Here is a 140,962-nt window from a genome sequence, read left to right on the forward strand (position 1 = left end):
AGTATGTTTCTTAATTCCAGCTCCTGGAGTTCTGTGATTAAATGGGAATCTCAGCTTTCATTTAAAAATTAAGTTTCCAGCCTTCAATTGTGGAGAATGCCTTGAGAATGTGACCCTTTAAAGGCACAAACCCAGAAGGCAAACAAAAAAAACTTGTGAGCATTTATTATTTTAATAAATCTCATGATTCTGAGGCCCTGACTCATGATTTAGAATGCATGGGGGTTGGCAGTGCTGAAGGAGAGTGTCCCCAATGTGATTTCTAGTACATATCACTTCCAAGTCATAGCAGATCGCCTTTCTTCTCCAGCACATACAAGTTATCATTGTTGCCAATGCTCACAATTCTGTTGTGAGTCTTGCCATATTTGGTGATTGTCTTAAATCTCCAGCTGCCAGAGTGAGATGCTTATGGGAGAATCTCAGCTTCCTTTTAAAACAACGGTAAGTTTCTGGTCCTCCTGATTGCAAAAAAACCCTTGAAAATGTGATCTGAGTGTATCCTAAAATCTCAAGTGCCAGAAGGCAAATAAAATGACCCCACAATGTATTATTTTGTAAAATCTCATCATTTTTAAGCCGGTCTGGTGATTTTGGGGGTCTGACTCCAGATTTTTGAACCCTGGAGTTTGGCAATCCTGCATTTTGAAAGTCTCTCTTCCCTTTTATTCTAGCTCAGGTCTCTCAAAACTACAGGCCACAGCCTACAGCGCTCCTCCTCCCGGCGCCAGCAGCGTGGACTACATATCCCAGCATGCACCCCTCCAGCGGGCGCTGGAACGGCGGGCTGCTCCTACACGTGGTATCCAATGCAGCAGCGCAGGCTGGAGCCCGCCGCTGGCGGTAAGGGGCTGGAGCCCGCCCCGGAGAGGAGGCTGTAGCTTAGTTTCTGTTTAGCGGAATGTTGGCGGCCTCCCTGCTTCAGAGAGTCAGCCCCGGTCTGCCCCTCCGGCTGGGCCTGCCTGCCTGGGGGAGGCTCCTGGGATTGATTTCCGGGCTCCAAGCCCTGCCCTGTTCTTGCTGCCGCCTCTGCTGTCTGGATTTCCCCGCCTGCCTCAGCTGTCTGCTTACCTCGGGGGTGGGGGGGTTCCCTCTTGTTTTCCAGGGGCATCCGGCTGCGAGGGGAGATGACAGAGGTGACCCGAGAGGGGTTCGGACACTTGCCCCAGAAGGGAGGAGGAGGAGGAGGAGGAGCTGTTGAAAAGTTCCTGCTGAAATCAGACCGTGTGAAAGTGGAGATTATCTCCTTAGGCTGTATAATCACGGCACTGGAAACCAAGGGCAGGGATGGGAAGCTCTCCGACATTGTCCTGGGTTTTGATCGCTTGGAAGGTGGGTTTAAATCCATTTTTTCAAAGACAATACGCATTGACCTAGCTTCTTGGTTATTTTCTTTCCGATCTTTTTCTAAGGCACCTCTCACTAGGCCCCTGGTTCTCCATGGCCCTGCCCCCAGCGTAGTCCTCTGCTGTAGTGCACAGGGGGTGCAAAACACTACCGTATCCCAGTGATGTTGTGTTCCATCCACCCACACTGGTGCGAGTCACTACTGCGTTATGGGCAAGGCAATGGAGAGGCTTCTGTTTCAGTCAGGGAGGGGACAGGGGTTTGCAGGTTGCCATTTGCTTCAGTGGAAGCAGGATCAGACCCATATTACATAGAATCCCCACCACAAGAGAAGAAAAACTTCCTTCCCCAGTCCAGAAGGACTTTTGCTCTTTAGAACAAAGACTTTCAGTCGCAGCACAGCATCTGGGACTGCACAATTAGGAAAGAGATGACTAAGGGGGGATATGACAGAGGTCTATAAAATCATACTGGTGTGGAGAAAGTGAATAAGGAAGAGTTATTTACCCCTTCATAACACAAGAACCAGGGGTTGCCAATGAAATTAATAGGCAGCAGGTTTAAAGAAAACATAAGGAAGTATTTCTTCAAACAACACAGAGTCATCCCATGGAACTTGTTGCCAGGGGATGATGTGAAGGCCAGAAGTATAACTGGGTTCAAAAAAGAATTAGATAAAATCCTGGAGATTAGGTTGTAACCCCATGCTCTGGGTGTACCTAAATCTCCAACTGCCGGAAGCTGGGACTGGACAATAGAGGTGGAGCATTCAAAATTACCCTGCTCTGTGCATTCCCTCTGAAGCATCTGACACTGGCCAATGTCAGGGCCAGGATACTGGGCTACATGGACCGTTGGCCTGATCAGTAGAGTCATTCTTATGGCTATGAGATACATTATTATAATTTTGATTACTGTAGCAGCTAGAGGCCCCAATCAGGAATGAAGTCTTGAGAAGGAGGATGGTCAAATGGTTAGGGCACCAATCTGGGACTTAAGAGATCCTGGGTTCAGTTACCTGCTCTGCTGCAAACTCCTTTTGTTACCTTGGGGAAGTCACTTAGCCTCTCTATGCCTGAATTCCCCAACTGTACAAGGGGATAATTTCCCTGCCCTGCCTGATGGCAGAGCTGTGCAAATAAATGCAACAACATGTGAAGTGTTCAGATGTGGTGATGGGAGCCATAGGAGAACCTTAGATAAATTGTGCCAGGTTTGTACAACCACAAAATGCGATAGTCCTTGCCCAGTATATAACCTTTACCTCTTAGCACCCAAGTGTCTCTCTGTCGGTTGCACTGGAGTTGCTCCTGATTTACACACCTATGCAAGTGAGATCAGAGTCAGGCTTGCGGAACTTGAAAATGGGGCAGGGACCATGTGTTTATTCTGTTTGTACAGCACCTAGCATGGTTCTGGCCCATGGCTAGAGCTCCTAGGCACTAGGGTCATACAGATAATTAATAACACTGTGAATGTTGTCAATCCCTGGCTGCCCCTGGCTGCAGCAGCGGAGCTGGATAGAGAGGTTGGGGACTTATGGATCATTTCAGGGCAGGTGTTCCATGTGCAGGTGGCAGCAGTATGGATGCTAGCGGAGGGAGGTCTGTGTGAGAACTGACAAGGGGGCAGAGGAGGCTGGCAACCTTGGTGCAGCAGAGCAGGCGGGGTTGGTGGACAAGAGACGGGAGTGGGCATGCAGTGAGTGCAGAGTCATGAAGACCCATGAAGTGAAGACAAGTAGCTTGACCCCAGTGTGGAGAAAGAGGGGAACAGGTGGAGAGGCTTCAAGAGGGGGCAGGCAGGGTAAGTGATCCAAGCAGTTGTGCTTTGTATGGAGAGGAGGGACAGCGATGTGGATGGTAGAGGCCTGAGAGGACAAGTCTGTATATTCAGGGCTCTGGGAGCGAGGGATGTGAGTGGACATTTCTGACTAGTGCCTTACTAGAGTGGAGCTGACAGGCCTGTCTGTTACTCCGCTGAGTCTAGCTCTTAAAAACATTTAGTTCCTGATTCTGCCCATCTCTTGCTCATGAACTACAATGGAGCAGTGCCACTGAAATGAATGGGATTCCTCAGACTAGGGGTTACTCTGCATTACGTTGAGCTGGGCCTTTGGAAAGCCCATGAAATAAGGCTTGATGGGGAAATGGTCATTGTATCCCTAAACAGATCTGAGCCAGGCACACAGCACAGATGAGTGCACTGAGTCCTGCAATAAGCAGCTAATCAGTCACCACCTGACTGCAAATAGGCGCTTTCTTCCTGTTTTTAAGGCAAATTATATGAGCCACTTGGAGCACCATGGGGTGACCGCTGAGGGCAGAATGCCCCAGCTGTCACATTGGGAGCATGTTCTCACCTCTTCTGAATACTGAGGAAGCACTCTGAATGCTCACTTAGCTCCAGAAGGGAACACACACTCCAGACTTGCTGGCAGCTCCCTGGCAGACGCACATCAGACTGCTTTTATTTCATGCATTCCCTCCTTCTTGTTATCTCACAAATTGCGTGAAAGTAGGAGGCCAAATTCTACTTTCCATTCTCTATGGAGAATCTGAGAGCAGAGCAGAGACCATGTATTAATCTGTTTTTTTCGTCTGAGGAATGGAGTAGATTTGGATGAATGGGTTTGGTGTCTCTGGTTAATAGGGTGCATGTGTTACTATGATGGAGCACTAATTGGTTTCTGTGTAGATTCTAATTTCCAAACCTCTCTAAAATTCACATGCTTAGTTAGGGTGGCTCAAAAATTGTCCTGTCAGTTCAGAGTCTGGCTCAAGTCTGGGGTGAAAATTTGGTGACAGTGGATGACAGTGTTCTCTAGAGTACAGACCCCTCCCCCACCCCCAACAAAAGGGAAAAGACCTGTTTTTTAAATGTCAGCCTTCTCGTAATGCACAGATATCGACCGGACAGGGGGCGCTATCCCCACGAAGCCCACATCACTGCACTGCCCTTGCTGAGACCTAGCATCAGTACCAAGAACTTTTTAGCTTCAATACCTGTAAGCTATTGGAGTTTACTTTGTGAGTTCACCTGCTGTGAGCCATGTTCATCTCCTGCAGCAGTGAGAGATTGTTAGGGAGACCTTCCCACACAATGTACCACAGGGAAGGGGAACTGAGTTGGAAACTAGAAACTAAAATTAAAAATTCTTCCCCTGACTGTGCATTTCATACCTCTTAACAACAACCCAGGTTGCCTATATCCCTGTCCTGAGGGGAGACTACCGTCCTTCCCCTATTTAGCAAATAAACATCTGCTCAAGGGCCTTTCAGGCAAAGCCAGGAATAGATCCAGTCTCTAAAGACTGGCCCAAGGCTCCCCCCGCTTCAGCCCTGCCACCCTTTTAAGTGAATCTGCCAAAGTGGCTTGCTCTAGGCAGCAACATAGCATCCATATATTGATTGTGACTAGGGCAGGGGCTGCAAGCAGCAAAAAGACAGTCTTGTGGCTGTGGCAGTGTACTGGGGCTCAGGAGATCTAGTGTCTGTCCTGGGCTGTCCCACAGCCTGCCTCTGGGATGCTGAGCAAGCCAGTTACAGCAGCGTGCTTTGGAGGGGAGCACCTGGCTGAGATCTGCGTATAGAATGTCTCACCTCCATGGTATTTAGCAGGAAGGATTGCCTAGTGGCTAATGCATCAGCCTAGTGCTCCTGGTGGCTACATTGGGTGGGAAGTGTCACCTTAGTTCTCTATTTCCTGGCTTTTTAACATGTACATCTTGTTTAGGCGGCTGTTCTTGTAAAGGGACCTCACAGTTCCTTGTTCGGCAGCCATGAGTTTTGAGGAATGAAACTCTCCCATTCTGGAAGGGCATGAGGAGTGCAGGGCAGTTGTTGGGTGTGATGGAAATGGGCAGGCACCTCCAAGATGTGCTATTGGGGACGCCTTCTAGAACTCAGATTAGTAAAGAAATGGAGACTTGCAGACACCTTCTACGTTCTCATCTTACATTAAGACCCTTGTCTTATTGCCAGGACTGTTTTTCCCACCCCCACCCAACCTACTTTCTGAGCTCCATCTGCCTGACCCTAGGGATCACAGTCAAACTAGAACTTTATTTGGAATGAAATTTATTTTTGTTAGGTTATGTCAACAAACACCCCTACTTCGGAGCCACTATTGGGCGAGTTGCTAACAGAATTGCTAATGGGAAATTCACGGTGGAAGGCAAAGAGTATCGGTTGGCCCTCAACAACCCACCCAACAGTCTGCATGGAGGGAACAAAGGGTTTGACAAGGTAAATCTGATCATGGTCAAACTGACTCTAATCTCCCTTGTTTTCAATCAGGAACATCCTGTTAAAGCAAGAGGTTGATTTTAGTACGCTTTATCCCTGTGTTATTGATGTTTGAGGACAAGCTTTCGGTACCTTGAAAGTTGACACTCTTTCCAAATGGCTTCCTTATCACTCTAATATCTCCTTGTTTTACAATGATCCTTCAGCTCTGTACAATTAAAACACCCAATCCCTGCAATTTGCACCATGCAGCTTTTACAGCTGGTAAGCTGCTCCTAATTAGGAATATTGTCTGCTGCCTAATTGGCCACTACAGCTGGTCTGGGGCTGGACTTTACCTGCTGGGTGACTGTGGAAAGCCATTTCTCCTCCCTGTGGCTCTGTTTCCCCTTGCTCCTCTTGCCACGGCAGGGACCTCTTCAGTTTTAATTTTAGCAAAGATATCTTTTATCCCAAATACTAATTATACACTGGAGTCAAATGGATTCTAAAAAAAACTAAATAAGGAGTTTTAAACAGTGTAAGTCTCTTTCCCAGTACTTGTCTACATTTGAAAACTGTCCAGTGTTTAAACTCAATTGGGTGTGCTCAAGTTCAGAGTGCTGACCTCTGTGGCCAGAGTTGACAAGGACTGGATGTGTCAGCAGTGCAATAGCTGTTAGCCATGACTAGCTGAGAGGTGTTGAGCAGAACCACTTGTCATCTAGCTGGTCAGCTTGAAGTCCTCTGATTCCCAGGTTCCCAGGCAGATTACTGTATAGCATTATGTTCTTTCTGTTTGGCGAGATGAACGGTCTTTATTATAAGTTTGAGATATTTTCCTGAAATATCTTCCAAATATTTTCTATGAAACCCATTTTTTTCACACTTACACATTTTGATTTTGTTGGTTCTGTTCTTTTCACTCAGCTACAGAAATAACTGTATATAGCATTAACAAAGTCTGCTCTCAGAGCTGGCTCGTGTCCTCCAAAGTGCAGGAATTAGCAGCTTTGCACTGAGCACCCATGTTTAAAGATCAAGATAAAGTTTAATGTCAGGTATCCCCATTTTGTAAAACTCTCTTTGCCATTATTACCATACTTCCCATACAAGTATCAACACATCTTTTTTGTAACCTGTATTGGCTGCCTTTTAAAAGACCCATTTGTGTTTGATCACAACCTTGTTTTGTTATCTGTAGATGCATTTTGTTCAGTTTCTAAAAATAAGTATACAAAACTTGGACTGTAAGCTCCTTGGGGCAGAGACTGTCTTTTTGTTCTGTATTTGTGCAGTGCCTGGCACAGTGGAGTCCTGGTCTATCACTAGGGCTCCTAGGTGCAGTGGCAATACAAACAGTATCATTTTCCAATATACACATGACCTCAATCACTCAGGTCCAGCCTCTTGTCTTTTGGGATGTCATTAGAGGCTCGATCCTGCAGGGTGCCCAGCACTCTGGTCCTGATCCAGCAAAGTCCATAAGCACCAGCTTAACTTCAAGCACATGAGCTGTCCCATTGAATTCAGCAGGACGACTTATATGCTTGAAATTAAGTATGTGCTTAAGTGCCCGGCTAAATCAGGAATAGAGTACTCAGCGCCTCTTAGGATCAAGTCCAATTTCCCTAGGGCTTCACAGTGGTGCTGGAACAGTTTTTAGAGTGGGGGTACTGAGATGCACCCCCCCCCCCATGTCTATGCCCCTCACCACCCCCTTGAGCTGGGGCCAGGAGCAGGGCTATGGCTTCAGGAGGGGGAGATGCAGACAGGGTAAGGGGGCAGAAGCTGGGGATGGGTGCGGAATCCCAGGCCAGGGTCAGGAGCGGAGCCCCAGCCATGGGGCTGGCAGCCTGGACCCTGTGTGCCAGGCCGGGTGCGGGGCCTGGTGGATGGGACCCCTGGTTGGTGGCCGAGACTCCAGGTGAGGCACCAGCGGCCGGGACTGGGGCCAGCAGCAGAGCCCCTGGGTGTGGGGCCGGCAGCCGGGACCTTGTGCAAAACCTGGGGGTGCTGCAGCACCCCCTGCACCCTTAGTTCCTGCACCTATGGGACTCCAGCTGCCTTAGAGCCTTCATGGGTGGAAAAAAACCAAATATTTAATTTAAAAAACAGAGTAGAAATATATGAACATTTAATAGCAAACCCTCTCAGACAGTTGTTTTTGTCCATGAAGCTGCTATTCTGGGCTTGGATGGCTGTTAATGGCTGGTGGGGTTTTGTGTGCTTGTGCTTTTCTTTTAATCCTGGGGGGCAATGTTCAACAAAAATTGTCAGTTTTGTGGGAATAGAATGCTGATTTTGGGGGCCAGAAAACCTTAATGATCTTTCTTTGAATAGTCACTTCAATGAGATCCCCCCTTCAGCTAGTTAGTGTGTATGTACAGGCTCTAATAGGAAGGCCTTTAATCACCCAAGAAGTGCTGTTACCACAGTGCAGTAGATGTCATGTTACCAAATAGTCATGTTATCAAAGCAGTCACAGTGTAGCCAAAGGCCAGATCCTCAGCTGGGGTAAATCTGCATAATTCCACTGAACTACACATTTACATCAGTGAAGGATGTGGGCCAAAAATGCATAACATTTTTTTTCTATGGTTTCTCCTACTGTACAATGAAAATGTCATCACTGAAGTCTTAGCTGCAATAGTAATTATGCAGTAGTATTTATTCTAAACATGTAGGTTATTTCTTTTAAACATTCTCTGAAGATTATTTTAAAGAGTAAAGAAGAGATTTCAGGACAGAAATTCAGCTTCGCAAGCAGGACACAATGTCCTGTGCTGTTGTTAAACTGACAGTTGGGAGAAGAGAGAGAGAAACAGTAATTTTTGCAACTACATCTCCTACCACACAGACCGCATGATAAATAATGTTTGGCGCTCCAGAAAGCTGGTAGGAAACTAATCTTTCTTTCCTGGTCTGAGTTATATGAAATAGGTCAGGATTACATACAATTACATCCTTGCCATGTGACAAGGAGTTAGTAGCCACTGACTGCAGCAACTATTTTTACACTCTGTGACATTGGACTCTCATTTCCCACTACCTAGATTTGTCTACCTCCTTCCTTCTCTGTGTGCTTGCTGTGGTGTAGCTGCTTAGAAGGCAGGCTCAGCGCTTGTAGCAGTCCCGCTTGCAGAAAGGCACATTACAATTGACCTGATCATTTGATTTCCATGTCTGGGTCAAGACCGTGCACATCTGCAAAGAGAAGAGCATGTGAAGGTCCATTCAGCCATGGCAAATAGAGAGCAGGCTGATGTAACTTCATTCCGATTAGAAGGAAGCTGACTAGGGAACTTGGAGGATGAAACTCTAGGCGGTATGGGAATACTGCGATTCAACTAGTTATTGATCCTGTCCGTGTGTCCAGAGAGCTGGGGAAATCCCAGAGTCTTTGCCGTCCTGACCCAAACCCAGAAAGCAAATACATAGGATTATAATTTGCCTATGATTTCCCTTTTTAGAACACCTTCCTGCCATGGAGCTCAAAGCACTTTCCAAGTGTGAATTAATTAATACTCATGCTAGCACTGTAAGGCAGGTAAGTATTTATTATCCCTCTTTTAAGGGTAGGTAGAGTGAGGTACACAGAGATGAGAAGTGGCGTGCCAGAGTTCTCATCACAATGCAGCTTCTGAAAGCTTGCTGCAGTGCTGCCTCTCTAGCTCAGCTTGATGGTGCTATGAAAGACGAAAGCAAGGAAAAGAGGAAGAAAGGGGTAAGCAACATATATGTGACTTGGAGCCTCATGGTGTGAGTACATTGCATCTCACAAGCTAAGCAGGATTGGGCCTAGTTGTGACTCCAAGAGACTTGCTTCAGCACAGACGATATTCCTTGCTCTGTGTTGGTCACGTACCCGTGCTTCCGCATGGTGCCGTGGGAACATGGCACCTTTCTGATGTGATTCTAACTGTTTGTGGTCATTCTGGGTATGTCTACACTGCAAAAAAAGACCCATGGCAGCGAGTCTGAGTGCAGGTCAACTGACTTAGCTTGTGGGGCTCATGCTGCATTGCTGAAATAGCAAGGTGGACATTGCCTCTTGGGCTGGAACCTGGGCTCTGAAACCTGGCAGGGGTGTGTGTGAGTCTCCGAGCCTGAGCAGAAATATCTACATGGCTGTTTTTAGCCTCATTGCCTGAGCCCTGTGAGCCCGAGTCGGTTTACCTGGGCTCTGAGACTCACTGCCATGTGTTTTTTTTGCAGTGTAGATGTACCCTAAAGTTCTTCTTCGAGTGATTGCTCCTATGCATTCCATGTAGGTGTGCGCGCCGCGCGTGCACGGCTCTCCGGAACATTTTTACCCTAGCAACTCCGGCGGGCCGGCTGGCGCCCCCTGGAGTGGCGCCGTCAAGGCGCCCCTTATACACCTCAGCCGGCCCGTCCGCTCCTCAGTTCCTTCTTCCCGCCCGTGACGGCCAGTTGGAACAGTGGAGTGCTCCCTTACCTCCACAACCCTAGTGTTTCTCCATAGTTCTAGTGTAGATAGTTTTAGTAGTTAGTTCAGTTCTTGTTGTAGTTATATATATATTTAGTGTTAATAGTGTCAATAGTTACGGAATTAGAGGGTTTGCCCCTCTTCTTCCGCCCCGGTGCGGGCTTATGCCCGGAGCACCGGGTTTCAAGCCCTGTGCGGCTTGCCAGCGGCCTATGCCGGTTAGCGACCCGCACGACTCTTGCCTCCGCTGCCTCGGAGAGTCGCATCGGACAGATAAGTGCTCTATCTGCATAGCCTTTAAACCTCGTACGAGGAAAGAGAGAGACTCTAGGCTGAAGCACTTACTGATGGAGTCTGCGCTCCAACCTCCGGCGCCAGCTCCAGCGGCACCGAAAACCGCCTCGACAAGCAGCGCTCCGACTGCACCGAGCCGCTCCGGCACCGAGCCGGCACCAAAGACCCGCACCGCTCCCTCTCCCCGGGGAGGAAGCACAAGGCGCCGAAGACGGCTGCCGCAAAACAGCAGCGAAAGCCGTCAGCCCAGCCGCCTCCGACGAAAACGGTGCAGGCTGAGGCAGTGCACGCTAAGTGCACCGCACCGTTGACTCCGGCGCCGCCTGGCCCGTCGAGTCCGGTTCCGCCCAGCTCCCCGGTGCCCACCGAGGAGGAGCTGAGGATCCCGTCGACGCCGGAGGCGTTCGCGACGGCAAGAGAGCTGATCGAGGCGACGGCCCCGTCATATCAGCCGCCGGCACCACTGGTGCGGACATTCAAGTCCCTCGGCAAGCCAGCGATGGTGCGCCCCTCATCTCCGGGCGACCGTGGCGACCGTGGCTCCAGAATCCGGTCTCGATCCCGGTCTATCTCCCGGCGAAGGTCACCGAGGCACCGCTCCCCATCCCGCCGTAAATCGCCATCGCGACGCCGCTCAGCGTCCCGGCACCGGTCGCAGTCCCGGCACCGCTCTCCATCGCGGGGCCGGTCGTACTCCCGGCGGCGCTCCAGGTCCCGGTCACGAAGTCACCGGCACCGCAGCAGGTCCGCGTCCAGGCACCGCGGACATCGGGACTCGCGCAGCCGTTCGAGGCGCCGCAGATCCCGCTCGAGGTCCGGTTCCCGGCACCGCCGGTCGAGCTCCCGACGTCGCCGGTCGAGCTCCCGCCGCCGCCGCTCCCCTTCTTGGCACCGGAGATCCAGCTCCCGACGCCGTAGATCTGGCTCCCGGCACCGGAGATCCGGCTCCCGGCACCGTGCGCAGCACAGGTCCCGCTCGCCACTGGACCCCCGAGACGCCCGGCACCGACCCTCGGCACCGGAGGATCGTCTCACGCCGGCGCTGGACGCCCGCCCAGGCATCGCCACGGCTCCACCCTGGCCCTCCAGGGAACCCTCTGTAGCCTCACCCCAAGGCAGTGCGGTGGATTTCAGAGCCGGTTCCGTTCCCCCGGATCATGGACCCCAGTATTGGGGACATTGGGTGCCCTGGGCGCAATATGAACAGGGGCCTCCCCTGCCACCCAGGCAGCCGGGCTCGGCACCATCGGTGCCGGTGGCCACCGTTAGTCGAGCCCCCCCGTCCCCACCGACGCAAGCCGCCGCCCACGACCCTTCTTTGGGCCAGGACTCGCTGCGGCCAGATCACCAGGTGGGCGAGCACCAGCAGGAGGAGGTGCTCCCGGGCCACTCCTCGTCGTCAGATGAGGCGGTAGCGGGGGCCTCGCCATCGGGACCCCCGCCCATTGACCTCAGGGCACACCAGGACCTTCTCCGAAGGGTGGCAAAGGCCATTAACTTGCCCATAGAGGAGGTGCAAGAAGTCGAGGACCCGATTACGGACGTTGTGGGAGATGACGCCCCTGTCAGAGTGGCGCTCCCGTTCATTCGCACCATTCAGAAGAACAGTGCCACTATCTGGCAGTCGCCCTCCTCCGTTGCCCCCACGGCGCGAGGCGTCGAAAGGAAGTATTCCGTCCCGCCCCAGGGCTACGAATACTTGTACGTCCACCCCACCCCGGACTCGCTGGTGGTCCAATCGGTCAATGACCGCGAACGACACGGTCAACCTGCCGCTGCGCCGAAGGCGAAGGACGCCCGGCGCATGGACTTATTAGGGCGTAAAATCTATTCGGCGGGAGGCCTCCAACTCCGTGTCGCCAACCAGATGGCCCTCTTATCCAGATACACTTTTAATATCTTGGGGTGCCTTGCGAAGTTCACGGAGCTAACCCCTCCGGAATCCCGCCCTGAATTCTCAGCGCTGCTGGAGGAGGGCAAGTTAGCCTCCAGAACACTGATCAAAGCGGCCGTAGACGCAGCAGACTCAGGGCTCGAACGGTAGCATCCGGGGTGACGATGCGCCGCATTGCGTGGCTACAATCTTCCACCCTCCCACCTGAGGTCCAGTACACCCTCCAGGACCTCCCGTTTGACACGAAGGGGCTGTTTTCTGAGAAAACGGATGCCAGAATCCAGTCCCTAAAGGATGGGAGGGTTGCGATACGAACTCTGGGTATGCACACGCCGGCCACGCAGAGGCGTTCGTTCCGCCAACAGCCCTACCGTCCCTTCAACCAGGCCAGGTCTCGGCCGTTTAACAACCGCCGAACGGCCCCCTTCCGCCGTAGACCGTCAGGGGGGCGGCGCAACCAGGCGCAGAACTCGTCCAAGGCTCCGCAAGGCCAAAAGCCGGCCTTTTGACGGGACGCCCGAGGACGGCCCATCACTCTCCCCCCAGGATCCACCCCTTTTGTTTTCCAATCGCCTTGCCCGCTTCCTTCCGGCGTGGTCTGCTATAACATCGGACAGCTGGGTCCTCAGCACCATCCAGCACGGCTACCGCCTACAGTTTCTTTCGCCCCCCCCCTCCCACCCACCTTCCCCGTCCCTCTTCAGGGACCCCTCTCACGAGCAAGTCCTCATACAGGAGGTGCAGGCTCTGTTGAGCGTGGGTGCTATCGAGGAGGTGCCTCCCTGCAGGCGGGGCAGGGGATTCTACTCCAGATATTTCCTCATCCCCAAGGCGAAAGGAGGTCTTCGTCCCATCTTGGACCTCCGGGAGCTGAACAGATACCTCTGCAAGCTCAAGTTTCGGATGGTAACCTTGGGGTCCATTATCCCTTCCTTGGATCCGGGAGACTGGTTTGCCGCCCTCGACATGAAAGACGCTTACTTTCATGTGGCGATTTACCCCCCCCACAGACGCTTCCTGCGCTTCATGGTCAACGCGACCCACTACCAGTTTGCGGTGTTACCCTTTGGCCTCTCCACTGCCCCGAGGGTGTTCACCAAGTGCATGGCGGTCGTGGCCGCAACTCTCCGTCGTCGCAGAATCCACGTATACCCCTATCTCGACGACTGGCTGATCCGTGGGCGATCTCAAGAACTGGTGACAGCCCAGGTGTCAGAGATACTGCACCTGTTCCGGTCTCTCGGCCTCCTCGTCAATGCCGAGAAGTCCCAATTACTGCCGACACAGCGATTGGAGTTCATAGGAGCAGTCCTCGACTCCACCCTCGCCAGGGCCTGCCTCCCTCGTTCTCGACACGAGACAATGGTCTCGCTCATTCGCAGCTTACAAGCCTTCCCTTCCACGACGGCCCGGTCCTGCCTTCGCCTGCTGGGCCACATGGCTGCGTGCACCTTTGACCGCGAACGCGAGGCTGAGGCTCCGTCCGTTCCAGATGTGGCTGACTTCGGTGTACCGGCCCCACCGCGACCCTCTAGATCTGGTGGTCACGGTCTCGGACCCCACTCTCCAGACGCTCACCTGGTGGCTGCATCAGGAGGTGGTCTGCGCCGGGGTTCCGTTTCGCCCCCCTCGCCCGTCGGTCACCCTGACCACAGACGCCTCGGCGCTTGGATGGGGGGCTCACATGGGAGACCTGCACACTCAGGGCCTCTGGTCGGCCCAGGAGCTCTCCCTGCACATCAACGTCAGGGAATTGAGAGCGATCCGCTTGGCTTGTCTCGCCTTTCTTGCACACCTCCGGGACCGCTGCGTCGCGGTATACACGACAACACGGCAGCCATGTTCTATCTGAACAAACAGGGCGGGGCCCGATCCTCCCCGCTGTGCAAGGAGGCGATGCTCCTATGGGACCTGTGTGTAACCCACTCGATTCGCCTCGAAGCGTTCTTTCTACCAGGGGTGCAGAACACGCTGGCCGACCGTCTGAGCCGGTCTTTCGCTGCCCACGAGTGGTCCCTTCGCCCCGACGTAGCCCACACCATCTTCCAAAGGTGGGGATTTCCCCAAATAGACCTGTTTGCCTCCAGGACCAACAGGAAGTGCCACAGGTTCTGTTCGTACCAGGGTCGGGCTCCGGACTCCATCTCCGATGCGTTCCTCATGTCCTGGACGGGTCCCCTTCTATACGCCTTCCCGCCGTTCCCGCTAGTCCACCGAGTACTGCTCAAGCTACGGAGGGACAAGGCCCGCGTCATACTCGTCGCTCCGGCCTGGCCGAGGCAGCACTGGTATACCCTGCTCCTCGAGCTATCGATCCGGGATCCCATTCCCCTACCGTTATGGCCGGATCTCATCTCTCAGGACCTCGGCAGGCTTTGTCACCCGAACCTGCAGTCGCTGCATCTTACAGCCTGGTTCCTGAGTGGTTGACCGACGCGGAGAGGACCTGTTCTGCGGCGGTGCAGCAAGTTCTCCTTGAAAGCAGAAAACCGTCCACACGCTCTACCTACCTGGCAAAGTGGAAACGCTTTGCCCTTTGGTGCGATCAGCAAGGTCTTAACCCCTTCTCGACCCCTCTCCAGACGGTCCTTGACTACCTCTGGTACCTGAAAGGCCAAGGTCTCGCGATCTCGTCCCTGAGGGTACACCTGGCGGCGCTTTCGGCCTTCCGCCTGCTGTAGATGGTCGCTCCGTGTTTTCCAACCCCATGGTTGCCCGCTTCCTCAAGGGGTTGGACCGCCTCTACCCGCAAGTGCGGCCGCCGGCTCCTACGTGGGATCTGAACCTGGCTCTCACCCAGCTGATGCGCCCGCCCTTCGAGCCCATGGCCTCCTGCTCCCTCCTCCATCTCACCTGGAAGACGGCCTTCCTCGTGGCAATCACATCCGCCAGACGAGTATCCGAACTCCACGCCCTGACGGCGGGTCCCCCATATACCGTCTTCCACGCGGACAAAGTGCAGCTTCGGCCACATCCGGCCTTCCTCCCAAAGGTGGTCGGCCTTTCATCTTAATCAGGAGATCTTCCTCCCGGTCTTCTTTCCAAAGCCGCACGCCTCACCTCGCCTCGACGTCCGTAGGGCCCTCGCCTTTTACATTGACCGAACTAAGTCCTTCCGGCGTTCCTCCCAGCTCTTTGTCGCAATTGCGGAGCGCATGAAAGGCGAGCCTGTTTCATCTCAACGGATTTCTTCCTGGGTGACATCCTGCATACGGGCGTGCTACGAACTTGCTCGCGTCCCCCCGTGCCGGCTCACCGCACACTCGACAAGGGCGCACGCCTCGTCAGCCGCCTTCCTGGCCCACGTTCCCATCCAGGACATCTGTCGAGCGGCCACCTGGTCCTCCGTCCACACCTTCGCTTCCCATTATGCGTTGGTGCAGCAGTCCCGAGACGACGCAGCCTTCGGCTCTGCGGTGCTACACTCCGCCACGTCTCATTCCGACCCCACCGCCTAGGTAAGGCTTGGGAATCACCTACATGGAATGCATAGGAGCAATCACTCGAAGAAGAAAAGACGGTTACTCACCTGTAGTAACTGGTGTTCTTCGAGATGTGTTGCTCCTATCCATTCCAGACCCGCCCTCCTTCCCCACTGTCGGAATAGCCGGCAAGAAGGAACTGAGGAGCGGACGGGCCGGCTGAGGTGTATAAGGGGCGCCTTGACGGCGCCACTCCAGGGGGCGCCAGCCGGCCCGCCGGAGTTGCTAGGGTAAAAATGTTCCGGAGAGCCGTGCACGCGCGGCGCGCACACCTACATGGAATGGATAGGAGCAACACATCTCGAAGAACACCAGTTACTACAGGTGAGTAACCGTCTTATCCTATGACACTTATCAGAGGCGTTTGAGAGTTATCCCTAGTGCTCTGATTGGACTCCAGCTTTAGTTGTTCTGTTCCTCCAACTTCTCCCCGTCATTTCAGTTGGATACAGTGTTTGTTTTCACTTCCTATTTTAAACTGTGCAGCTGAGGAGCTCCCACCCTAAGAGTGGGCTAAGTGATCCCTGAATGTAAATTGTAGAACCTCTAGATAAAATGCAGAATATAAATTTGTTTTTAGATTATTTATCTGAAATATACAGGACCTTGAGGAAGTGGGAAATAATACTGGTTGGCAGCCTCTTCTTCCTGTGTTAATTCCAACATGTAGCACAAGAGAAGGGTGTTACTCAGTAAAATATTATGATTTATATTACTGTGTCACTTGGAAGCCTCAGTCATGGATCAGGACCTTATTGTGGTAGGCACTGTGCAAGCACAGAACAAAAAAGGCCCTTGCCCCAAGAAGCTTACTGTCTAACAATGCAGTGTCACTGTGGCTGTAAACAAGAATTCTGAGAGATGTGTTTGCCTCTGGAAATGGAGCCATGTCAAGTATCTTGCATGTGGTTTTCAATGGAGGTAGAGAAATGAATGTCAACAAAATGGTTGTTGCAGGTTCTCTGGACCCCGGAGGTGCTGCTAAATGGCATACGCTTCTCCAGAACGAGCCCAGATGGTGAGGAAGGGTATCCTGGGGAACTAAAAGTCTGGGTGACCTACACACTCGATGGTGGGGAACTAGCAATAAACTACCGAGCTCAAAGCAGCAGCACTACTCCTATTAGCCTGACAAACCATGCCTACTTCAATCTAGCAGGCCAGGTAAGATGATAATCCTTGGTACTTCTCGTGCTTTGGAAGCATGGCTGAATTCATCTCACTAACCTAAATGCCTTGTAACTCTCTCATGAGCTACGTTGTCCAATGATCTTCCTCTGCTTGCTATAACATCAGAACAACTAACACTTGAATACATCGTGAGGGGAGGGGAACCAAGAGCCATGTGCAAGTTGGGGCAGGATGAGGGAGGGAGACGCTGGGGCTATTCGTGGTGTGGGTGGTCAGAAAAGCCCAGTGCAAGGGGGTTCCGGGCAATTAGGGACATGCCCTGCTCAGGGAAGTTAAGTTAGCACCAGGAGAAGCTACTGTGACTCTTTCAGTCTGTTTGGATTCCCAAGCAAGTGCAGAAGGGACTGCGTACAGGATAGTGGCCTGTGATGTACAGAGCAGACTGGATGATCACCTGGTCTTTTCTGGCCTTAAGCTCCCTGACTCTGAGAGAAAATGAAGCTTGTTGGGGTCACCACTGCTCATGGCTTTTGGGAAAATGGCTCTTTTCTACTTCCCATTGTTTCTGGGCCAGGAGACCCAGAACAACCCAACCAGCTAACAAAGCGTTAAATAACCTCTGCTTCAGTGATGCAAGTGTATCCCAGTGTCATAGGTACTTCACTCTGTGCTGACATGTCCCTTGGTCTGACCTCATTCTACTAGTGCCTAGAGCCTCAGCTGAGATCAGGGCCCCCACACTAGGAGCTGTAGACAAATGTAGTGAGAGAGTCCTGGCTCACAGTCTAACTAGACAAGACAGAAAACAGCTGGAAGGAGAGAAAAACAAAGGCATAGAAAGGGAAAGTGAATTGTCTAAGGTCACCCAACAAGTCGACAGCTGAGCTGGGAATAGAGCCCGTCTCTTGAGTCACCGTACCCTGCCATGTGGACCACGCTGCGTCTCAATTACATTTTGCTCTCATTACATTTATAATCAGGCATGAAGGCAAAGGTATAGAAAATAATTCTCCCAAGTACTGCTGTGCAGTGAGGATTGCCTCTGATAGCATTGTTACATTCTTACACTTAGATAACAAGGCTCTTTGAAACATGCTAGATAGAAAGAGATATTTTAGAATTTCTGTGAAATTTAACTATATCAATGCCATTGTTTTAACAACTGCAGTGTATCATCAGTGTATAGTTAATTGGTTAATGATAAGGCCAAGTAAACAAATATAATTTGCAGCATAAGCACATTTTATGGAGCAGACATAACACCTGCAGTGTGTGTGTCTCTGTGTGAGAAGTTGTTACGTTGATTAGAAAGTGACACATAAGTTAAGGGCTTGATCTTGCTCCTATTTCAGTTGGGGGAAGGGGGAGTTTGCAGGTTGCTATTTGCTTCAGTGGAAGCAGGATCAGACCCATACTTACACAGAATACCAACCACAAGAGAAGAAAACCTTCCTTCTCCAGCCCAGAAGGACTTTTGCCCTCAACAAAGACTTCCAACCACAGCATGCAGCATTTGTGACCCTGACACCTTCTGATCTACTTTAGTGCCAAAATGGCTTGCAGCTTTTGTTGGGTTATACTTTAGTTTTGCTCTTTTGATGATTTGTAAAAGCTTATTTAGGCACTTTAGATTTTTTTTTTTTTTTTTTTTTTAGTTTTTGTTGCTAAACAAATGTTATTTACATACTGAAATAAAATTGATGGTTTGTAAAACCTAGACAGAATGTGCTTTGTTTGTTCATGAAAGATAGCTGGTCTGTTATGGAATTTTGGGGGTAAGACTTGGAAAGTGTACTGAACCCCCTTCACTGTGAAAGCTAGAAAAGGTTGACTTTTCTTAGAAACAGGTATTGACCAATAGCCATTGGCAATATCAATGGTTAAAAAAAAACATTTTGCTTTGGGATTTACAGATTTAATTGGGTTAGACATTTTAGATACAACATCTGCACAAGCTAGAGTTACTTGATTTAATTTTTGATAATTAATAGTAAGATGCCATGACCCATTTGGTTTTTGTAATGGCCAAATTAGAGAACGGCATACTGAAGAACACTTATGGATGATTTTTTGTTACAGCAAAGATTTAATGGTTTCAGCATTATGAGGATTGGCCTGATTTGGAAAAAGATTTGGGGGATTTTTTTTTTCAATTTTAAGTTACTTTTATTTTTTTACACTTAATGATTTTGCTAAACAAAAGCATAACATGTTTAACCACAATTGCCTGCATCTTAGCCTTTTTTTTTAATTTTGCAATTTTTTTAGGGTATAAACACAGAACAAAAAAACCAGTCCTTGTACCAGAAAGCTTTCAGTCAAAGACCCAGATCCTCAAAAAAAAATCGGTGGGAGTTAGGTGCCTAAATACCTCTGAGGATCTGGCCCCAAGAAAGTGTCTACCTTAGGTTTTATATGGTACCTTCCCTAGTAACTTCCCTCCGGGCACTAGGGGAAAAAGCAATAAGGAAGTTCAGGACAGGCAGACAGAGGGGAGTGCTGTGGGTGTGGAAATTTCTGGCTCAGTACAGTTGGCAAGCTTTTCAGTATGCCCACTGTACCAGTACATAAAAGCCGTCATTCTGACAAGTATTCTGTTCTTGACTGTGATTAGAGCATTGATAAGGCTGTGAGTGTAACGAGCAGTGGAGTGGGATTAAAGCCTTGGGATTGTGAGGGTTGCTTTTGCCTCTCTCTGCTTACTGGGTAATGTGGAGACTGTGCCAGTTGTAGGGAAGCTCAAAGTCACTAACGTTTGAACGCTGCAATCCAGTAACATGGGCTCTGCTGGAGTTTGTGGTCAGTGTCCACGTGGTTTGATAACTACCAGTGGAAAACACCCTGCACAGGTACCTGGATACACTGTACCCCTTACATGCAAGTGTAAACATTTCTTTCATTGTCTCCTAGGGATCACATGATATCTACAACCATATGGTCTCCATAGAAGCAGACTCTTACTTGCCTGTGGATGACACCCTGATCCCTACTGGTTGGTGACTTTGAGAATTGCATTTGTTTGAGGGGAGGGGATTTCATAGCTCAGCGGGAGCAGGATTGGCTCTAAAGTGAGGAAAGTCATTCTTAAACATAAGTGAAGTTTCTTATTCCATTAGGTAATGGTTTGATCCTTCTGTTAGCACGAAAGGGAGTCCAAAGCCACATGACAATAGCTCTCCTTGGGTGAGGCAGCTCCGCAGTTTGCACAGAACTGGCCCTTGTCTCACCCAAACATAGTTGGAGAGCGATTCCCTAAGCCTGGTGGGACTGATTGCTTTGGCCTTGTAGCCCTCATTTTGGTGCTGGTACCTGCTCCATGGTTAACTGAGGTTCAACAGATGAGCCTGATGTTTGGCCTCCATTTAAAATCCCCCCAAAAGCTCCATGTGTCTCCACACTGAGAGGTTATATCTGGATCCCATCTGGGATCCTTCCATCAAATTTGAAGAGATCAGACAAAGTTCTGAGGGGATCAGTGGCATTCTAAAAGTCTAACACTTTTTGCCATGTATTGCACAGGAGAGGGCTCTCTGACCTCATGTGTATGCCAGCTAGTGAGTCACATGTCCTCTGTACAGCGACACACTAGCTCCGTGTCTAAAGAGCTCATGTACCTAGGCTGTACAAAGAGCACTTGGTGAGGTAACACATCATCCTGCTTTGTTCCAGAGATGTGGGTGTGAAACGAATTTCTTAGCCATGTGTTCTGAGATGGACATTTTCCATATGTCACATGCAAGGAAGAAAGTTGAGAGGTTGCTTTCACCACAGGGGCAGAGTTAAGGGGATTTGTCTGCCTTAACTGTGAATTTCTCTCCTTTCAGAGGTTTGACTATTTTGGGAGCTCAATTCAGAACTTCCTGGGTTTCTATCTTTTTTTAAATCTAGCACCCTTGAAAGGTGATTTACATTCAAACCACTGATAGGTTCCTGTAACTTTCCTTAGTGGATAAAGCACAGTGTGAGTAGCCACAGGCTGACTCACCACTCTGGGCATGTGGTGAGCATTCCCACATGGGGCAAATAAATGTGGTAATTAACCAATAAACAAGGTGGGTGATTCAGCTTGTCATCAGAAGACAGTTACTGGAGAGACAGGAATGGGGAGGCTGGAAGGAAGGGCCAGAGAAGCCCAGGATCTCTTCCCCCATCATGTGTCTGTGGAGAAGGGAAAAGCCTCATGTTGTGGGGAACAAGCCTTCATATAGCACCTTGTAAATGAAGCACACAGGGTTGAACTTGCCATGAGAGTGTGGGAGGGCTGTTTGCAGAGAGGAATCCAGGGTGAGGGGCTTCACTCTGCTACACCTAGGTATGAGTAACTTCATCCGATCATCGCGGGGCATCCTGGGTCTCCATACTTCCCTTGTGTAAATGAGTGGGGAGGGGAAGCCAGTGAAACCCTTTCTGCCTGTGGTTTTTGGTGTCTGCGGTACCTGTGGGTATGTCTGTGTTGCAGCTGGGTGGGAGCGAGCCCCCAGCCTGGGCAGACAGGCTCGCCCTAGCAGGCGAAAAGCAGTTGTGCGGACGCTGCAGCTCTGGCAGAGGCTCAGGCTCGCTGGCCCCTAGGCTTGAGCTTGGGTGGCCAGTCCACAGGGCCAAAGTCCCACAGCTGTTTTGAGCGCACTAGCCCGAGCCACACCAGCGCAAGTCTCTCTCTCTAGCCTGTGAGACTTGCTTCCCGCTGCCTCTCATGTCCTTCCCCCCCCCCCGCCCCCCCCCCGATATCCCCACCTCCTTCCTCCAGCCCAGCTGCTTGTGCTGTTGCCAGCTGAGCAGCTCCTAGTGCTAGGACCTGGTTCCTTTTCCCCTTTCCTTCCCCTTGCAACGTCTGGCTAACTCATGCTTGTCTAGCAAAGTTTTCCACATGATCGTGAGGTCCTACTATTCCTATAAACTGTGCCTGGATAATCTGTCCCTCAAAGCCTGGTTATATTACATGATGGGAATCCCAGGTACAGTCTGATTGCTTTGTTTCACATGTGATGGGTCAGATCCTCAACTAACATAAATCAGCATAACTTGATTGTTGTCTCACTGGGGCTACACCAATCGACACCAGCCGAGGAGCAGGCCTGGTAGCTTGTATTATGAATGACTGCCTTGGTGCTGAGCAAATTAATTTTTTCAAAAAGGAATTAATCAAATGCTGATAAGTTTGAATCGGTCCCAAATCAATTTTAAAAGTAAAATGTCAAAGCAGCCTAGGCGGCTCTGAAGTGTCGGGTGCCACAGCAGGGAGAGAAGAATGTGGCGTTTTTCTCCTCAAATTGTTGCTGCCAGCCAGGACTGTTTGGGGAGGGGGCGGAATTGCCCAGGGGCCCAGGTGATTTAAAAGGGCCCATGGCAGAGGCAGCAGCGGTGGCTGGGAGCCCCAGGCCCTTTTAAATCATCGGGGCGGGCCGCAGGGCTCCTAGGCGTGTGCGGGGTGGTACCAGCAGCGGCGGCTGGGAGCCCCGGGCCCTTTTAAATCATCGGGGCGGGCCGCAGGGCTCCTAGGCGTGTGCGGGGTGGTACCAGCAGCGGCGGCTGGGAGCCCCGGGCCCTTTTAAATCATCGGGGCGGGCCGCAGGGCTCCTAGGCGTGCGCGGGGTGGTACCAGCAGCAGTGAAGGCAGCAGGGTGGGCGTGTGGAAGCTCTGGCCGTGCCCATTGACTGTTCTGCCCTGGGGCCTGGAATTGCTGTCGGCGGGCCTGGCGCCAGCAAAGCACTGGCAGCTAAACCTCAATGGAGGGCTCTGGTGGTTTCCATGTCTAACCTCAGAGACACTTAAATACAATGAGTGCTGGTGGGTGATGGTCACACACTGTCTGGATAACTGTGTACAACAGAGGAAAGGCGAATCCTTTAATGTTTTTGGCGAGGTCTTTCCCCGTGTGGAAGTCTCCCTGTTCCAGGGTTTCACCGTCAGTCTGTTGATTTCAGCGGAGTTGTGCTGAAGTGAATGGGAGTTGAGCCAGGGCCCATGTTTCTAGGCCTTAGGGTTTTTGTTGCAAGCATAAACACCCGACTCGAGTGTAAGCCATGCTGCAGCTTTCGCCCGTGAGGATGCACCCATCTCGGGTGCACAGTTAGGCCTGCAGGGGGTGCACCACTCAACCTGGCTAGGGGCAGCAACATGGAGAATGGAGAAGGAGTTGCAAAGGCCCTGACTGAGTGGTCCAGGCTCCTTGCTTCTCTTGGTTGAGGGGGAGAGGGAGTTACATTTACTGGGTTCTCTGTGCCTGTGACACCAGCTGAGGCCAGACCTAGAGGACTCCTGCTGTACCAGCTGCTCCCCAGACTGGCCTTATACCCGCCTGCCACCCAGCAGCAGAGGCCCCTTCCCAAGACCTAGGATGGGCAGGAGCCAAAGATCCCAGCAGTCCTAGTAGAACACCAGGGCCTCCCTAGGGACTGGGGAGCTGGCGCTGTTTGTGAGCTCCGAGGAGCAGGGCGGAGGCCCCTGCCCAGCTAGGGCAGAGATGGCTACTCCCGCACTGAAGAGCTAACCGTTTTGGGTGGGGGGAAGCAGAAAACTGATTCATTTGTGCAGCTAAGGTGGAAGAGACCAGAGAACTTATGAGCTGGGGGTGGGAGGAAATGGAGGGGGCCCAGCGTTATGGGCACGCGGGGGATGAATGAGGGAAAGTTGGGATGTCTGACATGCGGGGAGGGGTGAGCAGTGATGGAATGGCAGGGTGGCGTGGTTGTCACTTGTGGGAGAGAGAGAGTGCCTGGTGTGAACGATATGTGAGAGAATGAGATCAAGTTTGGAGTGAAGTGTGTCAGTGTCCTCCTCTGTCTGCCCAGGGGTCTGACAGGTGTATGCATGTATGTGTGTCCCTCTGTCCACACAGGGGTCTGACAGGTGTGCGTGCATGTGTGTGTGTCTGTCCCTCTGTCCATCCCAGGGTCTGATGGGCGTGTGTCCTTCTGTCCACCCAGGGGGTCTGGGGTGTGTGTGTGTGTGTGTCCCCTTTGTCCACCCAAGGATTTGATGTCTGTGTGTGTCCCTCTGTCCACCTGGTGGTCTGAAGGGTGTGTCTGTGTGTCTGTCCAGGGGTGTGTGTCTATGTCTGTATGAGTGTGCAGGGTGGGAGGGCTGTGTGCGTTAGTGTTTCTGGTAAGCCTCGGCTAGCAAAATTTTACTGGAGCTAGTAGGTTTTATTTCCTTGACGTTTTTGCAAGTCTGCATTACCATATGCCTTCCGGCTCCACTGTGGGCAAGTCACATTGATTTGCACCTGGGAGCGGGGGTGTGAGTAGGTCTAGGTGAATCTGCATTATTACTCCTCATGCATCTTCGCCAAATCCAGGACACAATTCAGCAAGAAACTGTATGTAGGCACATCAGTATTCCCCTGTGCTTCAGAATGCAAAATGGCAAAAGATGACTTCAGTGGGACTGATGACATGCTTAGAGTTAAGCCCATGCTAAGTACAAGGCACTTACCTTGCTGAATTGGGACCTTAGTGTAATGTTTCAATGGATGCTCATGTATTTTAAGTAACATCTGTTCTTGAAAGTTAGCAATTACCTGGCTGGTTATTTAAGTTTTTAATTGTGCCTCGGCTTGATATTCTTGTTTTCTGTATCTATTTGCCTTTTAACATTTTGGATAAATGAATCCATTAAGGCAAAAAAATAGATGGATATTCTGTGCTTAGTGGGTTAGGCGGAGGTTGTGTATATTTTAAAAACCATTTTGTGTGGGACTGTCTCTTTTTTTAGCATAAGTAGACACCTGAATAAAACAGCTTCTCTTTTTAAAGTGATTCTTCCTCCACTCTAATGTATTCAGTAGAATTCTACAGTTAGATCGGATCGAAAGCCACAAAAATGCATGACTTGTAAGATAAAGAGTGATTCTGAGCATTTGCAAAGAAGAACTGGTGCAGAGCAACTGATGAGTTCAAAATGAGTAGATCCGAAAAGTCAGGGCTGTCGGCAGCGAGGTGAGGCTGTGACTGCTGATGTGAGAAGAGAAATGTCCCCAAACCGAGACTTCAGAGCAACAAAAAGATTAACTGTTTGATGGGAAGTTTGTCGTTCCATTCATAGTTACCCGCATTGGCGATAAATCCAAGCAAATAAAAATCTGTCAATTGCCAGGAAAATAGTTCATACAAAACTTGATCACAGACGGCAGCACTGCGCCAGAGAACCGATGGCTGTGATCCGTGGCCCTGATCTCCCGCTACCTGTCACTTACACCTATGCTTCCAAATCTGGCAGGCAGCATGTGGCTTGCATCATTTCCTATTGTCAAGGACTGTGCTGAGTGGAGGAAGAGTCACTTTAAAGAGAGAAACTGTTTTACTCAGGTGTTTACTTGTGCTAAAAAAAAAACCACAGCCCCACACAAAATGGTCTTAAAGGTATGCACAACCTCCACCTCACCCACCAAACACAGAATATCCATCTAGTATTTTCGGCAGCGTTTGACACCTGCTCTGTAGTATTGTTTCCTCTTGTAAAGGTGTGTGCAGGGAGTGGGGAATGATGCCCCTGTGTGACTGTGAAGAAGGGGATGATTTTCAAAGGGGAGCTAGGCACTGAACTCCCATCTGTGCCTCTGAAAATCTCCCCATAACTTATAACTCTTTGTTAATGGGTTTGAATGCTTTGGGCTCAAACAATTCTTAAGGTCCACTAGAAGTGGAGAGATCACACTCTGTGACCTTGTCCTCTCTACGGTCCTTTATTGTTAGCATATCAGGTCACTATTACATTCTTCTCTAGCTTCTCTCTACTTCTTCCATTTGCATTTATTTATCGATATGTTTCCAGTGATCACCTATTTATGTGCTGAAGTGTGTGTGTTAGGGCTTCTAAACAGTGATTATGTGGGTATGTTCTTCTACACTTTATTTACCAATTGTCACTTGTTATAGTACTTAAATACTAATAATGTAAGAGTATGGTAGGCCTGATGGGGTATGGAGTGCATGCTGGAGCCCCCTGGTTTGATCTGCCATGAGTAGCCTGCTCTGTACTCTGAATGCAGCACGTGAGACATGTTTAATTCCACCCACAGTCCTGGTGGAGTTTGGTCTGTTATTCTCCCTACACCTTTCCTTGGTTACATAGCCCTTGGCAGTATTCGTTGCCATGTGGGTATAACTCTTGAGGTGCAGAACAAATCCATTCAGAAGTTTCTTGTTAATTTCAGAGGGTTTGATGATGCCTGTAAGTCCCAGTCTTGTGACCCAGAGTTCCATGGTCCTCCAGAGTGTGAGGGGTGCATAAACTGCTGTATCTCTTTAAGGAGTGCTCCCCACATGGCTAGCCATCTCTGCTGATTGGTGGTTAGGAATGGAGTGATCCCACTCCCTGCCTCTCTGGTGGGAGCCCCTGCACTCCAACACACTCACTATGTGATCACATAAGGCCGCAGTCTAGCAGCTGATAGTGATTTATAGCAAAGCCAAGTGATCTGCAATAGCCATTGCCTCATTGAAGCAGTCAGTGACACCACACAGCCACGTGCGCAAACCAGCTCTATTCATAGCCAGCTTGTGACTGGTACACCGATGGTGCTTGAGGGTAAACCATGAGCTGTCATCAGGAGATGGGGAAATGCTGGTGATTGTGTGATCGAAAGTACTGCACAATACCAGCATGTTCATGAAAATGCTGGGTGCTGGGAAACTCAACCACAGAGAAAATATGAAGTTAGATCCTGAGTCAGCCTAGATAATTTTATGTTTCTAAAATAACTAGCTGCAGTTGGAGGTGGCACTCATCCAGCCTTGGCCCTCATGCATTTCCCCAATCAGCTAATCACTGTGTGTGTTCTGCATAGCAGTAAGGAGATGGAGGAAACCAATGGCAGCCAAGGTCAGTTTGTGCTCACCATTGGAGTGACAAATATCTAGCAACTCTTTGAGAACCATGGGCCAGATCCTGAGGGCCAGCTAAGCTGTTCAGGACACAGAGGGAGTGGGGAAAGGTGGCTGTAGGCAACATCCCTGTTCCCCTAATCCTGGGGCTGTGAAGTTCTGCAGGACAGGACAGGAACCTGGGTCTGCAGGAGGGCAGATGCATACCCGCAGCAGTGGTAGGGCTGCATGCATTACTGTATAGACCCTGTAGAAATAAATACCACAGGAAGTACTGCCTCAGGAGGAGGAGACCAGGAAGTGTCTGTACAACAAGATGGACTCCTCTGTTGGCTGTAATGGTGGACATTCCTCTTGGATTGCTCTGGGACTCCAGTACTGACTTTCAGAGCTGTTCCTCGCCTCTGACTGCCACTGCTCTGACCACTAGGTATGACTGCCCAAGCCCCAGTCATGACTGACTGACTGGCTAGGCAGTAGTTTGTCTCTGGTGGAATTTACATCAATCTCGGGGCTGCTCTAAATTATGCCAGCAATAATGTTCCCATAGGGACCATTCTACCAAGGATCACCAGAGTCCAAGATGCTTCTGGCCCACCCCCGTGCCTAAGGGGATGCTGGAACAGGTAGTCAGAGCTGGCTACACCTACTTTATATGCCACACAGGGACTCTCCTACAGTAGGGTAATCTACCCATAAGGGGAGCTTTCTAATTTTCCTGTCTGAGAAGCACCAATCAGTTGGACGGGGGCCTGAAGATCTGCTCTGTCTATGCTAAAAAGCTCAGATCAGAGGGCCTCAGTGTTCTTCCTCTTCTCTTTCCTTTCAGTAGAAGTTTAAATCATGGCTTGGTCTCAGTTATCTTTCCAGCCTACTTTAGGAGATCATTGTCTCTTGTTCCAAACTATTTGTCGTCCGGTTTGCCGCGTGGTGGAGGCATGTTATGCTGCCATGATGCAGGACACCCAGCTACAGGAGCTCTCTGAAGCAGTGGAGAGAAGGGATGTGGAGGAAGTGGTTGTGGGATGTGACTAAGAGTGAGTGGGCTTGTATCCGCTTCGGTGCACGAGAACGGAGCATGGTTCACACAGGCACAGGTCAGGAGGTGCAGGTCTCAGGCGGCTTGCAGCAGCTACTCCTGCTGGAAAGAGGCAAGAGCTGACAGTGGTGGAATTGAGCAGGGTGGTTAGAGGATGTGGCACTTGAGGCTTATGAGGATTGGCCTGGAGATTATCCCTAACTTAGGGCTGGTGAGAGAGACAGAGGGGAAGTGGCTTGCCCCAGGTCACCCTGCCTCTTGTGAGTGTGGGAGAAGGGAAGGAGACACCACAAATAACACCAATAGCCCTTTGTGTTGGGAACTGGCTCTCACGGAGGTCTAGCAAGCTGTTACGGCTGCGCACCTCACACCTCCCCTTGCTTTGTTATCTCTTTAATCTGAGCTAACGGGCCCAGGCTGAATGCATGTTTGCACTTTGTGGGAAAACATGCAGACTCTCAGTGTATCAGTCACTGGAGCGCTGGAGATCCCAGACCTTGTGGCATGGCAGGCTTAGCCTCCAGGGAAGTGAAGGCGGGAACTGCTCACTTAGTGATAGGCCTTCTCCCTTCTGACTGAGGGCCTGATCCAGACTCCCATTGAATTCAATAGGCTTTGGATGCGGCCCTGACACTGAGCAGCGTGATGTGGAGTAGAAAGGCCCAGAGAAAGGGAGCAGTTTGTCATCTTCTAGCGCTGGAAGGAAGTTCTTGTGCTGCAAAGTTGTCACGAGTTTGCTCATCTGAGAAGAGAAAGCGCACTGTGGTTACTGGGATCACAGCCACCTTGGAGGGAGGCAGTGTGAGCAAAGGGACAAAATGCAAGATTCAGCATAGAGCTTTTCGCTGGTTCCCATAGACCTGTGACATTGAAGCAGCTCTGGGTCTGAGAGGGTGCAGCATTTTCTACTGGGATCCCCACCAAAGCAGAATTCCCCATTGTAGTGCAGAGCGTAAAACAACACTGGGGTAAAGACAGACCAGACTCGCCGTGCTCCGAATGTGAAATAACACCAGTGAGGACAATGGCATTACACCTGGGGGAGTGGGTGGAGAATCAGGCCCTCGCTTTCAGAAGGTTAGCTCCCTAAGGCTAGAGCATTTGAAAAGTGGCTACTGATTTTGCATGTCTCAGTTTTTGGGTACCCAATCTGAGATCCTGGGGGCCAAACTTTCAGAGGGTCTGGCCCCCCACAACTCCTGTCAAAGTTAATGGAAGCCTGTGGGTACTCAGCGCCTCGGAAAAAACAGCCCTAGGTATCACAAGCTGGTTCCCAAAGTCTGAGGCACCCTGAAATCCGTGTCCTCGTTTGGAAGTGTTGGACTGAACAGTTACCAGAAGCTCTTGTTGGCTTTGCTGTTCAGATCGTTTGTGGTAGGGCTTGGGGCCCAATTCACTCCTAGAGGTGCTATTGATAGGACTCTAGCCAATGGCAATGGAGATGTTTCACTGAGCACTGGATCATCCCGTTAGTTAGGTAGCCATGCCTGCACACTGAATCTGCACCGTGTGAAACCAGTGCAACAGGGCCATGAGAACAGCTTTGCTATTGAACACGGCTCACTCCTAAAAGGCATGTCTCTGAGTCAGCCCTGGAAGTTTTTATATCAAATTTGCCTTGTTTTGAAGCAAAACGACTTGATTCTGAGCATCAATGTGTGTTTGCGGTACCAGGAGGAGGAGGGAGGAAGTAGATGTTCCATCCGCTTAAGTATTTTACTGTTGACTGAGTTTAGAAAAATCCCACGTGCTCTTCCTTAGTGCGAGCAGCGCTTTGCTTGTTGAGAGAGCCAACTGCTGTTTTCAGTAACCAGTTCTAAGATTGCTGTTTCTTAGAGCTTCTATCTAGAGAAACCACATACAGCAGTCGCCTTGTTGAAGCAGGTGTGCTTGAATGTTAGCATCTTTCTGCTTCTTCCAGGAGTGTTGCTCTGTGGGCCTTCTGTGGTAACAGAACATCAGACCAGGCCTGGCTTTACTCTACAAGTGTGGGGAGCTGGAGAATGTTGTGTGCACTTCATGCTGACTTGCTGCCTCATGTCTTAACGTTTTAAATCCCTTCTGCTCTCGTCAGGGACTATAAACAGGGAGTTCGGGTGCGGAAACCATTTACACTCTGTCTGAAAGGCTGCAACATAACACGACTTTATTTCTTAGAATCCAGAAATCTAACACCCCCCCCAAATGGAGCGAGAGACAAAGCAGGCTGCTCCATCAGGCCGAGAAGCACAGTTCACCCTACTTTAGGCTGGGTCACTGCATACTGACTGCTGAAGACCCAGATGGCACACTTCCCTCTGAGCCCCCTAACATGCCAGTAAGACCAGGAAACCTCTTGGAACCTAAAGTAATCGCTTGTAATTTCAATACCATTTTCAGTACCCTAGCCCCAGGGGAGTAGGGAGTTGTCCTGGTTGTTCTGAGCTTCTGCAGAATCTCAGCCTTCACATAAAAGGAAGAGTAGGTTTCTAGCCTTTCGGGTTGTGAAGGAAACTTGATAAATCTGAACTGAGTGTAACCAGTGTTGTATTGATCAGGGGTTGTGAGCATCTCTCTGGCCAGGGGGTTGCATTGTGTATGTCTGCCTAGAGTGTGGGGGTGTGAGGATGGGTGAGAGTGCCTCCATTTATCCAGGGGTGTGAAATGGGTATAGGTATGTCTCTCCATCCAGAGTGGTGGTGGGGAGGGGTTGGTGTGTTCATCCTGGGGTTTGAGAGGGTGTATGTAAAAAGACCAAGATTCCCTCTCCTCTCTTTAAGTGCATGAAAATGGGTGAAGTTAGTGAGCCCCCAGGAGAAGATTTCCCTCTCAAGAATAAACCTGGATCAGTTCTTTTTTTGCTGGGAGTTTCTGCAAGATACCCTAGAGAACAGCCCATTGATCTCCCCTGCCGAGCTGTAGGTGCAGCAGCTCCTTCCTCAGCCATGCACACTGCTACTTGGGCCAAAATTTACAGTGGCACAGCTAGGTCGGTTAGAAGTGTGAAAGATACCTCACCTTCTAGCTACAAGCTGGCAAAGCCCACCAGACAGAGCAGCTGTACTGATAGCTGTGCAGCCAGAAACCCTCTGGTAACGTTGGTCAGGAAGGTGGTGTTCCTATGCCATCAGAAAAACTCCTGTGAGCGTAGCTGTCTGTACTGGAGGTTCTGCCGGCATTGGCTCTGTATTGTGGACACGGCCTTAATTGCCTTCTTCTTTTACTGAGTCTCTTTGTCTCTTCCATTTTTCTCTCCTCTCTGTCTCTCTCCCGCTTTTTAGACTCCGAGAGGCCGCCGAAGTGGCCCACCACGCAGTAACACTGAGCCCAGTGTTCAGACTGTGCCTCGTCCCTTGCATGCGTAGCAGCTCTCTCGCGTTTGCATACACAGTGCGCTGCAAGCGAAGTGATCTTTTGCCGTCCTTGCAGTTGGCTGTGGTTCCTCACTTGCTCCATTTCTTACTATAAAGCTTCAAAGCGGGGCATGCTGCATGGCTCCGATGGCCACAGCTCAGCAGCGTGAGCCGGCTCACCTCAGCCAGCAGCGCCCCCTGCAGCGCCCTGGTGAAGGCTGCATTTTGAAAGAGCTGGTGATGCCTGAATCTGCTGCTCAGCTGAACCCTGTCACCAGATTAATGGTGTCTCAAGCAGACGGGTGTGGAGGGGACAGTGCCTGTTGATCGTGTGGTGTCACAATGCAGCAATGCCGAGGGGGACGCTGCTTCTGCCAGCTCTGCACTGCTGGTGTTTCTTGAACGGAGGCCCCTGCCCTCACAAGCTTTGTCACTTTGCAGATCACATTGGAGTGGATCTGACGTCGGGAATATCTAACAGCCCTGGCCCAAATCCAGAGGTTCTCACGCAGGCAAACGTCCAAACGTCAATGAGAGGGAACAACCCCTGTGAATCTGGCCTTGTAACAAGAGGGTTGCACACTCCATAGCTTCTGTGGGCTGAGCTTGGTGCAGGCCCCCATTCTCCCCCCAAGCTCCCTGTGGGCCACCCACCAAGTGCCTCTGTTTCAGGGGTTCCCTGCAGCTCTGTGTGCCCCCGTTTCTTTTCTCCCCACATACCAGAGCCTCCCAGCCACCCTGCCAGGAGTTGGGTGTGCTCCCCATTCTCCCCACCCCCAGGACAGGAGCTGTGTGAGCACCCTCATTCCCCTCACCAGTACTACTTGTCTTCAGTCTGTCTAGGAGGCCAGTGATTCAGGGTGTCAACATGGGGCAGCATGCGTTAGTGTTATGGTTATGCTGGCAGGGCCATCAGCCAGCTCTAGACAACTGCACAGTGCTTAAAGCTGTGGCTTTGCTAATCAGTGGCAAGGGCTCCCTGTGCGTCTCCTTCCCCCTCCTCATTTTCCAATTTCTCCCCAGATTAATAGGGTTCTGCCTAGCGATGCCTGGAACATCCCCTGCGGCTTTGGAAGTAATTGGGTGAAGTGTTCACAGACGTGCAGAAAATGCCGGGAAATGCTGTTGTGCTGTGTGTAAAGCCTTGCATGTTTGGCCAGCTGTTATCCATAGCTGGGTGATGTTTAGCACAGCAGGATGTGAAACAATGACTGCATTAGGGGCTGATTGTGCCATTCTGATACCCAATTGTTGATCTGCATGAAATTAGCCTGTGAGCTCGGTCCCTGTGGGCAGCACAGAACCCTCCTGCACGTCCTTGTTGGCGTCGCTAATGAAAGCACCAAGGAGTCAATGGGAGACTAGTCTGTCATCCCTATAAGTGGTCCCTTTGATGCCAGGTTGAGCTGTATTGGCTCTGTCCTGTGGGGAAGTCTGCACAGCCAGTGCCTGTACAGGAACTCGTTCTGTCATTAAGCAAAGGGCTTCCATCTCTCAGGCTATCCACTTTACTGCAGCATGAAATGCTCACTTTAAAAAGTTGTCTAAGGAGTTCTAAAAACACCCAGATTGTAAGACCCTGATTCAGCAGATTCACTACTTAGAACATCAGTTCTTTGGGACAGGAACTGTCATTGTGCTCTGTTTCAGAGTAGCAGCCATGTTAGTCTGTATCCGCAAAAAGAACAGGAGTACTTGTGGCACCTTAGACACCACATTTTATGCTGAAATAAATGTGTTAGTCTCTAAGGTGCAACAAGTTCTCCTGTTCTTGTTGTGTTCTGTGTTCACACAGCACCTAATGCAGGGGGACTGTCCCACAATGGGGCTCCTAGGTGCTACAGTGTTGTTAATAATAATAATAATAATAATAATAATTAATAAAACACTCAAGCACATGCTTAACTCTAACCACAAGAGTCGTCCCAGGAACGTAAAGATATGAATGTGCTTAATTGCTTTGCTGGGTTGGTAATACAATATGGGGCATAACAGTCTTCAAGTAAGTACAAGGTTGTCACAAGGAGGAGGGTGATAAATTTTTCTCCTTAACACTGAGGATAGGACAAGAAGCAATGGGCTTAAATTGCAGCAAGGGAGATTTAGGTTGGACATTAGGAAAAACTTCCTATCTGTGAGAGTGGTTAAGCACTGGAACAAATTACCTAGGCAGGTTGTGGACTCTCTGTTATTGGAGGATTTTAAGAATGGGTTAGTTAGACAAACACCTGTCAGGGATGGTCTCTAAGACTTAGTCCTGCCTCAGTGCAGGGGACTGGACTAGACGACCTATTGAGGTCCCGTCTAGCCCTACGTTTATTTCTATTATTTCTACCACAGGGTTATTCACTGACATAGTTCAGTATTTCAGAGCTGCAGTGTCCTTCTCTTTATGGTTCCTGGAGTCTCTCTGTGAGCTGCTAGGACAGGCTGTCTGCTCACCGAGAGCCTCCCTCTGCTATTTCCCCCCAGGAGAGGTGGCTGCGGTGCAGGACACAGCTTTTGATCTGAGGAAGCCGGTAGAGCTTGGAAGACACATGCAGAAGTTTCAGCTCCCTGGCTTTGACCATAACTTCTGCCTGGAACAGTCGGAGGCTCGACGCTACTGTGCAAGGTGGGAACTCGATTGCATCAGCTGTGTAAAGCAGTGGTGGTTCCCTGGCTTCAGGTCTTTCTGGTTGGCACCAGTTGTGCCTGCAGCACAGAGGGCATCGACTGGGGACGCTGAAGGAAGATCCCAATTTTCTGTGCCTTCCATCTACAGGGCCCCCATTACCAGAGTATTTGAGCCTCCCAGTCTTTAATGTATTTCCCCTCACAAGAGGCCTGTGAGGCAGGGCCGTGCTGCCGTCCCCATGCTGCAGATGGGGAACTGAGGCACAGAGAGATTGAGTTGTTAAGGTCACAGTGGGAGCCTTGAGCAGGGAGTTGAACCTCTCTCCTGAGTACCTGGCCAGCACCCTGACCACTGGACCATCCTTCTCCCCTCTCCTTGCCCTGCTGGCTCCTGTTTTTCCTGGCTCCCTGCCACTCACTCTGTCTGGCTCACACTTCCCTGGTCAATGCATTGCATGGCCCTTTCCCTCCCCCACGCCCTGTCTTGCTGCTCCCATCCCCTCCACTCCTGTCCCATAGGCCACCCACTGCCATCAGCCTCCTGTCAGCAGCCCACCGCTTTGTCTTCTTGGCCTCCTCATTGCTTGGGCATGTAGACTGCACTAATTGCCAGGGAGGCCAAGTGCCCTACAAAATTGCATGACCTGCAGGCTGTTCTTCTGGTTCCTCTAGCAGGCGTCTCGTTAATGTCCCTGTTCCTGTGGGCAAGCTGGGACAGAGAGGGGAGTCTTGCACTGTGTCCTGAAGTGCTGCTCAGTTCTTCTCAGCCTATCCTCTTTCCCTGCTCTCCAGGTTCTGTTCCTTCCCCCTCTTGCTTTCCGTCCTTGCTCCCTGGGTGCAAACTGCATCTCTTTATACAGAGCACACCATCCCCCTAGTGGCAGGACGATGGAGGTTTACACCACTCAGCCTGGAATCCAGTTCTACACTGGAAATTTCCTGGACGGCTCGCTGGAGGGCAAAGGGGGCTCTGTGTATCCCAAGCATTCAGCCTTCTGCCTTGAAACACAGAACTGGCCGGATGCAGTTAATAAGGTAACTATTGCTGTCCTGGAAATCCGTACCAGCGCTGAGGGGAAGGGCTCCTCTGAGCTAATGGAAGTTACGCAGATGCTCATGGAGACGCAACGGCTCCTTAGGCCTGGTCTGCACAGCTTTGTACCAGTAGATCGATGTTGGTTAGGGTGTGCACCTCCTAATGTAGATGCAGTAACTCCAGTATAAAGGGGCCTTATGCCAGAATGGCTTGGTCCCCTTCCTGTACGGGACTAGCGATACCCGCATAAAGCACCTTTGTACCAGTATAATAGTGTCTGTACCTGGGGGGATGGTGCATCCCTTTACCAGTGGAGTTAGGGTGGTACAACTCGTGTGTAGACAAGCCTTTAAGAAACTGCACCTCTCAGGCCTTCATTCTGCAGGCTGTAGTTAGGCAAACACCCTCTGAAGTCAACCCCCCAACTCTTATGAAGAGTGCTCTGGGATCTTTCACAGCCGCTTTTCCGGTCATGCCCTCACCTGAGCAGGAATCTCAAACCATGCATTGGTTGCAGGGTCATGACAAAACACCACTAGAAGCACCACAAATAACCTCCCCTTCCTGGATCTCAGTTTGGACTCAGGTTTCCAGGAATGTATTAACCAAATGCACCACCAGTTCCTCTCTCTCTCTCTCTCTCCCCCCCCACACACACACAACAGCCCTATCAAATGCCAGAAGCTGGGTGTGCAAGGAGGTAGCTGAATGCTTTTCCTGTAGGAGGAGGAGATATTTTCAGTTGCTGAATGATTGTATCTTAGCAACCAGGGGGGTCGCACACTTTGTTCCTTTTGTCAGGTGGGCTCATTGCACCCACCAGGGGTCCCTGCAGCCCTCCATTCCCCTCCACAAGCTCTCTGTGAACCACCTCCCATCCCCCTCCTTTTCAGGGACTCCCTGCGGTCCCTTCCCTCCTGCCAGGGGTCCTGAACTGTGTCTTAGCAATGAACGCTTCCTACAGTATTCAGCCCTGACATTGCTTCGCCCTGCCCTGCTCCCGTTCTCGCAGATATGTGAGAGCCTGTGAAAACACATGTGGCATCCTGCAGCCAAACTGTGAACCACAATGTACAGCTCATTTCACAACGTTCCCCTCCCTTGGGAGAGCTGTGCCTAGAACAGAACAGCTGTTTTAAATGCACAAAACGACACCGATGCTGAGGCTTAAAACAAATGTTAAACTAAGCCGTTTGAAGTAGCCTATTTGGTCCTAGCATTTCCATTGCAGGAGCAGCATTAAATGTGTCCGTAGCTAGCTAACAATAAGCTGTAACAGGTTAAACCACCTTGCCTTAGAAGGCTACTGCGACAGTTAAAAGGAGCATGAGGATTTTAGATCTTTTTACCAAAGCTAAAAATGACTCTTGCTGAGCAGTGATAGCACTCAGCACCAAGCTGTGAGACTGTCAGAACCAAGATATTGTGTTTTTCTTTCCACAGCCCCATTTCCCCAGTGCACTGCTGCGGCCAGGAGAGGAGTACAACCACACAACTTGGCTCAAGTTTACTGCAGCTTGAGGAGTCACCTCTGCAGCCACAAGAAGAAATTCATCACAAAGTGCTCTGAGTAGTGGGAGGGGAGCAGGGGAAATCACTTAAAATAGCAGCAGGAGCTTCCAAATTTCTCCAGCATAGGCAGAGGTGACAGGTGCAGGGACATCTCCGAAGGACGGAGTTTGTAAAAGCTCTCGACGCTGGCTTGGCGGCTCCCGTTGGAATCACTGGTAAAGCTCCCCTTGATGTCAACAAAGGGAGAGTTAGGCCAGCACTGAGGCCCTGATCCCCAAAGGGACTTATGCACCTAACTGCCATTGATTTCAGTAGGAATTAATACCTTTAAATACCTAAATACCTTTAAAACCTGGCCCTTAGTGACTACAAAACTTGTCTTCCTCATCCATCAATTGGATCATGTCAAGGCCTCTTTTAAACTCCTCTCCCCTTTCTCCTTCCCCGGCGGGTAGTGTTCGATGTATCGGGTAATCGATTTATCGCGTCTCATCTAGACGCGATAAATGGATCCGTGAATCGACGCCTGTACTCCACCTCGACGGGGGAGCCGCAGCAGTCGACTCGCTGCCGTGAGGACGGCCAGGTAAGTCGAACTAAGATACTTTGACTTCAGCCATACTATTTGCGTAGCTGAAGTTGCGTATCTTAGTTCGAACCCCCCTTCTAGTGTAGCCCAGGCCTTATAGTCCCCTTTATACATCCAAGGATCACAGCCCTTTTGGCAACGGCATCATGCTGGGACCTCATATTCAGCTGATTATCCACTGTGATCCCAAATCTTTGCTTCCTAGGAGAATCCCCCATCTTGTAAGCATGGCCTTGGTTCTTTGTTCCTAGATGTATGACTTTAGATTTGGCTATGCTGAAATGCATAGTTTGCTTGTGTCCAGTTTACAAAGCAATCCAGAACACACTATCAATGTCCTCTTCATTATTACCAAACCACTCCCTGTTTTTGTGTCATCTGTAAAATTATCAGTAATGCTTTTTCTTCTAGGTCAGTGATAAAAATAAACAGCAAAGCACCAAGAACCAATCCTCACAGGACCCTACTTATTAGCGAGAGAGTTTTCAATCCATTTAATGTGTGCCATTTTGATTTTGTATCACTCTAACTTACCCACAATGTTGTACAGTACCGAGTCAACTGTCCTGCAAAGTCTATTACATCAACACTATTACCTTTTTCAATCAGATGTTAGCATGACAGTAATGTCTCACCCAACTCCCTCACACATGGTAAATTCTCACTCAGCCCCTACTTCTAGCTAGAATTGTTGCCTGGTTCTCTCCCACTGAACATTCTCCTCCCAGCTGTAAGCCTGCAGGTTTTCCTGGGCAGCTAGTTTCCTCTTGAACTTGGTCTACATGCACAAGTTGCACTACCAAAAAAAAAAAGTGTTAAACTAGTGCAGCAAAGCTCTGTGCTGACATGTGTTTCAGTTTAACGGTTTGTCATTCCAGTTTAGGTCAAACCTGTTCCCAACCAATTAACACCAAACCAGAATCAAGGAGCATCTACACAGGAGTCTGCACAGGTTTAACTAGCTTTAAATTCACACATCTTAAGCTCCTGCAACTTTCATGTACACAAGCCCTTGAACTGCTATGGTTGTTAATAGCAATAACTAGACTGGCATTACCAGATGCTCTTAAGGTTTTCTACTACTTGCCAGTTTTTGTTTGCAGAAGGGATGCACTGTATTTCAGAACATCACTGGCCACAGCTCCTTTACAGTCTGCGCTGCCCACTCTTTGGGCAATACTGCCGCCTACCAGAGAAGGGGGAACCCTTCCCTATGGAACAGTCCTGCCCGCATATACCCTGGTTCCTTAAGTACTCCCATGACAGACAGTTAACTGTGCACCAAACTCTTAAATCCTAAGGAAATGCAGTCCCCGCTGCTCTGTTTTCTATGCTGCTCTGGAGGAGCGGAGAGACAGAAGAGATGTACCAGTACAGTAATTTTAGAGTCTGCATGTTTATTGTGGAGTAGGATTGTCTTAACAGTACAGAAGAGAAAGAGCTCATTAAATGCAATAGCATCATTCCATGTGGCACTTTTACTAGTTATACTGTAAAACTGCCAGACAATGGCCAGTCTATACTGATGAATGTCATCCTAAGCAATGGCTTCTGGGTATATTTGCTGAATTATTTCAGGAGAATCAATGTTGTCATTTCCTGCTCCCCATTTTGCAGTTTTGTTTTATGGATATTAGCAGAATATTAATCACAGCATAATTAGCACTGGGAGTGGATGCTTCTGTTGTTAAGCAACAATGCACTGAACATATGGAAATCAAACACCAGAAAAATCAAAACTAGACATCAAAGCTAGGAAAGTGGCTAGTACACTTCAGAAATAAAGCTGCCAATTGTAACATTTTCAGAGTGTGGGGACTACTCAGGGGTTCTAACATCTACCAGACACAAGTGGAGTCTAACATTAAATGAGAAGTCTGTTATCTGAAAATCATGGGTTACCCAAAATTTGTCTTTTGGTCCAAAAGGTCATTTTGCTATTTAAGGTACATTAATAACTTTATACTTTTACAAGTCGTAAACTTTTAATCTGCCATTAGCCATTTCATTAGGAGCCCACACAAGTCTGCTCTTTGGAATTCAGTGGATGTTTGGAAAACCCTAACAGTTCTCCTTAAATGTTGAAACTGACATCTAGCTACATTAAATAAAGTAGTCCAGAATAAAAAAAAATGGAGATTTTTTAATATCTATTAAGAAGGAAACTGGCAGTCCAACACTATATTTGCCAATCAGATAAGACCTATGGACAGCCAGTCTTAGTTTCAACATGAAATGTCATATCCCCATGCCACTCCTGGCTACAGACCAACAAGGCTTTAGGGAGTTTCACATAAGATTCATTTTAAGCTCTTCAACCACATATTTGCTGTGTGCACTATAGAGTTTATTTTACAATATCTAAACAGGTTTTGTCTATCAGCATACAGGCTGCTTTTTGATTGCAACCTGTGTTGCAGAACAGTTCTCAGTTTCGTTCAGTTTTTCTCAGGCTAGACTAACTGACCATAAATGGGTTGTGATAGAGAGAGAGTGAAAAAAAGCTGCCTTTTCCTCTCGGAACATGAACCGTTATTTAAAGGTAACCTACAGTGGAAATATTGTGCTTGTGCCCTTCTGCTTTGTGATAAGAAAGGCTTTACTTTTTGTAAACAAACTTTAGATATTAGAAATTCATACTCTCTCTACACTGGAAGATTACAATGAATAGAGAGCTCATGTATATGATATTACAGGAAGTTATGGCAACTGAGATTAAGGATTTTTAGTCACTGTTTAAAATGTTGTCATCATCCATTTAACGTCAATAACAAGTTCACATAACTAGAGACTATTTAAAATAAACTGGGAAGGATATGATTGGTTTAGGGTAGGCTAATGGTAGCCACCTTTTTTTTTTTGTTAAGCAGTAGGGCACCACAAGGAGGTTTTTAGTTAGAAATAGACATTTTATTTCAACGAGGCAATAAAAAAACATGTCAATAAAAGAGTCCCACATTTTCAGATCACAGCATGTTAATACATACAACAAAACAAGTTGTGTACTAGTCTACTGATGTGATTTTGCAGAATTTAAATGATCCAGATCCAGGCCAATTGTTATCAGATTGAAATACCCTTCTAGAACTAAGCCCTTACCATATACATCAAAGACACCACAAATCCCTTTTAATAATGTAAACAAAATAACGTTCTTCCCAGAAGGTTAACTTTGAAATTTCAGTCCATTCTTACAGGACTTGCACTCCTCCTTCGAGGGCTTCCTGATGGTGAATGACTGAAAGTGAAAAGAAAACAGAAGTCAGTTGGAGTAACTTCAATATTCATCTGGAACTGCAGATTCAACACCACCCACCACACCAAGAAAGCCCTTTCCTCCCAGCACTGATGAATTTAGTGAGTTTTTCCTTCTAAAACAGACCTTGCAAACATACACTGTTAGACAATATCCTCAAGGATGTAAGAAATCTCAAGTTTGCTATAGAGTCATTAGTCTTTTTAATGAATAAACAATGCATCTTTAAGATTTGACAGTCTTTTCTAAAGTGTCCAAAAGAATAAGAGGAAAAGAACAGAGTAAGGAGGAAAAGGAAGACTACAAACAAGGTCTCAGTGTGGCATGTTACAAGCTACTCCACTTCTCATGCACTCCTTCCCTCAGGAGATTTTTACCAAGCTTGGAAGAGTTGTCTCCAAGTGTTCAGAAGAGCATACTTACCCAAGTTAATGGAGAATGGTTATAAATGGCTCAGACTAAAATTGAAAAAACAAGGCTAGTGATTAATTACATAAAAACATACAGAAGTTCTAATAAGAACTGATCTGGGCTACAAAAGGAAAATGTAGAGAATTTCATCTTGCTATTACCATGTAGGAACAGCAGACTGTGCAGCTATTTGTTAAGGTAGAGCCAGCAGCAAGGATGACAGCAGTTTGAGTCCATTCAGCCAGATGGGTGTTTGTTACAAAAAGTCTTTAGTTTGTTTTGTTTCACACATTTAATCTGAGCCATTTCCATTTCCCACTATCCTTAGTATTATTCCAATTTTTCCTCTGGCTACAAACATCCCTTGAGAAACTGGGTTCAGTCCTTCTGAAAAAGGTTTAACTGTAAGCCAAAAGTAGTCCATTGCACCTTCTACAAAAGAAGTTAGTCTCATTACAGTCACTGGAGTTTTTAAATAGACTGTTTAAAATGGATTCTCCCTGTGATTATTTACCCATAAGTTTCATGTGCTTTTGCTTATCCTCTTGCATGGATCTCAGTTCAATGAAACCTTTACAGAGGCTGGAAGTCCAACAGAAATAGCCCAAGGCAAGCTCTTCACGATGCACCATGTTCCCACTTTCTTCGGAGCAGTTTACCTCTGGGTGCCTCACTTTAGTAATCAGTGTCACATGCACTAAGGAAGCCCAGTCTCTCCAAAAGATTCCTTTTACTGCTTACAGTTAAGTAAAGGAAAAAGTTCCAGTAACTTCAGTGCTGGCAAATGCTGACTTTTCAGTAGTGATGACAAGACACTGTAATATGTGCTACACCCAGCAGTCTTTAGTAGCAAGATTCAACTTACCTTCTCTTTGGAGAGGGGGATCTGGACTTTGATCGGCTGCAAAACAGAAAGAAACACTGAGTGACAACTCAAAGTTACATTACATTACATTACAACAAAACAAGTTCTCCCACACTTAACAACAGTGAGAAACTCTCTGGAACCTTAGTCACCATTTTATATAGGTATCACTGGCAAAGCGTCCAAAATCTTTTACGAGGATTTGTTGGAGCATCAAATTAATCCCCACCATCCCTACTACAGCTGGAGCTATATATGCCTTTGCAGCAAACCCTTTTAGGTGTTTTAAGAACAATATTTAACTGTCACAACAATTCTGTGATATAGGGGTGGAGGAGAAGAACAAGTTTAAGTAAGAGGAATCAGTACCGTGGTGGAAACTAAACAGTTAAAACAAAATATGGGGTAGGGAAATCACCCTCCACTCCCCATCTCAGTAAATATTCATGACCTTTGTAGTAAAAATCCCAACTATTAAAACTTAGCAATAACATCCTTCAAATACAAGTGAAATACTGGTCCAAGCAAAGGGCTTTGTGAATCATGATGAAGCAATACTGACTTCTAAAAGATCTAGTGCATTACATTACATGCTCACCTTTTAGCAGGTGAGCCAGATTTAGATCTACCATGGGACCCAGACCTACAATGGGAGAGAAATAAGGCTCAGCAAGGCACCAGTGGGATGCACGTACAGTGAAGTTACCTAAACCAGTGATGATAAAATTCATACTACATGCCAAGAAAACTGTGGAGGGCTGGTAACTGACAGGCAGAAATCCAATGTTGTCCATGAAAGTAGATGCATTTTCTAGATAGTTTCATCAACAAATAATATTTTAGTTTTCCAGTATTCAAGCCTTTCCTCAACTATTTCCGCATTTCATAAGCTTTGATGTTGTCAGAATTGTGATTGCTATGTTTAGATAAACCTTGAACTATTACAGGGGTCAGCAAACTTTCAGAAGTGGTGTGCCGAGTTTTCATTTAGTCACTCTAATTTAAGGTTTTGCGTGCCAGTAATACATTTTAATGTTTTTAGAAGGTCTCTTTCTAGAAGTCTATAATATATAACTAAACTACTGTTGTATGTAAAGTAAATAAGGTTTATAAAATGTTTAAGAAGCTTCATTTAAAATTAAATTAAAATGCAGAGCCCCCCCGGACCGGTGGCCAGGACCCGGGCAGTGTGAGTGCCACTGAAAGTCAGCTTGCGTGCCACCTTCGGCACACGTGCCATAGGTTGCCTACCCCTGAACTATTACATTGAGTTCAGTCAGCAGAACACATCAAGTCATTCAACTAGTGCATCCCTTAATGTCCTTTCTGAACCAAGAACTTGGTTTCTTTGAAACAAATACTGCTTTAGGCAAGTGACACTGCTGTACCTCAGTCCTAATATTAATTCTTGTAAGAATCTAGAGCTCTCAATCATCAAAAGTCACTATGGGTACGTCTGCACTACGGGATTATTCCGATTTTACATAAACCGGTTTAGCAAAACAGATTGTATAAAATCGAGTGCGCGCGGCCACACTAAACACATTAAATCGGTGGTGTGCGTCCACGGTCCGAGGCTAGCGTCGACTTCTGGAGCGTTGCACTGTGGGTAGCTATTCCGTAGCTATCCCATAGTTCCCGCAGCCTCCCCCGCTCCTTGGAATTTGTGGGTTGAGATCCCAGTGCCTGATGGGGCAAAAATCATTGTCGTGGGTGGTTCTGGGTAAATGTCATCAGTCACTCCTTCCTCTGGGAAAGCAACGGGTGGCGATGCAGTCCGAAATCAAAATAAAAAAAGAGCTCCAGCAATGTCGTCTGTGTGGAGATTTTTTAAAAATGATTTTGAATTTCATCTTCTGTAACGGAGCGCTGATAGAACAGATTTGCCTGCCCTTACTGCGATCACGTCCGCATGGTCCATGCTGGAGCTCTTTTTTTATTTTGATTTCAGTCTGCATCGCCACCCGTTCTGATCGGAGCTCCACGCTGGGCAAACAGGAAATATTCAAAAGTTCGCGGGGCTTTTCCTGTCTACCTGGCCACTGCATCCGAGTTCAGATTCCTGTCCAGAGCGGTCAGTGGTGCACTGTGGGATACCGCCCGGAGGCCAATACCGTCGATTTGCGGCCCCACTAACCCTAATCCGATATGGTAATACCGATACTAGTGCTACTCCTCTCGTTAGGGAGGAGTACAGAAGCCGGTTTAAAGAGCCCTTTATATCGATATAAAGGGCCTCTTAGTGTGGACGGGTGTGGCGTTAAATCGGTTTTACACTCCTTAAACCGGTTTAAACGCGTAGTGTAGACCAGGCCTATGACCGAGAAATTCACAACCTTCCTTCCTTACCAGCTCCATCACACCAAGTGTTGCTCATTTGCTTTTGCATAGAATTTCTTGACACACAAGACAATGAAATTTCACTCATGTGGCCAATTAGTTTATGAAGATAATGCATGAAGCCTGCTACAGTAAACCATACACTGAACTTCACCGGGGTTGTCACTTTCAGGTATTTTCAGAAGCAGAAACCTTGAAACAGGGCACCGATATTTATTCTTTACTTAAGCAATCCCCAGTAGTGTCAGCAGTTAGTTTATGCATTCCACCTCATGTGATGCACATCCTGCAGTGACTGCTGACCATTCCCAGGCCCATGCATCAATACTCATGTAATGAAATATACCAGCATGTTTTCAAGGCAGATATAAGTTGCTCACTCATATTCATTTGTGTTTGATTCCCCCTAACTATTTCTGCAGTATGGCAACACTTGTGCCATTTTCTTGGCTCAGAAAATCTTTCAACAAAAAGAATTAGCATGAGAGCAGTGCCTCCTTAATATAACCAGCATCAGAAACAAGTTCTCCTAATGTGATTTTGTGACATTTTAAAATTAGCAGCAGGATGAGAACGTTTAACTGGTTCTAGAACTTTTATAGCTCTAATGCCAAGCCTTCCCTTTGTTCTTCTGTAAGGAAGCCATGAGAATCGTCTGCTTACCATGCACAATGAACAGTATCAATGCTTCACCACTTAACTGCACACTTACAGTGACACGGGTAGGCCATGAATAAGTTTAATGTTAAAATGGGAATTCTAGGTGTAATCCCTTCATCTGAGAACAAACTGCTGACTCTGAGAAAACAATCCCAGTGCTAAAACTCAGTAGCCAATGGTATGCAGGGTTATCCAAGAGTCTCCCTCGCTGACATGCAAGTTGAGCTTGATTAGTTGTCCTCTGCACATCACTGGCATATGCCAATTAAAGTCTGGGTAGATTCAATGAAGATGAAAAGAATGGCCAAGTGGAGAAGTGAACTCAGAGGAAGAAATGTTAAGGCTCACTGTGGCACTTATGAGGTAACAGGTAGAAAGAGCCCACCTTAGCAGCAAGAGAAAGCACACCACACTTCTCCTCCCGCACACTAGACAGGGCTTCTCCCTGTCTCCCTCCCTCCCGAATCTTACTGCACTCATGTCAGTATTTCTCCTCTCTTATCTGTCACCTTCTACATTGGTCCTTCTAGTTAGGATTCACCTCTCCTGCCCCACTACCAAGCAGGGCTTCCCCTACTCTTCATCCTCCCCTTCCCCCAGAAAGTTCTCACCGTCTCTCCCACTTGTAACAGGGATCCTGTCGCTTGCCATCACCAGTACTGGGCTCTTCCTCCCTTCTAGGCAAGGGGCCTTCCCACCTACTCCTTTAGGTGCTGCTTCGCTTTGCTTTCTCTAGACACGCCCCCACCCCACACAGCTGCTGCTTGCAGCGAGGAGAGAGCTCGTCTTTAATTCCACAGCCTTTCGAGACAGGGAGCAAAACCAACGGATGTAGTTGAGAGCAGAGGCTGGAACAGCATCATCCGTAATCCCACATTTTAATTCCATCTTTACATAACAGACAGCAGGAGACCTGCTCCATGAATGCCAGCTTCGTTGTCCATGGCACACCCACGTATAGACTGCGGCTTAGAGCTACTCATTATAGAAGTATTAATGAGAACTCCAGCATGAAACGTTTTACACACAATTCTTTAAATCCGGTTTGAGACATGTAATTCCTATGATCCATTCTGTACAAAACAATCCTTCACACTATTATGCCACCTTTTAATCTAATTCAGGTACCACAACTAACAGTTGCTGCCCAGTACCATTCAGAGATCAGCGTTCAGACAGTCTGAGTCAGCAGTAACCAAGAATTTGGGCACTGGTGAGTGAGTGAGTCTTTCATGCACTAGTCCTGGGCACGTACCTAGGGCACTACAGAATACCAAGAATCTGGCATGGAGAATCCTTGGGAGGAACTGCTTTACGTAGTAGCACAACAGTGTGCTTTGACTTCCTGCACGTTAGAAGCAGGAAGGAATTATGATCTCAAATGGGCAAGGTGCATTTGAGTACTAGGACTTACTTCAGTTTTAGGTGACTTATGTGTTTCTCATACATATTAACTGGCATACATGCATACTAGTCACAACTGGTTTATGTACCGAAGGTTTGCCTATTGTTCACCATCACAGATCTAAACCTAAGGTGTCCTGTAAAACTGCAGGTAAAGTAATAAAATCTATTACAAATAAATCTATGATGTACAATTTTAGAACACTTCATACCCCAAACTTGCTGGAAAAGGAGGTTAGAGAGCACCTAGCATTTACTTAGAATTGAAAAAAACTTAATGCATTTGACCACAAGTTAATTCAGCCTGCAGCTATTAGTTAGTTGCTTTAATCAATTCTGTCAAAGATCTTACCTGCTTCTTGGCCATGTAACAGACCTGGATCTTGATCGTGATCTGGATCTAGATCTAAGTTTGAAAAGAAACTAATAAAAACCAATCCAGCTCCAGGAGAAAGTATTACGATGATTAAAGTAGCCTATCAAAGTAGCCTTGTTGCCGATCGGTGCTCAAGATCACAGGACCTACAGGGTGCATAGGACAATCTGAACAGACACCTAGATTACACAGAATAAGGTTATAGCTTTAACCATGTTGTCCCAAAAGCTCAGTGCTTGCCTACATGGTGGGGTAATGTACTGCACATTAATTTGTCCGTGTAGCCCGTTTTTGTTTGAAAAAGCACTATGTTAAAGCACACCAGAGAACCTTTAGTGCACACCAGCAGGGTCTACCCAGACCAATTAATGCACAAACATATTAATGCTCTTTAGAAGTCACATTGCAGTAGTGCACATTTCTGCTCTGTGTAAACAAGCCTTCAGAAAACTCTTTTTTCGCTATCTACTTTAGTTTAAGAGGAACTAAAGTTAATGCATTCCCCCATAGCCCTTTTAAAGGAGTTATAGTTCGGTCTTGAGGGTTGTCAGGCCTTTTTCAAAGAGTCTGCTCTGCAAACACGGAAAGTTACACTTCCCACAAATATATCTGAATTTACAACCTTAATAAAAACATTATCTGGTAGTTATTGTGCATAACAACAATTACCTTGATCTTTTTAAAGAACCCGATCGGGATCTGCGCGGTGAGGCTGATCTAGATCTACGAGGAGAGACAGATCTGGATCTGCGAAGGGAAGCTGACCTGGACCTGCAGGGAAAAATTTAAAAATATAATTATGCAATGTTTGACATCTCTTAAAAAAGGGAAGCACAAGACAGCCTGAAACTCACCTCCTACCACGGCTTCGGCTGCGTGACCGAGAATACCTTCTTCCTCTGGACCTTGAATGAGATCTAGAACGTGACCTAATGGTAGGTTAGAAAAAATAAGTATTAGAAAACAACTTTAGCAATTAGCGCACGTGAGCCTCTGTTGAAGTCAAAATTTCAGACAACTAAAAATTAGTGTCTGTCAGTTGGAAAAAACTCAGGGCCTATTTGCTTTGAGTATTTTTACTCCCTAGAAAAGATGTTAAGCTGAATTACATTTAGAATTACATGATAATATAAAAACACTGTAATGTGTATTAAAATAAACCTTGCAAGTTTGCAGGTCGACCCTCTTTGGCCCAAGGTCTAGCAGATCTAGACGATCTAGAAGTATCTATAGCCGATCGCTGCATCTAGGTGTTCTCTTCAATCTAACGACGATCAAACTGACAGCCAAATGAGCCAGGGTGAGGCTTGATTGACGCAAGAAGATTTTTCTAGGTGGGAATGTGGTCAATCTGGTGTTCCTCTTTCTAAACCGGAGGGGGGGGCCCCAATTGAAAGCCAAATTTACTGTTAAGGCGATCACCGTCTCAAATTTTCTGCCCTTTAAAGAATATGGTGAAGCTAGGTGTAGATGGCTCGAGGGGATCTGGCCTCTTATGCTGATCACCTCAAGGTCTAGAAGGATCTTAATTGTCGGATTTTGCAAGGCGCCTCAGCATGATATCTTAAGGCTCGTGACATTCTGAATCAAGGCGACTGACTCAAACGAAGAAACCTGAAAGGTTTTGACCAGGTTGATTATTAATATATTAACATTTATATGAAATAACAAATTGTAATATATGCCTGTATAATTACAGCATTAAAGTTAAATTAAACTGGCATAACATTCTCTTCTTGGCTAACGACAACAGTAACTGGTGAAAAGAACCAATCACTCCTTTCACACACATACCTGCTCCTCCTTCGACGACTATAGCGATGACAGTCATAAGCATAATGACCTTTCTCGCCACATTCGTAACACCGGTCGTTAGGATCAAATGGTCGCCGTGCGGGAGGTCTATCATAGCGGGAGCGGCGGGGCATGCCTGTTGACAGCTCAACTCTCACTCGGGAGCCACAAATCACCCTGTAATTTGATTTATAAAAAATATCAATTAATAATCTGGTATTATTCCTTATCTAACACCTATAAAATAAGAAAGCCAATCTCCAAAGAACCACTAACATTTGAGAATCCAAATGCTGTAAAAGAGCTACATCTTTTAAACCCTGATCTACACGTAACACTTAGGTCAACCTAGTTATGTCACTCAGGGGTGTGAAAAATTCTCATCTGAGAGATGTAGGTAAGCCTACACAAGCCCTGTTGTAGACGCTAGGGATGTAAAATATTAAACGGTCAAATGGTTAACCGATAAGTATTAGTCTTACCGTTACTATATTGCAGTTAACGTCCAAAACAGATTGCCCCTGCTCCCACGTCCGAGCACACCGTGTGCATTAACAAATCCGTCTCTTCTCTATCCTCATCCTGCTCTCCACTCAGTGGCAGCGCCCAGGGCAGGACAAGCCGAGCTGTCCTTGCACGGCAATGGCTTGAGAGCCCGGAACATCGGTGCCTCACTCCCCACCAGGAACCAGCACAGCAACCCTGGCCGGGCAACATGGCATCCTCCACAGAAACAGGCCCCCTGCCTGGGGAGCAGCCGCCACCCCCCGCTGGCCCAGCACCTCGCGAGACACCTCACCACTTCGGGAGACTATGCTGAGCCCTGGACACCATCCGGACTCCTACCGTGTGGGCGGCTACTCAGGGCGCCGCTCGCTGCTGCCACATGATGTCGGTGCGGCGGGCTGAGGGGCCAGGTGGCGCTGGGCACTAACTCCGGCCGCTGCCGCTACTAGGGAGGTCTCGCTGCCTCCTGGCCCATGGGGCGGCCAGGGAGCTGGGCAGCAAGGGGCACGTGACCGGAACTAGCCAAAGTCCCGCAATGTACCGAGGGAGACCAGTATCTCCCTCGCCATGACACCTCCCAATCACCATAATACTCCCAGATCACGTGATGGTCTCTCCCTCCCTGCACCTCCCATTGCCATAACAATGCGCAGGAGGGAGTGGTGACGGGGTGCCAACTGGGGATGTAAAATATTAAACCGTTAACCGATATAATTTTAATAGCTTAAATGGGTATTTTTAAAAAATGATATTTATATCCCTAGTAGACACTATGAGGTTTATGGAAGAATTCTACCGTCCTTGTCTCCCAAGGGCTGGATTTACTACAGCGATGGAGATACTCTTTCCATCACTGCTGTAGCAAGTGTCTACACTCCAGTGGGGCGGTGGCAATGCTGCTGGCGCACTTGTAGTGCAGACATACCCTTAGTAAGAAGTTAAGGCCACTGGAAATACAATGCATTCGTACTTTCCATCCAAACCTCGAACTGCATCTTCAGCATCTCTTGGGTCTTCAAACTCCACGAAGGCGAAGCCCGGCGGGTTCCGCGCGATCCACACGGTGCGCAGGGGCCCGTAGTAGCTGAAGGCTCGCTCCAGCTCGCCCTTGCCGGCCCCGGTGCCCAGGTTCCCCACGTACACCTTGGTCTCTGCAAGAGCAAGTCACACGGTCGCTGAGTGACTGAGTAGCCCTCCCCAGACCCACCACGTCTCCACACTTCAGCAACGCGGCCAGTGTAACATTACAAACTGCTATCATCACAATTCGCTACTGGCAGAAGTTACTGACAAGTAGGTGTTCTTTTTTTGCTGCCCTGTCACAATTTGTTGTCTCTGCCTTTCCCATACTCCCATCCCAGGTAGCAAATTGTGACAGATGGGGTAGACCTGTCACAACTTTCTACCTCTCATCTTCCTCGTCCCCGTCAAACTGGGGGGCACAGAATATATTTGGGGGCAGGGGGGATTGAGAAGCTTTAGGGGGGAAAAATGACTGCACACATTTTACCCACAGCAATGAACAACTTACCCAATGACTGGAAGTTAGCTAATGTAACGCCGATATTTAAAAAGGGCTCTAGGGGTGATCCCGGCAATTACAGACCGGTAAGTCTAACGTCGGTACCGGGCAAATTAGTTGAAACAATAGTAAAGAATAAAATTGTCAGACACATAGAAAAACATAAACTGTTGAGCAATAGTCAACATGGTTTCTGTAAAGGGAAATCGTGTCTTACTAATCTATTAGAGTTCTTTGAAGGGGTCAACAAACATGTGGACAAGGGGGATCCGGTGGACATAGTGTACTTAGATTTCCAGAAAGCCTTTGACAAGGTCCCTCACCAAAGGCTCTTATGTAAATTAAGCTGTCATGGGATAAAAGGAAAGGTCCTTTCATGGATTGAGAACTGGTTAAAGGACAGGGAACAAAGGGTAGGAATTAATGGTAAATTCTCAGAATGGAGAGGGGTAACTAGTGGTGTTCCCCAGGGGTCAGTCCTGGGACCAATCCTATTCAATTTATTCATAAATGATCTGGAGAAAGGGGTAAACAGTGAGGTGGCAAAGTTTGCAGATGATACTAAACTACTCAAGATAGTTAAGACCAAAGCAGATTGTGAAGAACTTCAAAAAGATCTCACAAAACTAAGTGATTGGGCAACAAAATGGCAAATGAAATTTAATGTGGATAAATGTAAAGTAATGCACATTGGAAAAAATAACCCCAACTATACATACAACATGATGGGGGCTAATTTAGCTACAACGAGTCAGGAAAAAGATCTTGGAGTTATCGTGGATAGTTCTCTGAAGATGTCCACGCAGTGTGCAGAGGCGGTCAAAAAAGCAAACAGGATGTTAGGAATCATTAAAAAGGGGATAGAAAATAAGACTGAGAATATATTATTGCCCTTATATAAATCCATGGTACGCCCACATCTCGAATACTGTGTACAGATGTGGTCTCCTCACCTCAAAAAAGATATTCTAGCACTAGAAAAGGTTCAGAAAAGAGCAACTAAAATGATTAGGGGTTTAGAGAGGGTCCCATATGAGGAAAGATTAAAGAGGCTAGGACTCTTCAGTTTGGAAAAGAGAAGACTAAGGGGGGATATGATAGAGGTATATAAAATCATGAGTGATGTTGAGAAAGTGGATAAGGAAAAGTTATTTACTTATTCCCATAATACAAGAACTAGGGGTCACCAAATGAAATTAATAGGCAGCAGGTTTAAAACAAATAAAAGGAAGTTCTTCTTCACGCAGCGCACAGTCAACTTGTGGAACTCCTTATCTGAGGAGGTTGTGAAGGCTAGGACTATAACAATGTTTAAAAGGGGACTGGATAAATTCATGGTGGCTAAGTCCATAAATGGCTATTAGCCAGGATGGGTAAGAATGGTGTCCCTAGCCTCTGTTCGTCAGAGGATGGAGATGGATGGCAGGAGAGAGATCACTTGATCATTGCCTGTTAAGTTCACTCCCTCAGGGGCACCTGGCATTGGCCACTGTCGGTAGACAGATACTGGGCTAGATGGACCTTTGGTCTGACCCGGTATGGCCTTTCTTATGTTCTTATGTTAGCAAAGCTGATTCCTCCAGACATATCAGGTCCTCAGACAGCACTGTGCATTTGACTCTAGAAGGTGCTGTGCATTTTGACGGATTTCTGTTTAGCTTGCATAGCATTATCCAAAGTCGTTGCCATCTGTACATTAATCCGTTTGCTACGATGCAGTGTGCACATTTAATTGAAGACAGAAGGGGATCTCCAGATAGTTGTCTCGAGTGTCCAACCCAGGATGGAATTGCTCTGCTCCAAAAAACAGGTGCACCTATCACACTAGTAACAACAGTGTGATGCAAGTAAGCAGTATCTCACTTAAAATTTACATTACTATATACTTAAATGGCTCTGTTTGAATCAATGCCTTCTTGTTTTTAATATTTAGTGAGAGTTGCAGGTTGATTTTTTTTAAATTGGTATATATACTTGTGTGTGTGTGTGTGGGGTTAAATTACTACAGACACAAAGAAGGGGGCATGATCAGGGGTTAGAGCAGTGACTTTCAACCTTTCCAGACAACTGTACCCCTTTCAGGAGTCTGATTTGCCTTGTGTATCCCCAAGTTTCATCTCACTTAAAAACTATTTGCCTACAGAATCAGACAAAAAATACAAAAGTATCACAGCCCACTCCTACTGAAATAGTGCTGACTTTCTCATTGTTACCATATGATACAATAAATCAAGTGGAATATAAATATTTTACTTACATTTCAGTGTATAGAGCAATATAAACAAGTCATTGTCTGTATGAAATTTTAGTTAGTGCTTTTGATGTGGCCTGTTGTAAAACCAGGCAAATACCTAGATGAGTTGATGTATCTCCCCTGTAATACCTCTGTGTACACCCAGAGGTATGTATACCCCTGGTTGAGAACTACTGGGTTAGAGCACTCAGCTCGGATGTACGAAACACTATTCACATCATTTTTCCCATTCTGCCTGAGGGAGGAATTGAACTTGGGTCTATCACATCCAAGGCAAGGGCACTAACCACTAGGCTAGAAGCAATAAGGTAACTTGTAACTTAATCCACTAGGCAGCCTCTGAGCACAACTACAGGATAAGGGCCACATGCAAAATGAGCATTGTCTCCCATCATCTTCCCTGGTTTGTGAATTGCTCTGGGCTTAGGTGGGATATAGGTATCCAGATGCCTAGAGTAAGGCAGCAGCGCGCATACTTAAAGATAGACATGTAGGCACCTAAGGAACTTTACCCTGAGAATACAGAAACCGAGTGCTTAAAGGGTTTGGCGAATTTTGGGAATTGCAGTGGAACTTAAAATTGGGACAGAGGCATCTAAATCTTTGTGAATCTAGCCCTGAGTCTCTTTATAGAGGAACAAAGAGGACCCAGGAATTACAGGCCAGTCAGCCTAACTTTGATACCTAGAAAGATACTGGAACAAATTATTAAACAGTCAGTTGGTTAAAACTTAAGAGGATAACAGGGTTATAAGGAATAGCCAGCACGGACCTATCAAGAACAAATCTTGCCAAACAAACCTGATTTCCTTCTCTGGCAGGATTACTGTCTAACGGGATGGGAGGAAGCAGTAGATGTGATATATCTTGATTTTAGTAAGGCTTCTGACAGTCCCACATGACATTCTCATAAGCAAACTAGGGAAATATGTTCTAAATGAAACTACTATAAGGTAAGGGCAAAACTGGTTAAAGATGATACTCGAATAATTATCAATGGTTTGCTGTCAATTTGGGAGGGCGTATCTAGTGTGGACCTGCAAAGGTCGTTCCGGGGTCCAGTACTATTCAATATTTTCCCTAATTACTTGGATAATGAATTGGAGATTATGCTTATAAAATGTGCTGGTGATACCAAGCTGGGATGGGTTGCAAGCACTTTGGAGGACAGGAGTAGAATTCAAAATGACCTTGACAAATTGGAGGCCAGCACTGGCTAATTAGCCCCACCCACTACACCTGGGAAAAACACCTGCAGCTTAACTGGTTGATCCTCATAAAAGGAAGAGCAGGAACTAGAGCAGAGTTATTGTAATACCAGCCAAAGGCTACAACAACTACTCCAAGAAACAAGTAGACAGAAGGCAAATGGTGGGAAATCCTTTTATCACAAAGGCCCTGAGGTAAGAACCAGGAACTTTTGGGTTGATGAACTTATGGGTGTGAGGGATAGAGTTGAACTTTAGATCTTGTCTTGTTGAGGAGATTTGAAATAACAGGAAAAAACCCACAACTAACCCTGCTAGAAACTACCTCCCTGGGCTCTGAGAAGGTTCCAGGAAGAATTCCCCCAGGGAAAGGATTAACTGAGCAAGTCTATATCCAACTGGAAGAGGGTGCTATAAGACAGCCCCCAATCCTTCACGCTGCCACACTATTTATGGATGTTTCTGGCTAGGTGATCAGCTCTGCACTCTGTACATGTGCTACGAAAAACATCACAAAGTTTTAAGTTAGCTGAAAGGATGTAACAAAAATCCATACTATGTCCTCATACCTTTGTGGGTATCACAATAATAGACTCATTAGTATTACCATCATAATATAAGAAAGATATTGTTTGTATATGTATGCAGTATTGTTGCAAACTTCCCTGGGATAAGATCTGGTTTATAGTGGGGTAATGAGCAGGTAAAGGCAGAAATTAAAGAGGAATCTTCCCAGTTAAAGCACCAAACGTGTGAACCAATTGGCTAATTCTAATGGGATAAGAGTACCACCACTTTAGATGCATTGCTCAGAGATGGGATCACTGAACACCTATGCCACCACTCGCTGCATGTACAGCAGGATCTAGCACACGAGTCAGCAATCTACAGCACGCATGCCAAACACGGCACACAAGCCGATTTTGAGTGGCACGCTGCTGCCTGCTGCTGTCCCGGCCCTCAGCCCCCACCGCTCTCCCCTGCGGGGGCAGAAGCTTGGTCCTGCGGCAGCCAAGCTTCCCCCCCCCCCCCATACTGTGGTGCTTTCCTGGCCCTCCTCCTCTCCTTCCCTGTGCGGATCAGCTGATGGCCTTTGCGAGGGGGAGGGGGAAGAGTGGCAGCATGCTCCTGGTAAAGGAGGCAGAGAAGAGGTAGGGACGGGGCTCTGGGGAAGGGGGTGGAACAGGGCATATCCCTCCCAGCCCCCTGCCATGAGCGGCTCAGGGCAGGGGGCTGGGAACACCCCCATGAGCTTAACACCTCAGCCTTCTGCCCTGCACCCCCCCAGCCCTGACCCTTGGAACCCCCCATAAACCCCCAGTCTTCTGCCCTACACCCCCAGCCTCTGCCCTGACCCCTGGAACCCCCTCCCCCCCAAGGTCTGGGGTCCCAGTTGCCAGCCCCTTGCCAGCCGGCATCCTGGCCACAGGCCCCGCTCAGCCCGCTGCCAGCCTAGGTGAACAGAATCCCAGGCTGGCAGCGTAAGATCAGCATTTTTATTTAATTGAAGCTTCTTAAATATTTTGAAAACCTTGTTTACTTTACATACAATCGTTTAGTTATATAATATAGACTTATAGAAAGAGACCTTCTAAAAGGTTAATGTATTACTGGCACACAAAACTTTAAATTAGAGTGAATAAATGAAGACTCGGCACACCACTTCTGAAAGGTTGCTGACCCCTGATCTAGCATGATGCTATCAGGCCTTCTTTCTCCAGCTCATGAAAGATGTCCTGATCCGTACAGGACAGAAAGGAAGAGCAAGGTTACCTTAAATTCTAACCTTAACATTTCAGTAAGTGGCTTATCAGCCCAAAATTGATACCTGTGAAATAGTGTAAAGGCTTTTCTGTGAGTTAAGAGATACTCCAGTACTACACTCCTACTCTTTGGATACAAAAAGTGGATAAACCTGGACTAGCTCAAATTTTAAAACTGTTCAAAACAAGCCAAAGGTCTGATTATTAATAGTGTTGGGGAAGGACTCCTGCAATTTTCTTTGGTTGCCCTGACTGCTACTGTCAATACTGGCCACTTTACTTTTGAATGAAAATGTCCACACAGGGTTTTATGGTGCTGTAATATATGCACATTAATTTCACACCCTCTAGACATTCCCTTAATAAAAGCAGATAAGGCAAATTGAGGGGGACAAAGCCTATTAATTCCTTTAGTTCAAAATGCTTTATCTGGTTTTCCATAACACCCACAAAAATGGAGAGTTGTAGACATATAGACCCAAGTACCTCTGATGGCAAAGGAGCAGAGCTAGCCCCACAATCACAGTATCTGTCAAGCTATGAATGTTTCATTTAACAACCTAGCCAGAATCAGTCTGTGTCCTCGTTATTAAGAAAATGCTACATTTCAGTGACTTTTTTCATACAGAAGGCTATGAAATTAAAATATACAATTGGAAGTATAAACAATGCAGCAGAAAAAGCAATATTTATGCATGCAACAAATGAAGTAATGAGGACAGTGAATTTCAGCATTTGCAGGGTGGGGAATTACTTCCAGAAATAAGGATTTTTTTTTAAGTGCTTTCAATAAGGGGAGGGAGGGAATATCACTACTGGATGTCCAAAACCGTATTTAATGTTACTGGTATGTATAACTGTTCTAGATATATGAATTGTTTGGGTGAGGCAATGGGAAAGTATGACGCTAGTGTACCTTAACTCAAAGAAAAAGGAAAATTAAAATAACCCCTATCTTTAATTTCATCACTTTTGTGGGTGTATGACTCATGCTGTTTGAATACCTGTCTATCTTGGGGTTGTATACCTATACGTAACTTTTTTTTTTAAAGTAGAAATTTGCCTTTGAGAATGCCTTCATATGATAGTATAGTACCCTGAGGGCCAGGTTTTTGAAAGGTATTTAGGCAACAAGTGGGATTCTCAAAAGCATCTAGGGGCTTTCAATCTTTGCAAATCTGGCCTGTAGTGAATATTGTGGAACTTGGTTCCACAAATGTTGATATGAGGAAAGCATTAGGGTCCTGGAGAAAGTGACAAAACAGCACCTTGCAAATGCAATCCCCATGGGTGGATTAAAGGAAACTGAAGAAGCTGTGATACCAACCTAGCAAATCTGTCAGCTTTGATGCCCTATGATCCCAAAGAATAAATTTTGTGGGTTTTATTTTAAAGGGAGGGGGACATTCAGAACTAACTGCTAATGTCACAATACAAAGTGCTTTCTGAGAAACACTGAGCTGTGAGAAGAAATACTGGTGTTAGTTTCAGCAACGATTATTTGCTCTTAGAAGTATGCACCAGGTAAAGGAAGTGCTAAGAGCAATAAGTCACATTTTTAAAAAAGGAAACAAAGGCATCACACTACACCCTGGATTAATCAGAATACCGTTTAAGACAAAGCTGTATGCTGACGGATCAGCTGGGGGAGTCTCTCTCACACGCACTAAGCACACCCCATGGGGGGGAAGGAGAGTCTCTCTCTCTCTCACACACACACACACACACACACACACACTAAGGCCACCCCATAGCGGGGGGGGGGGGAAGGAAGAGTGTGTCTGTGTGTGTCTCTCTCTCTCTCTCTCACACACTAAGGACACCCCATAAGGGGGGGGGGGAAGAGTCTCTCACACACACACAGGACACCCCCTCGCGGGGGGGGGGAGTCACACACACGCACTAAGGACACCCCCTAGCGGGGGGGGGAGTCACACACCCCCTAGCGGGGTGGGGGGGGGGAAAGGAAGAGTGTGTCTGTGTGTGTCTCTCACTAAGGACACCCCATAATGGGGGGGGGAAGAGTCTCTCACACACACACACACACACAGGACACCCCCTAGCGGGGGGGGGGGAGTCACACACACGCACTAAGGACACCCCCTAGCGGGGGGGGGAGTCACACACGCCCTAGCGGGGTGGGGGGGGAAAGGAAGAGTGTGTCTGTGTGTGTCTCTCTCTCACACACTAAGGACACCCCATAATGGGGGGGGGAAGAGTCTCTCACACACACACAGGACACCCCCTAGCGGGGGGGGGGGGAGTCACACACACGCACTAAGGACACCCCCTAGCGGGGGGGGGAGTCACACACCCCCTAGCGGGGTGGGGGGGGAAGGAAGAGTGTGTCTGTGTGTGTGTCTCTCTCTCTCTCTCTCTCTCACACACTAAGGACACCCCATAATGGGGGGGGGGGGAAGAGTCTCTCACACACACAGGACACCCCCTAGCGGGGGGGGGGAGTCACACACACGCACTAAGGACACCCCCTAGCGGGGGGGGGGGGGAGAGACACAAACCGCCTCCGGGCTGCACGGAGCCCGTGTCAGACCCAGCCCCGGGACGGGGGCGCTGAGCGGCGCAATCCTGCCGCGGGGACCCCTCCCCCTGCGGAGGGCGCCAGTCACCTCCCCCCGGCCCTGCCTGGCAGCGCCTCAGCCCCCCCTCCGTGCCTGCGTCCGCCCCGCGCACTACCGCCCCCTCCCGGCAGCGGGCGGCTACTGCAGCCGCTGGGCCCGGCCACGGCCGGCTCGCAGGCGCATGCTCAGTAGCAGCCGGGCGGCGCCCCTCCCCCGCGGAGGCGAGCAGAGGGAGGCGCTGCGCGCGCCACCACTCAGCGGACAGTCCCCGGCCCCGCCCCCACTGAGGTGCCGCCATCTTTGTTGACACCGCCTCCATTTCGCACCTCAGCGCTCCCGCAGCCCGGCGCTCCCGCAGCGGCGCGCGCCCGACCTGCGCAAAATGGCGCCGCCCCAGCGAGCCCCGCGCAGGCCACTCCCCTGGGCCCCGAGCAGCGGGAAAGCGGCGGCGGCCCGGCACTTACCGCCTCCATAGCGCCCGTAGCGAGACATCGTCCCGGCTCCGGCTGCAGCTCCGCGCCAGGCCGTTCGCGCGCATGCGCCGGGAGCCCCCGAGAGAGCGACTGCGCATGCGCGCGCCTCTCTTCTTCCCCCCAACCCGTTTGCGCGCGCCGGCTGAGGCAAAGCGGGAAGCGGAACCGGACTCCTGTTGTTCTTGGTTTCTATAGTAACGCGCCGTAGTGCGGTCCGGCCTGAGGTGTCACGGGCCGCTCAGCAAGGGTGGGGGCGGGGCCCTAGTGCAGCGGGGTGGGGAGTTGTGCGGCACGCGGCAGGGGGCGCGCTGCCGGTTGCTGGTCCCGCGGCTCCGGGGGACGTCTTGCAGACGTGCCTGCGGAGGGTGCGCTGGTCCCGCGGCTCCGGGGGACCTCCCGCTGGCATGTCTGCGGAAGGTCCGCCAGAGCCGCCTGCTGCCCTGCTGGCAAAATGCCGCCCCAAGCGCTCGCATGGCGCGCTGGGGTCTGGAGCCGGCCCTGATAGTGACCTACCTTCCGAGTGTAGACTAAGCCCAAGAGTTGTAACCCCGTGTTTGTCTTTGATCACCCTCAATCCCATTGTGTAGGACGGGTAGGCAACCTATGGCACATGTGCCGAAGGCTGATTTTCAGTGGCACTCATACTTCCCGGGTCGTGGCCACTGGTCCGGGGGGCTCTGCATTTTAATTTAATTTTAAATGAAGCTTCTTAAACATTTTAGAAACCTTATTTACTTTACATACAACAATAGTTTAGTTATGTATTATAGACATAGAAAGAGACCTTCTAAAAACGTTAAAATGTATTACTGGCATGCGAAACCTTAAATTAGTGTAAATAAACGAAGACTCGGCACCCCACTTCTGAAAGGTTGCTGATCCCTGGTTTAGGAAGTAGGTGATGAGCAGGAGGTATGATCATTTATCCCAAATCTACTCCTTTCTGTTGTCATCCTTTTAATTAGTTAAGGCTATTTTCCTTGCCAATAGTCCTAAAGTTAAAAGTGAGCATATGGATGGTTAACCACTTTGAAACATCAGCTCTTAAACCAGAAACACTGCTCTCAGGGCAAAACTTCCAGAAAGACTCTGCAAAATGCAGAAAGTGAATAATGAGTGTGTACAACTCACTTTCTCAAAGAGCTTTTCCTTAAAAACCAATATTGTGTATATTTAATGCTCCTGGCCACCCTGAATCTGAAGTCTCCACTTATCTCCAGAACAGGTGCAGCACAAGCTGCTACAGTGCAGGCTTCCCTGCCCCACCACAACACACATTCCCAAAGTGCTGCCAAGGATAAGACTTGAACTCCCAGTATGTGGGTGCTGCTTCAGTGGCTAAAGCCACCCAATTCTTCTGGCATTATGCTGCCTGCAAACTCTCTGGCTTGCAACTGATCTCTGTTCTGCTTCATGCTTTTAAAATATTGATTCCCCAGTGGGCTGTTGATGCTAGACACTGGTGCTGAGATCAGTCCCAAACTGATGATACTGGTTTATGGGAGATCAATGCCATAGTTTGAGCTTGTGTCTCACCAACAGAAGTTGGTCCAATAAAAGATGTTACCTCACCTGCCTTGTCTCTGTAACATGTTGATGATGTGATTCTTCTTAATGGGGAGAGGGGGCAGTATCTTGGGAACCCTTGCTCAAATTACTTCAGATTTGGCCCACTAATACTTGAGGTACTTACCAAGGCAATCTGACTCAGCATGTGGATTTTAGAGCATTCAGGAAAAAGTAGCTGTTCAACAGTGAGCTAGTCTCATCCCAAACTATTCTGCCCCACTGTAACATGGGACCACATTTAGGCCCAGATCCTGCAGACATTTATGCACATGCCTAATTTTTCTACTGTGAGTGGCCCTACGGGATTACTCATGGCAGTAAAGTTAAGCATGTGCATGTTTGCAGGACCTTGCCTGGGAAGTGACAGTGCTAACAATACCAAAATGGGAGTGTCGAGTGTGCAGTGGGGTGTAAGCGGGGGGCACCTAAAAATATTGCATTTTCTTTAAATCTCATGGAAATTGGAAATAAACAGCATAATGATTTAAATATATTTCATGCAGTCCCCCCGTTTATTGGTAATATGCATCCAATCCATTTTGTAAAACATCCCAAATACACACGTGTTTGTGAAATAAGGTTTTGTAGTCAAAGGTTGCTTCCAAGCTATTGAAACCGAAGTTTGCAGTTGAAAAAACCCCAGGGGGCTGGAATGCGTGGAGTTTTCTAGGGAGACGGATGCTGAGCACATTACTATTTTGGTACAAATCCCTGTAATTTATGAAATTTTCAATTGCATATGAGCTAACGGAAGCACGTGAGCTACTCCAACAACGTAACACCGATAGCAATGAGGAAACTACAGAACAGGGGCTTCTGGGGCCAGGAAATGAGGTCTGTGAGCAAAGCGTGCTGGGTTGCACGTTGGGCCATGCGTTTCCGGGCTCGGGGATGGTATTGCTGCTTGTGAGTGTGAGCTAGCTCTTCGCTTCAGCACTGTTGCATGTAAGTAAAACAAAAGCGTGGCTGTCTGGCTGGTTTCAAGGGGTTTTTAGTGCTGCAGAGTACGCTGGCCTAGATTATGTTGGCTATCTACTGCAGGAAGTGCAATTCAGTGGCAATAAAGATTTGAGCAGGGGTCCGTCTGCTTTTTTTATTGGCCTGTGGTGGAGAACAGGCTCATGGAAACAAGCTTGGTTTAAGTGAGAATGAGTGCATGGACAGAGCAGAATAGCACGGGCACTTTCCAACCAGCAGAATGTGCAGTACAGAGACACTAATAGGCTGGGATCCTGTGAACTGAACCACACTGGCTTAGTTTTGCACACCTGAATAGTCCTATTGAATATAGCATCTGCCTAAAGTTAAAAACAAGTGTCTTTGCAAGACTGAGGGCCTTACATTGTAAAAGTACATTGTAGGGTAGGGACAATCTTCCTCTCTACAGCATCAAACACAAACTCTGAGTGGGGCTCTGTGCTCTACATGCCGGCTCATGGGCATCATTAAGAAAGGGATAGATAAGACAGAAAATATATTGCCTCTGTATAAATCCATGGTATGCCCACACCTTGACTACTATGTGCAGAAGTGGTCGCCCATCTCAAAAAAGGTATATTGGAAAAGGGCAACAAAAATTATTAGGGGTATGGAATGGCTGCCATACGAGGAGAGATTAATAAAACGTTTCAGCTTGGAAAAGAGACAACTAACAGGAGGTATGATTGGTGTGGAGAAAGTAAATAAGGAAGTGTTATGTACTCCTCATAACACAAGAACTAGGGGTCACCAAATGAAATTAATAAGCAGCAGGTTTAAAACAAACAAAAGGAAGTATTTCTTCACACAGCGCACAATCAACCTGTGGAACTCTTTGTCAGAGGAGATTGTGAAGGCCAAGACTATAACAGGGTTCAAAAAAGAGCTAGCTAAATTCATGGAGGATAGTTCCATCAATGGCTATTAGCCAGGATGGGCAGGGATGGTGTCCCTAGCCCCTGTTTGCCAGAAGCTGGGAATGGGCAACAGGATGGATCACTTGGTGATTACCTGTTCTGTTCATTCCCTCTGGGGCACCTGGCATTGGCCACTGTTGGAAGACAGGATCCTGGGCTAGGTGGATCTTTGGTCTGACCCAATATATATGTTGTTGTGTTCTAATAGAGCACAGGTTCAGAAGAGCAGAGGGTGAACTGCAGGTTCCATGATCCATGCACAGGGGTCTAGGAAGTGAAGGACTCTCCCTGCCTGCTAGTGCTTTCCTCCCCCCAAATACAGTGGACAGGAAGTGGAAGAGACTCCCAGTGCTCCCTGCTTCCCCGGGCTCTTCGGACTCAGTTCTGTACACTCATCTCCCTCTTCTACTCTCCACTAAGCTCTGTGGAGGGGTCCTGGGAAAAGGAGATGCCTTCCTGCCCCAAACTGAGAAACAGAAGCTGCTGTGGTGCTGTTACTGATCAATGTCCTTTGGCAAGGCTTGAGGAAGAGTATGTATATATCTCAATGACAGTGACGGGGGGGGGAAATCTCTCAGTAGCTTGAGTATTGGCCTGCTAAACCCAAGGTTGTGAGTTCAGTCCCTGAGGGGGCCATTGTGATATTCTATGATGAGAGTTACTTGGGCCAATAGTAGGAGATGCATAGTCATCTCAGTAGTTACATGTGACAATAGAAGGTACACATTTTTATATGTTAGGAATATGGGGGTTTTTTTAAGCCGTGTGTGCCTTTAAAAACAACAAATGAAGGAGGAAATGGAAGTGTTTTTATGTGACTTTTTCATTATAATATGATGTAAGTAGTGACTAAGATGATTAAACAGAAAAAGGAGGCAAACTCAATGCTGGTCCAAAGGGTTGGAGTAGAGGCATCTGCTGTTGCTAATAACTACACTGATTGCTCTTTAGGTTCAATGAGTGGGAAATATGAGTGAATGGCAGAGGAAAAGTCCTTTAGAATGGCAGACTTATGTGAACAAAGAAGTAAAAGTCACAGCTGCTGAGAAACATGAATACAAGGGATGGGTCTTAACAGTTGACCCAGTTTCTGCAAAGTAAGTACAGAGCTGTAATTTGCTTATAACAAAGAGAACAGTGATCTGATATGGAAAGACTGAATCTGAAGCAAACTTGCTTGGAGAAGAAATGGCACACTGGGACTTTGGTCCATAATTCAATATCTGTGCTAATTAGCAGAGCCAAGAGGAAGGGGATGCTAGGGGTCATAAGGATTGTTCATATGATTTCAAATAGTGATCTGATTTGAGAGACTAATAGTTTTGGGGAACAGATGGAACCCAGGAGTTTGGTTGCTCTTGATTCATGCCAATTTTGCTGTGCATTTTAAGCACTCTTAAAACATCATCACTGCTTCTGTGTAGTGCTGTGTTTTAAATATAGAATGCATTTGGCCTTCATCACATCCAGGAGAAAGCCAAGGGGAAATATTCAAGGGAGCACAACATCTTAAATACCAATCTATTTTCCTGGTATCACCTAAAGCTCCAGTGCTATATCGTAATCCACAGGGTGAACTGATTTGCACCAATGCAGATCGCAATTGGGGCTGTAGATAATTTAAAAAAAATCAAACTTTACACTATGCTTTGTTTTTTGTATTTCACTCATCTTGGACAATGGACATAGATAAATCCAGTTAATTTTCTGTTCTCATGGGCTAGCACAAGTGATTTTAGGCTGAAAACACTGCAAGGGGATGTTTATATCCAAGCAAAGTTTTTTAGCTAAAGAAAGAATGTACTAGAGGGGACAGGATGCATAAATTCAACACAAGGGCTTTGCATTATTTAAGTTGGGAATTGAAAGTCTACTACTCTGTGCGTTTACGGTTCCTAGCAAAATGGGGCTCCATTCCTTGTTGGCCCTTGGGCATTAGTGTAATAAATGTCATTAATAATAATTAGGGCTGTCAAGGGATTAAACTGTGATTATTTTTTTTTTAAATTGTGATGAATTGTGCAATTAAACAATAATAGAATACCATTTATTAAATATTTTTGGATGTATTCTACATTTACAAATATATTGATTTCAGTTACAACACAGAATACAAAGTGTACAGTGCTCACTTTATATTTTTGATTACAAGTATTTGCACTGTAAAAAAAACAAACAAAAGAAATTGTATTTTTCAGTTCACCCAGTACAAGTACTGTAGTGCAATCTTTTTATCATGAAAGTTGAACTTACAAATGTAGAATTATGTACAAAAAACTGCATTAAAAAACATAACAATGTCAAATTTTAGAGCCTGCAAGTCCACTCAGTCCTACTTCTTGTTCAGCCAATCAAGTTTGTTTACATTTGCAGGAGATAATGCTACCTGCTTCTGGTTTACAACGGCACCTGAAAGTGAGGACAGGCATTCTCATGGCACTGTTGTAGCCGGTGTCGCAAGATATTTACGTGCCAGATGTCCCTTCATGCTTCAACCACCATTCCAGGGGACATGCGTCCATGCTGATGACAGGTTCTGCTCAATAACAATCCAAAGCAGTGCAGACCGACACATGTTCATTTTCATCATCTGAGTCAGATGCCACCAGTAGAAGGTTTATTTTCTCTTTTGGTGGTTCAGGTTCTGTAGTTTCTGCATCGGAGTGTTGCTCTTTTAAGACTTCTGAAAGTATGCTCCACACCACGTCCCCCTCAGATTTTGGAAGCCACTTCAGATTCTTAAACCTTGGGTCGAGTGCTGTAACTATCTTTAGAAATCTCACATTGGTACCTTCTTTGCATTTTGTGAAATCTGTAGTGAAAGTGTTCTTAAAATGAACAACATGTGCTGGGTCATCATCCGAGACTCCTATAACATGAAATATGTGGCAGAATGCAGGTAAAACAGAGCAGGGGACATACAATTCTCCCTCAAAGAGTTCAGTCACAAATTTAATTAACACATTTTTTTAATGAGCATCATCAGCATGGAAGCATGTCCTCTGGAATGGTGGCTTAAGCATGAAGGGACATACAAATATTTAGTATATCTGGCATGTAAATACCTTGCAATGCCAGCTACAAAAGTGCCATGCAAATGCCTGTTTTCACTTTCTGGTGACATTGTAAATAAGAGGGCAGCATTATCTCCTGTAAGTGTAAACAAACTTGTTTGTCTTTGCGATTGGCTGAACAAGAAGTAGGTCTGAGTGGACTTATAGGCTCTGAAATTTTACATTGTTTTGTTTTTGAGTGCAGTTATGTAACAAAAAAAAATCTACATTTGTAAACTGCACTTTCACGATAAAGTTTGGTATGAAAGGGGCTGTGGAAATTTAGACTAGCTCAGGCTAGTTGGCTAATTGGGCCAGGCTAAATTAGGCATCTTCTTTAGTGGGGTGTCTTCCAGGAAACTAACAGTCAAATAATAGTGAATGGTAATGATTATAGCTTAATTGTGACAGTGCTAGCACAGAGTTCTCCTGACGGGTAGCTGGCAAAGAGGAAAAATAGCTTCTGCCCGTTTCCCCTGAGGTAGGAAAAAACTTCATTATTGTCTCCCTTCTCCACACAAACTTACTTGATAAGTCTAAGACTAAATGTTTTCTTCACTGCATTTGTTGTGGGACTCTTTAGAAGATCAGAGCTGGGAAGGCAGCACTCTGAGCCACTAACTAACTGGCCCGGGGCCTGAGTCAGTTACAAAGATTTTCCCCACAGCTGTTGGCCAGATTTGAGTTGAATAGATGGTTAAAACTTGTTTTTTAACAAGCAAGACCTAGATGCACAAAGGTACTTAGGTGCCTATATCTGGGGTTTAGGTGCCTAAATCCCAGTTTTGGCTCCAATGCTTTCCTCAAAACTCCTGCCGAACCCCAGAGGCACCTAAACTCTGTGCCTACATTTTCAGGGTAGAAGTTGGCTAGGCATCTATAGTTCTGCTGCTGGGCATGTGCACAGTTGCCTCCCTCTAGGTGCCCAGATGCCTATCTCTGACCTAAGACCCAGAGCTATTCACAAACTGGGAAAAGATAGGTGGCAAAACACTTACGTCGTGGGTGGGGGCCCACTCCGGTAGGTGTGCTCAGGGCCTGCCTACCAGGTCAGGTCTAACTCACAATCTGGCTGGAGGAGGATATGGCGGTAGTGCTCCACGTGTAACTTTTAGTCCAGTGGTTAGAGCACTCACCTGGGATGTGGGAGACCCAATTCAATTCCCCCCTTTACCAGGGGGGGTGAAAGGTGGGAGCCCCCTGTTGAAATCCTTTGAGTGCTCTCACCACTGAACTACAGGATAGTCTGATGGGGTCCCCTCAGTCTCTCCCATTGAAGCTCCACTCTGGGTAAATAACGGAGCAGGGAGACTGGGTCCACATCTCCCACCTCTCAGCTGAGTGCCCTAAACACTGAACTATAAAGTCATTTCCACTCTGTCACCCAGTGACTATTTATGTACATCTCCTCCACAGGGGAAAGTTGCTGGGCTGGAGAGAGAGAGAGAGAGACACTCTGTAGCCCAGTGCTTTGGGCACCCACTTGGGAGGTGGGAGATGCTGGGTCCAACCCCCTGCTCCAATCACTCTGTCATTAGTTATCCAGAGTGGAACTGCTTCAACAGGAGAGACATGGGTCTAGTCTACACTACAGACTGATAATGGTATAATTGTCACTCAGTGGTGTGAAAAATCCACACCCGAGTGACTGTAGTTGCACCGACCCAGCCCCTGGTGCAGGCAGTGCTATGATAGCAGGAGAGCGTCTCCTATCAACAGAGCTGCCACCTCTCGGGGAAGTGGATTGACTATGCTGACGGGAGAGGGCTCTCCCATCAGCGGAGAGCGTCTTCATCGAGGTGCTACGGAGGCACAGCTTCATGATGCAGTGTTTTAAGTGTAGACCTGCCCTGAAGGAGCCCCACATCAAACTATCCCATAGCCCAGTGCAATGAGCACTCTCCTGAGAGGTGGGAGTCCCCTGTTGAAATCCTTTCTCCCCATCAGGCACAGAGAGGGGAGTTGAACCTGGGGCTCCCACATCACAGGTTAGTGCTGTACCCCGGGACTAAAAGTTGCAAGGTGGGCAGCAGCAGCAGCACTTCTTCCTCCTCCTCTGTCTGTTTGGCCTGGAGCGAGGCAGGCACTGAACTCATCCCCCCGCAGGAAGTGGCTCAGGCACCTAAGCTGCCTGACACTAGGAGACGGGTTCCCATCTATGGATTGCTAAGCAGAGACTTAGGTCATGTCTACGCTGTAGTGGCACAACTACTGTGCTGCTGCTGTAGCGCCATAGCATAGACACTTCTCACATCGATGGGTTTTTTTCTGTCAGTGTAGTTAATCCCCCTCCGAGAGGCAGTAGCTAGCTCGACAAGTGTAGACCAAGCCTTAGGCACCTCTTCCTGAGAGAGGAACAGGGCTTAGCACATGCCTCTCTGGTCAGCATTTCCCATTGGCTAGCTTAGGTGGGGAGCTGCTTAGCATGCTGGCTTTTGTGGCTCCCATTCTGAATCATCTCTCTCCCCATTGATTGTATAGGGACCCTAGGTCTGACTCAGGCTTTGTGGATTGCAGCATTGTTTCCATTATTTTTTTTTTCTAGGCGCCTAAAAGATACCTGTGATGCTCAGCATTGCAACGCCTCAGGCTATGTCTACACTACAGCTTACGTCAGCATAACTTATGTTGCTCAAGGGGGTGAATAAATCACCTCCCTGAGCGACATAAGTTACAGTGCCAGAAGCACCAGTGTGGACAGTGCTATGTCAGTGAGAAAGCTTCTCCTGCCGACACAGCTACTGCCACTTGCAGGGGCTGTAGTAGTTAGAGCAGCTACATTAGAGAGCTTACAGCGGTGCGTCTGCACCTGTGCCGCTGTAAACTCCCTAGTGTAGCTGTGTCCTCAATCGCTTTGTGGTTCCCACCCTAAATTCCTTCCCATTGCAATCACTCAGGCCATGTCTACACTGCACTTTGTCATTAAAACTTTTGTTGCTCAGGGGTGTAAAAAAAACATTCCCCCGGATGACAAAAGTTTTAACGACGAAATGTGCCTGTGTGGGCAGCGTTTTCTTGGCGGGAGCTGCTCTCCCATTGACGAAGCTACCACCCCTCATTCGAGATGGTTTTATTTTGTCGCCAGGAGAGCTCTCTCCTGGCAACAAAGAGTAGCTATGCTGCGCACCTTACAACACCATGCCGTTGTAAGGTGCGCAGTGTAGACATAACTTCAGGCTTTATCTCTACTGTTCACAGTGATGTCCTCTCCCTGCACTGCCAGTCACCAAGGGAGTCTTCCAGAGGAAATGAAACCTGATTTTCCAATGTACAAACAAACAACCCTCCTCTCCCATTCTTCCCCCCCCCCCCAAAAAAAAAGCATTCTGGCACCTGTTCTATAATAAACAAGCATAAAAGGCAGGATCTCTCCTCTGCAAGCACCTTAATGGTGATGAATTTATCTCATGGTAATTAAGGTGTGGAATTCTATGTTCTGGCCTTCAACATGCAAGATGTTAAATAGACTAGGGTATAATATTCCTGGGCACTCAGGAACCCTGTGTCAAGTTTGAACTTCCAGCCTGACTCTGGAATACTTAATTTCCCAGCCCAATGAATTTTTTTTGTTTTGCATGGAATATTCTGCTATGCAGAGTGTGTGTGTGTGTACACACACACAGCGCCAAGATTTTCAAAAACAGGTGTCTGAAATTTCCCTGATTATGTGGCATGATTTTAAAAGTGACTTCTAATGAGAACTCCTGAGTTCTCAAATTTTGGAAATCTGGTTATGTATTTACTCACGTAATTCTAAACACCCATTTTTGAGCAACACGGTGTAGATTTCTCACTGTCTTTTTCTAGTTAATGACTTATCATTCAATATATGTCCTCTTTCCCGGCAGTGTTGTCCTAGTGAAGCTCATGGAGGATGGAAAAGTATGTGTCTCAGTCATCCTGGGTCACGCTGTACAGAAAGTTGAAATAGTGAATGAAGGGGATGATGAAATGAAGGAGCAGCTTGCTTACCTATTCATGCCAGAAGAGAGCAAAGTTTATGGCCACGAAGAACTGGAGAAGAGGAAGAGCAGCCTGAAGACTTGGTTGGAGACCAATCACATCCCTGTAACAGAACAAGGCGAGTCACAAAGAACACTGTGTGTGGCAGGTGTATTAACTATCGACCCACCATACGGGCCAGAAGACTGCAGCAGCTCCAATGAAATTATTCTATCTCGAGTCCAGAGCTTGATACAAGGCCATCTTGCAACGCAGTAATAATGGACAAGTTGACAAACGCTTCTCATCTAAAACTCGTCTATTTCAAACAGGGGGAGGTGCTCTTTTTCCCTTAATTTAAAGAATTGTTCTATACTATTGGTTGACTTGATTTTCACTGACTGGTGTGAGGGTGAGCAGTACTGTTGTGCGTTAGCCACTCTGGCTGATTCTGTATGTGAGGAAACAGACGGTGGAACAGTCGTATAACTGAAAGCAGGTAGCATTTGTACTACCTAATATTTTGTATAAAAAACCATTATTTGGTATGAATGACATTTTATTCTATGGACTCCTAATTCTTTATCTAACACTGTCTCAGATGAAAGTTCGAGTTGACGAATCTTGTCTTCCTGGCTGTATCCCTCCCCTCTGTGTCTGCCTTTAATTGCCTCTCCTACCTGTGGGTGACAAAGATTGTTGGAGTGGTAAATACTGAGGAGGACAGGACAGTCATACGGCACAATCTAGATACAGCCACATGCAAAATTATGCAGTTAGGGACATGGAATGCAGGCTCTCCCTACAGAAAGCAGAGCCTCTGAAAAAGATTTAAGGGTCATAGTGCAAAAGCAACCCAAGCTGAGCTCTAAGGGCAATTCTGTGGCAAAGAGGGCTAATGTGATCCTTGGATGTATAAACAGGGGGAGTAGAAGGAGGGAGATGATTGTACCTCCGTATGTGGCATGGATGAGACCAATATTGGATTACTACATCCAGTTCTAGTGTCCACATTTAAAAAAAAACAGTTGAAAAATTGGAGGGTGGTGACAAGAGCCACAAAACATTATTCAGGGCTGGAGAAAATGCTGTACAGTAAGAGACTTAAAGAGCTCAATCTGTTTAGTTTATCAGAAGAAGACTGAAGTTATGTCTTCATTGCAGAGTTAGCCCAGGCTCTTATTCCAGGTATTGCCCTGACCCACCTCCCATTCATTTTCTCTCTCTCTCCTCTCTTCCTCTCCCCCCCCCCCGCCCCCCCCCCCAGCTAAGTGGTGCTTTCCATCTGGGCTAGCTGGCCTGGTTGGCAGTTTAGGCTGGAGCTCAGCTTTCATTTGGGCTGGAAATTTGCCCACTTTGCAGTGAGAACACAGGCTAAGTCATTTGAGTGCTGACAGTCCTCTAGTGCTTTACCAGAATTCCACCTGTGTGCCCAGGACAGACAAGTTCTCTCACAATTCACTCAGAAAGAATCAGTGCCACAGCTTACTGCTGAATAAAGAGCCTTGGGAAGTCCTACTGATGCAGGTGCATGAGTGCAGCACCAGTGAGGACACGGTAACTTGGGTATGGCTGAGCTGTGAGACTGTATGTAGCTGGGGTAGGCTGACCCAGGGCCAATCTCTGAGTGAACTGCATAGTGTGAGAGGTGACTTGATTACAGTGTATAAGTATCTTCACAGGAAGAAAATATCAGATACTAAAGGCATTTAATATAGCAGAGAAAGGCATAACAAGAACAAATGGCTGGAAGCTGAAGCCACACAAATTTCCTTCTCTGATAGTGGATGGGGAGCCCTAGTAACACTAAGTCACCAACCCTGTCCAAAATTAGGTTAGTTCAGTATGATTTGTTGTTGACAGGGTCAGAGCAAAAGCTTGTCTCTCTCACCAATGTCCTGTAAAAAAGATGACCTCATCCACCTGGTCTCTCTCATCATGGATACTGACATTTAAACTTTCATAGGCTTCAGAGCTATTTCAATCCCATATGAGGTTTTAAGTTTAAATCATTGTAATCTGTTAATTTCAATTGGCTTTGAATTAGACTCCCATTAAAATAAATAGGGCATTTCGCATTCTTTTCACTGCAATTGTTTGTGTATCTGATTCTTAGACATCAGTGTACTGATTCATTTTGAAGATTATCTTCACAACCAGCAACAGAAGCTTAAAACAATCACTTAAATTCTATATTAAATGAAAAAAAACAGAAAAACAGTATTAATTAGGCTTTCATTATCCTTTCTTGTACCTTTAAAATATGTAATTACATAATTTTAGATCAGTTCCTAATTACTCTTCTTCAATACAGTCACAGCTGAGAAGGTACAGGTGTTACAAGCCTTTTTTTATGGGTGTTCTGTCCAGAAACAGAAATATCTTTTACTTATTGTCAGTCACAAAATCATTTTTTTTTGTTAGATGAAATTCGGTTGGCTTGTTTAGAGCTATGGCACATGAAATAACGGGATGCTTTTCACCAGGGAAGACCCTGCTGCAGTAGCCATTTACACACTGAACTCAGTACAGCTGACTGCAGCAGATTCTACAGGCTGCTGAAGCCATGCAGCAAGATGCACATAATTCCTTCAACCACGTCAAAGACAGAAGTTCTCATTTAGGACTAAAGCCCCTGGGCAGCAGCTGGATCTGTATTAGTCTCAGCCCCACCCACCCCACGACTCAACTACATGAGCAGAGTCTCTGTCCGGACAAACCTGAACTAGCCAAAAGAAGCTGTTACCCCAGTACATGTTAACTGAGTACAGAACGTGGCTGAAAAAATGTCTCCTTCCCAATCTGGGAAATATTTAGGCACTTGCATAACTTTAAATGGGTCCTGCTGAAGGCCCCCCCCCGTCTACTGGAGTTGATCCCTTGCTCTACGGGAGCCCAGCCTGTGATCCTAGGGGAGCTCTAATGGTGCTCAGCCCCTTCCTCCCGCCCAGCTCTACTGCAGCCCAGCCCCTGCCTCACCCCCATGGCTCTACTGGGGCCCAGCCCCCCCATACCCCTGGGGGAGCTCTAAGGAGGCCCAGCCCCTGCCTCACCCCCATGGCTCCACTGGGGCCCAGACCCCCCGTACCCCTGGGGGAGCTCTAAGGAGGCCCAGCCCCCTAGCCCTCCCCCCATGGCTCTACTGGGGCCCAGCCCCCCCATACCCCTGGGGGAGCTCTAAGGGGGCCCAGCCCCCTAGCCCTCCCCCCATGGCTCTACTGGGGCCCAGCCCCCCCCAATACCCCTAGGGGAGCTCTAAGGAGGCCCAGCCCCCTAGCCCTCCCCCCATGGCTCTACTGGGGCTCAGCCCCCCCATACCCCTGGGGGAGCTCTAAGGGGGCCCAGCCCCCTAGCCCTCCCCCCATGGCTCTACTGGGGTCCAGCCCCCCCCATACCCCTAGGGGAGCTCTAAGGGGGCCCAGCCCCCTAGCCCTCCCCCCATGGCTCTACTGGGGCCCAGCCCCCCCATACCCCCAGGGGAGCTCTAAGGGGGACCAGCCCCCCCATACCCCCAGGGGAGCTCTAAGGGGGACCAGCCCCCTAGCCCTCCCCCCATGGCTCTACTGGGGCCCAGCCCCCCCATACCCCTGGGGGAGCTCTAAGGAGGCCCAGCCCCCTAGCCCTCCCCCCATGGCTCTACTGGGGTCCAGCCCCCCCATGCCCCTGGGGGAGCTCTAAGGGGGCCCAGCCCCCTAGCCCTCCCCCCATGGCTCTACTGGGGCCCAGCCCCCCCATACCCCTGGGGGAGCTCTAAGGGGGCCCAGTCCCCTAGCCCTCCCCCCATGGCTCTACTGGGGCCCAGCCCCCCATATCCCTGGGGGAGCTCTAAGGGGGACCAGCCCCCTAGCCCTCCCCCCAAGGCTCTACTGGGGCCCAGCCCCCATGCCCCTGGGGGAGCTCTAAGGGGGCCCAGTCCCCTAGCCCTCCCCCCATGGCTCTACTGGGGCCCAGCCCCCCCATACCCCTGGGGGAGCTCTAAGGGGGCCCAGCCCCCTAGCCCTCCCCCCATGGCTCTACTGGGGCCCAGCCCCCCCATACCCCTAGGGGAGCTCTAAGGGGGCCCAGCCCCCTAGCCCTCCCCCCATGGCTCTACTGGGGCCCAGCCCCCCCATGCCCCTGGGGGAGCTCTAAGGGGGCCCAGTCCCCTAGCCCTCCCCCCATGGCTCTACTGGGGCCCAGCCCCCCCATGCCCCTGGGGGAGCTCTAAGGGGGCCCAGCCCCCTAGCCCTCCCCCCATGGCTCTACTGGGGCTCAGCCCCCCCATACCCCTGGGGGAGCTCTAAGGGGGCCCAGCCCCCTAGCTCCTCCCCCCATGGCTCTACTGGGGCCCAGCCCCCCCATACCCCTGGGGGAGCTCTAAGGGGGCCCAGCCCCCTAGCCCTCCCCCCATGGCTCTACTGGGGCCCAGCCCCCCCATGCCCCTGGGGGAGCTCTAAGGGGACCCAGCCCCCTAGCCCTCCCCCCAAGGCTCTACTGGGGCTCAGCCCCCCCATGCCCCTGGGGGAGCTCTAAGGGGGCCCAGCCCCCTAGCCCTCCCTCCATGGCTCTACTGGGGCCCAGCCCCCCCATGCCCCTGGGGGAGCTCTAAGGGGGCCCAGCCCCCTAGCCCTCCCCCCATGGCTCTACTGGGGCTCAGCCCCCCCATACCCCTAGGGGAGCTCTAAGGGGGCCCAGTCCCCTAGCTCCTCCCCCCATGGCTCTACTGGGGCCCAGCCCCCCATACCCCTGGGGGAGCTCTAAGGGGGCCCAGCCCCCTAGCCCTCCCCCCATGGCTCTACTGGGGCCCAGCCCCCCCCATGCCCCTGGGGGAGCTCTAAGGGGACCCAGCCCCCTAGCCCTCCCCCCATGGCTCTACTGGGGCCCAGCCCCCCCCATGCCCCTGGGGGAGCTCTAAGGGGACCCAGCCCCCTAGCCCTCCCCCCAAGGCTCTACTGGGGCTCAGCCCCCCCATGCCCCTGGGGGAGCTCTAAGGGGGCCCAGCCCCCTAGCCCTCCCTCCATGGCTCTACTGGGGCCCAGCCCCCCCATACCCCTGGGGGAGCTCTAAGGGGGCCCAGTCCCCCTAGCCCTCCCCCCATGGCTCTATTGGGGCTCAGCCCCCCCGTACCCCTGGGGGAGCTCTAAGGGGGCCCAGCCCCCTAGCTCCTCCCCCCATGGCTCTACTGGGGCCCAGCCCCCCCGTACCCCTAGGGGAGCTCTAAGGGGGCCCAGCCCCCTAGCTCCTCCCCCCATGGCTCTACTGGGGCCCAGCCCCCCCATACCCCTAGGGGAGCTCTAAGGGGGCCCAGCCCCCTAGCTCCTCCCCCCATGGCTCTACTGGGGCCCAGCCCCCCATGCCCCTGGGGGAGCTCTAAGGGGGCCCAGTCCCCTAGCCCTCCCCCCATGGCTCTACTGGGGCTCAGCCCCCCCATACCCCTGGGGGAGCTCTAAGGGGGCCCAGCCCCCTAGCCCTCCCCCCATGGCTCTACTGGGGCCCAGCCCCCCCATGCCCCTGGGGGAGCTCTAAGGGGGCCCAGCCCCCTAGCCCTCCCCCCATGGCTCTACTGGGGCCCCGCCGACACCGGTCGCTCACGTTCCCCCGCCCGCGGGGACAAGTTCTTCCGCCACAGCCCGTTACTATGGAAACGGGGAGAAAGGGGTGGGTTCTCTTTCCCGCCTTCTCAGAGCGCGCGGGCTGTGCTGGGTGCTGTGCGCGTGCGCCGCTCACTCTATATAAGCGGCTCGCGGCGCCTGCGCGCAGAGAGGCAGGCAGCAGGCGAGGCTGGGTGGCGGTTGGCGCGGGAACCATGTCTCGCTACGGCCGCTATGGAGGCGGTAGGAGCTGAGCTAGGCCGTGCCGCGCGGGGCGGGGAGGCGCGGCGGCGGGGATGGGGGGGCCTCTTCGCCGGTCCCGGCGGGGCGGGGCGCGTGGGTGGTCGCCGCGGGATGGGAGGCCGCCGCCGCCATTTTGCGCACGTTGGGCGCTCGCCGCGCGGCTGGGCCAGGGATCCCCGCGAGTGAGGCGGCCAAGATGGCTGCGGCGCCTCAGCGGCGGCTGGGCTCGGTGCGGCGGGGGACCGGCAGGGCCTTGGCGCAGCGGCCGCGCCTCCCTCCGCTCGCCCGGGGGTGGGGTGAGGGGAGGCGGCTGCTCGGCCCCCAGCGACCGCGTGACTTGCTCTTGCAGAGACCAAGGTGTACGTGGGGAACCTGGGCACCGGCGCCGGCAAGGGCGAGCTGGAGCGAGCCTTCAGCTACTACGGGCCCCTGCGCACCGTGTGGATCGCGCGGAACCCGCCGGGCTTCGCCTTCGTGGAGTTCGAGGACCCCAGGGACGCGGAAGACGCGGTGCTCGGACTGGATGGAAAGTAGGTGGCGCGGGAAGCTGCTGCTCTGCCGGCGGCGGGCGCGCGGGGTCCGCGGCCCGTGATTTCCGCTGCTGCGCAGCAGCCACCCGCCGCCCTGACCGGCGCCTCTCTGGGCTTGCAGGGTGCTGTGCGGCTCGCGGGTGAGAGTGGAGCTGTCCACGGGCATGCCCCGCCGCTCGCGCTACGACAGGCCTCCCGCGCGGCGCCCCTTCGATCCCAACGACCGATGCTACGAGTGTGGCGACAAGGGTCATTATGCTTATGACTGCCACCGCTATAGCCGGAGGAGGAGGAGCAGGTATGTGTGTGAAAGGAGTGATTGGGTCTCTTGGCTAGGTGCAGATGTAGTCTTGTTAGCCAAGAAGAGAATGTTATGCCAGTTTAATTTAACTTTAATGCTGTATTCATACAGGTGTATTTTACATTTTGTTGATATTTCATATTAAATGTTAATATATTAACAATCAACCTGGTCAAAACCTTTCAGGTTTCTTCGTTTGAGTCAGTCGCCTTGATTCAGAATGTCACAAGCCTTAAGGTTTCATGCTGAGGCGCCTTGCAAAATCCGACAATTAAGATCCTTCTAGACCTTGAGGTGATCAGCATAAGAGGCCAGATCCCCTCGAGCCATCTACACCTAGCTTCACCATATTCTTTAAAGGGCAGAAAATTTGAGACGGTGATCGCCGTAACAGTAAATTTGGCTTTCAATTGGGGCCCCCCCCCTCCGGTTTAGAAAGAGGAACACCAGATTGACCACATTCCCACCTAGAAAAATCTTCTTGCGTCAATCAAGCCTCACCCTGGCTCATTTGGCTGTCAGTTTGATCGTCGTTAGATTGAAGAGAACACCTAGATGCAGCGATCGGCTATAGATACTTCTAGATCGTCTAGATCTGCTAGACCTTGGGCCAAAGAGGGTCGACCTGCAAACTTGCAAGGTTTATTTTAATACACATTACAGTGTTTTTATATTATCATGTAATTCTAAATGTAATTCAGCTTAACATCTTTTCTAGGTAGTAAAAATACTCAAAACAAATAGGCCCTGAGTTTTTTCCAACTGACAGACACTAATTTTTAGTTGTCTGAAATTTTAACTTCAGCAGAGGCTCACGTGCGCTAATTGCTAAAATTGTTTTCTAATACTTATTTTTTCTAACCTACCATTAGGTCACGTTCTAGATCTCATTCAAGGTCCAGAGGAAGAAGGTATTCTAGGTCACGCAGCCGAAGCCGTGGTAGGAGGTGAGTTTGACTTTCTTGTGCTCTCCTTTTTTAAGAGAAGTCAAACATACTATTCTCCTTTTTTAAAGACGAGCAAAGTATTGTATAATATTTTCAATTTTTTCACTGCAGATCCAGGTCAGCTTCCCTTCGCAGATCGAGGTCGGTGTCACCTCGTAGATCTAGATCAGCCTCACCCCGTAGATCCCGATCACGTTCTTTAAAAAGATCAAGGTAATTAGTTTTGTATTATGCTTATCAGCCAACTTTTTTTTTTAAGGTGGATTCAGAATATTTGAATGGTATAATGGGAGGTAGTGTAAAGCTCATTCTTTACGTGTTATTTGGCAAGTAGATTCTGTGAGGTTTCAAGACCAAACATATTAACATGGGGAAATTTCCTCTCAACTGAAGTGAATATTCAAAAAACAGTTCTCTTGAATTTTTGGTATTGCATGTTTAGCTGGTCTTAGGGTCTGGTGTATACTTAAACATTTTGCCAGCCTAGTTATGTCATTGAGTGTGAATAAAATCACACCCCAAACAATGTGTAAGTATTGTGGTCAAAGCCCTGGAGCAATTTATGTAAATAAAAATTGCTTTACATAGCATAATATAATATAAGCTTATCCATGACATCAACTTCCCATGTTTCAGTGTTTGGTTTCTGATTTTTTGGAAAATAGCACCTCTATCTAAAGCTGGCAAACAGGATCCTGCTCAGATAACAAAATTGCTGCTGCAATATTGGCTGCTTAGAGTTTTTTACCTAGACAGCAAATGCTGTGGATTTGTATTTTTCTTACTGCATTGCTGTATTAATACAGAAATTAATTTTTCTTGTGGAGTTGAGTTGGCTTTCATTAGTTTCCTTCTTCCAACCTTAGATCTAGATCAAGATCCAGATCCAGATCTGCTTTATGGCCACGAAGCAGGTAAGATGTTTGCCATAATTAATTAAAGCTACAGGTTTACCTAGTCAAATGCATTAGTTCTTTCTGCCATAGACAGATGCATATTAGGCAGAACTTGCTCATGTACCAGAAGTTTGCCTGTGGTTCACCATCATACCCTAAGACCCTAATGTGTCCTGTAAAAATGAAGTTGGTGCCAGGAAAGTATATTGGAAAGGACACTTCGTAGTTTCAAACCCCAAACTTGCTTGGAAAAAAGCTTAAACAGCACCTAGCAAAATACAAATGCACAGTAATAGAGAACTCAAGAGAATCCCTGGGATGTGTTTGGGGGAAGTTACCGCTTGATGCTAAAATGTGCTGTTTCTGCCTGTTATCTCATGAACGTCATATTGAAACTTAACATTAGTTCCCCCTAAATTCAAATGTCCATTTAGCGATTCTACAGTATGCCCTGATTCATTTGCATATGCTAGTGGTGTGCAGTGAACAACTAGCCATGATCAATTTGTGTCAGCTAGGGAGACTCAAATAGTAGGGCATGTTAGTCAAATGTAGGACTGGGACTGTTTTTCTATGAATGAGGTACTCCTAGAATTCAAATCTTAACATAAATCTTTGTGACATAACATAAGTATGCAGTTTAGTGGTCCAGTAGTAGCGGAAGAGTTTTTTTTCAGGATGGGAGTTACTGAAAAGTGTAAAGCATTGGCATTGTTCACTGAATGGTTTTAAAGATACTGTCCATTGAACTTCACCTTCAAGCAAGCAGAAGATTCTAATGGCTTATTTACAGAAGAACAAACGGAACTCTTGGCTGCAGAGCTACAGAAGTTCTAGAATCAGTTAGATGTTCACATCTTGTTGGTAGTTTTAAAATGTCACAATCACAGCAGGAGAACTTTGTTTCTGATGGTGGTTATATTAAGGAGGCACTGCTCTCTTGTGCTAATGGTTTTTGTTGACGGATTTTCTGAACAAACAAAACTACTCAGAAGAGTTGCCAAGAAGTAGAAATAGGTGGGATGAAACACAAATGTGAGCACCAGACTTGAAATGTACCAGCATGTTTTCATTAAATGAGTAGTGATGGATGGTGACTGCGTCTCGAGATGAGGACAGATAAAAACTTGTGTCCATATTTTGCAGCCGGTCAAAGTCCAGATCACCATCTCCAAAGAGAAGGTAAGTTGAATCTTGCGATTAAAGACTGCTGGGTGTAGAATAAATGTTGTCTTCAATGGTCTCTACTGATAATCTCAGTCAAACAAGTTTTCAGAACTTTTCCCTATACTTTCTCTGATTTAACTGTAAGGTGTATTTTGGATGGACAGAGCTGTCTTAATTAATGCATGGGACACTGATTACTAAGATGAGGCCCATCATGGTAAAGCTGTTTCCAAGAAAGTGGGTGCATGTTGTATTATGAGGATCTTGCCTTTGGCTATTTCTGTATTACTTCCATCCTCATATAATTGCAAGTTAATGAAGTTTTTATAAAGTGGATGAGCTAAAGCATGAAATAAATTTTAAGCACAGGGGAAATCAATTTTAAGCAGTCTATTTAAAAACTCCAGTGATCATAATGAGATTAACTTGTGTTCTAGAAGGTGCAGTGGGCTACTTCTGGCTTACAATTAAATCCTTTTCAGAAGGACTGAACCTACTTTCTCAAGGGGTGGGGGATATAGCCAGAGTAAAAAAATTAAATGGAAAATATAAATGGCTGAGTAAAACTGTAAATGGATTAAATGTGTGAAGCAAAACATAAACTAAAGACTTCTTGTAACAAACACCCATCTGACCGAATTGAAGTCAAACTGTGATCCACCTTGCTGATGGCTCTGTTTTGACTAACAGCTGTACAGTCTGTTGTTACATGGTAATAGCAGGATAGAATTTTCTACATTTCCCTTTTGTAATGCAGATGAATATTTGTTAGAACAGTGCATGTTTTATGTAATTAATCATTAGCCTTAGATTTTCTATTTTAGTTTGAGCCATTTTTAACCATTTTCCATTAATTCAGGGTAAGTATGATCTTCTCAACACTTGGAGACCACTTTTCCAAGCTTGACTGAAGTCTCTTGAGGGAAGGAGTGCATGGGAACTGGAGTAGCGTGTGCCTTGCCACACTGTGTGCCTGACCTCAAGGTCCTTGTTTGTAGCCTCCTTTTTATCCTTTCCTGTTAATGAGGAAATGTGTGTAAGATCTGTTTTAAAAGGAAAACTAAATATCTACTTTCATTGGTGCTGATTATTGGGTTATTACAGAAAATACTTGGTTTCTTTCTCTCTCTTCCCCCCCCCCGCGACATTGCTATATCGGAAGTTCTAAGTCAACACTAGAGTTACTCCAACTAACTTCTGTTTTTCTTTCACTTTCAGTCGTTCACCATCAGGAAGCCCTCGAAGGAGGAGTGCAAGTCCTGTAAGAATGGACTGAAATTTCAAAGTTAACCTTTTAGGAAGAAAGTTATTTTGTTTACGTTGTTATAAGGGATTTTGTGTCTGATGTAAATGGTAAGGGCTTAGTCCTAGAAGGGTATTTCAATCAAATAACAATTGGCCTGGATTGGGATCTTCTAAATTGTGACATCACATTCGTAGATTAGTGCGCAACTTTTTTTGTTGTATGCATTTGCATCCTGTGATCTGAAAATGTGGGACTTTTTTTATTGACACATAGAAATAAAATGTGTATTTCTAACTAAAAACCTCTTTGTGGTAGCCCTACTGCTTCTGTTAATGCTTCAGTAACTTTAAAGCAAGTCATGTATGTCATTGAAGTTGATGTTATACAGGTTGTCAAACTTAAAAAATTGATGGCTATCACAGTCATATCTTCTCAGTTTATTTTGAATTCTAGACAAAGGTGTATCTTTAATTTCTGCTTTTGTTCTGATAGATGGATGAGGTGACGCAAGTTAAAGGTGATCTGTAAAGTGTTACTACAGAAGGTGCTTGTGCCTTTTTTAATAGGTTTTTGATTCTGAAAGTGTCCTGAAAGGAAGTGTAACTGTTGTTCTACTGGTTTTTAACTTAAAATGATCGGGAATGTAAAGTCTAGTCTTCCCTGGCCGTATTGGAGAATCAGTGAGGTATCAGATGTTTTGAATTCTTAAATGAAGGTGTTGAAAGGAGTTTTTACTCACAGTGAAGTTAAATGGCTGTTAACTTTTAACCAGAGTGTTTAAAATTTTGTAAACAGCTCAGTTGCCCCTACTTTCTTACATATAAAGAAGCCGAAAAGGGCACAAGCACAGGGTTGTGGGTTTTTTTGCAGGTTACCTTTAAACAGTGCATGTTGAGGGAGAAAAAAATACAGCTGTCATGACTTCTCTTCTGCAACCAACTTTGTCCAGTTAAACAAATTAGGGGGAAAATTAACTAAACGAGTGATTTTTATGCAGTCACGATCTGTTCTGCAACATACGTTGCAATCATAAAGCAGCCTGTATGCTGATAGGCAAAACCTTTTATGGTACTGATAAGCTAATTCCTGTAGTACGCACCAAATACATGATTGAAGAGCGTAAAAATAAATTGTATATGAGGAAGTATTTCAAACTGAAGCCTATTTTGTGATCTCTAATAAGTTGCAAGTGGCTTTGACACTTCATGTTGAAACTGAGCATGACTGTCTTTTGATAAGGATGTTAGACTGCCAGGAATCTTTTTGATAAAAAAGCAAACACTGCAGCTCTTTAATATTCTGGTCTATTTAAACAAAAAAAAAAAAACTAGATAAATTCATGGAAGATAGGTCCATTAATGGCTATTAACCAGGATGGTCATGGATGGTATCTCTAGTCTCTGTTTGCCAGAAACTGAGTGAGTGAGTGACAGGGGATGGGTCACTTGATGATTCCCTGTTCTGTTCATTCCCTCTGGGGCACCTGGCATTGGCCATTGTCGGCGGGCTAGATGGTCTATAGGTCTGACCCATTCTAGCCGTTCTGATGCTGTAGTTGAATACCAGTTTCAGCGTTCAGGGAAAGCGCTTTAGAGCACCTTCACAGGCACTGAGTTTGAAAGAACAGACTTGTTCGTGCTTCTAATGATATGTCTAATGGTGGATTATGCTTGTAAAAGTATAAACCTTAACGTAGTACCTTAAATAGAAAATTACCTGGCCCAAAAGACAAATTTTGGGTAATCCACAAGTTTCCGATAATAGACTTCTCATCTAATGTTAGGCTTCACTCATGCCTGTAAGACTTTTACAACTAAGTAGTCCCAACACTCTGAACAGGTTGGTCCCTAGACTTGTTAACACATGAAGGTTCTTGAGTAGTACTAGCTGTTGGAATGCCCTATTTTGGTAAAGTTCTCTTATTTTGACAGTTTTCATGGTCACCTGCCAGGCTTATTTCTTAAATCTATTAGCCAGTTTCCTAGGTTTATGTCTTGACTTGATTTTTGCGGGGTCTCATTTTCCATACGTACAGTGCATTGTAGTTTAGCAATGGAAGCTGATGCTCCTGTTGCTAAAGTATTCTGTTATTGACATTTTGCTAATTCTTAAATACAAGACCCCAAAAACTGAAAAATGGGGAATGGGAGATAACATTGTATAATTATAAGGAACTGATTCAGCAAATATACCTAGAAGTCATTGCTTACAGGTATCCTTATTCATTGTACAGAGGAGTCTAGCACCAGAGAGAAGCTGAAAGTGAGGTCAGTCTAGAGAAGTTGAAGTATAGCAGTATAATGGCTTGTGTACATGAGTTGCACTGGCTTAACATGAGGGGAGCATTTACTGTGTGGATGCTCTTGATTTTGGTTTAGTGTAAATTAGTTGGGAACAGGTGCGAACTAAACTGCAGTAACAAACCCTTAAACTGAAATAAGTGTCGGTGCAGAGCTTTGCTGCATTAGTTTAAATTCATGCTTTAGGTCAGTGGCTCTCAACCTTTCCAGACTACTGTACCCCTTTCAGGAGTCTTTGTCCTGTGCACCACTAAGTTTTCCTTCACTTAAAAACTACTTGCTTACAAAATCAGACAAATACAAAAGTGTCACAGCACACTATACCAAAAAATTGGAATCAATTGGAATATAAATATTGTACTTACATTTGAGTGTATAGTATATAGAGCAGTATAAACAAGTCATATGAAATTTTAGTTTGTACTGACTTTGCTAGTGCTTTTTATGTATCCTGTTGTAAAACTAGGCAAAAAGCTAGACAAGTTGATGTACCCCTGCAAGACTTCTGCGTACCCCCAGGGGTACACCTACCCCTTGCTGAGAACCAATGCTTTAGGTTAAGCTACTGCTGTTTTCCCATGTAGACCAAGCCCCAAGAGGAAACTAGATGCCTGTGAAGACCCACAGGCCTGGAGCTGGGAAGAGGATGACCGGGGGAGAAAAATAGATGTACAGAAATGGAGGAAGAGATTGGGCCAGGAAAGTACTTGCAGTGGAAAAGAACCAGACAAATGTAGCAAGGGCTGAGAGGACTATACCAAATTTGGGGGGGGGGGGAGGAGGAGGAGTTTCTGCCTTTCCCCTGAAAAGGGCAGCACAAGCACTGTAGTTTGTATTAAATGTAGCTGCTTTTTAGTCTTATTCCAGCTTCTTCCCTTGGTTGATGTGCTGTGGCCACTGACTCTGAAAAGTTGTAGATGACAGTTACCAGCACTTTTCTTTGAATTTTTCAGATGAGAATGAGACTCTGCTCCTTATCCAGGGGCTTGGATCAGTCAGATCACTTCCCACAGTTTTGTGAGGTTTGAGTTAAATAGACAACAACAACAAAAACTTTAGCTTCACTCTGTGATCTGTTGTCTTTCTGTATTCCCCTGAGCAAATGGCTTTGCTCAGAATTCATCTTATTCTGAATTATTCATTTAAAAACATCACAAAGGGAAAGGCAGTGCACAGCCCCCTTGCAAGCTAGTCTTTGTAAGAGGGCTGCATTTACCTCATTTGTGCCCTCAAAGTTCTTAAATTGATTTTATTGTGAAGGCATCTGTTCTAAAGAATTGAGTTAAGTTTGAGGGCAAGGAAAATTCCCTGCTGGTGTTTGACTCATTCCCTACTGCAGGGACCATGCTCACCTGTGTGGTTTAATCCTGATGTATACCTTTACTGTCATGCACTTTAGTGATGCTTTAACACAGCTGTTAATTGGTGATACACTGTCTTGTAATGGGTGAAACATGCTAAGAGGAATATTGATACTGAGTGGGATGCACAGGGAAATGAAGGAGCTGTCAGAAGGACCCCTGGAACAGGTTCCTTCTTCACTGCAGAAGAAAGCTGTGGGCTGCAAGGAAACAAGTAATGAGAATGCCCAACAATTTATGTTCTTTGTGTCTGACAATTTTATTCTTGCCCGATACTGACATTAGACTTACTGGTCTGTAATTGCTGGGATCACCTCTAGAGCCCTCTTTAAATATTGGCGTTACATTAGCTATCTTCCAGTCATTGGGTACAGAAGCTGATTTAAAGGACAGATTACAAACCATAGTTAATAGTTCCACAATTTCACATTTGAGTTCTTTCAGAACTCTTGGGTAAATGCCATCTGGTCCTGGCGACTTGTTACTGTTAAGTTTATCAATTAATTCCAAAACCTCCTCTAATGACACTTCAATCTGTGACAGTTCTTCAGATTTATCACCTACAAAGGTTTGGGAATCTCCCTAACATCCTCAGCCATGAAGACTGAAGCAAAGAATTCATTTAGCTTCTCCCCAATGATTTTTATCGTCTTTAAGTGCTCCTTTTGTATCTCAATCATCCAGGGGCCCCAATGGTTGTTTAGCAGGTTTCCTGCTTCTGATATACTTAAAAAACATTTTGTTAATACCTTTTTGAGTTTTTGGCTAGCTGTTCTTCAAACTCCTTTTTGGCTTTTCTTATTACATATTTACACTCCTTTCTATTTACCTCACTAGGATTTGACTTCCAATTTTTAAAAGATGCCTTTTTATCTTTCCCTGCTTCTTCTACATGGATGTTCAGCCACTGTGGCTCTTTTTTTAGTTTTTAGAAAATGGTTTGTCTCTGAAATTACATGTGGACTTCAGTGTTCTCTGCTCTGATGGAAGTACCTCAGTCCTCTTCTGCTAACTGGTTTCATGGGGGGAAGCAGCCAGTACTCTGTCTCTCTCCAGCCACAGTGATAAGGAAGCTCCCCTCCTCACAGGGCCATAACCCAGCCTGATGGATGGAGCCAGGCTCCAATAGAGATGTTAGTGAGCAGGGAGGGATGAAGGGGGTGGGGGAAATGAGCCAGCTTTGGGCTTGGGTGAGGAGTGGTCAGGAAAGGAGGCCACTGAAGGGTTGTTAGTGGGGAATGGGGGGAGCCACCCAAGGAGGCTGCTGTTAGGGGCACCCAGGGCTGAGGATCAGATTTGGGGCTTATTGCCTCTTGGCTGCTCTCAGCTTGGTGCAGTGTGAGGCCCCAGGAACCTAGGCTCAGCCAGAAGGCATCGCCTTGCCAGCCTGGCTGCCCTCAGGCTCTTGGTTGGGCTGCACTTAAGCATGGATCTTCTTGCCTGCTGCTGGCACCTCTGGGGCAGGGGGCAGAGCTCCAAAGCAGCTGCACCAGCCTACATGGCAGTAGAGCTTGCCCTGAGCTTGCCCCATGATGCTCTCCCACTCTTGAAGCATCAGTCTGAGCCCAGCCTGGAGCCCCAGCTCCTGTCCCTACTGCCAGTGCTGACCCCACAGGGCTCCAGCTCCTCCCTGCCCAACCCTGGTTGCCAATTAAAAGCTGGACATGAGTGCTGGAACCTCCCCTGCCCTGCCTCTTCTCCCTGCCCCCCCCCAAGGCCTTGCCCCCATCCACCCCTCTTATCCCCTTCCACCCCCCTGCCCGGGTCAGCAGGGCCTCTCCTGCAGAGCCTGGGCTGGGAGCTGCAGCTGCCTGCTGCAGGGAGGAGGTGACCCCAGCTGAGATGGGGCTGGCATAGGTGATGACCCAGCACCTACTTGCCTCCCCTGCCCACAGTAACTGAACTTTGGGTGTCTGGTCAGTAGATCTGACCAGACTGTCATTTCCCTTTTCGACTGGACTTTCTGGTTGAAAACCTGGCACCTAGCCACTCTACCCCACTCAAGCCAGCATGGCCCAAAGGATTTGGCACCCACCATCCCCTAGAGCAGTGGTTCTCAAATGTCTATTGGTGACCCCTTTCACACAGCCAGCCTCTGAGTGTGACCCCCCCCCCCCAGCTTATAAATTTTATTTAACACTATTATGAATGTTGTGGGTGGCGGCTGACAGCTTGCAAGCCTCCATGTAATAACCTCGTGACCCCCTTGGGCTCTCAACCCCCAGTTTGAGAACCTCTGCCCCAGAGCCCTGCTCCTAACTCAACCAGCACCACTAGTGCAAAAACAAGCATGATGGGGTCTGTGTTTATTGCTCATTACTCCAGTGTGGTGGGGGCTTGAGCCCCAGGGTGCTCCACAAACCCAGAGCTCAGAGACAGGCCCTGCCCTGAAGAGCTGTCAGTCTGGGTCACAGACAGGACCCAACAAGTGGGTGCCCCACCCTGATGAGGCAGCACAAGGGGCCACCAAGCCCCCTGCGAGCCAGTCATTCCACATGCCAAACCCAGTGAATTAGCACATAGGAGAGCCCGGTATGTGAGCAGCAATCCCACACCAAGGGACATTGGGTCATTGTTCAGCATTCACTCCCCAGCCAGCCCAGCGCACGTGCTCACCTCTCATGCAGACAGCCGATAGTCCCTATCGGCGGCGACCTCCTGGTGGGGCAGCTCCTTTGTCCTGAGGGAGCTGGTGCTGGACTTGGTGATTCACCACCCGGAAGGTTCAGGGTCCTGAAGGAGACCATGAAACACCATTGCCTGTTAGCTCCTCACCCTGTAACCCCCACCCTCCCTGCAACCAGCCACCCTCCAAGCCCAAAGAGATGGGTGAATCGTTCCAGCTACAGGTTAGAAACAAGGCAGCAAGAGTGCTGCATTCCTGAGGAGAACAAGGTTCCTAGTTTGTGAGAACCCTCCAGCCAGCGTAAGGAGCGAGAGCACACAGCCATCAGGAGCTATTAATGACTTTGTCATTCATAAGGCTTCAGCAGCAAACAAGAAATAGACACCACTAACCTCAGTGCACACGGAGTCCTAAGGATACAAAGAACTAGTCCCTGCTGATCGCTGGAACCCTGCCTGCTGCATTGGGATATACACAGTATTAAACCCTTCTCTGGTCCCTCTCCTAACTGTGGGGTGGAGAGGGATCCCAGTGCCATCTAACACCACCAGACCTGACCCACCTGCTCCAGGGCCCTCTGGCTCTCTCCTCCCTGTGGTTTTAGGGTCTCGAACACTGACCCCCTGGGTTTGATGAGGGTGCGGGGAGGGCTTCTCTCCCCAGTAACAGGCTCCTTTACTGGCCCAAGGTGCTTCACTTTGGATTTGACTTTCTGATTTAGGGCCTTGCCCTGTATTCCTTGTGTATCTGAAATTCCCAATTATTTATTACATATGACACATGGTACTTCAAATACAGCACATCCTCTGTATATGCCCCATGCTTTCTTCTCACCTGTAGGCATAGAGCTCTTCCAGAATTAGGCCCATTGTCATCAATGGGGAAGAAAGTAGAAATTACCTGTTTATAAAGGCTTTTGATGGCTCCCTTTCCCACTGCTGCAGCATCTCCACCCAGGGAGGGTCCCTCAGACCCTCTGACTCCTGCCATGGGCTGCATGGGAAAGGAGTGGCTGGGGAATCTGCGAAACAACACAAGCTTTCATGAGGAACTTAGTTCTGAGGATCTCGCTCCCCTGTTTGTACAGAATTGCGCCCCTGCCTTTGTGAGGCTCCATGGGATGAATGTGACTGCCCCATTGTCTTGGGGGAGGACTGGCCTGTGTGTCCTGTACTAGAGCTGTTGGCATGGTGCACTTCAGGCGCTTTTGTGGAGGAAGATGTTCTCCCCATGGCTGGAGAGAGATTTCCCAGGGCAAGGCTGGATGACAACAACAAGGAATAACAGGATGTGATGAGGAAATGGAATCTCAGGAGACGTATCCAGAGGTTGAGCTCTCAGGCTGTGAATACCCTCCCAGTGAAGGAGGGCCTAACCCCATCCATCTCTTGGGACTTTACAATTAGACTTGAAATGCACCAAAGGTAGCAGTCCTGCATAATCATGGAGAAGGACTGGATGATCTTCACATCCTCTGCATCTCTGACCTTTTTGCCTGCTTCCCATTTTCCGCAGAAAATCCCGCTCACCTCATTCCTATTTGCACCTTGTTCTGTGCCTGGTCCAGGAGCAGGGAGACAAACAGCCAAAGGCCTGGCAGAGAGGAATGAGAAGATGGAGAGAACCAAGGGAAAGGTTCCTCATCTTTATTTCTAAATTCAAACCTGCAGGAATAGCCTCTCTGGGGAAATCCACAATGAACCCGTTCTCTGAGCCAGCGGCTGAACTTGTAAACTCCAAGCCCCACAAGCGCTGTCCAGTTGTGGGTTGCGATTCCTGAGACGGAGGGGGTGGGAACACCATGGAAAGTGCACTGGCATGCCACCTCCACACAATGAAGGAGTGACTTTTATGGGTGGGACGTGGAGCCCTCTCTTCCCACCCCCCACACACATGGGGATTAGGCAGGGGCCGGGGCAGAGCTCCTCAGAGCTCCAGTGGAAACATGTAGCACCACCCCCAGGAAAGAAAACTGGGCCCTTCATCCCTGAGCCAGGAACCAAACCCACTTATGCTAGTGCCTGGAACCTCCTTCCTGGATCCAGTCACTGAGCTGCTGCAACGATGGTCCCTCCAGCATGAGTGCCCCTCCGGATCTCCTCAATGGCCTGCTTGCACACGCATTCAGATTATGGTATAAGTGTCAGAGACAGAGAGAGAGGCTGTCAGACCCCACATTTCCTATCCATCTCTGCCCTGCCCTGTGGTCCTGCACTCCCAGGCCTTCTGGGTTGTTTGATGCCCATGTTCTACACACCACGCGTGTATTATGAATCACTTTCCCTTAGGGACCAGGATGAAGAGGGAAGTGAGCGTTAGATTCTCCCTCTCTCTTGAGGCTGGGCAAAGCAATGAGCACTCATGGAAAGACCATACTGGGCTCCAAGCATGCTGACGTCCTGATCTTTGCACTCTATTGCTTTGAGCACGTAACATGTTCCCCAGGGGCGTACCGGGGAGCGTGCACAGGCTGAGTTCCCTTGGTGGTGCCTGGTTTCCCATGTCTCATGTAACTGAACAATGCGGGGGGGTGCTGGAAAGGTTTACGGAAAATTCATGCTTAGCGGGGACTGCTGCTGTCCAGCTAGGGACAGAACCTGGCACTTGACTAGAAAAACAACTCAAACTCCCTCTTGTCCCATGTGTGTTGGGTGCAGGGCCTTAGCTCAGTCAGGTGAAAAATCAGGCAGGAGAAACCTGAGTTACAGTGTTAAGGAACTGGGCTCTTTGGCCTGTTTATGTGGAATCTGCAAACTGATGCTACCCTCCACTTCTCCCCAGCCCTGGCACTGTCCTGCCAGCACTCTAGGAATCACTGGTCCCAGGGGAGAGAACGCAGAAGCTTGTGTCAGCCCCACATCACTCTGTGCTCTAGTTCCCCACGGCAGGGGGCCCCCAGCCATAACCATGTGGGCATTGTCTCTAGATGCTCTGATGAGAGCTCCGGCACACGCGCCTTTAACAGAACCAGGGTGTGCTGGAGAAGCCCCACTGTAACAGTGAGTCAGATTCTGCACTGGGAACGCCTCTCACCTCAGCTCAATCTGCACTTGCTTTCTCTTGATCCCGGAGCAGTTGAATGAGCAGGTGGAGGTCTGGAGAGAGAAAAGGGTCTTGAACCAGGTGTGAATCCAGTAGCGGTTTGCTCTGGCCCTGCTGGGATGTCCAGGCATGTTGTGGAGGCAGAACACCCAGCCTGAGCCTGCCCAAAGGGGAGGTTTGTGAGCTCAGATTTGGACTCCTGTTCCTCTGTCCCCCTTCAGGTTGGGGGATGTGATTTGGGGGGAGAAGTGAGGAGACCCTCAGATCTCCAAGGGGACATTGCAGGACAGTCCTCAACACTCCCGCCCCCCTGATCAATAACTATTCTTAAAAAGGCTCCTGAATCCAAGATTGAGACTCACTTGATGCCAGCCCCATGTGGCCTCGTGCCAGGGACTAGTCAGTCAGCTGTGGTGCAGTCTTTCTCCTCTTCCTTAAGTGCCACTGAGAGACCCCTGCAGAGATGGTCACAGTAACCGATCTGGCAGCTATTCCGAGATGGTCACAATAATGCAGCACTTCTCTGCCATGGTTCATCTCCTGCTCTATTTATAGGAGACTCCACCGCGCTAAGTTCTTACACTTTTAACCCTTTTCCTCCCACCTCCGCTGCATATTGAAATAGTGAAAGGAGGCCGACAAAGAGCCCAGCCCACGGTGGAAGAGGCCGGAGCGTGGCCTGCGCTACATTGACAGGGTAGCTGGCACTGCATTGTAAGGACTGCAGTCACGGGGGGGACAAATAGCAGATGCTTTGGGACTGCTTGGGATGGAGGCTTTACACCAGGGGTGAGTAATAAACTGGCCCCAAGGAGGGGTGCTGTTAGCTACAGAACCCAGTCCTGGAGGGGTGTTAGGGAGCAGCATCATGCTGCCACCCACAGCAGCTGTAACTAGTGTCACTCCACTGCTGATGACCCCCTGTGGACACTGATCATGGGAAGTCCTGCCTCAAGGGGCTGACAGGCAGCAGCTGCATGGCCCTGATTGGCTCCCTGCCCTATATAACCCCAAGGGGTGTTCTGGGAAGTATCCAGGTAATAGTGTGGATCTTTTGTAGCTGCTATGACTGTCTTTGCTCCTGAAGTCCTGGCTTTGACCTTGGCTTGATTTGGACTTTGCCATCTGATGCAGACCCTGAAACCTGACTCAGCCTCTGACCCTGGGTATTGATGCTGCCCTGGAACTTGGCTGTGAACTCCTGGCTATGACCATCTCAGGTTTGACCCTGCTCTGACCATTGGCCCAGACTGCCCTTGTTAGGATCCTGGCATGAGAGCTGTCATGGAATTACTGGGGACTCTGAAGGAGGGAAACTGAGGCAGGTGCACCTGTTCTGCTGTAGCCTGCTGGTAGGGAAGGGGCGACTTTCTCCTATTGAAAGTCAGACTCCTTGTTGCAGTGATCTTGTGTTAGTTCGTTAGAGATCCCAGGGTGCATGAAGTTACGTGACTAATACATAGGCCATCTCATTTGGGATAATTCTGTCTCTGTCTCTCTGGTGCAGGAGCATGAGGGGAAAATGCTGCAGCGGGCAGGTGGGGAACCAGGCAGGCTGGAGGGTTGCCAAGGGGCAGATGGGGCACATGTAGACGCAAGCTTGGGACCCTGGTCCGGCCCAGCCCCATGCTGCAGTGACTGTGACAGTGTAGTGCACAAAGGGCCTCGGCGACAGGAGCTGATGTCCAGGGCAGGGTGTCTTTGTGCGCGTGCGAGAGAGAATGTAAAATAAGCTTTAAGCTCCTAATATGCTGACTCCCTCTCTTGGCTGGGTCCCTGGGGAAAGTCAGCCCAGACCCTGCAGAGGAGTGACTCTTGGATGCCAGGATCTGCTGCTGACTCGGGCCTACAGAATGAAGGTCCCACAGCAGGCTGAGTGCGGGAGGGCGCGGTAGCAGTGTTCTCCGTCGCTGCGCGAGAGACCAGCCGAGGCAGGGCACAGCTGCACACCCCTGGGCCCTGGCAGGTGGCCTGTAGAAGTGTTCTCCCAGGACATGCCTGTGAGTAACTGGACAGGCCGCCAGGGGGCTGTGTTGCTCCACTGAAAGGTGAGCAGCAAATTGGCTGTGTCGTGTCCCCCCCCTCCGGATTTTTCCACTTTCCTGGAGTCACTTCAATGATTGTGATCCATTCCGTCAAAATATTGTGGGTCTTTCACTCACCCCCAGGCCTCTAGGTGAATGAGGCGATGCAGATGGTGTAGCATTAGGGCACTGGATAATGGCCATTAGGTCTCGTGGATTTCTTGCAGTGTGCAGTGGTTTGGTGATTTTTAAGGGGTGTTAATGAAAGAGAATTCTGCTGGACAGTGGAATTACTGCTAACGGCCTGATCCTGTGGCTGAGACATGGAAGGTCTCAGGCAGGAGCCCCTCTGCAGGGATGCTAACGACGGAGATGAATCGTCACAGCTGTGTGTGTGGTGAGGGCAGGGTGGGGGTGATGGCATGCCCCCCCGGTCCAGGTCTGAGGCGCATCTCCATGTAAGGAGAGTCTGCCAGCAGCCTGACTGAGGCTGTAGTCGCAGTCAGAGATCAGTTCTCCAGGTGCTATGCAGTCTGGAGAGGGTGGGCTGACTGGATTCTATCCTCAGCACCACCTGGGCAATAGCTACTAGATACTAACGAGCCAGGCTTGGAGCAGGGGTCAGGGTTTGGCTTTGTGTAATGAATAATCAGACCTGTGCAGAGGAACCCGGAGAGAGAGTTCTCATCTTGTCAGCACCGACCCTGGGCTTCAGTGCTAGAATGCTGCAGACCTTCTCTGCAATGAGCAGAGACTCATGCTACAGCGCACACACTCTCCTGCTGGCACTAACACCATGCAACCAGGCTGGGGTTCTGGGCCAGATAGTCTAGCAAATCCATAGTGCCCCACACTAGCACCATTACAGGTTTTGTGTATATTTAATTATGCTAGGTTAAATAGACCTAAATTTGTTAACTAATGCATCTTGGTTGCAGTTTGACACCTTTAAACAAAAGCCCATTTCATCACCCACTAGCTACAGCTTCATACAGATCCTTTTAATAATCAGTTGCTAGGTTTCCTGACAGGTAGCTAATAAACAATGAATGTCTTGCTAGGTATGGACATGGACACCCCATTGCAGTACTTCAAAGTTGCATTCAAAACTGACTCTTAAATACGTTTACTTAGTGTCAATTTTTCACATCCTGTGGTATTTGTCACATGGCAAAGAATCAGTGTCCTTTTCTTTGTTCTGCTCAGGAATGTAACTAGAAGGAGAAAATCAAGGTTAACCCTAGACCAGCATTTTTCAAAGTTCAGGTTGTGACCCAGTACTGGGTGGCAGCATGTCAGGCACTGGTTTGCTCTGGTCAGCGCTGCCGACCAGGACGTTAAAAGTTCCGTCGGTCGTGCTACCTGGCTAAGGCAGGCTAGTGCCTACCTGTTCCGACACCGTGCTGCGCCCTGGAATTGGCCAGCAGTAGGTCTGGCTTCTAGGCAGGGGGGCCATGGGGCTCCGCACACTGCCCCTGCCCTGAGCACCAGCTCCGCACTCTCGGCCAATAGGAACTGGTGGGGAGGGGTGCCTGTGGGTGAGAGTCGTGCGAAGCTGCTTGCGTGCCTTCGCCTAGGAGCCAGACCTGCTGCTGGCCGCTTCCTGGGCACAGCATGGTCTGCGGTGCCAGGACAGGTGGGAAGCTTGCCTTGGCACCCCTGCTGTGCTGCTGACTGGGAGCCGCCTGAGACAAGCCTGTGCCCCAATCCCTAGCTTGGAGTCCCCCCAAACCTGGAACCCCTTCCTGCACCCCAACCCCCTGCCCCAGCACTGAGGCCCCCCAAACCCAGAGCCCCCTCCGGCACCCCAAACACCCCGGCCCCACCCCAGACCCTGCACCCCCGTCCCTGAGCCCTGACCCACTCCTGCACCCCAGCTCAGAGCCCCCTCCCACACCCTGAACCCCTCAACTCTGGCCCCACCCCACAGCCCTCATCCTTGCACCCCAACACTCTGCCCCAGACCAGAGCTACTCCCACACTCCAACCCCCTCATCCCCAGCTCTGTTGGGTTGCGGGCATCAACAATATTCTTCAACTGAGTACCCAGAAAAGTTTGAAAACCACTGCCCTGAAAGAACTACTTCCTCTGCATTTCCCTCGCACCCCCAAGCCTGGCTTCCTACTACAGATTGAAAGAAACAGCACTGGCAGACATAGAGAAGCCATTATGCACTTGGCCAGCAATGACAGGGGGATCTCTTGGATTCTGTGATGTGACTATTCAGTCATTGTGGCCATGAAGGCAGCTGGAGGTGCCAGACTGCAACAGGCGCTAGCGTGAATGCTGCAGGCCCTCTGAGCAGTGTCAACCAGGGCAATAAGGGCTCTGACTTTCCGACTCTGTGCTCTGAGGCTTTGCAAAGGACTCTTATGCAGCTGCCTGCCAAGAACTAAAAGGATGCTCATCGCATGCCCTTGTGGAGGCCCTCCCCAGACAGACCCCTCCACACAGAACTTCACTAACGGGCCCGAAAGGTGCCAAGATCAAGATGCTGGCTCTGCACCAGCCTTGCTCCCTCCTGTCTCACGATGGTTGGGGTGTTTCTGGGAGTCCCAGCTTGTGCAGAATCTCAGCTTCTGTTTGAACACACAGGGATGTAGCCCTTGTGGCTGTGGAGCAGGGATTGAAAATGTGACCCCTCCCCACCAAGGCTCCAAAACGGAAAGGCCAATAAACAGCCCAACATTTGTCAGTTTGGAAACGTTCAAGCCAGTCTCTGTCTGGAGACCTGATTCCTTTCTGGACGCCGGGGCCTGCCGATACCAGAGTTAGGCTGCAGACCCCATGAATCCATGCCGATCTGGTCCCTTTACGTCCTGTCTTCACCTGGTACCTAGGCCTCTGGTCTCCGGGCCTGGTTGCCTTTCACCTCACCCCCAGCCCTGGCTCTCCTCAGGGCACTCTGGGCTGGTGAGGAGGGGGATCTGTGCCCCATCACTGCGGCAGCTGTTAACCCTTTCCTTGCTCCCATCAACTAGGTAAGGAATTCATTCAATTGCCCCTTCCCCTTAACATGCCCATTTTCAGGGCACTTGCACCAGCCCTCCAGGGATTCCGCCTCACAGAGGCGGCTTAGCTGCACTCCCCAAGGAGGAATGAGCCCTGCCCCAGGCCTCCACCCAGAGTTCTGCTGAGTCACTACCCTAATGCAGTCACAGGGGCCTGGCCCATTACCTGGCAGCTTGCCCAGAGACATGGTCTGAGATCAGCCCAGTGAGGAGTCGCTGGGCTGCTCCTCTCATGCTCCAGGGAATGTGGCTTACCCCAGCTGTTCCCACAGAGGCACTGGGTCTCTAAAGACAGGACTGAGTTTATCCCTCCCCTCCCCAAAGTTAGGGGCTGCCGGCATGCTGCAAAGCAGCCCTTCCTGGGCAGCTCGCACCATGCACGCTAGAACTGCTCCCCAGCTGCACCTCGGCCACTATCAGCACCAGGCAGCCCCCAGTGCTGGAGTAAAAGGTGGTCTACGTCTGCCCAGTGGAGCCAGAACTGGTACCTCACCCGTCTCTAGATTCTCAGATCTGAAGACCAGCAGGGACCATTGGATCACCTGGCCTGACCCCCCTGTATTGCATGGGCCAGAGAAGTCCCCCCACTGAGTCCCGCACCAAGTCTCTGCCCCATGGGTAGGCTAGGATGTGTCTATTAGAAAGACCAACAGTCCTGATTTAAATACGCCCATTGGTGGAGAACCCACCACCTCCCTTGATGACCTGTCACACCGGTCAGCGTCTCTCGCTGTTAAAACCAGGAGTGCTTCCTGGGCTCGTGGTGGCTATTTCAAACTCTCAGATGTTTCCACTGGGGATGAGGGCGTCCTGGATCCAGGGGTGGCTCCAGGCCCCAGCACGCTAAGCGCGTGCTTGGGGCAGCATGCCGCGGGGGGCGCTCTGCCGGTTGCCGGGAGGGCGGCAGGCGGCTCTGGTGGACCACCCGCATGCGTGCCTGCGGAGGGTTTGCTGGTCCTGCGGCTCCGGTGGACCCTCCGCAGGCACGCCTGCGGGAGGTCCATCGGCGCCACGGGACCAGTGACTGGCAGAGCGCCTCCTGCGGCATACAGCCCTGCTTGGGGCGGCGAAATGTCTAGAGTTGCCCCTGCCTGGATCCTCTCCTTTCCCAGTGTAGGATTGTTCCCAGCTCTGCCAAGCCATGGTCGCTTGCTAGGGAAACACTTGAGGAGTTTGCAGTTGCAGAGGGTGGTACTAAGTGGGGGTCTGGACTCTGCAGCGGGTGGGACCCTGGAAATCTCAGAAGTCTCATAGGAGCAGCTGTGGATGCAGTTCTGGAGCACTGGCCAAAAGCTAGGTCCAGGTCCATCATGGGTGTAAATCAGCATAGCTCCATTGATGTCAATGGAATGACACTGCTTTACCCCAGCTGAGGATCTGGGCCCCATCCTTTGAGTTCTAGCTCTGGCAGCAGTGTCTTGGCCAGCGGGTCTCTACTATTAACTCCATCTGGCCCAGGAGATCTAATGACGTGTATCCAATGACGCTACGGGAAAGCTAAAATATAACACTCTGCAGTCTCCTCCCAGGGCTTATAAACACAACAGGCAAATCTGTTAAATTATCTGGCCACACCTATGTTAGCTCCTTCCCTCTAGGCAGGCAGGTAGCATTCATCCATCTGATCAGTCAAGAGTTCACCTGTCTCAGGGAGGGAGGTGAGGCTGCATTTGAAAGCCCCTTCCAGTTGCAAGAACCAGTGTCTCTCAGGTGGTGCAGTTGAACGGACAAAAATGTCATCGGCAGCTGCTTCAGTCTCCTTGCCTACTGGCTTCTCCGTCCTGACGACATTTCCTGATCTCCTCTTTATCCCTGAATTTGTAAGTTTGGGCTTTCTTTTTTTAATTGAATTTTTAGAACCAGAGCAATGATTGTGAAGGTCCCCAGAGGCTTTGTGTTGCAGCTTTCTGAGTAAAGTACAGTGTTAAGCCATGTGCTGGTATGGTGCTGTGCACCTCTGGCTCACACCTTTGCACTGTGGCAGTGTACATTTTCCCCCCCCCCCCGCCCCCCAATGCTCACTGTGCTCCCTGCAGGATACAGCTGGGGGCATGAATTCTGGGGTGCAGTTGTGAGACCATCATAACTGGGGCAGTGGAGAAAAGAGTGGGGGCTTCATGGCTGAGATTTCCACAGCATTAATGGCAATTGGACAGCCAAATCTCCTAGGCAAATTTCATAACCTCAGCCTCTACCTGTGCCCAATTTCCTGACCAATGCGTTTGGATAAGTGTTGGCAGCACTGCAGAAGATAAAATATTAAAAAGGCTAAATGAAGCCTGTTGTCTGTGACGGCAATTCAGCTATTGATACATGCACAATACAAGCTTTCCGAGGGGCAGCCAAACTCTAACTCCGCTGCAAATTTGGAGGCCTTTTTAAATGAGAGAATTGACTGTGTATACATAATATGTGGAATGTTGTAAAAGTCTGGCTAAGTTTAGACTTTCCAATAAAGGGCTGGCATGAACCCTGGCAGACACAGCACTGCAAGATACAACACATATCGAAGGTGGCAAAAACAACTGTATGGCATTTTATGATGTTTGAGTAGTAGTATGAGATCATAGGATTAAAGACGGTATCAGATGAATAGTCACAAGGACAAAGAATTAGGCCTATTATGTAAACTGAATATTACAGTGGGAGAAAATGATACTGACTCTCCAGGTATTTAACAAACATTAAAGATGTAACTACGGCCGCCTGAACATTTTTCCATCTAACCTGTTTTTTGACAGAAAAGTGGAGCTTTGACAAAATGAAAACTTTTGCAGAGATTTGTTTTCCTCTAAAAACTTATAAAACAAAAAAACAAAATCTCAGATTATTTTTTTTCAGCCAATAACCAATAATTCAGATAAAAATTGTAAAATTACCTTTTTTTGTTTGTTGTTTGCAGTTTTTGGGCCAAAACTTTTCAGTTTTCCAGTGAAAAGCTGAAGTTTTCCCAGAAGGGGGGGAAAAATTCTGACCAGCTCTCAATGTGACCGGTGGACAAACGGGTTCCCAGGGTGAAAGACTGCTGGCCCCATTGGCTTCAGTGGGTCCAAGACTTTGCCTGAACAGGTTTAAGGGATTTGTTCAAGGTCTCACAGGGCAGAGGCTCCTTCCTCTCCCAATCTCCCCTGCCCTGCCCCCTGCTCTGTGCAGTTTTAAAACAACAGGAAACCAGGGGATAATGTTACATTGCTGGTAAAGCATTTGTTTGAAAAATGTAACTGAACAAGTAAAACTAGCATTTACATTGTGCTGTCTAAACAATGATAGCTCAGGATCATTAGGTCACATAGGGCCTGATCCTGCCCAATGCTTAAGATCAGATCAGTTTAGGTTCCTAATTCCCACTGAGATTAATGGGCGTTTGGGGTCTCAATACCTTTGGTCTCTTAGTGCCCCCTGTGAGTTACGCAGCACCCTTCGCTCCCAGTAAGGCCTTCAGGAGTGGGAGGGCTCGGTGCTTTTCAGGCCTGGTTCTACAAGACAAATGTCTCGGCACTGATGCTGCAACTGGCTCCCTCCAAGCAGCTTGGAGCCGTCTGCAGACTCGGGGCCCTAGTATCTCCTACCTCCCTGCACCTGGGTGGATGTCACGCTAGGAGAAGGAGGAGGGTGTCTGACCAACCTCAGGCTCCAAGGTCCAGGAGTGGGCCTGTGGTGGTGCCTCTGTGCCCCGTGGTAGAGTCCAGTCCCATCACGGGGTCAGTAAGCAGGGGTACCCGGGGGTGGGGAGGATGTTCTTCCCCCCGCCCCCCAGTGAGGAGGCGGCAGATGGAGATCTCCCCTGGCCTTATGTACCCACTCCCATGGCTGCCCCGAACCCTCCTCCCGCCCAGAAGCAATGGCGTCTCTCCTTCCCAGAGAGGGACACAACAGGTTTGTGGGGGCCTTTCTACAGCCCCCCTCCCATGCAGCAGCCTCTCCGAGGCCTCCCAATAGACTCCCTTTTGCTCCCGCAGTGACCCTAGCGCAGTCCTGTGAGAACTGGGTCCCCCCACCTTGGCAGCAGCCACCCGGAAGAGAGAGTGTAACCCACACACCTCCTGGGTGTGGTGTCTGTCCCATCGAGTGGCACCGAGACCACTTAGTGAGAGAGAGAGAATGAGTCTGCTCTACAGCCTTAGCTAACAGCCAGCTGGCTTTCAGCTCATGCGGCAGAGGCTCATGCATTAAGCTCCAGAGGTCCCAGGTTCGATCCTGCCCGACGATGACCAGGGTCTGTTGGCATTACACTAGCAGAGCCCCGAAGGGGGAAGGGTGTAAGTCAGGAGCTGTAGCAGCAGGACAGCGAGGAGCCACCCCAGTGACAGACATGGCCGACCACATCCATCAGCTAGGTCAGGTGTGTGGGCTCTGCACCTGGGTCTCGCTCTGCAGGGGCGCCCTTCTGACGGGAATGTGGCAGGAATGTGTCGCTCCTGTGTAGCCCAAAGCCTGGCTCTGGGAACGGAGCGCAACCTCCCTTCCCAGAAAGGATAAGCTGCAGGGAAAAACACCGCTCCCCCCAGGGTTTGAAATCTGCCCCCTGACTAGGGCAGGTACCCCGGCCCACTGCCCGTGAGGCCAAACAGTCGGACCACTGAACAGCTCAGAGGGTTTATTATGCCCACTTCTCTCCACCATTGAACAAACTGATAAGCCACCTGAGAACAGCCCTGGAGATAGTGAGAGTAAAGGAACTGCAGGTGGGGCCCAGCGCCCCTGAGATAACAGGCCGGGGCCTGCAGCTCCTGGGACCCAGAACAATTCCACCCAGTTGACAGAAGGCTGGGGAGTGTGATAGTGAACAAGGGCTGAGGAGGAGGGGACACGTGGATGGCGAGCTGGACAGGATGAGGAGGGGCCGTTCTCTTCTTACGATCCACCCAAAAATCTCTGAGGGGAGATCAGAAATCCAGCTCCCCTTTGCCAGCGACGTTCGTGCTGCCGCTGCTTTCGTGCAGCGCACATGTCCCACTAGCTGGGAGGAGGAGCTCTCATGGCACTTGTCCCTTTGGAAGATGATTGTTTAGGGAGGAGATGGATACGGACTGTGACTTCATTTGGTACCTGGCCAATTGATCCAACGTGCCAGCTAGAATATTGATGCATTTTGAGGACTTCGATAACTCAGACATAGGTTAGGGGTCTGTTCCAGGAGTGGGTGGGTGAGATTCTGTGGCCTGCATTGTGCAGGAGGTCAGACTAGATAACCATAATGGGTCTATGAATCTATGAATTGCAATTTAAACAGATCGAACCAGTTCTGTTCCTTGCTCCAGCATGGATTTGAGAACAGTTAGTTTTTCTCAATAGAACTCTTAAGCAAGAGGGTCACTTCTTCAGAGGGGTCCCACCGAGGAGGAAGGATTTGGCCAGGCAGACCTGTTCAGTTGGGGAACACCCAGCTGATGTGGGCAGGAGTGCAGAGTGCTATTCCCGGTGTTTGGCAGGACACAGGGCCAAATCCTTAGCTGCTGTAAATCAGTGTAATTCTAAAGACTTCATTGGACTGGCAGTGATTTACACCCACTGGGGATTTCTGGTCCACTTGTGACTCTGAGCATGGGATAAAGGAAGAGAAAACAGGCAGAGGAAATACAGTGTGTGCAGCACACTAAAAAACTGCTCTCAAAAACCTATCGCTGGACAAGAAGCAGGGTAAATGTTCTGTGTTATTGAAATGCACCTTGCTGCTTCGTACATACTGTTTGTTCAAAGCTTTAGCTCGAAAGCGATCTGTTCGATGAACACTCGCTCGCTGTTGGAAATAGAGCTGGCCAAAATGTTTCAAATTTTGAAATTCTAAAAATAAATGGGGAAACATTTCAGAAAGTGTTCACGAAATGTCCTCGTTATTTTGAGCAACCCTAATTCTAATGTGTTTAGACAGAGAATGAAAAGAAGCCAATGAAACCTGGTCATAGGGTGCTGATGCAAAGGTATGTAGCTGGCTGTGATTGTTGATGCGAAACATGAGATGAGTGTGAAGAATGAAATAGCTTGCAGTGGAGCTATTAAAAAACAAACAAAAAAACCTTGAACAAAAATAGTATGGCCCTATTCAGGGGGAGGCTAAATACTGTCACAGGCCCTGTGGCTAGATCATCCATGTATTTGGTGTAGCGAGCATGGGGCTGTCTGTGCCATGCTAACACGGGTGCAAAGCAGGAGCCGCTCCCCTGAGTCAGTGGGATTACACTGGTGTAAACTGGAGCAGAGGCAGACAGTGAGGGATCCAACAGACAGACAAAGCGACCAGCACCGCGTACATCTGTACCCCAGCTCGTCCCTCTGGCCCAGACTCTCTATTCACTCCTCCTCGTTGCTTGCAGCAGGTCAACAAACCCCAGGTTACACTGATATCTTTCCCCATCTGTAATCCTTGCCCCAGCTCCTCGGACCACCCCTCATACTCCTTGCTCCCCTTCCCCAGCCTCCCCGCACCTCCCCTCCCCAGCACAAGTTCCCTTCTGTCAGCAGCTGAGAAATGCAATCCAGTCACAGGCCCTGAGGCCCGAGGGGCTGTGGGGGTGGGAGCTGGCTGCTCCAGCCTCTGGGAGTAGGGGCTCCTGTCCCATGCGGTCTCCATGGTGCCCCCCACTGCTGTTTGAGGGGTGGGTCAGAGTCCCTCCCCCATCCTGCCAGCTCTGCATAAAATCTTGACCCCACTGACACCCATGACAGATTTCTCATTGGCCTCAGTAAAGCCAGGATGTCGCTCGTTGCCCCTGACTCCGGGGGGGAGAGACACTGGGGGGAGGGATTGCAGTCTCACATGGTGCCCAGCGCTTGTCAGGCCCTGTCCTCTCGCCTCCCAGGTCTGCCTGTTGCTGCTGCTATCCTTGGGGAAAGCCAGTGTCCAAATCCAGGCCCCAAATACTACTGGGCACTGGGTCTCCTTCCCCCTCATATACCCGGCCCCGTCTGCCTTTAGCCCCAGAGCCAGAGGGAAGGACTGCTCTTCCCTGCTATCCTGTCTGCCCCCCCTGCCCCATGGGAGAGGGGTCTCGCGCACGCCTGGGGAGCCCGACCTCCCAGAGCTGGAGGCCAGGGATTCAGCTAGGTGCTGGTTAAAGCAGATTGAAAACGTCCAGCCCTTCGCTCCTCAGCCCTGGAGATTTAACTGCTGTCAGTCCCCTGCCTGTGTCAGAATTAGTGACTGATTCCATCACTGCTGCAGCTGGGAACCCCAACGCCGCCCCTGACTTTCCACATCCTCCGCTCACCAGACATGCAGCCCCTTCCCTCTTGGGCTGATCCTGGTCAGCGCTCCTTTGGATACATCCCACGCCTCCAACCTGCTCATCTGCAGCACACTGGGCAGTTTCACCCACCTGGCCTCCACGGTATTACTACTTCCCTTCCCTTATTATTGCCACTGCAGGCTGTGCAGCCTAATCCTGCCCTGAAACCAGCCCAAACTTGATACTTTCGGTTACGTGCTGCCCTGAGTTTGTTTCCCTGTTTGCTAGAACTCAGTGAGCACAAAGTGCAAACTCTGGTGAACACAAACAGCTGCAGAAAGTTGCTGAATCCCTTGTGAACAGAATGCACCAGGGTTTGGAGCAGCAGGAAGGAAAATGTTTAAGCCAGTCTCCTGATTTGCAAGGGCCTGACTCCATCTCCTTTTGCATGGGTAGCGACTGCACAAGTGGAAAGGCAATGGAGAGACAGGCCCCCAAAGCTTCGGTAACACTGCAGGCGATAGCACTGGCTTGCAAGTTGTTAGCTATTCCTGTTCCTAGGCCTGTTAGCTGGAAGGTGTTCTCATGCCAACAATCAGATAATTGTAGATATCAATTGTGCTGAAAACTCCTATGGACATATTATCGCTCCGAGCTGTGTACTTAGGGGGAGTCATGCATTGGTAACAAAATTTTGATTAAAAGATAAGTTACCCAACACAATGTTAAAACTGAAATTGCCTTTCTTGAGTTGATATAGCAACTGCTTTTATCAGGGGAAAACATTGACATTTGAAGCATTTATGCAACTATTATTGTGGCAAAAGGTCCTGAGATGAGATAACATGATCAGGACATCTGGTTTTACTATTTGGGAAATTTGGTATGTACTGTGTTGACAACTAGTTTAACGATGGTTAGGGCTTGGCAGAACTTGATTTTTATTTTTTTTTTATCATTTCCGCAGATATCTATTTTTGAAGCATTCTCCCCCCCCCCCATTTACATCAATTAAAATTTTCATGGTTGCAGGAAGCTCTGGGGGTCAGACAATGGAGAGGTCAGATATTTAATGCCGATAGATGTTGAGCTTATACAAGTTAAAGCTTTATAACCATTAAAACACAAATTGGCAACATCCCATGTCCAAGAATACAAAGTAAATATCCCTAAATTAAACTCTGTTGTCAAGCAGCATTTTGCTTACTTTGCCCATCTGTACATTTTGATGATTATTGATGGAGATATTTTTGCTGGGGTGTTAGGGGAAACTTATGTTTACCGGCATTTAATGATAAAAATCTAACCCATCCAAGACTAATTCTAGTCAGATAGTCGATGTTCAGAGCTTTCCAGACAGCTGCACAAGCTGCAGTAGCAAGGCCATGCCGAGTATGTCTGCGTTTCAAGCTGGAGAGGTAATTTCCAGCTCGAGGAGACGTACCTGGGCCAGCTCTGATAGCGTGAGTGCTACACATCGAACGCAAGCTGCAGTGGTGTGAGCGGCAGCAGGGACTAACCACCCTAAGCATGCACCTGCCATTTTGGTTTCCTGCTGCTCGCGCTGTGGTGGCTGCCCTCCGCTTGCAGCGCACTAGTGATCAAAGTTAGCAGGGGCCCCTCAAGTCCCCCCCAGGTCGAAGCAGACACGCCTTGAGAGAAACCAGACTGGAATGTGCTGCAGGTTGGGTGTCTTCTCTGCTTGTTAACATCACTCTGCTGCAACCTGCCAAAGGAGGCTTTGCTCAGACGGTGGCCCCCCTCCTGCAAGTGGATCCATTTTGGCAGACCCACCCTTGTGCTCTCATTGCCCTCTGCCAAACTGGTCCTTCCAATGAGCTTTCTGGATCTGGCTGAGGACAGTTTTGTTTTTATTCTGGTGCTGGCACGAAGTCGGCTGCCCTGAGTTGTTAGATCCTGTGTGATCGCTGGAATTGCTGGGTTTTATTATCATTTTGGATTACTAAGTGAACACTTCCCCCGACCCCACACACAGGTTTTTTTGTAGCTACAGAAACACAACAAAGCTGTCAGGACACTCATCACACATGATGAGAGCGCTCCTAGAGGAAACATTTCTAGAGAAGGGTGTGGAGAAATTTAGCTGCATGACTGCTTGATTTGAAAGAGTATCATCAGGCCCCGTGACACTCCGAGGGCCAGACTCCTCAGGGTTTGCATAAATACTGTCATCTCCATCTGCGCGGTCCCACGCCCCTGAGCCTGGCGTTGGGCATTCTGTTTAACTACCCCCCATCTTCTTCCCAGCCCACCAAGCGCCGATCTGTGTGGCCAGTCAGCTATGCAGGAAAAGAAGGTGCAGCCGGAGTGGAAAAGTAGCAGACTCCAAAGGCAGAGAAGAGCAGCAAAAACCTCCTGAGCTGTTCTCACATTCTCCTTCCACCTCCTTGCTGCTGAGGTAGCAAAGTGAAATGTGAGAAGGATGGGGTTTTCTAAGGGAGTTAGGTGCCAGGAGTTTGGGCCTAACTCCCTTAGGCTCCTTTGGAATCTGCAACCTACATTCCCAGGAAGGATCAGAGATGTGGCTCGAGTAAGTTTCACTCTTCTGCCGGTGCCCAGAGGAGAGTTGGGTGGGGCAGGAGGAGCAAATGCAACCGGAAAAGAAGGATCCGAGGCAACAGTGGCTGAGACTAAACAGTAAAAGTCTCGCCTGAGCCCCGTGAGGCCTGGCTCACCCCAGGAGCTTGGGTTTCAGGCAGAAGAGGAAGGACAGTCTAGGGTTAGGGTGCTGGCCTGGGGCTCAGACAGGGTGACCAGATAGCAAGTGTGACAAATTGGGATGGGGGTAGGGGGTAATAGGAGCCTATATAAGACAAAGCCCTGAAAATAGGGACTGTCCCTATAAAATCGGACATCTGGTCACCCTAGGGTGACCAGACAGCAAGTGTGAAAAATCAGGACAGGGAGTGGGGGGTAATAGGAGCCTATATAAGAAAAAGACCCCAAAATCGGGACTGTCCCTATAAAATCGGGACATCTGGTCACCCTAGGTCACCCTAGGCTCAGACCTGGGTTCAATGCCCTGTTCTGCTACTGACTTGCTGTGTGACTTTAAGTGAGTCACTTAGGCAAGGGCTACCCTAGGGGATGGGGAGGGGGTGATGCCCCTGTTCCTACACACCTGCTCCAGCTAGCGCATGTGTACATAGCATGTAGCCTGGCCGGGCAGCAGCTGTGGACACATGGCTGAGCCCTGCTGAAAACAAACCCAGGAGGTGACCCTAACGGGGGTGTACCCAGCACAGCTCAGATGGGCTGGAAACACTTTCAGCTGCAGACAATGGCAGAGATGAACACCTGATTTGCTTTTGCTGCTTAGAGTAGCATCAAGGGAGCCCAAAGCTGGGCCCCGCCTGGCCCTCTGGCTGGGAGAGCAGTGACCATGAGGAGCAGCAATGGGCGTTTTGAACTCGGCTCTCTAGCCTTCAGCGGGGGAAGGAAGAGTTCCTGAGGAGGGGGGGAGCAGTGAAAGTGCAGGGGCAAAGCTGTTGAGCATAAGAATAGCGATTAGTGCTGGGTGTAGGGTGACCAGGTGTCCTGATTTTATAGGGACAGTCCTGATATTTGGGGCTTTTTCTTATATAGGCGCCTATTGCCCGCCCACCCGCCGTCCCGATTTTTTACACTTTCTAGCTGGTCACCCCGGCTGGGTGAAACTCTCCATATGAAACTACAGAGAAACAGGCAGCTTCAGTGGCCCTGAAACGTTTCACAGATTTGTGCTGAATTTGCCAAATTTGGTTTTGGGGCCCCCCAAAAAACAAATAAAATTTCCTCCCCAATCACCACGTCAGGTTTTTTTTTTTTAAACCAAAATATTTTGGTGTTTTGATTTAAAATGGCTTTGTTTCAAAAATGCTTTTAATAAAAAACGTTAATGCTTGAAATGGAACCAAAATTTGGGTTGAGCAAATTTTTTTTTTTTTTTTTAACTTTTCAAGTCACCAAAATTTTGTTTTCAGTTCAACCCAACTGAACCCCACCCCCTGCCCCCAATTTTTCAGACTTGCGGGTGAGCAGACAAATCCATTATTCACCCAGCTCTCGCAGTGATACATATTCCTGACTCCTTACGTTCTTGTAACGGGTCCCCAGAGGTCCCGGTCGCTGTGCCGGGTGCTGCGCACATACGGGAGGAGCCAGGATCCTCTCCCTGAGGAGTCTGCCATGGAGCTTCTGGCAAGATGTGACAAGTGAGTGTAGGGAACATGAGGAAGGGGAGGATCCCTGTTATCTAGGCAGGGAGCAGGCACAGCAAACCAGCCTGGGGAAGGTTTCTCACTCCAGCCTGTTGCCAAAACCTGTCGCCTATCGAGTGGAGTTAGATAGGCCGTGAGCGGGGGAAGGTTTGGGGTGGAGAGTAGCTGGGAGAGCGGCGGGGAAGAGTGAGGACAGGAGGTATTCGGGGAAGACTGGAGGTGAGACAAGATGTGGCCAGCATGACCCAGCTATCAGCCACTCCCACTAAATCCCACCAGGCAAGAGCAGCTGGCAGCGCAAGGCTAGGCCAGAGGTTACGCTGGGATCCATTTAATAAGGGGGTGAGGCTGGCTCCCCTTGGTCCCTGTGCCAGCCCTAGCACCAAGGCAGGGTCAGTTCCCCCATCCCCCTTCACTGTACTCTGCCCTTGGCCTCTGTACCCTGGATGGAGGGACGGGGATGAAGGGGACATGTGCTGGGGCACTGATGGGGGTGCGGGGGTCTGGCTATGGAGGGGGAGAGGAGGGTCAGGGCTCAGGGCATGGCCCGATGGGCAGGGAGAATTGGGAACTGGATGCAGGGGAGCAGGGATGTCAGGGGAACTCGACTGTGTAGGAGGCAGCTTGGAATGAAACCATTTAACCTGGGCATCTCCCACTGTTGGTTCATGGCTCAGTGCAGCTTATCCAGTGCTGGTGAGGCATGAATGGGAGGCGGCAGGAGAGAAAGGAACCTCTGAGGGGCTGTGTGCGCAGATCCTGTTTCCACTAGTGAAGTCAGTGCTCTGGGCCCAATGGGAAGTGGAGGGGATTCCTCAGCCAGGCTCTGGTGCAGTCTGAACCACCCAACTTTGCATCTCTTTCTGAAAGACACCCGCAAGGTCTGGGCCAGGGGAGGCTCCCTGGCTGTGTGACACAGGAGGTCTGGCAGACCCTGCTGGCCTTGGACTCTGTGATTCTATCTGCCTGTAGCCCAGGCACTGTTCTTAGCTACTGCCTAGGCTCCTGGCTCGCTTTTGTACCGCAGCCTCGGGAGCACCCACCGCTGTGTAACTCCCAGCAGCTAGTGACATGGTGCCAGCGCCTTTGAGAGGGGAGGGGAAAGACGCAAACAAGGCACGCTGGGACTGCGGCTGGGAAACCCGCCCTCCCCTGGGCTCAGTGCGTCCCTAGGGGAAGGTGAACTGGTTCTGGAGAACAAAGCGCAGGACTCCCAACCCCTTGTCTCTGTTTGCAAAGGAAGTGTTGGTTTTACAAGTGTATTTGCAGAACTGTAAAAACAGTCGTCAAGGAATGGCTACAAATCCCAAAGGGCCCTACTAGTAACAAAAGAGCAACAAAAGAAGTTTGCAACAGAATTGTTAACCCACAACATAGAAGGGACTTCCCCACTGAAGAGCTAGTTATTGGATGCAGCAAGGCGAGCTGACTGGCCAAAAAAGAAAACCCGTATTTCCAGGGCTTAGCCAGCAATCTAAGCAACAGTCCCATCTTGTGTTCCGTGCTGCATTTTGCTGGGCAGACAGCTAGTGGGACACTGGCAAAGTCTGATGCCTCAGCAAGAGCACACTAGAACTCTCTTCCTGAGCAAGCAGAGAAGGGAAATCGGATTCCAGAGGATGGAGCTAGAATTCGCTGACCAGTCCTCAGAAGCAGCAGCTAAAGGGCACACAGCTCTCTGGAATCCGGCACTGTAATGAGCAGAAGCTGGATTCTCTGTAGCATTTACAGCCATTGTCCAGGGCCGTGTTTTCAAAAGTGCTGATGGAGTCTGTGGGATTTGTGCTCCTAATTCCCTAAGGGGCTTGGAGAACACCCCAGCAATAATCACATACGGCCTGTTCCCTTGTACCTTATTCTACACACCGTTCAGGTGTGGGCTTTTTACCGAGCTGGTTCTAAACCGTAGTGTGGCTGCAGCTCCGCTACTCCCCTCCCCATACAGCTATCCTGGGCTAAGAACCTTTATACTGGAACAACTGTGCCCACACCAGGGGGTCGAACTGCTCTAACTACACTGGGATAGTTCAAGTGATACAACTTGTGTGTAGACAAGGCCTGAGGGGCTGTTCTGACTTCCCAGCAGTGAAAGTTATGGCCCTCCCATAACGAGGGGAGGGGAGATGTTCCCACACTAGCCCCTGATTATGTGTGTGTGTTTGGCTGGAGGGTGTCTGTGCAGTCTCCAGACTGGTATCTCTGACTCCAAGCGTCTCTAGCACTGAGACTAATTGCTGGAGCTCCCCTGGCGTGCTAGTGGCTTTGTCACTGGTTTGGGCAATGGAGGTGGCTGCTGTTCTCTGGCGGTTTCAGAAACCCTTTTAGATTCACTGCTGTGCTACCTTAGGGCTGGGGGAGTTAAAAGACCGGCGGCCGCACTCCGGAGCGGGTGGCTGCCTGAGGTTGTTATGGTGCTGAGCCAGGAACTGGGAGGGCAAGGCTGGCAGGGAACACACCTCACCGTCACGCACTGCTGGAACTGAACCAAACGGCATTCCTGGGTCAGCTCTGGGGAGTGGCTCCGCAGCGGCTGCATGTTGGCATGATGTCACGGCCTTCAGGGGAGCTGTTCTGATTTCCATCCACCCTGGGACCCAGGGGAGATTCTCTTCCAGGTCCTAGGCGTGCCTGGGAGGAGGCAGAGGACTGCGATGCCCCAAGAAAGGCGGCTCTGGTGGCACTTCTAGCTGAGAGCAGACATGCCTTTCCTCCTGGGACTTCTAGCCTAAGGCTGCAGGCTCCAGTGAGTCCGGTTCATACAGCCACCTTGGGGGGCTTGGCTGACCCAAAAGGCTGCACCTTTAGCCATGGTCCATCAGCACAGATGAGCCCCTGACAGCTTCGAGCTATGTGGAAAAACCCAGGCAAAGGCAGCTTTGACTCAGATGGGGGAAGATGATACCACATCAGCATAATGGGGCTGCCCCCGGGGGAGGCCACATTCCTCTGCCCGCTGTCTGTTTACAATCCTAACGCAGCCTTTCTTTTACTGATCACTGCAGCTAGCTCCAGCCAGGTTGGAAAAGCTGCCTGCCTGGGGAGCCAGGTGGATGGCCTATTGCCTCTATATAAATCCATGGTACACCCACATCTTGAATACTGAGTGCAGATGTGGTTGCCCCATCTCAAAATAGATATATTGGATTTGGAAAAAGTACAGAGAAGGGCAACAAAAATGATTAGGGATATGGAACAGCTTCCGTATGAGGAGAGATTAGTAAGACTGGGACTTTTCGGCTTGGAAAAGAGATGACTAAGGGGAGATATGATGGAGATCTATAAAATCATGATTGGTGTGGAGAAAGTAAATAAGGAAGTGTTCTTTACTCCTTCTCACAACACAAGGACTAGGGGTCACCAAATGAAATGAATAGGCAACAGTTTTAAAACAAACAGAAGGAAGTATTTCTTCACACGGTGCACAGTCAACCTGTGGAACTCCTTGCCAGAGGATGTTGTGAAGCTCAAGGCTATAACAGAGTTAAAAAAAGAACTAGATAAATTCATGGAGGATAGATCCATCAATGGCTATTAGCCAGGGTGGGCAGGGAGGTGTCCCAAGCCTCTGTTTGCCAGAAGCTGGGAATGGGCAACAGGGGATGGATCACTTGATGATTCCCTGTTCTGTTCATTCCGTCTGGGGCACCTGGCATTGGCCACTGTCAGAAGACAGGATACTGGGCTAAATGGACCTTTAGTCTGACCCAGTGTGGCCGTTCTCCAGTTTTACTGGAGGCCACATCTCTGGAGCTCTGGATTCCAAGCTCATGAAGTGCTGTGTGCTTGGGGCACATGGGCAGCATGGGGTTTTGTTAGTTACAAAATGCTGCAACATGACAGACACACTCAGGTGTTCCCAGTGTGCCGCTCTCTGTGTTACCCTCGCAATTCGTGAGTAAATGTGGGGAGGTTCTGCCGAGAGCTGCCTGATTTCACACCTCTGTTTCAGACTCCAAGTAGTGTCATCTAGGAAGGGAACCATTAAACTGCCTTGGACGCTGATGATTTGTAGTGCCTAGGAACGCAACCGTGACCCAGGACCCATTGTGTTAGGGGCTGTACAAACGCAGAACCTCAGACTGCTCAAATGGGACGACCTCACCACCCTGTCTTTTTTCATAGGCCTGATCCTGCTCTCAGATCCACCAGGGCACAAGGATCTTGCCTTGTGGATCAGCTTGCTGGACTAGGCCATGCTCAGGTCAATGTTATCCATGCAAGGTGAAAGAAAATCACCACATCCCTGCACCTGTTCTGTTCAAACCCTTTTTCAGGATGGTAATTTAATTGTTTGCCAAGTTCTGTTGCTGAGCTGCTCTGTGTGGCAGGCGGTCTCTGCAGATTGGAATTATTCCAGTACATTAGTGCCCGGAGCCTCAGCCGGCACTGGGGCCCCATCGCGCACCCCTGCCGCCGAAGTGCCACTGAAGAAGAAAGTGGCGCCGTGGAGCTGCCGCCGAAGAGCCGCCGATCACGATTGCGGCTTTTTTTTTTTTTTTCCCTGCTGCTTGGGGCGGCAAAAATCCTGGAGCCAGCCCTGGCGCTAGGTGCTGCACAGGCAGAAGGTTGAGGGACAGGCCCTGCCCCAATGAGCTCACAGACCCAACAGACAGGGAGGGGAAACAGAAGTGACTTGCCCGGGTCACACAGCAGCATACAGCCACATCCCCGCAGTCAGCGGTGGGGAGAGACATCCCCCTCAGCGGGGAGGCAGTATCGACCAGTGGAGAGAGCACTGGACTGCGACTCAGTAGACCATGGCTCCGTTCAAATCTCTGCTGCTGGGTGACTTGGGGCAAGTCAATTCACTGCCCTGTGCCTCCATTTCCTCATCTATAAAATGGGGGCAGTGATACTGGCCTTTGTACAGTGCTGTGAGATCTCTGGCTGAGAAGAGTGGGGGTAGCGAGGGGTTAATTTAAGCCCCTGAGCACTAAAAGCAAAATCCCTAGGATCTGAGGTGAAGGTTCCCGTACTCTGTACAGGCCAGTCACTAGGCCTTCCTGAGAGCAGCATGTGGGCAGTCAGGGCTCAGGCCTTAAGCGCGCTCTTCACATAAATGCGAGAGAAGTTTCCCACGTCCTCTCAAATGCGTCGTGCTAACAGTGTTATTGATGGCAGACTTGGAAAGGGTCAGGCTGGTTAGACCCCCCCCACCCCCCCGAGGTCTGGATGTGAGAGAGCCTGGCTGCGTCGTATTCCCAGCTTGTCCAGAACAGAACGTTCTCAAACCTTCAGGGGTAAAAATCAACACCCCCCCCCCCCAAAACTCCTGCCTCCCCCAAGAGTCCCTCTGCTCCAGCTTGCCAGGCCATGAGAGCTCAGCACTGGGCCGGAGGGGCTGCATTCTTTTCTTTTGTTTGCTTATATCAATGTCAAGCTAAAAAATGGAGTGGGAACTCGGGAACAGAAACGTGTGTGAGGGAGGGAGGTGAGCAAGGCACTTAGCAGCCGGCTTTCATGACCTCTCAAATCAGACATTTTTACAACAGGTGAAGTGGGTGAGGCTTGATTTGTGAGGCCGAGAGAGGAGAAGCGACATACCCAGCCAGCAGCCACTCTGCCATTGCTAATGGCTGCTAATGGTGCTAAGAGATGTTGGAACAGCTGTCTGAAGTGTTTGACAACAGTACCTGAGGCTCTGGGCTCATTAGCCTTTCCTGTACTTGACAGATAATTGGAGGGGCCATTCATCAGGCTGTCCTGCTCTTTGCTTTGACAGAGTAAACTAGGTCCCTCTCTCCCGGTGTGTGGGCTCATGTTACCTACTTACCGTGGCGAAGAATTTCAGAAAACGATACGTGGAACAGGTTTTTTAACCTCGCATTCCACACTGCGCTGGGTTTCAACCGAGCACCTCCCAGTTCTTGGGGATGTCCACAGCCCCTCGCTGCCAGTGAGTCGTGGATCATCTGCAGATTCCAGCAACTGACCAAGCAAATTCAGACTCTATTTGTGCCACTGTGTTGTGATTGCCTCCTGGCTTGTCGTTAGACCTACTAATAAACGTGTATATTCTAAGTTCATGAAAGGGGCATGCAGCTGTTAATCTCCAGGGGTGATATGGAAGAGTAAAAATACTTCCACATAGTGCTTAGTGTGGCTCTTGCATCAATAGGCTTTGAAGATCGTCACTAAGTTGGGTGATGACCAGAAAATGTTTCCTCTGGGGTTTGCAGAAGACCTCATTCATGTGATCAATCCAGCGTGTGTGTTTCTGCACTTATACAATGCTCCCATCCAGTGGGTTCTCTCAATGTGTCAAACTACTGGGCCTTTTGAGACTAGCCAAACAAATGTGTTCCCTTCCCAGGATAAAGCTGGGATGAAATAAAGGCATCTCAGAACATCTTCCTACAGCGTGCAGCAATAGAGGATTTCTGAATGTTGTGATGCTGCGGGGGAAATATCTTCTCTACTTTCAAAATGTTCTTAAGTGATGTAAAATATAAGTGTTGTGATTTTGCCAGGGTAAGTTGGTGTCTGAAATCAGAATCAGCCAAACCTCAGCACAAAATGGTAACTTGGGTTATGTCTACACTGCAGCATGGAGAGGCTCCAGCCAATTCCCCGCAGCTCCCTAGCCTAGGACCCCAGAGCTGTTCTGCTCTGCCCTGCTCAGAAGCCTGACCAGTATAAATTAATTACCCAATCCACCCCTCCCTCAACGTGGAGAGGACATTTAGCCTTTGTAATCTGATCTGAGAATTCCCAAGCACTTCAAGCAAAACACACTGGTTTGGGTAAAATATAAAACAGGTTTATTAACTACAGACAGGTTTTAAGTGATTATAAGTGGTTGGCATAAAAGGACAGAGGTGGCTACCAAAGACCATAAAAATAAGCACAGTATTTAGATCAAGCAATGTTCTCACCCCATGGGATGTTACAGTCCTTACTGCACAGGCTTCCCCCTGAGCCTGGACCAGTCTCCTCAGATGACCTTTGTCGTCTTGGCATCCCGGCTGTGTCCAGTGTAGGTGGGGGAGGAGAAAGGTGAAAACGTGATGCTACTGTCCCTTGTTTTACACCCTTGGTCCATGGGCCTGGCAGACGCTAGTCAGGCACGTCCTGGTGGGCTTTGCTGAGTCCCCATGTCCCAGTGACTGAGCAGTCCCCATTGTGTGGTGCTCGCGTGGCTGAGTCACAAGGTCGATTAATGGGCGGTCAACACCCCCCTGGGCAGGGATCCTTTGTGTGTCACTAGCAAACTTGCAGCATATTTCACTAACAACCATACAGCACAATCTAATAACTTTATACACACTAACGATATATATATTTGGACAGATCAACGGGTTTCAGCAGATCACGACCTTTCATATACCTTACAGGGCATGCCATGTATGTAATATCATGACATATGTGGGGGCTACAGTGTGTCATTCTGAGGTACGGTGTGTGACACTTACTCCACTTTCAAAGTGGAGTGAAGAATACGTATTAACTGGCCAGGTAGTACACGTTAAAGAATTGTATGGTGTGTGTGACGGCCACGTTGGATGTGTCTACGCTGCAGTTAGACACCTGCAGCTGGCACATTCGCCCGCTGGCTTGGGCTCAGGCTGTGGGGCGGTTTAGCTGCAGTGCAGCATGCAGTGTTGTTGTAGCCATACTGGTCCCAGACAAGCTTGCTCACCAACAGAAGTTGGTCCGATAAAAGGTCTCATCTCCCCCACCTTGTTTCTCTAATTGCCGTATAGACAGCCAGGCTCAGCTTGGCGCCTGGGACCCACCCCATCATAGGGTCCCAGAGCTCAGGCTACACCGCAATTAAACAGCTCCTTGGCCGGAGTCAGCTGGCACAGGCCAGCACCGAGTGTCTAACTGCAGTGTAGACACTCTTCAGTGCACACAGACTAAAGTTAGTGCACAGTAAATCCTTGTGTAGATAAGCCCGTCTGAGCTGTATTAGCAGGAGTGTTGTAAGCAAGACACGAGAAGTGATTCTTCCGCTCTGCTCTGCGCTGATTAGGCCTCAGCTGGAGTATTGTGTCCAGTTCTGGGCGCCACATTTCAGGAAAGATGTGGACAAACTGGAGAAAGTCCAGAGAAAGGCAACAAAAATGATTAAAGGTCTAGAAAACATGATCTACGAGGGAAGATTTAAAAAATTGGATTTGTTTAGTCTGGAGATGAGAAGACTGAGAGGGGATGTGATAACAGTTTTCAAGTACTTAAAAGGAGGAGGGAGAAAAATTGTTCTCTTTAATTTCTGAGGACAGGACAAGAAGCAATGGGCTTAAATTGCAGCAAGGGCAGTTTAGGTTGGACATTAGGAAAAGCTTCCTAAGTGTCGGAGTGGTTAAGCACTGGAATAAATTGCCCAGGGAAAAGTTGTGGACTCTCCATCACTGGGGATTTTTAAGAGCAGGTTGGACAAACCCCTGTCAGGGATGGTCTAGATAATACTTAGTCCTGCCACGAGTGCAGGGGACTGGACTAGATGACCTCTTGAGGTCCCTTCCAGTTCTATGGCTCTATAGGAGCCACATTGTTAAAGCAGGAGAGCCAGAAGCCTATGTAAAGCTGTGTCTATTGTTGTGCACACCAATGGCAGCGGCACAGCTAGCCAGAAAAACAGTACCAATATCACAGGAAGGGGCAAAAACTTTGCATTTGTTGAAATGTAAATAAGTAAACAAACAAAATGTTGAGCTCAGTTGCTGGTCAACAACCTCCCAAGATGCAGACACAATTTTTCATTAGATTTTCCATTAACAAAATAAATTCCAATTTTCAACAACAAACGTCATTAAAAATGGAAAATTAAGAAAACTTTGGTCAGCTGTAGCAGGTGGGTTGTGCAAAATTTCTGTAATATTACGTCTGAGTGTTGGACTCCATGGAGGAAACACTTCCCTTCATAAGTGTTTTGTTTTGGGGCTATTAAATACAGGCTTATGCCGTTCGACTTAAGTTGAACGGCACATACGACGCTTCTAGATTGACACCCTGAATTAACTAATGACTATAGGTTTTGAGTTTACAATGCTCGTCCCACAAGTTGCAGTTCCGAGTTACAACGTTCCAACTTACGATGCAATTGTAAGGAAGCAATTGTGTTGTAAGTCTGAGGACTGCCTGTATTCATGTATGAGATGGCGACCGCCGCCCCCCCCCCCATATGACAATAAATTGCAGAGCTAGATGATTGATGCCTTGTGAATTGCCTGAGAAGAAGGGAAATCTAGGTGTAGAACTGCCGTAGTTTATTAAGGCAGGGTTTGTTAAATTAATATCCTTATTAGTTTCTTGGGGAAAGAAGGCAATTTTGATGTACAGCTTTCAGGTTGAGACCAATGGACTTATCATGTCTTTTGAGATCATAACATGACACATGATGATGGAAGATACGAAACCTGAATTATTCTGTTCTCTCTCCCTTTCACTTATTCCTTGTAGGTGTTTGGAGGCCTTGTCTGGATTCTGGTGGCCTCAACCAGGGTAATTTTTGAGATAGTGCAAGGCTGGGTTATGTTTGTCTCCGTGTTCTGCTTCACATTCTCAACTCTTCTCATGTGCCTCTATTTCTGCGGCGCTCATGGTGGAAAATCTTCTTGGATCGCAGTGGTAAGTTGATCCTCTCTTTGTATAGCTCACTGACACATGCAATCTGAGCACTGTGGCCCTGATCCAGCCAACACATAGGCATGTACTTGAATCAGTGGGACTATTCACCGGTGTCGAGAGAAGTTAAGCATGTGTGTTGGCAGACTGGGTTTATATGCCTTTCACTGTGCCATTGCAGGATTATCAAAAGCTGCTATCTATCAGGCCCTGAATGCAGAATAAGGAGCCTCCATTGCTGCTGGCTCAGGAAGCCCAGCAGTTGTGCATGTTGCACCTGTTCTGATGAGCAATTAGCAAAGCTGTGTTTTGCATTTCACTATATTCCCCAGGAAGGGACTGTAGTCCACACCCCTCCTGATGTACCTCCCTTCCCTCTTCTCCTCCAAAGCCCTTTCTTTCCGGGGAGCCTTCTGCCCCCTCTGAGATGTCAGCCATTGAAAACTATAGTGCCACATGCAGGGAAAGGATGTTCTTATGGACTAGATGTTACCACAGGACTTGGAAGATCAGAGTTACAGCTGGTTGGGAATTTTCTGTCCATTATTTTCACAAGCAATAGTTTCTGTAAAATTAAAATTTTCCACAAGATAATTTTGAATTTGCTGAAACTTTTCAATTTTCTGCCAGGAAAATCAGAACAAAATATTTTGCTTTGGGTCGATTCACCATTAAACTGCATTTCCCAATGGTGACACCATTGCCCTGTGGGAACTATAATTCAAACTGCTCATGTCCCCAGGATTTCCTTGGCCAGACTACACCTCCCATGGTGCAACACAGGTTCTCCTCTGACAGGCCACATGGCTCACCAAGTGAGACACATGAGTTCAAGTGCATCATGGAAGATGAGGCATGGCTGGGGAACTCAGACCATTGGGGAGAATGGAGGCCTGAGATGCCCAAACCAGGGCCGGCTCCAGACCCCAGCGCACCAAGCGCACGCTTGGGGCGGCATTTTGCCGGGAGGGCGGCAGGCGGCTTTGGCGGACCCTCTGCAGTCATGCCTGCGGGAGGTCCACCGGAGCCGCGGGACGAGCGGACCCTCCGCAGGCACGTCTGCAGGAGGTCCCCTGGAGCCACGGGACCGGCGACTGCCAGAGCGCGCCCCGTGGCGCGCCACCCTGCTTGGGGCGGCGGAATTCCTAGAGCCGCCCCTGGCCCAAACTACAACTCCCGTGAGGCAATACAGTTTAATGTTGCACTGACTGAAAGTGAAATGTTTAGGGGTCAGTTCAACAAACTGAAATGGAACTTTTCACTGTTTCCAAAATGAAATGTTTTGAAAACTTGTTCTGGGGAAAATTTCAATATTTCATCTTTGTCCCAGTTCAGCGGGGGAGAAGGGGAGTTGAAATATCAGAACTTCCCATGGGATGGCAATTCCGATTAGTGCTCTGCTCTGACCTGAGTTCTATTCCTGGGTCTGCTACAGACTCCCTGAATGACCTCAGGCAAATCTCTTTGCCTCAGTCTCCCCATCTGTTTACACAGGGAACTTCCCTCCCTCTCAGGGGTGTTGTGAGGGGCTCAGACACAACGGTTCAGGAGTGGCCTAGAAAATCTAATAATCCCAAGTTTCCCTCCCTCCTCACTGGAACATTCCTCCAGTGGCTTGGGGGGTGGGACGAAGAGGTCCTCCATGATGGCGAGCTGAGCAGGGTGGAGCCAGTCTCCTCAGGAGTCGTTGGTGGAAGAAGACAAGATGGCGCCTGGGCTCTGGAGAGTATTGTGGACCAGACGGCACATCGAGAGCAGAGCAGCAGGCCCTGCCCCTCCCGCCATAGCCCTGTACTGACAGGCCATGCCCTCCTGGGTCTCTGGCACACAGAGCAGCATATTAGCCAGGCCCTTGTACCATTCAAGACAGTGCCAGGGTGCGGATATAACTGCTCTGCTCCTGCTTGGGGTCACTGGGCCTTCGCTCCATCCTCATCCTCTCTTCCTTTCTAACAAGCCTAGCTCATTACGTACAGGAACTCGCTCCCAAGCCCAAGGCTACACTTCACCTTCCAGTCAAGTCTCACCTCCACAGGGCTAGGTTGTCTCTGCCCCCCCTCCCCATGATGCCCTGCTCAGCTGATGACTCCAGCTGTGGGATGGGCAGCGCGGACGCTGGCCTGATAAGCTTCACTGCAAGCCAGGGAGGAGGTAGAGAAGGGCGGGGAGTTTGGAGAGCCCTGGCTCCTTTGGTGCCGCCAAAGCCCCAGGCCGCTGCCGAGTATTCCAGTCAGGCCCTGTGGGTCATAAAGCTGGCCCTGGAGAACAGCCTCCATATACCACAACCTTGTGAAAATTGGGGATTTTGCCTTCAGTCCCCCTGTCTGCTCTTACTTATTGTTTGCATTTCTGTAGCACCTAGGAGTCCTAGTCACAGGCCAGGCCCAGATGCAAAGACCCAGATCCTCAAAAGTATCCAGGCACCTAACTCCCTTGGGAGTGGCCAATTGGGAGTTAGGCACCTAAATATCTTTGAGGATCTGGGTCACAATGCAGCTCCTCTCTGCCAAAATCCATTTGCCAAACTGCCAGACTTGGACAGAATCCCATTTGCACAAACCATTTTGGCCTGAGGCTCAAATTAAATGAACTAGCTGTATATAGCCCAAAGTGCTTTTGTCGCTCTGCCAGGAAAGCGTGTGTGTGTTTTTTAGAGTACCTTCTGTCTCTGACTTTAGTGGTATTCTTGGAAGCGATTGTTAATTATTATTGTTTTCTAGGATGCTTTCTATCATTCAATGGCTGCTCTGTTTTACCTGAGTGCTGCTGTTTTACAAGCCTATGCCACCATCTGGGTCCGTGACTCGGCCACGTTTAAAACTTACCAGGAAGACATTGCAGCAGTGGTATGTGTGTTATGCTTATAAAAAGCACATGGGATCTTTTCAGGGGAAAAGGCAATATGCCACGTTTATTGAAAATATAACAGCATATGCATTCGTTCTCTCACTCACACATGCGCGCGTGTCCTGAAGATGGTCTTAATAGTTACCAGTCTGTCATAGCTTGAGTCAATCAAATGGCCAGTTACAGGGGCAGCAGGTTTGTATAATGTTTGGTGGTGCCCAGAACAGGTCCAGGTCCCCTCTTTTCTCCCCCCCCCCCCCGCCTTGTAAGCCAATATACAGTAACTCCTCACGTAAAGTCGTCCCGGTGAATGTTGTGGTGGTGTTACATTGCTAATCAATTAGAGCAGTGGCTCAAACTTTTTTTTTCCATGGACCACTTGAAAATTGTTGAGGGTCTCGATGGAAAGATTAAGTGATCCAAATGTCGTTTGTCCCGTTAGCGAACTATTGTAAAGCGCTTTGGATAAAAGCGCTGTATAAAAAAATACTAATTAACATGTTTTTGTTCCACAAATAAAAGCCCACAACTCATATTTTAATATCAGTAGTCTTAACCTTTCTAATGCAATGGGTGTGCCCACTCTCCCCACCGCGGCAGCCCCCAAACTGGGACTGGGAAGGAGGGGGGTTCTCTCCCCCACCACAGCAGACCCAGAGCTCGGGCTGGGAAGGAGGGGTGGTCTCTCCTCTGCCACGGCAGCCACAGAGCTGAAGCTGAGAAGGAAGGGGGTCTCCCCCCAGCACCTGCAGCCCTGGAGCCTCTTTCTTTGGCCACCGTAGCCCTGCATGTCCCAAATTCCCCCCATTCCCTCTTCTCACACTAGGACCATGGAGCTGCAGGGAAGAGGCAGGGACACTCTGCTCCGGGGCCCCAGGGGGACGTGCAGGGGCAGCACGTCGGGTCCAGGGGACGTTGGAGGAGGCACAGGGGGGTGGCAGGTGAGGTCAGGGGAGAGACCTGGCCCCAAACATTGGTGGTGCTGGGCCCCCAGGGGAGGGATAGCTCAGTGGTTTGAGCATTGGCCTGCTAAACCCAGGGTTGTGAGTTCAATCCTTGAGGGGGCCACTTAGGGATCTAGGGCAAAAATTGGTCCTGCTAGTGAAGGCAGGGGGCTGGACTCGATGACCTTTCGAGGTCCCTTCCAGTTCTAGGAGATTGGTATATCTCCAATTATTACGAATATTGCTGGAGCCCGGGCACCACAGGCCCATATAACTCACCACCCCTGGCCAGTTAGATTGGGCACAAGTGAGGAGCTGGGCTCTGTCGGTCACGATCTGATGCTCTGAGGTTTTGCAGGACTGAACTGAGAGTTCTATGGCAAAACACCCCAGCTTTATACTTGTCAATTCCCACTTTAGTCTATGGCTTTTCATTGTCATTCTGTGATCGTTAGTCCTTATGTAGGGTTAATCTTGAGGTTTTCCGCTGTTATCTCTTTTGTTGTCTCACTTGGGGGGGTGGGGTGGGGTGTTTGCCTCACCTCTGAGGTTGTCAATGCTGCTAACTCATTTAGCATCGGATACAATAGATGTTTTTTGATGTTTCCAAGTCTCTCACTTTTTCTTGACCACCTGGACATTTGTGATGGGCTTTTTACTTATTTTTAACTATGCACACATTCCTCACTCACCCCAAACAATTGTACAGAGACTTTCAAACAGGATAACATTTTGGAAAGGATTATATGGTTACTAAAGGGATTACAAAAGAACCTTACACAACTGAGTTTGCAGTGCATACAAGAAGCAAGACCTTATTTCAAATACTGTAATGAAATCATATCCTAAAACAAAAGGTGACCCTAATCAGCCATAAGGACTATTCTAGTCTATTCCTGCCTTGAAATTAAAAATGGTGGCTGGCAGGGAATATTAAATCATAATTATAAAATACATCAATACATACTACATTCTAAATCAAAACATTTATTAAAATAGGATTTTCCTACTACAAGCGTCAAATAGCTTTCACAGTGGAGGGGCGAACAAAATGTACCGGGAGTAAAAGCTGAATGGCCTGGGAGACAACCTAAGGCCCAGCACTTTCATGAGGGGGAAGGGGGAGAACCCTTCTCTCTCTTGCTGTAATAATGAGCAGGTTAATCATCCCCATCTATCAGACTCCAAAAGACACTGGGATCTGGGCCATTCATATCCCGTGCAGTAGCCCAGCGTTTCCTCACATGCCCACTGTTTTTAACATCTTTCTAATATAGTATTACTGAGTGCTGTGCTCTGTGGCCATCGTCCCTAAGCCCGGCCGGGGCTTCGTCCCCGCTGAGCACAGTAGAAGCCAGTGAAGATTTTTACTCGAGGCAGCTTCTCTTCTACCTGCAAAGACTCTGGGGAACATGGTGACCATCTTAACTAAGGGCCAGCTGTGGCTTTAGCCCCATTGAAAGAAATGGCAGATGGCAGCCATTTGAGAGAGGGTAAAAGTGTGTGAGACACCACCAGAGATTGAGATGCTCACAAATAGTATTGTGAGGATCAGGGAAACTGATTCAAAAGCACCAAAGTGACTCAAGAACTTAAGCCCGGTTTTCAAAAGTGACTTCTGCACTTCAGAGCCTAAGAGACTTTCAGTGACACTTGGATTCTAAATCACTTTGGTGACTTTGAAAATCTTTCCCTTAGCAACTCTGGAATGGAGTCACTGCTTTTGGGCTCCAAGTACTGTATTGGTTAAAATAAGTACTGCTGAATGGGCAAATTTAAATATCCAATCAACAAACAATACCCTTTAGCATTAACTGTGCCTGACTCCAGCTTTGTTTCCATTGTAGGTATTTGCATTTTTAGCCACCTTGACGTACGTGATCCATAAAGGGTTCTCTCTGCTGAGATGGAAATCATCATAAAACCTCCAGAGCTTCTTCCCCTAAGCCTTAAGGAATCCATCTTGAGCAACCTTCCCAGTTACGATCCAAGCATACGTCGTCACACGATTGCTCGTCTTACACCGGAATACTTTGATGTACAGACTACTATACACTGCTTTGTACTTGGTACCATGACAACGAAGAAAAACATCCACCTGGAGAGATCTATTTTTCAGCAAAATGGTTTCTTTTTGGTGTCTTCTAAGTCAGACACGGTTTTGTTGTAGGGAACTGGGAACCCGCTTTACTTCTCTCTGTTTTGTCCAATCTCCCTGGGCCTGGGCCAGCTGTTGGAATGAATCAAGGGCATCTCTCAACCCCCTGCCAGTGAAGGAGCCTCGGGCTGTGGTGGAACTTTGGTCTCAACAGTTTAGCCTCCTGAGACTGAAATGTTTTAGTCTAAATCAAGTCTTTGGGCTTAATATCGGGGTGTCTGGGTGAAAATGAATTGGCCTGTGAAATTCAGGGAGGTCAGACTAGATGCTCTAATGGTCTCTTCTAGCCTCAAACTCTATGAAACTTTCCACGGAAAGCCTCCTAGCTGAGTACCTTGATTCATTCCTGGGCTCTACAGATAACGCCATCATTCACCACTGGCCCATCTCTTTGCTTTCCTCTCTCTTTCTGGTCACTTCCTTGGGGATTGTTTAATTTTACATAAACCACATGCAGAGTAGCTCAAATGGGCCCCGATCCAGCATTCAGCTCCATGCAGAGCTCTACTGACTTCATGGGGGCTCTGCGAAGCCACAGGCATCTGCTTGCAGGATCGGGGCCATATTCTGTAGCAGCTGTCAAAGAAAGTCAATAGTGTCTGTTGGTTCTTTAGGCAAGACAGCCAGAAAAGCGAGTGACATGTTCTGTCACTTTCTCAACACTGGGAGTGAGTGTGGAAAAGAAGCAGATACATGAATTAGTAAAATTCACCATGTTGAACAGAATAATTCAAGCTGCGTCAGCATTTTTAAGATCACAAATATGTATACGTGCTGCTCTGACACACTGATGCCAGTAGGCCAATTGCCACTGACTTCAATGGAAGCAGGAACAGAGTCTAACGACTCAGAATCCTGACACTCCGATAGATACAGGCCACATTTTCAAACTTAGCTGCCTAATGTTAGACACCTGAAGCTGTATTTGGGTGCGTAATTTTAGGCACCTGAACTTTAACCAAAATATTTTCTCTTCTTGATCCAGACAGCAACAGACCCAGTACAAAATCTCCTGGCACATAGAAACACAGCTCTGAGATTTATTCATTGTAAAGTTTTTCCTTAACATCTGTTGTAACAGAATAATATTTCAGGTAGTCACTGTAAACGTTCTCTTCGCTTTGCAATGAGAAACAGGAACAACTATTCTGCTTCCCTGGGGAGCAATGTGAATTTTTGCAAACTTTAAGGATATTTTTGAGTTAAGAGAGCAAATTATACATCCCAAGAATTACTGTTGTCTTAATCAGATGAGGGAAGATTATTTAGATGGTGTGCTGTGTAGTCTGTAGGCTAACTTTAAAATAATGATCACCGCAATAGGGATAATAAACTATTCTCAAACAAATTGTTTGGTTTGTTCATTAGGAAGAATTCACAAAGAAAATCCTTTGAAATTTACAAATACTGCATAGCTAATAAACAAAAAAAAAAGTTTGCCATGGCTTTTCCAAAAATGTTTGTGTCGTCTTTTCATAACCCCTGCAGAGAATTTAACACGATTACACCAAGGCTATTGTGATTAACTCTTAACATTGCTCAAAGATACATAGGTAGACTCTGGAAAGCAACTTCGCCAGCCAGGGTGTGTCTGCGCAGCCCGTGGCAGTGAGTCTCCGAGCCCAGCTCGTCACACCTGGGCTCTCACTAACACGCTAAAAATAGCTGCTTGGGCACCGCGGCCTGGGCTGGAGCTCGGGCTCTGAACTTGCCTCTCTCCCTCGGCCGCGGCGCCGGAACTCCACCCTGAATGGCTACGCAGCTATTTTTAGTGAGGTAGCGCAAGCGGCGTGAGCCCCTCTGTCCAGTGGAGCTCTGAGTAAGTCTAACAAAGTCAATGGGATTTAGGCTCCTAAGGATGAGAGGCACCTAAACCCCCCTTGTGACTTTTAGATACTCTGCTGCCTAGGGGAGTTCACAACCCTGAGCTGGGCACCAGGGCTCCCTGTACAATGCATGAGGGAGAGTCAGGTGTCTAAAAAGGGGTTCCCAGAAGCCAGCTAAGCTAACCAATAGGAAATGCGGAGGAGGGAGGTTAGGCCCTAACTCCAGGTGGGGGAGACAGCTGGGTCATGAACCCTCCCCTCGAGTTAGGTGTCAAAGCCAGACCAACCCCTCTTGCAAGCGAGAGCTGTCCCTCCTTTCCCGCCCCCCCCAATAGCCAGGGGCGGCTCTAGGAATTTGGCTGCCCCAAGCAGTCATGCCTGCGGGAGGTGCACCGGAGCCGCGGGACCAGCGAACCGTCCGCTGTCATGCCTGCGGGAGGTCCGGTCGTCCCGCGGCTCCGTTGGACCGCCCACAGGCATGACTGCGGAAGGTCCGCCGGACCCGCCTGCCGCCCTCCTGGCAAAATGCCGCCCCACGCGCGCGCTTGGCGCGCTGGGGTCTGGAGCCGGCCCTGCCCATAGCACTTACTGGCTGGAGACTCACCTAGGAGGTGGGAAATCTAGGTTCAAATCTCCACCCTGCCTGATTGGCGCACAGCCTGGACCCGAGACCCATGTGTCTATAGGTTATTCTGGGGTGGGGCCCCCAATCTCTCCTGGTGGGGCTGTTGTACTTCCTATGACATACTTGCACTGGGCCGTGACACACGGCGCTAAGCTAATCGGGCGGGGACAAGGGAAGGGATGAGCACAGCAGAAGGTCTAGGCACCTCCCAAGGTGTGTTGGGGAAAAGATGGCTCCTTTCCAGGCTTGCTTGCAGGCACGGAGCCACCAGAACTCCTATGTTAGCAACAGGCAGTGGGCGCAGTCTCTGAGTGCTGTGGCACCACCAGCTCATTCACACGCATCCCAAACCCTTGGTTGGCTGGGCTATGCCTCAGCCAGCTTGCCCAGGCTCAGTCAGCCACAGTATCAGCCATAGCACACAAAGCACCCCGACCCTCCGCCCTTTCAGAAACAAATTGCAGCTGGGCGGGTTGGCCGGGGGCAGAATTGCCAGCCAGGGCAGCCAGAAATAATGCCCAATCTCACCAGTTCGTGTCCCCAACCCCTTTCCTCGGTATCACCACCCCCAAGGCTCGTCCCAAAGCAACACAGCCTCTGTGTGGACCCAGCACCACGCAGCACAATGCCGTCCTTTCCTCAGGCCCTGCCTTCTTAATAAACACAGCTCACAATCAGCTGAAAAATAACACAACCCCCTGGGTACCAGTGGCCCATCCTCTGCAAGCTGGGCAGGCAGCAGCCCCCTCGTCCCCAAGCCGCCCCACCCTGGCTATGCCCATGGGCTCTGCTAGGGCCCTATGCAGGATATTCACCACAGGGTCTTATACCCAACCCTCAGTGTGCCTTTCGAGCGGCTCCAGCACACGCGGCTTGGTCAGCTGACCCCCCCCGCCAGCTCCAGCTGTGAGCTGGGTGGAGCCCACAGCCCCTGCCCTGCTCCGGACCCCGCCGAGGCCCTCACGCGGTCACAGCGGCTGTGTGTGGGGTTGGGTGGTGCCCTGCAGGCCAGCGGGCCCACCCGCAGCGTGAGCTGGGGCGGCCCGGTTCTAACACGCAGGGTGACGTGTGCGACCGGGTGGGGTGGCGTGGTGCAGGACGGCCAAGCCCAACGCTGCAAGGAGCCAGGTCAGCGCCCTCCCCCTGCCCCCCCCCGGCAATAGGCTGCATTCGTTTTTAAACAACCAACCCAAACCCCGCAACCCAGCCCGTTTTTGGACAGGGTGTGTGGAGCCAGTTAGTTTTGCCAACTCTCCTGCAATTCTAGGTTGAGCTGAGCCTGGCCCCCTGCTGCAGACGCTCCCCCCCTCCATCTTCCTGTCTCCTGCCTGGCAATTCTGCCCCCCTCCTCAGGTCTGACCACACCTGTGCCCAGTTCCAGCACTGCTGCTTCTGGGGCTCATTCCCCCCCCCTCCCCTTCTTCTGGGGGGGTGTGGGGGTGGGGGTGTGTGTGAGCGCAGGGGGAAGTGGGGATGGGGCACAGCCTTTCCATTCCAGCCTTATTGGGGGGGTGGGGGCACCCTGAGCAGCTGGGCTCTGAGCTAGAGAATGCCAGTGAATGGTGTTGGCGCTTGGGGAGCGGGCTGGGTGGGTGGAGGGGTGTGTGTGTGTGTGTCTGTGTGTGTGTGTGTGCGTGCGTGTGTGTGCGTGCGTGCGTGCGCTTTACCTGTTTCCTGGAGCAGCTCCCCCACGGCCGTGGGGCAGGCAGCCAGCGGGTTCCCGCCCCCGGGGTAGCGTTTGGCTGGCGCACCTGGGGACGCAGCCGTGTGTGTTGTGGGGTGGGGCCCTGTGGGTCACTAGCGGAGCATGGGCAGGCGCTGGGCACTGCTGATGCTCGGGCTGTCTGGCAGGCCCCAGCGCTGTGGATGGCTGGTGGGTGGAGCAGGACGTGCCGCGCCAGTCCCTGCCGTATGGCAGTGGTGCCAGACGGGGCTTTCCGGGGCGGCTGAGCTGTGCCAGTGCGACATCAGTGCCCCGTCGCTGCCACGTGCTAGCACTGCTCCAGAGCATGCAGTGCAGCCGCCCAGGGGAGGACCTGTACCCTGACCCCAGGCATTTGCTCTACTCAGAACCCAAGGTGGAGCACGAACACCCACAACGCCTGCTCCAACAGCTGCTCAGTGCCGCTGCACCGTACGTCTGGCACCCACAAGCCAGGTCAGCCTGGCACACCCAGACACGGCCGTGGGTAATGGTGCCACTGGGCGTCACGTGCCGTCACACGCGCCACGTATAGACAATGTGTGTGACTGGTGAATAAACGCACAAACTGTGCGCCTCGGCATTAAACGAAACGTGCCCATCCAGTCTAGAGGGGCTCACAGGCTGGCCCCGGGCAGAGGCAGGCGTGCTGACACGCTGCAGAGTGCTGCTGCTGGGAGATACAGGTCATGAAGCTGCTTTAAAAAAAAAAAGGCCCCTTATACACTTGGTGCATATGACTGTCCCTGGCGCGCCGGTGCTGGGCTGCCCCCAGGGTGGGTCTGTGCGTACAGCAGTGAGTGCGGTGACACGCCGGCTATTGAAATGCGGTCAGTGGCAGGGCAAGTCCCTTCCAGCCCCCGGCCCCGCCCCGTTATCCCCCCAGCACTATGGGCACAGGCCCCTCGGCCTTCTTTCCAAGGCCCAGCACCTGTGACTCCCGCTGAGCAGCTGGCTCATGCGTCCTGTGCCGCTGCCCTGGCCCTGCAGCACCGGCATCGGCCCTAGAGCCGGACCCTTCTGCAGCCTCCCCCGCCCCCCCCCCCAGCCAGTCACCAGCTTCAGCCCCCTGCGGGCTGCACCTTGTCCTCCACCCATTGCATTGCTGTAGCCCCCGCCCCCACACTCCACCACCTGCTGCCCCTCGCCTGTCCCGCGTGACAAACACCTCTGCCCCCTGATCCAGCTGCTCCTCCCTCGCGCTGTGCCCATGTCTCACGCAGCCCCCAGCAGGGGCTTAGCATTGGTCCTTGCTCCCATTGGGGCCTGGCTTCTTGGCTTCACGTACAGGGCCGGCTCTGGGCACAAGCTCCATCCCTGCAGGCGGTGGGACATGGGCAGACACCCGGCCCCACATAGCTTCCTGCTGCTGGCAATGGGATGTGGCCCAGCTACAGCGATCCCGCATGCGGCACAACCTGTCGGGTCAGGCGCTCGGCTGGTGAGCACCTCAGGGCAGAGAGAGAGGCGTCACCTGCATCTGTGCAAGGCTCCCTCAGTGCTCAGGGCACATCCTGCTGAACGCCGTTACTGGCTCACAGCCCTCGTTGAAACCCGTGGGTGTGCCAAGCCTCCCGTCCCCGTTCCCCCCGCCCCCCCGTCACCCCGCTTGCTCCGGCGCAGGTGCGACCAAGCCCCGTTATAAAAGCAGGTGGCCACCGTCCAAGGCAACGCGCCGTGTCAGGCCAGGGCTGACCCCCGTAGATTAACAGGGGGGTTTCTGGGTGCAAGCAGCGGCTGGGCTGGCTGTGCAGGCATGGTGGGTGTGACCATGCGCGCAAGCAAAGAGCGCCAGGGTATCCTGGGCACGGCGCTGGCCAGACTGGCAGACCTGGGACTGCTGCACAAGGACCCTGCTGGCCCCGGCTTTGCTCTTCCATGTTCGGGGGGACAGGCCTTGGCAGCCATTTTTGTACATACACAGGAATGGGCCTGGCTCATGTCGTCGGTGTCTCAGCCTCACGGCGCCGCTCCGTAGACTGACCGCTCAGGCACCACTAGCAGAGGGGCTGAGGGAGCCAGCCTGCGCCTGCCCGCCTGCCTGTTTTAGTGCAGACCCAAGGGTCCCACAGCCACAGCTGGGCCTGTGTGGGGGCGCAGCCCATGCTTCTCTGAGCAGCTCCCCGGCCGCAGGACGCATGAGCCGCGTGGCACTTTCAGCTCGAGCCTGGATGTTTGCACGAGCAGCAGGCCTGGTCCGCCATGGGCGAGAAGGGCGCAGCCCTGAGTCCAGGGCTGCTGCATGTCAGCCTGGAAAACACCAAATCCCCCTTCCAGCCAAAGCGCCAATATGAGGCCTAGGAGTGGTTATTGAGTCAGGTGTCCGTGAGCTGGGAATGACCAAAAGGATGAGCTGCTGCCACGTCGTCCTCTCCCTCCCTCCCTCCTCCCCGAGCCCTGGGCCTGGCCCTGAGCCCAGCAGAGCCCAAGCAGGTAGGACGAGGTTGCTGGACAAGCAGGGACTGCATTCTTCAGCTCACTGTGGCTAAAAGTGGCTCCCTGGGCTTTTATAGCCAGTGCTACTTAGCCCCACCTGTGACCAGTAATGACAAGTATGTGGCACAACCACCTGCAGAATAAAGCATTCCTTTGTTTGGGGCCCTGCCCCGAGGCCAGGGATGTATGTTCACCTGCTAGGAGCCCTGCACTGCAATCCCAAGAATGGTTACTCTGAGAGGCGTGCCGGAGCCTCGCCCTCAGGTTTCGTATCTGATTAATATGCCGATGTGCCCTCAGTCACGCTTGGGGCGGGAGTTCTGAGTCACAGGGACATTATCGCTGCAGGGAAGAATGAACGGAGAAAGAACAAAGCTTTAAAGAAAGAAGTTGCTGCAATAACTTCATCCGTGCACTAAAAAGGAGGGCGGGAGGGACAGAATGGGCGAACACAGAACAGGTTTGCTTTGGAAACAGAGCTAACGGGCTCCTGCAGGGCTCAGCAGCTCCCTGCTCCACCTGCCTAGGGGCCAGGATCCTTTGCAGGGCTACGTTATACTTTGGAAAATAAGCTCTCGCTTGACCACCTCACCCAAGCTAGGGGCTGGGCGCTCTGGCTCCTCCTGCTGGCCGAGCCCCAGAGAACGGGAATGAGTCGCTACTGCTGCTGGTCTGGACACTGAATGCTTTAGCTCAGGCAGTAGTAGGAGGTGGTTCGAGGTCTGCATATGGGGGTCAAACCCAGTGGGGCTGGTTAGAGCCGTACGCGTCAGCTCTCTACCCAAAGTGTTTCCACGTCAGGCAGGGTCACCAACTGGACCTTTCTTACCCAGCTGCATGGGCTTTGGGGATCACAAGCCCTGCATCACTCAGGGAGACCAGCTAGCGGCAAGTCCTGCCTAGTCCGAAGCAGCCCTGTTCTGCTGGGTTGGTAACCGCTCCTGCCACTGCCCTTTCTGCAGCAGGGGTGCTGACGCTGAGCAGGGAAGGGAAAAGAACAATTTAACTCTCCTTAGCAACCAGCATCCTCTTCTAGTCACCCTGAGCAGAGGTTGCTCATTTCACCTCCCTGACAGCACCATGAAGAAGATGGCAGAGCTCACTGCTGCTGAGTTAACCAGGAGCCTATTGCCCTTAAGTACTGTTGTCCCTTTGGCCCAGACTGTTAGCCAGTGTTTGGGCCCTTGCAGCGTTGCTTCCAGTAGACGGAAACATCAGTGTTACGAGTCAGGTACATTCCTGGTGCAATTTACAGGCAATGTGCCCCAAGCCCTGTTCCTCTGAACATGGTAGAAACAAGCAGCAGTAGGTAGTTTCCCTGCACAGAAATCCCCAAGTCTGCCACATTGGCGAGCTCTGCGCCCAGGAAGCCCTGTCACTCTGCTTCCTCTTGGGGTCACACTCACCACTGCTTCTCCAGGTTTTCTGCGCCAACACACACAGCTGCAAAACCAATCTCCTAGCTCCTGAATTGGCATTGGGTAGGGAACGGCTTCCATATGAGGAGAGAGTAATAAGACGGGGAATTTTCGGCTTGGAAAAGAGACGACTAAGGGGGGATATGATAGAGGGCTATAAAATCATGACTGGTGTGGGGAAAGTGAATAAGGAAGTGTTATTTACTCCTTCTCACAACACAAGAACTAGGGGCCACCAAATGAAATGAATAGGCAGCAGCTTTAAAACAAACAAAAGGAAGTATTTCTTCACACAACGCACAGTCAACCCGTGGAACTCCTTGCCAGAGGATGTTGTGAAGGCCAAGACTATAACAGGGTTAAAAAGAACTAGATAAATTCCTGGAGAATAGGTCCATCATTGGCTATTAGCCAGGATGGGCAGAGATGGTGTCCCTAGCCTCTGTTTGCCCGAAGCTGGGAATGGGCGACAGGGGATGGATCACTTGACGATTATCTGTTCTGTTCATTCCCTCTGGGGCAGAAGACAGGATCCTGGGCTAGATGGATCTTTGGTCTGACCCAGTATGGCCGTTCTTATGTAACTCAGGCCACACAGCTGAGCTGTGACCTGCCATGTGCCTTGGGCAGGTCCTCCTTTGTTTGTAGCTCACTAACTCAAAGGGGCTTAATTGCTCCTCCTATTATGTCAGAAAGGGGCCTTAGCTCACCCATTGACTTTAACTAGATCTGTGATTGTAATTGGATCAAGAAACACTTGATGGCAGTCACCGATTTTCAGAAGACCAATAGACATGGTACATATTCTGCCTATAGCACAGCGTGGGGAAAGGTAGGAGAGGATCTTCTCCTTAGGCTTGTGCCTAACCTTTGCATGGGTTTCAGCACAAATATATGCCAACCCCCCCCTCACTAAATGCGTGTGGTTGTAGTTTGTTTCAAATGTGTGATATACACACACAAACAAGGCAATTGCAAGTCAGCTTGTTCTCAGAGTGCATATTTCAATCATAGCAGCTGAGTCTTGTTTTGTTAAATATAATGTAATGCTGAGCAAACCTCTAGATCCCTAGAGGTTAAGGCCAGATGGGACCATTAGCTCAGCTGGCCTGACCTCCTGTGTTGCACAGGTCAGAGAATTTCACCCACTCACCCCTATATTGAGCTCAGTAACTTGTGTTTGGCTAAAGCAGATCTTCCAGAGAGACGCAGACTTGATGCGAAGACATCAAGAGATGGAAAAATCCACCACTTCCTTTGGTACTTTGTGTCAATGCTTCATTCCCCTCTGTGTCAAATATGTGTGCCTTAGCCTCTCACTGGAAAAAGGAAAATAGTCTAACTATAGAGGAATGGTTCAGAAAAATATGGGAGCCTGTGGCTATGGAAAAATTACCATGCCAGCTACAGACCCAGCAAAGTTGACAGAGGACTGACGGATACTTAGATCTTTGGTTACCTTTATTCAATACTCAGACACAATACAGTCACCTGGAAAAATCCCCAGCACAACTATCCATTTTTTTGAATATTAATGTTTTCTAGACATGCCTGGTCTGGTAGATGTGGACATTGAGATTTCACTGCATACAGTCACTAGAAACAACACAGGTGTTGTAACGATGGTCCCATGGTAACACGCTGTTAAACAGAAAGACTTGCTGACTATCTCCCTGTATAATCTCTCTATGAACAAAACTCACTGTTGTAATGATTGTGTTGGTTCTGATATTAAATGGCAAAGATTTGTAAACTTGTTAAAACTTTCTAAATCAATAAATAGTTTAAAAAAATGGCACCTGATTTCCAATTGGAATTTGGCTTTCTTCAGCTGCCAGCCACTGATTCTTTTTTGGCCTTTCCCTGCTAGGTTAGTACCCTGTGATCAGCACTTACACATTAATGACTCCCTGTTTCTTGGAGAGAGACAAGGTGACCTAAAGACGAACCCCATGTAAGTTCGAAAGCTGGGTTCTTACCACGAGAAGTTGGTCCAGTAAAAGATAGCACCTCCCCCACCCTGTCTCTCTAATATCCTGGGACAGACCCCACCCCTCATTCATGTTTGAAAGCGTAGCTCTCTGAGCTGAGCGTGACCAGGAGCCCCACGTTCACCTTGGCTTTTGTATCATCAAGTCTTTGGGACAAATCTTCTCTTCTTTCTCAGGAGCCTTGCCCCAGACCTGGTTCCTCCCCACCCCCTCAGACAAAAAAGGGTCAGTGTTGAAACCATGGCTTTTTTAAACAAATTCTTGCCCTGTTTTTGGTCAAATTTCAAATAATGTTATCAGTGATATTACTGGTTAAAAAAAAAAATCAGTGAAAATGTTCCTGGTTTTCCCCTCACGTCCCTCCCCAGATTTTGAATTTTCAACATTTTGTTGCAATTTAGGCTCTTGCCTAAAAGTGTCCAGGGGCGTCTGAGCCCTACAACTCGCCTTGACTCCAGCGGAAACCGCAGGCTGCTCAGTAGCACGCAACATTATCCCTCTTTTACTGAAGGGCCTAACTAGAGATTTGAGTGCCTACCTTTAGGCAGTCACATCTGGCAATTGGAGCTGAAGCTTATGTCTGTCTACTTGACAAAAGCCAGGTATGTCTCAGAAAAATCCGCTAGAAATCCTGAGAAGGGCTTCGGAACATAACAACAGCCAGACTAGGTCAGACGAAAGATCCGTCTAGCCCAGGGTCCTGTCTTCCGACAGTGGCCAGTGCCAGGTGCCCCAGAGGGAATGAACAGAACAGGGAATCACCAAGTGATCCATCCCCTGTCGCCCATTCCCAGCTTCTGGCAAACAGAGGCTAGGGACACTGTCCCTGCCCCTCCTGGCTAATAGCCATTGATGGACCTGTCCTCCATGAATTTAGCTAGCTCTTTTTTGAACTCTGTTATAGCCTTGACCTTCGCAACACCCTCTGGCAAAGAGTTGCACAAGGTGACTGTGCCACCCTTGTCCTGCGGTGACCTTCCCAGGCCTGAAGAAGAGCTCTGTGGGTTTGCGAGCTTGTCGCGCTCACCAAGAGACGTTTGTCCAATAAACGATTCCCTTTCCCACCTTGTTGCTCTCAAACAGCAATGAAGCGGCTTCAAGAAACTGAGGCTTCTTGGTATTTTTCTCCTATTAGTATATAAAGCAATCTAAGGATAGTGGGTGAGGTAAGTCAATAGGCCAGTAAATAAATAAATATGTTGTTCTGTAGCACCTTCCCGCCAAGGCTCTGAAAACACTGTACAAACATTAAGTGTCACAACAGCCCTCAGAGATAAGGAATTGCTACTGCTGGTAAGACTCTGCCACTTCGCCCACTTTGGATGCAAAGTGTGACGTATTAGCCCCATTTCACAGCGGGGGAACCAAGCCTGGAGCCACACAGGAAGTTGGTGGTGGCCCTGCAAACCGAACTGTGATCTTCTGGTGTCTCTAGAGCAACACAAAGGATGGAAATTGTAGTTCAGAAAGGATTTTGAGATTTGGAACGAAAACAAAACATTTGAAAATTTTCCACAAAAGAAAATGCTGACAAAATTTCATTTCAGGTTGATTGAAACGTTTTGTTTTGATTTGGAGTTTATTTTAAATTTGTATCATGTGATGTGACAAACTAGAACACTCACAATGAAAATACCATTTCAAATTGAAACACTGAAATGTTTTGTTCAAACATGTTGAAATGTGATGTTTTCACTTTGTCAGAATTTCCCCCCTGGTTTTCTTCCAAAACAAAATTCTGGGGAAATCCAGCCAATGTCAGGCAGCATTTTGAGTTTGGGGAGCTGCATTTTTCCAGCGGACTATAGTTCCAGCTCGCAGCCATTCTATGCTTTAGGCAGCGTTGCAGCCGTGCTGGCCCCAGGCTATTAGAGAGACAAGGCGGGGGAGATGGTAGCTTCTACAGGCCCAGCTTCTGCGGGGAGAGACAAGCTTGTGAGCCTAAGAGGAGCTGTGGGTAAGCTTGAAATTCGGTGCATTAGTACACACCATCCTTCCCCTTAAGCCTCAGTTCACCTTTTCCTTCTACCCAGCAGGCTGCAATGTTTGTATCATGCTGCATCAGCCCAGCCCTGGGAGATTCTGCCATTTGCGGATGCAGCCCAAGGCGCTCAGAAAGCATGTGCGTACCATGGCAGGAACGCTGGGAGAGGGAAAGCAGGTGGGTACCCAGCCCGCGCTCCATTTGGGCTCCAGATCGCTTGGCTGGCGACTACACGCGTCCCGAGAGCTGCCTGCTGGGACTGCGCTGGGGGGACCCGGGCCGCAGGAGCTGATCCCATGGGTAGCCCAGGAGTTTTAACCGGAAGGGTTGCTCTGGGTTATGCCAGGGGCCATCTGGGCCCCGGTATCAGGAGGGGAGAGGGACTTTTCCCCACCCTGGCTGGGTGCAGCTGAGCATTGGGCTGATGCGACTCTGCAAAGGTTCAATGGGCCAAAGGGATGGAGCTAGCAGTGATATCGGCACAGCCCGGCTGAACGTTAACATAACCACGGGCGCTGCTCGTTGTTGAGGTGTGTGTGTAAGTCAGTCCCTCCGGGCCCGATCCTGAGAGGAGCTGTGAGCCCTGAGTTCCCAATGAAATCGTCTCCCCTCCGGGCCTGAGCACCTCACGGAACCCAGCCCCTGCCTCTGCACTAACTCTGTGTCATCAGCATTGTCAGAGGCAAAGGTAACCCAGTGTAGCACTTCCCAGCAACGCGTCTCTGTGGATACAGCCCCTTCCTCCTGCTGAGACTGGTGGGCAGGAGTTGGGATTGTGAGCAGTGGCAGGTGTGAACTGATTGGCTAGGAACTGACCGGGATGTGGCCTTAACTAGCGACTCCTTTGAGTTCTGCTGTTTGAGCATGGGAGGTTCAGTACCGACCTGGGTGCACAACATGTGATGCCTTAAAAAGGGGCCTGATCTTCCCGACAGGCCTTTTTCAGGTGGCTTAAATCAGGCACCTAAATCACTAGTCACATTGGCACATGTCTGCCTGCGTTGCTAAGGAACGGACCGATACTGACCTCCTCTGTGGAGCACTCTGCTGAAGAGCCGCAAAAGATGGATGAGGTAGGGACTATTATTAATTAGCACAACGATTTTGAAGTTAAAGTTTTTTGTGCAGTGCTAAACACATGCACGGACACACTGTGTTGTCACAAGTAAAAGCCAAAACACAGATGGAATGTTGAGTGTCAATTTGCTAGCATTAGTTCAGCTTGTCACTTTGTTCGTACAGCGACTGCAGTGAGGAGTGTTTGGCAAGCATAAAGGGACTTTACTGGAGGGGATTTTTTTCCCCTGACACTCTCTTTTCAGCTGTGTTTGATGTGTCCATGTTACGTCAGAGACCAAACATTGTGCTGTGTGTTCATGTCAGCATCTCACCAGAGTGCTGCTTTATTTTCTTTCATAATGTAGCTGTTTCTTAAGCCAAAAGGAGCAGGTTGGCATTTCAGACCATAACTAGAGTAACACAGTGATTCACACAAACCAGCTATGAAATAGACTGTGTATGTTCCACACAGAGTAATCAGATTGCAGAAAAAAGGTTATTCCATCTTCCAGCGAGGCATCTGCACCTGAACTGGGCTTTTAACTACCCGGAGGTGGGAAGGTTACAAGCATCACCATTTCTGTGCTCTTAGAGACGATGCCGTGGGGGCAATCCTGCAAGATGCTAACCCTGCTCAGGCAATGGGCTGGCCTTTAGTGCCTAACTTGGAGGATGAAATGAAGCCCCATGCCCTGCACACTGTGCTCCAGATCAAACTTACGGCAGCCTGAAGATATGGAGGCTTTTCCACACTATTCTCCAGTGCACCTTACTCCTCACCAGGAACGTTCCTGTCCTGCCAGTCTCTCTCTCTCTGTGGTCATTTCTACCACTCTCATCCCTGTGGTGTCTCAGCACCTTCCAACGCTATTTGGCTCCACTGCAAACTGTTCTCCCCCGTCCCCAGGGGGCGGGAAGGCTGCGTCTGTACGTCAGTAACAATGAACGATGCCCGTACGAGAGCGTTAGACCAGAGAACTTAGGACTCTCTCCCACCAGCGTTGGGAATGACCATGAATGCTACCACCTCTCGGAGAAGCTAAGCCCTGGGCTACCTGCTGTCCAGCGCTGCCCAGGGGAGTGGGGGGCCTGGGGCAAAGCAATTTCGGGGGCCCCTTCCATTAAAAAAAGTTGCAATAGGATAGAAGACCGTATTCTCGTGGGGGCCCCTGCAGGGCCCGGGGCAAATTGCCCCACTTGCCCCACTTGCCCCCGCCCCGGGCGGCCCTGGCTCTGTCCTCTGCTGGCCTGGCTCTCGCTCTAGTGGTTATTGTGGAGCGAGATTTCTAATCCTTCTGAAAGTTGTGTTGTCTGCACTGCATCTTCCCCGGGTCACTCAGCACAGTTGTGGAGGTGGTTTGTAGCTGGCTGATGGTTCTGAACCCCTAACACTCATCCTTACCCTAACCAGCACTCGAATTCTAATCTCAGCTCAACCCTGCCTCTAACGCCAGCCACAAACAAATCCCAACACTGCGGCTAATGCTGAATCTAACCCTAACCCCAAACCGGTCCAGGCTTCTTCAGGCCACACCCCCAATCCCAGACCTTAAACACATGGAAATAACCAATTAAATGTCTTCAGCATCCTCCGCCACTGTCACATCGCCTGCCATGCTGTTGATAACACACCAACACTCCATTAGGCTTTCACCTTCAGACACCAAAAAGCACCCCGACTTCATGCAACTCCAACCTCCTACCCCCTTGCACCCACAGATCGACACACCCGGGAGTCCCAGAGCTCCGTCCTCTGGGAAACAATTCAGCTTTCACCTTGCTGTGACTGTGCTGAGTCAGAGTCTGACTGTGCTGGGACATGCATCGCTGGGTGGTGGTGGAAGTGACTGCCTTGAGGAGTGGAGTGTTAATCCTGTCACTCTATCCCAGCCCTAACCCTAACCCTGGCGCTAATGCTAACTCTTCACAATAAACCTGCTGCTCACTCAGGCCCCACGGAGTTAAAAGCATGACGTTGTTCACATTAGGATGCACGGGGCTGCCTAATGGGGCATTCATTGCTATTTAGTAGGACGTAGTCATCAGAGTGCATAGGGCTGCTTGGTACAATGGGGCACATATTGCATTGCAGGGGTGTGACGGGTTTGGTCACAGAGACCCCCTTGGGACTGTCACCTGATGTGCTGGGACTACCTCTGAGCCCGTTTTCTTTGCCAGTTTGGGACTCCAGAACCCTGCCTTGTTGAGCCAGACACACAAGCCTGCTGCAACACAGAGCCAGGGTCTGAACCACACCCCCCGCAAAGCTGCAGACTTAACTGAAAATGGCTTAGCAAGTGCACCTGTCTCCAACACCCAGACACCCAGTTCCCAATGGGATCCAAACCCCAAATAAATCCGTTTTCTCTGTTTAAAGCTTACACAGGGTAAACTCATACCCTGTGTAACACCCTCTATAACACTGATCGAGAGAGATGCACAGCTGTTTGCTCCCCCAGGTATTAACCACTTACTCTGGGTTCATTAATAAACAAAAGTGAGTTTATTAAGTATAAAAAGTAGGATTTAAGTGGTTTCATGTAACAACAGACAGAACAAAGTAAGTTACCAAGCAAAATAAAACAAAACACGCAAGTCTAAGCCTAATACGTTAAGAAACTGATTACAGGTAAAAATCTCACCCTCAGAGATGTTCCACTAAGCTTCTTTCACAGACTAGACTCCTTCCTAGGCTGGGCCCAATCCTGTCCCTGGTACAGACCTTGTCAGTTCCAGCAGCATCTTAGGTAAAAAGCAGGGGAGCCCACATGACTGGGACCCCTTTGTTCTGCTCCACCCCCTTTTCTAGCTTTGGCACAAGGCGGGAATCCTTTGTCTCTCTGGGTTCCCACCCGCCTTCTAAATGGAAAAGAACCAGGTTAAAGATGGATTCCAGTTCAGGTGACATGATCACATGGCCTGTGAGCCCCCTTCCATTCCTCCAGGACTGGCCCGCACCTGTGCAGGGGAGACTTGCAGGTAAGCAGAGCCATGTACAGTCAATTGTCCTAGTCAATGGGAGCCATCAAGATTCTAAACCACCATCAATGGCCCACACTTTGCATAATTACAATAGGACCTCAGAGTTATACTTCATATTTCTAGTTTTAGCCTCAAGAATGATACATACATACAAATAGGATCAACACGCTCAGTAGCTCATAAGCCTTGTAACGATACCGTACAAGAGACCTTTTGCATGAAGCATATTCCAGTTACATCATCATATCCACACATATTTTTATATAACATATGGAGTGCAACGTCACAAGGGGCAAGTGTTCTCTGCAGTGTCTAGGGCTGCTCGGTACAACGGGGCACACATTGCATTGCAGGGGGAAGTATTACTTGGAATGTCCAGAGACACTCATTAACATGCACAGGGATGTATCTGGGCCTATGATATTTTTCACGCACTGGGTTAAAACCGTGCTATTGCCCACTGGAAGGCATGGGGATGCAAGGGTTCAAGGGGGCATTCGTTGTGTGTCAGGGCCCTGCTAGGTGTTTCTTCTGCCCTGGCCCTCAGCAGCCTGCCTGGGGAGGAGTGACAGAGTCCTGCAGCACGGTTTGGTGAACACATGGCCAGAGGCGTATCAGAGCGTTGATCCAGTGACGCATGGCCTAGTTGGACCAGAAAGAGGAAACCTTTTGGTTTCCCAAAATGCACAAGAGCCTGCCCTTGGCCATCCAGCTGTGGTCTCGGCATAGTCGTCCCACTTCCCCGACGCCAGCAGGCCCCTTTGGGTCGCTGCAGAGCCCAACGTGGCTTTTTAATTCATTGTCTGGTTATGCTTATAACCATCTCGGAAGCCCCCTCTTGTGGGTATCTCATAGGCCTGGTCTACACTAGGACTTTAAATCGAATTTAGCAGCGTTAATTCGAATTAACCGCTCAACCGTCCACACCAGGAAGCCATTTAATTCGACCTAGAGGGCTCTTTAGTTCGAATTCGGTACTCCACCCCGATGAGGGGAGTAGCGCTAAATTCGACATGGCTATCTCGAATTAGGCTAGGTGTGGATGCAAATCGAACTTACTAGCTCCGGGAGCTATCCCACAGTGAACCACTCTGTTGACGCTCTGGACAGCAGTCCAAGCTTGGATTCTCTGACCAGCCACACAGGAAACGACCCGGGAAAATTTGAATTCCTTTTCCTGTCTGGGCACTTTGAATCTGATGTCCTGGTTGGACATCAGGGCGAGCTCAGCAGCACCTGCAACGATGCAGAGCTCTCCAGCAGAGGAGTCCATGCAATCCCAGAATAGAAAGAGGTCCCCAGCATGGACAGACCGTGAAGTCCTGGATCTGATCGCTGTGTGGGGCGATGAGTCTGTGCTTTCGGAGCTGCGCTCCAACAAACGGAATGCAAAGACCTACGAGAAGGTCTCCAAAGCCATGGCACTCAGAGGATACAGCCGGGATACAACGCAGTGCCGCTTGAAAATCAAGGACCTGAGACAAGGCTACCAAAAAGTCAGAGCGGCAAACGGACGCTCCGGAGCACAGCCCCAGACCTGCCGCTTCTACGAGGCACTGCATGCCATTCTAGGTGGGTCTGCCACCACTGCCCCACCAGTGACTGTGGACTCTGAGTATGGGATAGTGTCGAGGGGCAGTTCCTCGGCGATGTTCGCCGATGGGGAAGATGAGGAAGGGTTTGTGGAGGACGACGTAGGCGACAGCGCTTACAATACCGCTTTCCCCGACAGCCAGGATCTCTTCATCACCCTCACAGAGATCCCCTACCAACCCTCCCCGGCCGTTAACCCGGACTCCGAATCGGGGGAAGGATCAGTCGGTAAGTGCTATAAACATGGAAACATTTATTTTTTAAAAAACAGGAATAAAAAATATGTAAAAACTATATAAAAACTTTTCCTTAAAAAACTATATAAAGAGAAGGTCCACACATATAGGGATGGAACAGAAATCCTCCTGGGACACTTCCACGAAGCTCTCGGAGAGCAGCTCGAAAAGTCTCCGCAGGAGGTTCCTGGGGAGAGGTGCCTTATTTGGTGCTCCGTGGAAGCACACTCTTCCGCGCCAGGCCATCCTAATGTACAGCGGAATCATTGCCTCCACCAGCATGGCAGCATACGGTCCTGGTCTGTGCAGGGATTCTAGCAGCATCCTCTCTCTCTCTCTCCGAGTGACCCGCCTCAGGGTAATCTCGTTCGGCGACTGCTGCATCTAATTAGGGCAATTAGTGTACTGTTACTATTGTGAATGCTTGACTTTTACTTTGCATAGCAATGACCTTCGTTTAACAGCCACGTGTTGGAGGCCGCAGAGGAAAAGCATACAGTGATCTTTCCCGGGCACAGCCGCGAGGGGCTGGAACATGGTCAGACTTTATGCTTTCCAGATTGCCTTCAGCGGGAGGGCACAGCTATCCATTAACTGTTAAGCAGCCTATAGTGTAGTGCTTACCAGGCCTGGCTGCTAGACGGATTCAGCTGTACCGCCCCGCTTGTCCGATCTCCTGTGCAAGACCGCAGCCAATGAAAGCGTATTCCGAAATCTCGAACTTGTCCTGAGAGCTCGTGAGACGAGGTGCCCTGTATGGTCTTGTTCACAGAAACTGACTAGACTGTGTTCAGTGTTCGCAAACATGTATCTTTTCAAGGAAATCACTTCCTTTTTCCCATCACACAGCTGCGGCTCTTTCACGAACTGCCCCGACATCCCCCTCAGAGAGGCTGGCGCAGATTAGGCGGTGAAAGAAAAAGACTAGGGACGACATGTTCTCTGAACTGATGGCTTGCTCCAGAGCCGAGGCGGCCGAGCAGAGACAGTGGAGGGAGACCCTATGTCAGTACCAGCACTCACACAGCGAACGGGAGGACAGGTGGAGGCAGGAAGACCAGCAGGCGACTCAAACGCTGCTTGGGCTAATGAGGGAGCAAACGGACACGCTCCGGCGCCTTGTAGATGTTCTGCAGGACCACAGGCAGGAGGACAGAGCCCCCCTGAACTGTATCTGCAACCGCCTTCCCCCGCCACAAAGTCCTGTCCCCCCCGCACCAAAAATCACAAGAAGGAGGGGCACTAGGGGCCGTGAAAACTGTCACTCCACCCCAGCAGAGCACTCATGTACCAAACAGCTCTCATTCCCTAAAGTGTGAGAAGTGCTTCCCTTCCTGGATCACCCAGTCCCAAATCCAAGTTTCATCCCCCCACTGTGTAGTTGAGTATTAAAAGTAGTTTGTTGTTATTCACTGTTTCCGTCACGTTTTCCTTGTCAGAAGACTTTGTGTGAAGGGGGGGAGGGGTTTTTTAATTGCATAGGACAGCCTCCATTACCAGGGTACAGACTTGGGGGCAGGATCAACAGCAGGACACACACAGACTGCAGTCACTAGGCACCAGGGTCATTCTGGGAGGTGAATGCTGCCCCGGGTCAGTCTGTGAGGTGTATGCTGCCCCAGGGTCCTAGCGCCTGACATCCACAAATGGCAAGGCAGGCTGCCCTTACCATGCCCTTCCACCCTAGCCACAAGCCTCTCCGATGCCCTGAGCCCCAGCAAGAGCCCTCATCCACGGACACATACTCACCCTTCCCACACACCCCTCACCCCTTCCTACGCGCCAACCCCCAGCCCAGAGCCTGCATCCAAACTCCGTCCCAAAGACGGCACCCCTCACCCCTTCCTGCAAACCCACCCCTTCCTGCACACCCACCTGCAACCGTCCTCCCCCCAGAGACTGCTGTAGGAGCAGGAGCCTGTCATTCCTCTAGTGTAGAAGCGGTCTGGACATCAGTGCACACCATACCCACCACAGTACGCGTCCATGTTTCAACCCTTGAACAGGAATTCATAATGAAAGAAAACTTTATTAATAATCAGTGTTCCATTAAAGTTATTTTAAAACGTGTGTTGGAAGGGGGGAAACCTGGAGAACGGGGTATGTAACCGCAGATCGAAGTCAACAGTCACTGAAACAGGCTCAGGTTCAGCTTCTCTGTAAATCAACTGGAGAGTCATAGGTTACCCTGCTCTCCGAGGAACCTATCTTTCAAAGCCTCCCGGATGCACAGCGCTTCCCGCTGGGATCTTCTCTCGGCACGGGTGTCTGGCTGAGCGTAATCAGCAGCCAGGCG

General features: G+C 49.5%; 5 protein-coding genes and 1 long non-coding RNA gene across 7 annotated transcripts; 5 read left to right on the forward strand and 1 right to left on the reverse strand.

Annotated features, from left to right (window-relative positions):
• The first annotated feature begins 728 nt into the window (after positions 1-728).
• On the forward strand, positions 729-36,735 carry GALM (galactose mutarotase). Its single transcript, XM_045010733.1, has 8 exons — positions 729-843; positions 1,106-1,332; positions 5,440-5,594; positions 16,651-16,857; positions 19,735-19,816; positions 33,493-33,634; positions 34,497-34,671; positions 36,116-36,735. Exons 1-8 carry the CDS (start codon positions 755-757, stop codon positions 36,191-36,193), a joined length of 1,155 nt encoding a protein of 384 aa, XP_044866668.1. The 5' UTR covers positions 729-754; the 3' UTR covers positions 36,194-36,735.
• Positions 36,736-38,150: 1,415 nt separating this feature from the next.
• Positions 38,151-58,324, reverse strand: LOC123365938 (serine/arginine-rich splicing factor 7). The gene is made up of 9 exons (XM_045008975.1): positions 58,177-58,324; positions 49,357-49,537; positions 47,880-48,056; positions 46,940-47,014; positions 46,755-46,856; positions 46,062-46,115; positions 41,904-41,948; positions 41,306-41,341; positions 38,151-40,011 (listed from the first exon to the last, which is right to left on the reverse strand). The coding sequence occupies exons 1-9, from the start codon at positions 58,202-58,204 to the stop codon at positions 39,954-39,956; spliced, it is 756 nt and encodes a 251-aa protein (XP_044864910.1). The 5' UTR covers positions 58,205-58,324; the 3' UTR covers positions 38,151-39,953.
• On the forward strand, positions 39,992-42,269 carry LOC123365940. Its single transcript, XR_006577836.1, has 2 exons — positions 39,992-40,130; positions 41,001-42,269. It is a non-coding gene; the product is annotated as an uncharacterized LOC123365940 (long non-coding RNA).
• GEMIN6 (gem nuclear organelle associated protein 6) lies at positions 53,438-69,201 on the forward strand. Of its 2 annotated transcripts, none has more exons than XM_045008977.1 (3): positions 53,438-53,565; positions 62,601-62,746; positions 68,551-69,201. In XM_045008977.1, the coding sequence occupies exons 2-3, from the start codon at positions 62,619-62,621 to the stop codon at positions 68,921-68,923; spliced, it is 501 nt and encodes a 166-aa protein (XP_044864912.1). In that variant the 5' UTR covers positions 53,438-53,565; positions 62,601-62,618; the 3' UTR covers positions 68,924-69,201. The 2 variants fall into 2 exon arrangements, with proteins under 2 accessions (XP_044864912.1, XP_044864911.1); XM_045008976.1 differs by lacking the exon at positions 53,438-53,565 and adding an exon at positions 60,546-60,699.
• Positions 69,202-74,327: 5,126 nt separating this feature from the next.
• LOC123366610 (serine/arginine-rich splicing factor 7-like) lies at positions 74,328-80,698 on the forward strand. Its single transcript, XM_045010237.1, has 8 exons — positions 74,328-74,457; positions 74,807-74,987; positions 75,109-75,285; positions 76,161-76,235; positions 76,347-76,448; positions 77,102-77,149; positions 78,278-78,313; positions 79,517-80,698. Exons 1-8 carry the CDS (start codon positions 74,430-74,432, stop codon positions 79,572-79,574), a joined length of 705 nt encoding a protein of 234 aa, XP_044866172.1. The 5' UTR covers positions 74,328-74,429; the 3' UTR covers positions 79,575-80,698.
• A 14,876-nt stretch (positions 80,699-95,574) lies between these two features.
• MAL (mal, T cell differentiation protein) lies at positions 95,575-122,233 on the forward strand. Its single transcript, XM_045010736.1, has 4 exons — positions 95,575-95,729; positions 114,701-114,868; positions 117,586-117,711; positions 120,504-122,233. The coding sequence occupies exons 1-4, from the start codon at positions 95,643-95,645 to the stop codon at positions 120,576-120,578; spliced, it is 456 nt and encodes a 151-aa protein (XP_044866671.1). The 5' UTR covers positions 95,575-95,642; the 3' UTR covers positions 120,579-122,233.
• The last annotated feature ends 18,729 nt before the right edge of the window (positions 122,234-140,962 follow it).

The sequence above is a fragment of the Mauremys mutica genome, chromosome 3 (assembly GCF_020497125.1).
Source record: "Mauremys mutica isolate MM-2020 ecotype Southern chromosome 3, ASM2049712v1, whole genome shotgun sequence".
NCBI lineage: Eukaryota > Metazoa > Chordata > Testudines > Geoemydidae > Mauremys > Mauremys mutica.

What these genes read in the sequence shown, in the direction of transcription:
- GALM (XM_045010733.1), top strand. Translation starts at nt 755, where the DNA reads ATGCACCCCTCCAGCGGGCGCTGGAACGGCGGGCTGCTCCTACACGTG. An exon ending in GGGTTTTGATCGCTTGGAAG is followed by an intron (nt 1,333 to 5,439) that starts GTGGGTTTAAAT and finishes TATTTTTGTTAG; the next exon opens with GTTATGTCAACAAACACCCC. An exon ending in TGACACCCTGATCCCTACTG is followed by an intron (nt 19,817 to 33,492) that starts GTTGGTGACTTT and finishes ATTTCCCCCCAG; the next exon opens with GAGAGGTGGCTGCGGTGCAG.
- LOC123365938 (XM_045008975.1), bottom strand. Translation starts at nt 58,204, where the DNA reads ATGTCTCGCTACGGGCGCTATGGAGGCG. An exon ending in GTTACATGGCCAAGAAGCAG is followed by an intron (nt 41,949 to 46,061) that starts GTAAGATCTTTG and finishes CTCCCATTGTAG; the next exon opens with GTCTGGGTCCCATGGTAGAT. An exon ending in TCCCCCTCTCCAAAGAGAAG is followed by an intron (nt 40,012 to 41,305) that starts GTAAGTTGAATC and finishes TTTCACTTTCAG; the next exon opens with TCATTCACCATCAGGAAGCC.
- GEMIN6 (XM_045008977.1), top strand. Translation starts at nt 62,619, where the DNA reads ATGAGTGAATGGCAGAGGAAAAGTCCTTTAGAATGGCAGACTTATGTG. An exon ending in GTTGACCCAGTTTCTGCAAA is followed by an intron (nt 62,747 to 68,550) that starts GTAAGTACAGAG and finishes CTTTCCCGGCAG; the next exon opens with TGTTGTCCTAGTGAAGCTCA.
- LOC123366610 (XM_045010237.1), top strand. Translation starts at nt 74,430, where the DNA reads ATGTCTCGCTACGGCCGCTATGGAGGCG. An exon ending in AGCCGAAGCCGTGGTAGGAG is followed by an intron (nt 76,236 to 76,346) that starts GTGAGTTTGACT and finishes TTTTCACTGCAG; the next exon opens with ATCCAGGTCAGCTTCCCTTC. An exon ending in GCTTTATGGCCACGAAGCAG is followed by an intron (nt 77,150 to 78,277) that starts GTAAGATGTTTG and finishes CATATTTTGCAG; the next exon opens with CCGGTCAAAGTCCAGATCAC.
- MAL (XM_045010736.1), top strand. Translation starts at nt 95,643, where the DNA reads ATGTCATCGGCAGCTGCTTCAGTCTCCTTGCCTACTGGCTTCTCCGTC. An exon ending in AATCTTCTTGGATCGCAGTG is followed by an intron (nt 114,869 to 117,585) that starts GTAAGTTGATCC and finishes ATTGTTTTCTAG; the next exon opens with GATGCTTTCTATCATTCAAT. An exon ending in AGGAAGACATTGCAGCAGTG is followed by an intron (nt 117,712 to 120,503) that starts GTATGTGTGTTA and finishes TTTCCATTGTAG; the next exon opens with GTATTTGCATTTTTAGCCAC.